At 55.8% G+C, this 139,843-nt stretch overlaps 1 protein-coding gene and 1 long non-coding RNA gene across 5 annotated transcripts; one reads left to right on the top strand and one right to left on the bottom strand.

Annotated features, from left to right (window-relative positions):
- Nucleotides 1-25,862: 25,862 nt before the first annotated feature.
- LOC147582830 (uncharacterized) lies at nt 25,863-32,978 on the bottom strand. 3 transcript variants are annotated; one of them, XR_015249554.1, is made up of 4 exons: nt 30,957-32,978; nt 30,690-30,774; nt 27,319-27,442; nt 25,863-26,772 (listed from the first exon to the last, which is right to left on the bottom strand). It is a non-coding gene; the product is annotated as an uncharacterized LOC147582830 (long non-coding RNA). The 3 variants fall into 3 exon arrangements; XR_015249555.1 differs by having other exon boundaries at nt 30,690-31,988; nt 32,113-32,978; XR_015249553.1 differs by having other exon boundaries at nt 30,690-32,978.
- Nucleotides 32,979-33,467: 489 nt separating this feature from the next.
- Nucleotides 33,468-125,537, top strand: BMP7 (bone morphogenetic protein 7). Of its 2 annotated transcripts, XM_086702548.1 has the most exons (7): nt 33,470-34,423; nt 66,576-66,768; nt 93,278-93,426; nt 108,327-108,524; nt 117,425-117,501; nt 118,990-119,100; nt 123,431-125,537. In XM_086702548.1, the coding sequence occupies exons 1-7, from the start codon at nt 34,006-34,008 to the stop codon at nt 123,578-123,580; spliced, it is 1,296 nt and encodes a 431-aa protein (XP_086558674.1). In that variant the 5' UTR covers nt 33,470-34,005; the 3' UTR covers nt 123,581-125,537. The 2 variants fall into 2 exon arrangements, with proteins under 2 accessions (XP_086558675.1, XP_086558674.1); XM_086702549.1 differs by lacking the exon at nt 108,327-108,524 and having other exon boundaries at nt 33,468-34,423.
- The last annotated feature ends 14,306 nt before the right edge of the window (nt 125,538-139,843 follow it).

The raw sequence follows: 139,843 nt of genomic DNA, 5'->3' as shown, positions 1-139,843 counted from the left end.
GTGAGGAACTTGCCCCAGGCCCCCAGCAAGAACGCACTGGAGCTGGGGCTCGAACCAGGCCTGCGTCCCGAGCTCCAGCGCGAGACAGCCCTGCCCCGCCCCGTCCCCGGTGGAGGCACTCCTGTAGGACCCGCGAGCCCTGCACAGGGACCTCGCCCTCGGCTCCTGGACGTCCCCAGCTCAGAGCTTCCACTCGTGTCTTGCCTCCTCCCTGTGTCTGCTTGGTCCCGAGGCGCTCCCCGGGGAGGCGGGCAGAGCCAAAAAACCCTGGCTCGCCTGCCTTGCTAATAGAACTAGAATGTTCTTGTCGAGATGGGTTTCTTTTGGGGATGGCCAAGCAAGCCACGTACTCAGCTGCTGGAGGCAGAGGACAAACACGATGTGTCATCGGGGACTCCGCCGCGGCAGCTGACACTTGTCCCTCGCTTTTCGGGGCTGGCTGTGCGAGGAGGAGACTGTTCTTAGGCCAAATCCAGCATCGCCGAGGGAGTTTTCATAATTGCTGATCACTCTGGGCTTCCCTCCCACGTTCCTGTCACTTCCCTTCTTCTCCCGAGGGAACTCGCAGGGTCAGCTTGCGGACCTCAGTCGCTGGGACGTTGCAGCCCCTCACCCTGTGGGGAGGGGGCCCTGGCGGTCTTCTCTGATCCCTTGACATCTCCTGCTTCAGGGAATCCCACAGACTGGGCGGAATCTGAGTCAGAAACCGTTTCTGGTTGCTCTTGAACATGATCCCCGGCTCTCTGTGGGTTTCCTTGGCCGGCGTCAACCTGGACGGCCGGTTCCCTCTGGAGCGCTAGACCCCAACACTAGTAACATCGCCTCCGAGCTCCCCCGGGGCTGCAGCGAAGGGAGAGAAGCCGGGAGGCGGCCGCTGGGTCCCATCAGCCACGGCGCCGCGGCCCGCGGGTGCGGGTGCGGGTGACAGCATCCTGCAGGACGCGGCTCGCGTGCCTTATGACTCAGTGCGGGAGATAATTGCACACAGATCTGTTTTCTTTTTCTCCCTGTCTGGTTATCTGCAGCTCCAAGATACCCACCCTTCCCTGCACGATTTGCCCTCAGGCAAAGGTCTGTTTTGTTGTGTGCTTGTAAATCCCTGTCTTGATTTTCTCACCGTGTCCAGCTGCTGTGGCTTGTGGTGGGGAGGGGCACGTCTGCATTTTGGCCCCCTTGGACATCCCATCTTGGGGGTCTGGCTTCTTCTGTGCTAGTCACAGATGGATGACGTCGTATTTTGGCGACTCAAGAGCAGGCGGAATACAGGACTCCAGGTGGGCTGCTGGGGGCTGGGGGTCCCCGTCCTCACGTGCTGCCTTAGGCTGTGAAAGCCAGAGCGAGCAGGTGTGGCCTAAGGATTCTGCCTCCTGGGTCAACCCCATCAACCGTCTCCCTCTCTCTATCGCCATTTCAAGCCCCCTCGTATAACTTTCCCTGCTACGAGATGGCATTGAATTTGACCAGAGTGTGACCAAGTCACAAATACATTCCCTTTGGAAATGTCCTCACTGTGCCTCTCCTTCTAGAGAGTCCACATTTTCAAGCAAACTAGAAGTCATTCCCTCTCAGCTCCTGTCTTTCTCCCGTCCTTCGGGCTGTTGGTTCGTTTTTTTCTTCCCACCGCCAGTTGGCATTAGATCCCATCTGATCGTGCATCTGACTTTCGGTTTGCTGCGGTTTCCTCCCACCGCGATGGCAGCATCGGGACAGATGCAAACCTGATGGGTGCTCCGCCCTCTGTGTCGAGAACTGTACCCCGGGCCGTGCAGGAACTCAACTGGTACTTGGGGATCGATTGCATGGAGCCACTCACTAAATACGAATCAGTGACAGTCCCGTGCTGCATGTGGGGCACTGAGGTCAACTGTGACGAGTTGGGGACGGCTGGGTGAGGCGCTGTGCTGTATACATGTTGCACGCCCGTGACCGTGTTGAACGGGGGGGAGCGGGCAGCGGGGCAGTCAGCGAGCGGGGCTCTGCGGTCCCTCCGTCTGGGTTCAATTCTGGCCCCAGTTCTCGGTACACCCCTGCCCTTGGGCAGGTTGCTCAGGCCCCTCTGGGTCAATTTCCTCATCTGTAAATCCCCCCGTCTGGGGATGATGTTAGTACCTATCTCACCGGGACGTTGTCCAGATTAAATAAGGTAATGCGTGCAGCGCACTTAAAAGGTGCTCCGTGCAGGGTGTGGGCTCAGCAAAGACAGCCGTTACTAATCCTTACAGCAGCCCTACTAAGCGGGCACCACTATGATCCCGAGTTAGCAGACTGGGAAACTAAGCAAGCTCATAAGCAGACAGAGGGAAACAACACCCACCCTGTGCTCAGCGAGTCTGCATTTAATATGGGACAAATGCACAAAAAACTCGGCTCTGCATTGCATTGTGCTTAAAAAAAAAAAAAGAAAAGAAAAGAAAAGAAAAGAAAAGAAAAAGCCAGATGCAGGCAAGGTGCTTCAGATCCCATTCCTTATGGAAGGACAGGTTCCAAAGCCCACGCTCGGGTCACAGCGCTATATTCCGTGGCTTCTGGGACGCCTTGGCATGACTTCAGTGTCATTCGAAGAAAATCCCCGGTTACGCAAGCACCTGGGCCGGGGTGCGGCCTCATGTGACACAAACGGGCGGCTTGAAGACGGCTCTGTGAGTGGAAGAGGCTCGTCACAACCCAGCGGCATCTGCAGGGCCGGTTTAGGCTAAGCGTGCTGTTGCAGTTGGTTCACGGGTTGGCTTGGTGATGGGGCTGCCTCGTGGTCTCCAGCCGACGTCTGTTTACTGACAGTGTCCCGTTTCTGCTGAACCTGGGCGCCGAGAAGACACCTAGCGGAGTCCCCATGTGCTGCTTATGCCTCGAGCTCAGCCGAAATGCTCCTTGCGAGACCAAAGAGCAGCTCCACGCCCTGAGTAGCAAGCTGAGACCTGTCTCACGCTGAGGGCCTGTGAGGGGTAGTCATTACCCGGCCTGGCCTTTGAATCTTGCCGATGGTGGTATTTATATTCTTAAAACGTGGCTGAGCAGACAGCCATTTCCTTGGGAAGTTAAGTCATCAGCTAACAGTGTCTGCAAATGGCCCCATGGAGACTGCCAGGGAGCAGGTTGAAGGTCACCGATGGCTCCGGGCCTCACTGGGCCACACACGGGGAACGGGAAGAAAAGGTTAGCCGTAGTAGTCACGTGCCATGCGTCGTGCACGACTTGTGTATAAGACGACTCATGAATAGGAAGTATTATCCCCATTTTACAGAAAAGCAAACTGAGTCTCAGAGAGGTGAAGTAATCTGCCTAGGTCACACAGCTGGGACGCTGGATGTCTGAAGTCTGGGATATCTGATTCCAGATTCCATACGCTCACCCTCAGTTGACTCACAATTCTCCTTTTTCGGGAAACAGGGAAGAAGACAGCCTCAGGAGAAGAGGGAGGAGACTGTGAGGGAACAGGAGAATCGGAGGAAGAAAGGGGCGCCGGTGTTGGGGAGTGAGGTCGGGTGGCTTTGATGATTTGCACAGGCCTCCCAGAGGAGCCCCAGCCTGTCCGGCAGGAGCGGCAGCTTGCAGCCAGCCACAGAGCTCCAGGAAGAAATCGAGGGGGTGTGGCCACAGAAGCCACTTCAAAAGCAACCCCGCCTCTGCCTCTGTTCTGCCTCTGGTGTCAGCAGGACACTTAGGTTGCAAGCGACAGAAAAGCTAATCAAGCCAGCTTAACAGAAAAACAGAAAAATAAACATGGGCCCCCTCAACTTAAAAGTGCAGAGTAGATGACTTCAGGAACGGCTGTGTCCAGGTGCTCCAACGAAGCTTCTCTCTGTGTCGTCTGCTTTTTCAGGCAGGCATTCTCCAAGGAGGATGGAAGTCAGCAGCCCCAGGCTTGTGTCCAGCGCTTTTGCAGGGGGGAGGAAGTGGCTCCCTCACAGGAGTTCCAACAGAAAGTCTGGGACGGAGCGGCACTGAGTAGGACTAACGTTGCCTGGGTCACGTGCCCATTCCTGAACCAAGCACTTTGGCCACAAGGGGATGAGATGCTCTGATCGGCTCATCTGTACGCAGAACCAGAGCCAGCCCCGCCAGAGCTGCCTGGACCCGGGAGGGTGCGTCTCCGAGAGAAATTTCCAGAGAAAAGTGTTAAGCATACTGAGGAGCGAAGACGGAAACCTCAGATGTCCTCTACCAAGCTTTCTTTTTCTTTTTCTTTTCAATTTTATTACTTTTTAATTTTTCAAAATGTTTTTATTTATTTTTGGGAGAGAGAGACAGAGAGACAGAGTGTGAGCAGGGGAGGGGCAGAGAAAGAGGGAGACACAGAGTCTGAAGCCGGCTCCAGGCTCCGAGCTGTCAGCACAGAGCCCGACACGGGGCTGGAACTCACAAACTGCGAGATCATGACCTGAGCTGAAGTCAGATGCTCCACCGACTGAGCCACCCAGGCGCCCCTTGATTTTATTTGTAAGTAATCTCTATACCCAACATGGGGCTCGAAGTCGCAACCCCGAGATCCAAGTCGCACGCTCCACTGACTGAGCCAGCCAGGTTCCCCAAGCTTTTTCTTAGTATAGTGACAGCACTCGTTTATCACCACCCTGCGACACTTGTCACTGTCATCGCCACCCTGGCTACAGTAACTACCCAGACCCCCGACTGCGTGCGTGCTGGAGTCTCTTATAAACCACACGGCAGGATGCCCTTCCACGGGGCGGCTCCCGTGTTGTCCGCCCCACCCCCCTGCACGTACCTTCGACAATATTTTCTCTTCTGTTTCTATTTTGTTCTTTTCTCTCTTTTTTAAATTTTACCTTTAAAGAGAGAGCGAGAGAGAGTGCAGGGCAGGGGGGAGGGACAGAGGCAGAAAGAGAGAGAGAGAGAGAGAGAGAGAATATCCCAAGCAGGCTCCACGATCCACTCAGAGCCTGACCTGAGGCTCGATCCCACGACCCCAGGATCATGACCTGAGCTGAAATCAAGAGTCAGACGCTCAACCGAGTGAGCCACCCAGGCGCCCCCTCCTCTGTTTATAAAGTAATACGTGACCGTGTTGGAAAATACAAAGAATCTCACGCTCAGAGGAAGCCATTCATAGTCCATTCCAGAGTTTTTTCCATGTACTGTAGGTACTTTTTCTATAATTACAAGGTCATTTGATGCGTTAAGTTGTGTGCGCCGCTCCCATTAGTAGCTTAGCCATTTCTCTGCCTCCTTCAAAGTCCTTTGTAAAGACCATGGTGGCCGAGGCTCTGAGCCTTGCGCCCCACGCCGCGGCCAGCAGGTCTGGGGACAGGGATTAGGGGCCGCACCAGGACCGCGCGGAAAAGCGGTTTCCGGATAGGAGGAGTGCTTCTGCTTCGAGCAGATGGGAGGGTAGCTGGTCGACTGCGTCGGGAAGCCGGAGCCAGGGCGCTGGATTCAGACGAGGCGGATCCTGACCTGTGGGATGACCCCTGTGGGGTCAGCGGGGAGCCTCCTGGGCGTCTGAGCTCCTGCTTCGGGGCGGTGAAAACCACAGGATTGTCTTGATTGAAGGTGCGGTCTCGGTGCAGCCACGCAAAGGGAGCAGAGTCACAAGATTCATTATTTACAGGTGCCGGGACCGGGGAAGCCTAGTCACGAGCGAGCAGGGTCGTGAGCACCTAGTACTTCTAAGGTGGTTGGGGCGGAGGTCGAGAGCTTCTCGTGAGCGTTACTCCAAGAGGTTGTATTAAACGGGGACTCGGGAGGGGCGCCTGGGTGGCGCAGTCGGTTAAGCGTCCGACTTCAGCCAGGTCACGATCTCGGGGTCCGTGGGTTCGAGCCCCGCGTCGGGCTCTGGGCTGATGGCTCGGAGCCTGGAGCCTGTTTCCGATTCTGTGTCTCCCTCTCTCTCTGCCCCTCCCCCGTTCATGCTCTGTCTCTCTCTGTCCCAAAAATAAAAATAAAACGTTGAAAAAAAAAAAATTAAACAAAACAAAACAGAACAAAAAAAAAAAACGGGGACTCGGGAAAAGCAAAGCAGAGACTGATGGCGGAATCTTAAACTCAGACGTATCTAAATGTCCAGACTCGGCGTGAGCAGGGTTGTCGTGCTGTAAATGACCAGGGCGGCGTCTCAGAAAAATGGAAGTTGTTTTCCTCATCACGATCGGGCTCCTTCCCTGGTGCCTACCTCCAGCCTTCCTCCTGGCTAGAAGATGCACCGTCAACTTTTCTGGCCGCCTTGACTCCCGTAGTCCCGTGAGGCTGTGTCCTTGTGCTGTTCCCCATCACATGTCCTCTCGCGTTTCCTGGCCGGGGCAATTTTATCTCGCTCTCCCGTCTCACTGCAACATCACGTGTGGCTTTGGCCTGCCTTGTCTTAGGCTTGTCTGGACACATGTCCACCTACCCCTGGAGGCGGGACCTTATTTCAGTGGCTGCTTGATGAGCGTCTACCTCGGGGTGGGTGGGGGGGGTGAGGGGGCACTGAGCTCCATGCTGAAGATACTGTGAAGAAAAAACAGACCTGGTCCTGCCCTTGGGAAGTTTACAGTCTGGACTGGTGGACAGACGTCATCAGTCACACCAAATAACGTGAAAAGTGTTCTAGACCTTGAGGGCATGTTTAATGGGGGAGGGGGGGGGCCGGCGGCAGGGGGAATGTTTGAATCAGGGAAGATTTCATGGAGGAGGTGATACCTGAGCTGAGTTCTGAGGGGGCGTTATCTGGTCCAAGAGACAGAGAAGAGAGACCGAGGCAAAAGGAGCAAATGCCCTGCGGGAAGCATGGTGACCTCAGAAGGGGGGTGGGGCTGGAGAGCTGGGGTGGGGGATGGGGGAAGGTGGACAGTGGGGGAAGGGGGCCAGAGAGGACCATGGGCAAAGGCATGCCGCGCCTCGGGGGCCCGGTGAGAATTTTGATCCCCGTTCTAAGAGCAATAGTGAGGTAGGGATTGGAATGATCAGAATGACATAGTATCAGTGAAGCATTACAGTGTATCAGTGGAGTATCAGCAGAGGAGGAGGGTGGGCCGTTCCATTGTCGTCACTGTCTTCTGGGGGCAAACCTGTCTCTTTCGCCACTGACCCAAGTAGCACATGTACCAGCTTTTTGATCCAGGCATCTGAGCGACTTTTCAACGTCAAGAGTGTATCCGCTCATTTGCCCGCTCACTCATTCGTTCAGAATACAGGCTAAGGGTCCCTGCAGGGCTCAGTTGGCTAAGGGTCCGGCTCAGGCCATGATCTCGTGGTTCATGGGTTCGAGCCCCACGTTGGGCTCCGCGCTGACAGTGTGGAGCCTGCTTGGGATTCTCTCTCTGCCCCTCTCCACCCTGTTCGTGCTCTCTCTTCCTCAAAATAAATAAATGAACATAAAAAAAAAAAAAAATGCCAGTCGAGGTCCCTTCATGCGTCCAGCACTGGTGAAGTCCAAGCAGGCGTCTCAGGATATAGAAGAGGCTCGAAAAACATTTGTTGGATAACAGAGTGAATCTCTCAAGAGCTTGCCAGCAGTGACGTTCTTTAATGTTGGCGGCTTCGTGTTGTGATGGCTTCAACCCATCACGCGTTAAAATTCCAGCTTTTACATTTTGTAAAAACAGTAACTTGTATAAAAAGATGTACAGGTTAATTACAAAGGTGTAAATCCCACCATCTGTGATTTGTGTGATTTGAGATAAATTATTTCAAAGCTCTGGGCTTCAGCTTCTTGACTATATGAAGGGGAATAACAGAGGTGCCGGGGGGAGGGGGGCTCAGTCAGTTGAGCGTCTAACTCTTGGTTTCAGCTCAGGTCATGATCTCACGGTTCATGAGTTTGAGCCCTGCGTTGGGCTCCACGCTGACGGTGTGGAGCCTGCCTGGGATTCTCTCTCTCAGCCCCTCTCCCCCCCCTCAAAATAAATAAACGTGAAGAAGAAGGGGGCTATAACTAACCGCAGCGCGTGCAGAAATGAACTAAAGTGAGGCTAACGTCTCACACAGTGCCTGATAGCAGAAAGCCCTCAGTGACACTCGCTCAGGATATGCTCGCGAGCGAGTCGGCTGTGCACCCTCTCGGGCACTGGGATCCGGAATGGCCGAGAGAGGTGTGTCCGAGGGAGAGGGGGAGGAAAGGAAGATTTGACCACCTTGGTCTTCTGTACCCCCGTGGGCTCTTTCCTCTCCCACCTTCCAAGGCAGGGGGCCCTCGGTGCCAGCTCCGAGCACAGAAGCCAGCAGATCTCTCTGGGTGGCCAGCGGGGACTGACCCGGGGCACAGCGGGTCCCATCTCTTGCTCTCAAGAGCCGACCTGCGAATAGCGAGACCTCTCCTAGCCCCGCTCCCCATCACCTACGTCAAAGTCACCCTCGGTGCACTGCGGTTCCTTTTGCAAAGTACAGGAGGGCCCTTTCCAGGTCAGTGCGGTGGAATTTGAGCCCGGCAGCGGGGCTCTCCCCTTTCCAGAGTCAGCCCCCTCCCTGGTTTGTTTCCGTCCGTCTCTCAGGAGCTCAGTCTCTGCCCTCCTCTGAGGGGCGCGATTATGGCCATCTTCATTTCAGTGTATCTTTCTTATTATACTGTTATTTTTAGGTTACACCAGCCAGTGCACCCTCACTTCAAAAATACCAAAACACGAATCTCAAAGTAAAGCCCTTTCTCTAGAAATGAGCAGTTTGCGAAACATTCTTTAGGAAGTTTTCTATATGTTGACAGTATTTTTTCAACAAACACGGGTAACGCTACGCATATTATTTGAGTCTTTTTTTGTTGTTTTTTTGCCTTTAAGCACATCTTAGACGTTGTTCCAGATCGAGTCCTTCCCGTTTTAACAGCAGCAAAGAATCTGCCGTGGGGATGATCTATAGTATATTATTTCCTCCCCTACAGGTAGATATCGAGTGGTTTTCTAATTCTTCGCTATGACAAACAGTGCAGCCATGAACAGCCTTATGCCCATATCGGAAAGCCCTGGAAGAATCATGAAGTTGAAAGCTGGAATTCGAATCTGAAAAGCAGAATCAGTGGGCCAACCAATAGTCATAACGGGAATCAAGCCCTTACTAGGTCGCAGGCATGGTTTAATGCTTTCTGTTTATTAATTCATGTAATCCTTACAGCGATCTCTGCAATGGTCACTCTCAGCCCCATTTCCAGGTATGGAAACTGAGGCACAGACAGGCCAGGAAATCGAGATCACAGCTGCTAAAAAGTGTGTTTTCAATTTTGGCCCATATTCCGTTATTGACCCCCAGAAAGACCATATCCAACTATTCTCCTAAAAGCGGGTCATTGGTAACTGTAGCCCACATTTACGGAGGGCTTCAGACGCGCTGTATGCAGGGCACCTGGGTGGCTCAGGCTCTTGATTTTGGCTTGGGTCATGATCTCGCGGTTGGTGAGTGGGCTCTGTGCTGAGACACCCAGGCGTCCGCAGAGGGCACTTTCGCCTCCAGGTAACAGCCAGGGGAGCCCCCCAGGAGGTTTCCCATGGGGGGCAGTCACCTCTGTGCCCCTCCCCGTGCTCTGCCCCTCCCCCTCCCCCCCCCCCCCACGGCACTCTGTCAACTCATCTACTTTGCTTTGTGGCCCTGCCACCATCCACCTCCAGGTAAGGCCTGTCTGTCACTCACACCTTAGTGTCAATTGCTTTACTCAGCTAATTAGCTCAGCACCGGGCCTGCCGGGCCTGCCGGAGGTCCAGACGTCCCCTAAGGCCTTAGCAGGAAGGAGACAGACTTACTTCTGAGGGAAGATAGCCCAAGGCTGAGTGGGGGTGACCCAGCAAGGACCAGGAGACAAAGCCGCCTTCAGGGAGCCCGGGAGTGAGCCGGGAATAGGGGGGAGAGGGGTGGCTCCCTGGCCACTTAGAAGGAGTTGGGGCGGACCAGAGGAAGGTGCCAGACCCGGCCACTGCTTGCGGGAGGTGGGGGGTAATAACATGGCCCCCCCCCCCCCCCAGTGGTCTGCGAAGCCCTCAGGTGACAAGGTCACTGCCTTCACCGCATCAGGGCGGCCTGTGTGGAGGCTGCCCCCGCTGGAATGTGGCCCCCGCCCAGGGGGCCGGTTCTGTACGTCCAGCCACAGGTCCAGCTTCCCTGTGGCTTCTTCGAGTCTCTCCTTGGGCTCTGTCTTCACCCGCTCCCCACCTGCCCCCTTGGCACTCTCCTGGAGTGAAGACAGCAAGCTTCGGGGCTGGAGGTGTCCCGAGAAGTGGCCGGGGATCCCCCGTCTGCACACCGAGCTCCAGACTGCTCAGCACGGTGGACCTGGGGCTGGCGGCTCTTCGCGGCTCGGGTCCCCGCTCGTGTCCCCACACATCCCACCCTGCGGCACCCACGGGCCCATGCTTTCCGCTCTGCGCCCCGGAATGCTTTTACCCCGGGAAGGTAGGGCCGCCCCTTCCCACGGCAACCCTTCTCTGCCGCCCCACTCACCCCGCAGCCATGGGAACGAGTAGGGATTTGCAAGAGATGCCCTTGTGCCCTGATTCCGTGAGACGCTAACTGTAGGGGAAGCGGTTAGGGTTGTTCTGGAGCCTTCTGCACTGTGTTCGCAATTCTGTCAGTCTGCGATGACTTCCAAAACAAAAAGTTAACAACAAAGGGACCCGTTCCTCCCGACAGTCCTGTTGGGCCCCACGTGTCCTGCATCCTGCGTGATGGGACCTTCCTCTTTATCCTGTGGGTCAAGGTCTGACCTTTGTCCACCCGCCAGCCCCGTGCGCCCCCATGAATACAATGCCTGGCCTGACGGGAAAGCCACTCAACAGACACACGTGTTGCCTCCCTGAACCTCCCCCCCCCCCCGCTCCCCCGCCCTGCTTTCGGCTTCTCAGGACTTGATCACAGTCGGTTTGGCCCTTAACCTGCTGCTTGAAACCACTTGGCTAAATGTCTCTGCAGTAGGTCGGGTCCCCCCCCCCCCCCCCCCCCCCGCCCCGAAGTCGCCGAAGATGTGTGCCCAGAGGCAGCCAGACAGGGGATGGAAGAAGCCAAACCCGGGGGTGGTTTCAGACGCGAAGCTGGGCTGGGCCTGATCCCACTGGAGGTTCTGGACTGTGGAGGGCGCTCAAAGCCTGGCCGGCCTCGAGGCGGGGGCTGGGCGGACCAGCAAAAGCCATGTGCTCTGAAGAGAAGGGCAGGTGCGGGGCCCCGGGGTGCTGGGGAGGGGATAGCAAGGCAGATGCCGGGGGACGGACAGGAAGGGAAGGTGAACAGGGACGTGCTGGCACCTGCAGGCGGGAGCCGGACGCCCCGAGGATGGAGAGCCCGTCCCCTCTCGCTCCCTGGCTGCCTGGTTCTCGCTCCCTCTGGCGGCGGTGACAAGGGTGCCCCGCAGCGGCGAGGGCATCGCGACAAAGCCCGACACCTGCCTGGCCCAGGAGTCGGAGAAGCTGAGGGAGCAAGAGGGGAGGCGGAGGGCCAGTGACAGGCCTGGCATCGCGGAGGTGAGCCAGCCAGCAGGCGAGTGTCGGTCTCTCCGACCGCCCCCCGTGATGGGCTGACTGTGTCCCCGCCAAAGAGACGTTGAAGTCCTGTCCCCTCCGATGCCGGCTCGGTGATCTGAGCAGGACAGGGACGTTTGGACGCAGACGTGTAGAAGGACAGCATGAAGGTGGCCCCAAGCCAGAGAGCGCCTGGGGCCGCCGGAAGCCGGAACGGGGAAGAAGGATCCTCCCCTGAAGGCTTTGCAGGGGGCACAGCCCTGCGACCCCTTGATTTTAGACTTTGAGCCCCAGCGCCGTGCGAAAATAAAGTCCTGTCTTGTTAAGCCATCTGAGCTTTTGGTTCTTTCCAGAGGAGCTGTCGGAAACTACTCCAACTCCCTCCCACACCCCACAGAGAAGGGGGTGCCCCAGGCCTCTTAGATGAACAGCACCTCCTCAAGGAGCGCAGCTGAGCCAGGCCCTGCCCCGGGGCGTCGGGTCCCTGGGCGTCCCTGTCCAGCCTCCAGCGGCCCATTCGCTCCGTGAGGTCAAGCCTCCCATCCGGCTCCTTCTCTTCAGCTGCCCCAGGCCTGGCCAAGTGCCCCGCACAGAGTGGGGCCTTTTGCACCTGACAGAAGGGGGCGGAGGCCGGCAGGGAGAGAGATGTGACCATCGCAGCCTTGGTGGGCAGGAGAGGGGACCTCCTCTAGCCAGACCCTCACTGGTCAGCAGATGAGACCCCAGCTTTCCTTCCTTGCTCCTGAGGGACAGACAGCCCCAACCCCGGCTGACCAGGCCCCTCCGAGTGTTAGTTTATCAGGACAATAATAATCTTCGGGGTGATTGACGTTTGGAGGGATTACCAGCCTATAGTGGGGAAGCTGATAGCCATTTATTGCCTACTTAACCATTTAAATCAAACAAACAAAAAAAAGCCTTGTTGCCCAAAAGGTGATGAATGTTTCTGTGGAGACACCCTATGAAAATGATTCATTAACATGACCAAGAACTGCCTGGCCTCTTGACCAGGGGAAGAGGTTGGATGATCCCACAAGGGCAGTGCCCTTGGGGGCCTGAGAGAATTCGGGGGTTTGTTTCTTTCTGCTTGGGGTGGGGGCGTGGGGGGCATACGTTCACAGGTTTCAGCCAGGGTGCTTTGTGGGATTTGGGGTTTTGTAAAAACCCTGACCCGTGTTCACCTCTGACAGCAAAGCTGCTCACTGCATTGTGAGGGAGTGTTGCCTTGAAAGAATCCCAGCGGCTTCCCCAAAGTCTCCTCCTTCTAGAATCATCTACGGTTCAGGGGCCAGGTAAGGATGTCATGCCTGTGCTGCCTGATCCGGCCAACATGGAATAGAGGACGCCAAAGATTTGATGTGTGGAAACGGGGCGGACAGGGACCGTGGCGACGTGATGGGCAGCGGGGGCTGGGAAGTGGCCGGTTCAGGTGCTCCCTCCGCCACACCCCCTCCCCACACCCTTGAGGAGGGGACTTCTCTCTGAGCCTCGGTTTCCTTGTCTGCTCATACTCAGACCTGGTTCCTCGGGGTTTTGCGAGGGTTCGTTGAGAATCAGAGCAAAATTCCTGAGTCCGTTCCCAAGCGGGGCTGAGCACAGCACCTGGTGCAAAGGGAATGCCGTGCAAAGGGAATGCCGTGCAAAGTCACGCTGGGGCTCCCTTCTGGCTACTTCGCCACAATTCCTGCCTCCCCAGAGACCCCCACCGAGCCCGTGTGCTCCAGGACAAGCCATGCTCTCTGTAGGCCCCCGGCTTGTTGCCGTTTTTTGGAGTCACAGGTGACGCTTATGCCAAGTGCTCCCACGGCTTTCTCTCTTTTTTTTTTTTTTCTTTTCTTTCTTTCTTTTTTTTTTTTTTTTCCAACGTTTATTTATTTTTGGGACAGAGAGAGACAGAGCATGAACGGGGGAGGGGCAGAGAGAGAGGGAGACACAGAATCGGAAACAGGCTCCAGGCTCTGAGCCATCCACCCAGAGCCTGACGCGGGGCTCGAACTCACGGACCGCGAGATCGTGACCTGGCTGAAGTCGGACGCCCAACTGACTGCGCCACCCAGGCGCCCCTTTTTTTTTTTTTTTCAATGTTTATTTATTTTTGGGACAGAGAGAGACAGAGCATGAACGGGGGAGGGGCAGAGAGAGAGGGAGACACAGAATCAGAAACAGCCTCCAGGCTCTGAGCCATCAGCCCAGAGCCCGACGCGGGGCTCGAACTCCCGGACCGCGAGATCGTGACCTGGCTGAAGTCGGACGCTTAACTGACTGTGCCACCCAGGCGCCCCACGGCTTTCTCTCTTAACCGCAGCCAGCCCATGCAGGAGACACTGGCCTGAGCCCCATTTTCCAGGCTAGGAAAACTGAGGCCCAGCGAGGGTTAAGTGCCTCACCCAAGATCACGTGGCCACTAAGTGACGAGTGCTCAAACTGCACCCTAATCTGTCTGAACCTTTGTCTTTGGTATTTGCAAATGTGCCTTGCCAGCTGGGAGAGGCCGGAAATGGGTGAATGTTTCTTAAGGAATCAGGTACCAGAATCTTTCCTTCCCTTTATCTCATTGAATCACCATGGTGGCCCTTCACAGTGGGTATTTTATTAGTCTTGATTTATAGCTGCTTGCTCGTAGAGCGTTAGTCCTTTCAGTACAAAGAGTGACTTTGGGGGGGCAGGCGGTTTTCGAGGTAAAATCACGTTTGGGTTCAGCCTTGCTATGGAGCTGTGTGACCTAGGAGCAGTTGCTTAACCTCTCTGTGCCGCAGTTTCTCCCTCGGTAATCCTGGCGGCCAGCTCCTACGGCTGTTTGAGGCTCAGTGACTTTGCATCTCCACAGAGGGCTCACGGCAAAGGCTTTGTCCTTGTTGCCTGTGATTATTGGGCCCCGATGGGCTGGGGTCTGGCAACGTCGGTCCCCTTGTCATTGCTCAGTGGGTAGCAGTGATAGGCGGGCTTCCACCACTGGAAACTGTCCACGCCTATCTGACCCACACTGAACACTACTGCCAACAACACCCCTCCCTTTCTCTCTCGTATTTGAAGATGAAGTTCATATTTCTACTATCTGCTATAGGTGTGTCTGAGAAGGAAAAAAAAAAAAAGTAATTTAAAAGCCTGGAATTCAAAACCCGCAAACCTTTGAAGCCACAGCCAGCTGAAAACATTGCAGTCAACTGTACTCACTCGTGTTTATCAGGGGGAGAAAAAAGGTTCACTCCAAACAAAAGCGCTTACCAGGGAGAGGGAAAATATGAGAAGTATTCGGGCCAACGCTTCATTTGCGCCGGATCGCACTTCTGAGCAGCTTAACCAGCAAGGCATTTCACCCACTGGGGGCTCAGCCGCTTCCCCCCCCCCCCCCCCCACCCCAGGAAGTTATTAAGTTGAAAATAATTAAGGTTGCTAAGTGATTTCATGCCTGTGAAACCACTAGAAAGGAATCCCATCCTTGTTTAATTAAGAAATGAAGAAAGAAGAGAGAAGGAAGGAAGAGAAGAAAAAGGAAGGGAGGAAGAAGGAAGGAAGGAAGGAGGAGGGGGAAGGCGGGGGAGGGGAGAAAGGAAAGCCAGTGATACTCTCAGGGGGATGGGGCTCTTCTGGGGGCTCCCTGGGAACAGCTCTTCTTATCACAGAATGAGCTCATTTCCTGCTCAACTGGAAAGTGGTTCCTGCCGCGGCCTCCCCCCACCCCCCCCGCCCGGTTGCCCCCACCCCTTAATGGCACCTCCTTGCTGCAAACAGGGGAGAACAAAGAGATTCTGAAGTTCTCGTGGCATATCCTGTGCCAGCTTCCGAAGACTCGAAGGGTCCCAGCTAGAACACTGAGCAGAAGTTCTGGATGCAGACTGGCTCCAGTGTTCCCCAGGTGGGTGGCCTTGGGAAAAGGCCCTGACTTTTTTGCCTGTCTAGGATTTCACTTATGTGCACAAGATCAGTAGTATAGTGGTCTTGCCTCTCTGCTTAGACCAAACCCTATGAAACTACTGTTTTTGTAGGTCAAAAATGGCCGAAGGTCAGTGATCCCACGTGATGGTACCAGAATCAGCTAAAAAGAAGGAGTGTGGGAGTGTTTTGAAAATGGCTACATGTCGTACTGATGCGAGAGGCGAGCTAATTCTACATACAGGTAGTCACCGAACGTCGCCGAGGTGCTGGTGCTGGGCTGAGTCGGCACGTTAACGCGGACATCGCTCAATCCTTGCAGCAACCCCAAGGACGGATGCAAGTAATCTTCATTCTGCGGATAAGGAAACCGAAGCTCGTGTGGCCAAAATCACGCACTCTAGGACATTTGCCTGGGATGTGTAGCAGCCCGGATTTGAACCCAGGGAGTCTGGCTTCAGAACCCAAGCTCTCCGCCATTAATCAATCACCAACTATTTAAGTCAATCTGTTCATTCATTCAAGAAATATTTATTAAAGTCTTTTTTCTTTCTCACGGTTCTAGGCATTAAGAATACAGCGATAGGGAAGACAGAGTCCCCAATTCTGTGGAGAGAGAAAGATAACACATAGCAGATAAGGAAAAAGGATTATAGATAATGGTAGTAACAGGAAGGAAGATAAGAGGTGAGGTGGGGAGGGAAAGGCTATGATATCATGGAAAATCCATATTTGGTCTTTATCCCTAGTTCCTGGCACAGAGATCTTAAAACCTTTGGGATGTCCAGAGTGATAGGGGATAATAGGAGCATCTTTTGTTATAACATTTGGTCTTTGCCTCTGGTTCCTGATACAGAGGTCCTAACTCCTTTGGAATTTAGTGAGTGGTAGGAATGCCTTTTGTTCTAATGAGGTGATTCTTGGCAGGTCCCTAAATAGCTTCATGATGGGGGCTGGTCACCCGAAAGACTAAATCTTGATTAGAAACTTGGAACTTTCAGCCCCATCCCCCAATCCCAGGGGAGGGGCAGGAGCTTGAGTTAACAATTAAAGGTGGTCATGCCTATGTGATGAACCCCCCCCCCCACAAAACCCTAAACGATGATGTTCAGGTTGCTTCTGGTGAACACATCCACGTGTTGGGACCAGGATGAACCCCCATTCTGCAAGGACAGAGGCTCCTGGGTTCAGGATGCTTCCAGCCCTATGTACCTCTTCACTGGCTGTTCATTTGTATTGTGTTCTGGGAGAAGTTATAACAAATTGATGAACCTGAGGAGGGGGTGTCATGGGTGCCCTCCCCCCCCCCCCCCCCCCCCAGTTTATGGCTGGTCTGTTAGAAGTATGGGAGGCCCAGGTACCTGATGCAATTGGTACCTGATGTTGGCACCGTCTTTTGGGGCTGAGCCCTTAACCTGGGGGGGTCTGTGCTAACTCTAGGTAATGTCAGAATTGAATTGAGTTGCAGGACACCCAACTGGTGTGCAAAGAATTAAAGTATTGGTTGGGGTAGGAAGAAACATACATTTGGAGGAGAAGCAAATCATAGTTGGTGTCAGAAGTGGGATTTGTTAGCCTTGCCCCAGTTCATGGGAACATGTGATTTGAAAAGAGAATGGATGGAAGGCAGGGGATGAGAGGCTGTGGGTTTCTGGGTGGCCATGTGGTCACCCCTCAGCCGGAGCAGCCGCTGTACTGTAGTCAGTTATTAAAGATAAAAGTTAGCAACAGAATTCAGAGTTGGATCCAACTTTTGGCGAGTTGGTTCACTGAATGCATAAGGAAAAGCAAACTAATAAGAAAAAAGCAAAATATGTAACCCTTTGGTTACTGTTATCTGTAATAGCTAAACTGGAGTTAAAAGAAATGCTGAGTTGTACCTTGATGCTAGACAAAGCTCAGATTTCAGGCGGTCAGAGGTTGGCCATCCATAAAGGGGAAAAGAGTGGAGGAATAACAGAGAATACCCCTAAACTCTGGTCACCAAGAAGGTAGTCCACGTGACAGAAGGAAAAAAACCAAGAAAGTATTGAAACCAGGGGGTATAGTGTGAAGGAGTCTCAGTTTGTAGATCAGTATCATCAGCTTCCTGAAGAATCTTTACTAAGATTGATTTTGAGGGGCATCTGGGTGTCTCAGTTGGTTAAACGTCCAACTTCGGCTCAGGTCATGATCTCATGGTCCATGAGTTCGAGCCTCATGTTGGGCTCTGTGCTGACAGCTCAGAGCCTGGAGCCTGCTTCAGATTCTGCGTCTCCCTCTCTCTCTGCCCCTCCCCCACTCTCTCTCTCTCTCTCTCTCTCTCTCTCTCTCTCTCTCTGTCTCTCTCTGTCTCTTGCTCTCTCTCTCTCTCTCTCTCAAAAATGAATAAACATTTTAAAAATTTAGAAGAATAAATAAATACAATGGATTTAAGTGACTAACTCGGGCACAGTAACCTTATGCTGCAGAGTGGAAGAGGTTATTCTGATGGGGCCATCTGGGTGGTGACATTTGAGGAGGAGGCTGGGTGTCTGGAACATCTGGAATACGGTGAGAGTGGTAAAGGCAGCCAGAAGGTGGGGTAAATGTGGCCCATGGGGCTTTGGGGGATGCTGGGGAGGAGGCCATGGCCACGGTCCAGGCACAGGTGGTGGTGGCCGGGATCCAGCAGCAGGCAGGGGAAGTGGGTAGAATCCAGATCCACCTTGAAGGGGGGAGTGGTAGGATCTGCTGGTGGATGAGACTTGCCAGGAAAAAGAAGGCTGTTGGCTTTGTTACTCCAAATCCACAGCTACCGCGTTGGGGAGAAAGGACTAGAAACCCAGGCTCCCGACATTGGTCAAATACTCTCTCTGTCATCCGTTCATTTGAAAGCATTTATTGAGTTCTTGCTGTGTGCCTGTGCTGGGCACTGAGACCTGCTGTGTGGCCAGGGAGCTTCCATTCTCGAGGGGAAGGCAGATGCCAATCACAAGGGTCTTAAGAGCCCATATCATCACATGGGTTCAGAGAAGCTGGGTGCCCTAAGGACACATGTCAGGGGACCTCACTCCTCCAGGCTTCTTGCCCAAAGACAGAGCTGGACCAGAAAGACGGCCAACACCTCTCAGGGAGCGCCGAACAATCTATAACGGTGCTCTCATGCCACTTTGGTAAGAAACCTACAAGGAAGGAACTATTTTTATCCCCCTTTTACAGATGAGACAACCCAAGGTTCCGTGGGAGGGGGTTGGTTGGCCAAGGTCACAGCTGGCAGAACCAAGATACAAACCCTGGGATTTGGATCCTAAGTTTCATCCAGTTCTCTCTTCAAAATCCTCTGGTATCAGCCCCTTCCCATTACGGCCTGGAGAAAAATAGACGTGATTAATAAATCACTATGTCAAGTAATAACCATGTTCTACCTCGAGACAGTCCCCTGTGATAGAAGCAGGTGTGTTTTTTTTGGTGGGGGGGGAGGGTGGGGGAAGCATAAGGGAAACTTGATGAAAGTCCAGAATTTTCCCCGTGAAGTCCACATGACCTTTAATTACTTACAGATTTAATAGAATATCACTCCACATGATTTATTCCACTGAAAGATTGATTAGTAATACAACTTGAATTGCAGTTCATCTCCCCATGCAATTTAAGATGATTTAGTGCCAAATAAAGACTAACCCCAAAGGCCTTGCTTCAAAGAGCCGCTGTCTCCCTTGTTGTTCTAACGCATTTGGGAGAAATTGTGAGTCCACTGGTCAGAAAGCAATTCGATCTTTCCTAACCTTCAACTAAACGAGGATCCGGATCCTTCCAACCTTGACGGGGGTGCGGGCTTGACTGGGGTCTGGGTCACTTTCTTCTGGCCCCGGGTCTCTCAGCTTTGGCATCACGGACATTCGGTCTGGACCCACCTCTGTGGTGGGAAACCGTGCTGGGTATTGTAGGATATTGATTGACATGCCTGGCCCCCACCCACCAGATGCCACTAACACCGTCCCCAAGTTGTGAAAACTGTAAATGTCCCCAGACATTGCCACATGTCCCCCTGGGGGGCGCAGAACTGTCCCTGGCTGAGAACCACTGATCTAGACCTCACTAAAGTGGGGAACCAAAGCGTAGTCTTTAGAAAAGAGCAAACGAGCACACTTAAAATCTCACTTGCGCATGTACAGTTGAAAGCAGAGAAACTTGGGCATCTGGGTTCCTCAGTTGGTTGATATTCCTACTCTTGATTTTGGCTCAGGTCATGATCCCGGGGTCATGGGATCGAGCCCCACGTTGGGCTCTGTGTGCTGAGTGTGGAGCCTGCTTGGGATTCTCTCTCTCCCTCTCTCTCTGTCTCTCTCTCTCTGTCTCTCTCTCTCTCTCCCTCTCCCTCCCTCCCTCTGCCCCTCTCCCCTGCTCACACACACACCCCCTCTCTCCCAAACAAAAAGAAAACGAAAGAGTACATTTATAAAAAGAAGTGGGGAAGCTTTCTCCAAGGGATACATCGTTCCCTTTCATTTCCTTATCTCTTTGGTCCCCGTTGTTACATAGACAATACCCTTCGGATGCCTCCAGGGAGACCCTCGGGGGACGGACACTGTGGACCTCGGGTTTCACCAGAGGTGTTGAGCAGGACACTCTGTGCCCTGGCAGCGGCCGGTGGGTTTCTTCTCTTCCGCATTCTGGATCGTGCCTGAACCAAAGGGACTCCCCAGGCCTCCAGATGAAAAGCCAAGTGGTCAGAAATGTGGCTCCCTTAAGGCAGTCTGAGTTCTCGGGCCAGAGGAACACACGTCGTTCCATTTAGCGGCTAGACTCCACCAGCTTCTGGGGTTTCAGCTTTGGGGAACCCCTGTCCCTCCAGGATGACTTCTGATGTCCCTGTGTGTGTGCACGCATGCGAGCCCGAACACGTTGCAAGCACTAGTCATGGAAATTTGTGGGACAGTCCTGCTGCCGACACCCTCTCCCCTTTTCCATCTTAGACAACAAATAAAACAGCCCAGTTCTCCTCTGCGGCAGGACCACCAAGGCTGAGCAAAGGGCCGCCAGCCCCCTCCCGAGGGTTCCCCTGCACTCTGTTCCACTCGCCTCTTTCAAGGACGTCTCAATGAGTGGCCTTGTTGAGACGTCCACTAAGGCCCAGACTAGAAGGGACCATTAAAAACAGTTTAATCGGAACAAAAGAAGTTCTGTTCTCATTGTCCCCCTGGTTGCAGTTTGGATGCAGCAGCTGAAAACGTATCTGCACGAAGCGACAAACCGGGATCCAGCCACGCTGCCCAGTTCACCCTCCGCAGAGATTTCTGGATGGATCCTTGGAGGAGATAATTTACAACTGAAGCGAAACACAAGGAGAAGCCTTTTTATTTGGCACAAATGTTTCCCATTAAAAGCCTTCGCAAGCCCCCGGTAACTGGAGCTCTTCCCCCACCCCTGGACAAGCTCAAGGTGATCCTAGCAAGGCACACAGAATTCTGAAAAGAATTCTTGCTTTGGATGCTGATCCTGTGTGCGAGGAACAGTGTGGAATTGGACCGTGGAAAAGTATACGGAGGCACAAGCATGCGAAAGAGGAGTGTCTTTGGGTTGATTTTAAATGCCTGTCTTGAAATCTTGGTGGTGAGCAATTTTCTGCCGCTGAGAAGCTCCAAACAGGCAGGGGCATTTGTGGTAAACCTCCAGAGCCTTCCAGAAACAGGGAGAATTGCCCCAAAGTGGAGCTTTTGGCGGGTCGTGCGGGGTGGGAACTGCCGGGGCCAGTTCTCTGGGACATCAGGTAAGTTCGGTGCCATCTGTTCTTTGGAACGCACCCCCTCAAAGAGGCGATTTTAAATGCTTTGGTTCTCTTTTTCGTCCGTTTTTCATTCTCATTTTCATTTAATTGAATTCTAGTTTTGATTTCAATTTAAGATTTTATGTACAGGCAAGGATGGAATTTCTAAGGATGACTGGGTTCAGAAGCTCATCTCATCCGACCCGTGGATTCCTGCTCCACGTTTCCAGAAGGGTGAGCCCGCCTGGTTGTGGGCCTTCTCTCGCTGTGCGGGGGTTTAACGCAGCTCGGCACCTTTCTCGTGCAGGCTCGCGAGCAGACGGAAACCAAAGGAGTCACAGGGACCAGTCTTACTGTTTTGGGACTCAACCTGGAGCAAAAGGTGACCGCTAAGGTCTGAGGCGGACCCTTGATGTGCAAACACCCAGGAACTGGCCAGAAAGCCGCAGGGCCACAGTTGGACCAAAACCCTTCTGCGTGATGTCGGATAAAAGCCGCAAAGAGAATTCGGTACCAGATCGGTGTCATCGCTGTTTTCCCCCCAGTGCCCAGCAGCCAGGGGTGCGCGGGGACCCGTCTTCCTTTGACCCCCGAGGAATTCCTGAGTAGGAATTACGAGGCTGCTGTGAGGACCAATGCCGGAGACTCGCCACCATTTTTCAAGTAATCATCACACACCAGGCGCTTCATGGACCGTCTCTCTGAGTCTTCCAGGCAATGAGAGGGAGAAAAAAGGAGAGTGGCGACTCTGCCCATTTTACAGACGAGAAAATGGGGCCGCAGAAAGGTGCAGGCTCGCGCAGTTGGCGGCAGGTCCCGGTCCCCCAACCACGCTCTGAGTGAGCAGGGTTTCGGGCAGAGGGTCAGTAAACGTTTTCCGTTTTCTGTAAGGAGTCGGATCGTAAATATTTCTGACTCTGCAGAATGTACAGTCTTTGTCACAGCTACTCAAATCTGTCGTCAAACACGAAAGCGGGCTGAGAGAAGAGGTAAGCAGGTGGCCGTCGCTGCGTTAGTCAAACCTTATTAACCAAAATAGGCGACTGGATGTGGTGCGCGGGCCATAGTTTGCCGCCCCGCGATCTAGTCCCTCGACCACAGGCAAACAGTCGCCACGTCACGAGGACGTCGGGAGCCCGGAACCAGTCAGGCTGGTGGCACGTCGAGACCGGTGTTGCCGTGGTCGTTGACCCCACGTCCGTCCTCCCTCACCTCCTACCAGAACCGGCCAGAAATCCTCACCGGTTGGCCTCTGGGGCAGCTAAGCGTGCCTCTGTGACCCCGTGCTGGCTGATGAGATGCCCGGAGCTGGGCAACCCATGCAACCGTGAGGCCGTAGGCCATGGGCTGAGGGCAGCAGCGTGGGGTGACCGGGGGGGGGGGGGGGGGGACGTCCTCCCCATACGCTTCCCGTGGGCGGAACGCACACCTCCTCTCACGATTCTGACGCACACAGCCAGATGCGATCCTACGGGTTCAAATACCGGGTCCAGCGCTGGGCGCAAAGTGAATTCTTAAGAAGCAAAGTAGAGTCACTTCTTGGTAAAGTCAGAAGGGAGGTCTCTGACCCTCTGGGGCATCCTGAGTGATGGGTAAGGTAGGAGGTGGTACGTTCTGGCCTGAAGGCGACGTCAGTGCCTCTTTTTTCCCCCTCAGTTCCGGGAACAGTTGGGAAGCTGTCGGGGAGGAGAGAGCCTACGTGCGCTCCTGCCACGGCCGCGTTCACAAGGTCATGACTGTGGCTCTCCGTCTCCCGAAGACAGAGATGACCTCTGAATCATCTTCACGGCCCTGGGTGGTGGTACTGAAACTCACCCACCATGTGCCTGTAGACGGTTGGGGTGGAGCCTTCTGACCCACCTCCACCCCCCTCAGGGATGGTTAATTTTAGGCATCACCTTGACTGGGCTAAGGGAGGCCCAGATGGCTGGCAGACCATTATTTCTGGGTGTGTCTGTAAGAGTGTGTCTGGAAGAGGTTAGCCTTCGAATTGGTACGAGAAGACGGCCCTCATCGATGTGGGTGGGCATCCGATCCACGGAGGGTCTGAGTACTGCGACAATGTGGACGGAGGGCCAAGTGGCCGTCTCTGCCTGAGCTGGGACATCGGTCTTCTCCCGCCCTTCGGCGTCTATGCCGCTGGCTCTCCGGTTTTTCCTACTTGGACCAGAACTTACACCATTGCCTCCCCTGATGCTCAGCCCTAGACTGGATTATACACCGGTGTCCCGGTTCTGCCCCAGGGCATAGGTCTCTTGTTGGGTTGAACCAGTTCCCGACTCGGGGGTGGGCAGGTGACCCAGGCCAGGAAACTCAGGTGCTCCGTTCCTTGGCCCAAGACCCGGATGTCCTTTTTTTTTGGGGTGGAAGCAAGAATCTCTCTGTCTCCACCATGGTCACCAGCTAGCACTGTCCATCTAGAGCAATCGGTGGCTGAATCCCCTCCCGCCCCCCCTCCCCATGCAGAGGATGCCAGTCTGTGGTAGGAAACAAGGAAGCCAACACGAAGACAGATGCCAGGTCAAAAGACAGAGCTGGAGGGCTGGAGAGAACAGAGCTGCAAAGAAGAGGTTGCCCCGTGCGCCCTGGGAGCCGGCACTGCCTGGACAGTGCTGAGCGGCACCCCTCTGATTTGGGCTCGTGTCATCGGCACTCAATGCCCTCCTGACTTAATATAACAGCTCAGGGAAACGCTGTACTTTAATTAAAGGCCGAGAGGCTCTGAAATGAAGAAACCTGTTTGTCTTTCTCCGGCTCGTCGTTTCTTAAGCTGACCTGACCGGGAAGTGCCTTTTCCATGTACCACGTTGCGTACGTTTGATGAACGGAGAGAAAAGAGAGGGTGTTCCAGGCAGTGGGGCAGCAGAGGCGGGGAGGTGACACTCGCGACATCAAACTCATCTGGGAAACGGAGCTGCGAGGTGGCTGCTCGGAAGCCAGGTGTAGAGAATGACCCCACTCCCCACCTCCCAGCTTCCTGTATGTTTTAGGGTTCTGCTCCTGAGTGAGGAGATCTGTCTCCACGTGGGGCCATTTTCACAAGATGACCTCTGTGAGTCACGTTCCATTGTTTTATCTTTAAAAATTCTGCCTCAGAGACAGACCCCCCCCCCTTTTTAAACACAGGATGGCTTTATCTTCTCAGTCTGTTTATCGCCGAATGCCAACAAGGATTTCGGAAGTCACAGATGCCTCGAACTAACCTCTAAGAGGGACTCAGTGTAGCCAACCTCAATTGATTTTTTTTTTTCCCCCTTCGAAAATGGAAACGAAACCATCAAATGTCTGCAATTAAATGTTCTGGTTATAACGAAGCTTTTGAACCCCTGTAAATCATCCTTTTATTTCTCTGGCTCCCACCCCCAACCTCCAGCAAGTTCCCACAAGGCATTTGGGAATCAAAGAATATTACCCCATAAAAACAAAATCAGGGCCGTGGTGCCAGAGACATGGGAGGACATGGGACACATTACAGCCGGGAGGTGGGGGCGGGGGCGGTGGCTCCAAGTGCTGACCCTGTCTACCATTCATGGGAGCCCCGAAGAAAAATCCTCCTCGGACTGGGCATCCAAACAGCAGCTGCAGGAGGAGAGCTGGGTCTGAGGTGACTGCAATCTTTGCAACCTCTTTGATGTCTGGGAACGTCATGCTTCCTGGTTATGCAACCGCAGATAGCTTCCCGGGAGCACACTCTTCAAAGGCGGCCGGGGATGGGTCTGGCTAAAGACGATCCTGGGCTTCCGACCAGAAGCGGACGCACAAATGGCGGTACCCGTGTCTGGACTCTGCTCCGGGACAGGGGCCCGGGCTGGGGGCATGGGCTGACTTCTTTTGGCTGTCAGGATGAAGCACCCACTCAGGCCAGCCCAAGAGGGTGATGGGGTCATACAGACGCCGGGGTCCGGGGTTCTGGGCACAGGGATCCATCGGGCCCCAGGAAAAGCTGGGGTTAGAAGGAGTTTCTGGGGTCAAGTGGTCCAGGTGCTCTTGGGATTCACCCCTGGGTCTTTGTACGTGGCGTCGCCTCCTTCGGGGACACCCTTTCCCTGTTTGTCACATGCCTGGCTTCTCAGACGTCACCTTGGCAGAGAGCCTCTCCCTTGTCACCTGAACACCCGAACTGATGGTTGTTCCGTAGTCTATCCCCAACCGTCAAGGCCATTGTGCCACCCCATCCCCCCTAGGAACACTGGGTGCTACGGTGAGCCTCTCAGGAGCACCTAGCAGGGACAATGCTAGCTAGTGACGGCTGGCAGGAACAATCCCGGCTCCTGATTCGGAGACAGGTGGCGTTCCGGACAGAAACCGAGGTGTCAGGGAGTTCGTTCATTCTCTCAGCGGGCATTTGTCGGTCACGCACTACAGGCAGGACGCTTTCTGGGCTCGATTTACGGTGGTGCACGAGTCAGACCAAAGCCCATGCCTTCGTCCCCGTGGGGGACAGACAAGAAAGCAATAAACATGTAACTCTATGGTATTTCAGGTGGCAGTATGTATAAGTGTGTCCCACACACTTTGGGACATACTTACTTAAAAATTAGTCATCATCGTTGATCGGAAATTTAAACGTACCTGGGTGTCCTGCGTTTTTATGTGCTAAATCTGGCACCCTTACTCAGTGGTCAGTCATCGTGTGAGCCACGGAAATAAAAGTTGCGGCTGGCTTTATGGAGAGGTGTGGGTGGAAGACAGAAGGCAGTCAGAAGCAGTTGGCCCAGGTTTTAAATGCCGGCACTGCCCTTTGTCCTGGCCAAGCTCTTTGACTTCTGGGCCTTTGATATCTTCATCTGCGAAACGGGAGACAGAACATCTAATTTCGGGCTGTTGGAAGATTCAAGATAATCCGCGATGCGCCCGGCACCACATAGTTTGTGTCGTCAGTACTGACCCTCGTTATTCTTTGCATCATAGGTAACCTGAGCTCGTATCTGTTCATCTTCCCAAACTATGTTTTCACATGAGTCAGGACTAACCTATTTAGAGTGAGGGTTGATTAAGAGGGAGGCAATAAAGTTAACACTGAAGTAGAAGGAACAGTATTTTTTTTATATATAAAAAATACTGGGCAGGAACACAGCGAGGGAGGCCAGAGAAGGAGGAAGAAACAGACATGGGGACATGTATAATATGGGACAGTGAAGGGTTCCCAGGACCCTGGGAGCCAGAACCCCAGATTTGAATGCCAGCTCTGTCCTGACTCACTGGGAGACTTTGGGCCCCACACTTTTTCTGTGGGTCTCGATTTCTCTATCTTCAAGATGAAGGACACGATACACGCATTTGCAGGATTTGGGTTGCAACCGCCTGAAACTCACTACACGGTGGCTTAAACGATCAAACGATCTTTTTCAATAAACGACGAAATAAACGTTTAGTCTCAGTACGTCTCAAATAAAGCATGGGACGTACTTAGACTGAAAGTCATTCATTATTGGGGCGCCTGGGTGGCATCCGACTCCGGCTCAGGTCACGATCTCGCGGTTCGTGGGTTCGAGCCCTGCGTCGGGCTCTGTGCCGACAGCTCGGAACCTGGAGCCTGCTTCAGGATTCTGTGTCTCCCTCTCCCTCTGCCCCTCCCCCACTCGTTGGTGCACACTCTTTCTCTCCCCAAAATAAATAAAAAATTAAAAAAAAATCGTTCATTATTTGTCCGAAATTCACATTTAACTGGGCATTCTACATTCTTCTTTGTTAATTGGAGCAATTACAGCCACCCTTCTTCGCTCTGTTTAACTGGAGAAGCTCTGTTTCTGTTTTCTGTGTCGAGCATATGTGAAAAGCGTCCTTGATCAAAAGTTCCAGCTGCTGAAAAAAAGAGGCCTGTAAACTTTAGACTGACATGATTCCCGTGGCCCCTTCCAGCTCCCTGATGCTGTATCCTGCAGGCTTGTAGCTGTAGGCAACAGAAACCATCTGGGGCTGACGGGTACAGAAAAGGAGTTCACCAGAGGATCTTGTGGGGCTCACAGAAGTTCCAAGAAGGCCAGAGAACCAGGTTGGGGGTCTCTGCAATTGGGAACATGGCCCCAGGTGGTTCTGCAGAATGGCCCAGGCCCAGGCTAGTAGCATCTGACTGGCTGGGACCTGGTCACATGCTCTGGTTGCAAAGCAGGCTGGTCCAGGGCATCTCTCATCTGGGGGTGGGGGTGGGGGTAGGAGGCTGCTTCCCAACATGGGAGATTCCCTGAACACAAGGGAGGACTCAGATGCAGAGGGGAGGAGGGAGACCCTTGGAGGCAATGGCAGTGAAGGCTTAGGGTCCTGGAGAGAGAATTCTGGATTTTGATGTTTGTGGGGGAATTTTCTGAGCTGGCGGGGGGGGGGGGGGGCGCTGCTTTGAAATGCACAGACCTTGGGGTCCTTTGGTGTGGGGAGTGGGGAGGCTGCATACACCCTCCAAACTCAGCAGAGACCTATATAGGGACAGTGGCAAACTGGAGTCCGGCATCTGGCTGGTAGATGGCTTTTCTTTGGTCTAACAGTTGAAAAACAAATTGAATTAGCTGCCCATACACACTGAGAGCCGTCACATAAAAGCAGGGTTTCCGCTTCTCTTGAAAGTTAGCATTCTGTGGGAACGTCAGAATACAATTCCTGGATGGCACCCCCCCCCCCCACGCCCCCACAGGAATGTGGCTTCCAGCTCGCCCTCTCCCCAGCCCTCCCTGTTAGATCTGGGCCCCGGGTCCCTTCCTTCTGTTGTGTTTGTCTCGTGTGTGGTCTCCTTTAGTGGAAGAGGAGGAAAGTTAATTCTAACTTCGGAAATGTAGAGTCCACACACCGGGCGACATCAGCACCCCCTGGGAACCGAGTAAAGGTGCAGAATCACAGGGCCCATGGGGACCAGGGGTGTGGGTATGCGCATTTTGACAGCTGGGGGGGGGGTGGATTTGGGAAATTCGACAGCATGGTCAGGATGGAGGTTTGCTTTCGGATCAAGTGAGGGGGAGAAATGATCTGCTCCCAGGCCACTAAACCACCAGGTGCTTCAAAGCCCAGGCTGTGCAGACAGATGTGGCTTTGGATGATGGTCTCCTCCCAAATGAGTAGTGTGACACTCTCAGAATCCCGGTCTGCTTCTCTGTGGTCTGAGAAGAACACACCCGCACCTGGGGGAGGGTGACGTGGGCTTAGGCAGCGAACGGTGTAGCAGGTGCCCCACTTCGAGCTTGCCAGCCGCTCACGTCTGGGAAGGAGGAAAGGGCTTCTTCTGCCGCTCAACCAAGAATAGTGAATGCTCAAAACCGGTTCCTTTAACTGAGGAAGAAACAACAGTCGTGCCAGTAAGAAACAAAACCGAAGCTTTCTCCTGGCTCTTTGGGAGACCCTGATAAATAAATCTATCTGGGAGCATCAGCTTTCCCTGGAGCGAGTGTGTGTGTGTGTGTGTGTGTGTGTGTGTGTGTGTGTGTGTGTGTGTGTGTTTTCCATCTGCAACTGTGGCTACTGCCACATGCACTGAAGACCGATAGGAGCTGTTTCGTGTCTTACTCCTCTGTTGAAAAATTTGTGCAAAGCCCCAGGGAAAGCGAGCTTGAGTCTGTATCTCCAGCGCAATGAAAGGTCTGCATGGAAAGCCACATTTCATTACAGGAGTGCTAAAATAATTTCCTCTCTGGGGCAAGTGGACACACACACACACACACACACACACACACACACACACACATGCACACGCACACAAGGATCTGCACACAAGGATGTGAAAACCTGTGCACGAGGAGGCTCTCGGCCCCTTATTCCCGGCGGGCGTCTGACGTCCGTCCAGGTCATCAGGCCATGGCCAGGTGGGGAGACAGAGGGAACAGCTCGCTAGACTGGCCAGGCTGGGGGGAGGGTGCCCCCGGGGAGCCCCCAGGCCCGCTGAACTTCTGCCGGGACAGGTGGTACAAGGGTTCTGCTGGGGAAGACGAGGTCCCCACCTCCCGCTGAATCTGAGCGTCAGCAGGACTACCTTTTTTTATTGCCTTCGAGACACATGCTGACTTGGTCAAAATCGCTCCGGCAAGATGTGAGCGATGATGTATGAAATGAAAACTTGCCCCGGTGCTGAGAGCCGGGTGTGGACTCTCGGCTGGGCCCGGCCAGACACAGTGATACCCCTCACGTTCCCAGGCTGTCTTTCAGCCAGGCGAAGCAGGCCCCAGGTGTGGAGCAGAGAGGGCGGATCCGGTTACGGCCGGCCGGGGAGTCCTGCGCTGGGCGCCCAGCTCAGGGAACCACAACCGGGGTGGGGGCTGGGGCACCGGCTGCTGGGAAACCAGATAGGCCCCCGGGAAGTTCCTGGGCCCTGGATGGCACAGGAGGGGTGCCGGGGGACAATGAGGGGGTCAGAATGCAAGCCTTGCCCTTTGATCTCTACTACTGTGATCGTGCTCTGCTCTCATCCCTCACCCCGGCTCTCGATCTCTCATAATCGGGAGAAATGGACTTTTCTCTGCTTGGCCAAAACCAGACCCTCACGAAGAACTGTGTTGTTGTTGTTGAATTTTTTTAATGTTTATGTTTGAGAGAGAGAGAGACAGACAGAGCGTGAGCAGGGGAGGGGCAGAGAGAGAGGGAGACCCAGAATCCAAAGCAGGCTCCAGGCTCTGAGCGTCAGCAGAGTGTGATGCGGGGCTCAAACCCACGAACCACGAGATCATGACCCGAGCCGAAATCGGTCTCTTAACCGACTGAGCCACCCAGGCGCCCCAGGATTGTGCTTTTTTAAAAAAAATTTTAAAATGTTTTTATTTTGTTTTTGAGACAGAGAGAGAGCATGAGCAGGGGAGGGGCAGAGAAAGAGGGAGACACAGAATGGGAAGCAGGCTCCAGGCTCTGAGCCGTCAGCACAGAGCCCCACGCGGGGCTCGAACTCACGGACTGTGAGATCGTGACCCGAGCCGAAGCCGGACGCTTAACCGACTGAGCCACCCAGGCGCCCCTGTTGTTATTTTTAACTTAGAAGGCTTTCCTGTTAACATATTCTCCTTTTCATCCAGATCGTAACAGACACTTATCAAATGCTTTCTCTGTGCCCCAGTCACCTTGCAAAGCACTTTACGTGAATTGCATTAGCTTCCAAATCCTCCTGGGAACCGTAGGAGAAAAGTGACCCTAGGAAATGGGCGCTAATAGCCTCCCATTATACAGACAGGGAAACTGAGGCACAGAGCGCTTAAATCTCTGAGACACAAGGGCAAGTGGCAGGGCTGGGGTGTGAAACCAGACAGACAGGCTCCCAGGGCCAGGCTGCTAGCTCCCCTCTCCCCGACTTTCTCTAAACAATCTCCAAGATTCTGATGGTGTCCTCAGCTCTCAGACCAGCATCCCATACATTCCCGGCCAGATATTTCTCGCCTGTGTGTTGGCATTCATTCATTCATTCATTCATTCATTCGTCCAGCAAGCATTCGCTGAGGGCTGAGGGCAGTGCTGGGGACTCCTGTGGGGGAGGAAGCAGGGAAAATAAAGAACACACCCCCTCCCCCAGCGTGGATGGCAGGAAAGATAAAGCTAAATCAGGTTGTGGGAGTTCCGGAGGGAACCTTATCTTTGCCCAGATCTTGGATATGGAGAGCATGTTTTCTCTTCGCCTTGCATGAGAAAAGACGGAAGGGTCTCGGGGTGAGGGGTCTGGGAGACCCCTCACCCTGGCGTCTGCATGGTCAGCCCTCAGTGAACTGTGCTTTTCAGGTATTGGCTCTGCTTATTTTGCTATTCATTCAATGGGCACTTACTGAGCACCTGCTGTGGGCCAGGCTCCACTGGGCTCCCAGTGGGATGTGCCGAGGGGTGAACCATAATCCTGGCTTCAGGGCCTTCCTGGGGTTGAGGGGAGCAGGGCAGATGCTGACCAATCAGTTGTTTTCATATGTAAATCGGTAGCTCCAGCACCTGCTGCCCCTACCCCCTGCCTCCCTCGCTGGTCACAATCCCCCTAAAAAACTTAAGAGTGGATTAAAAAGCAGACAGGGCTGCAGCAGAGGACTCGGGAAGAAAGTAACCTCCTTCATCTCAGCTGGTGACGGAAGTGAGCTCAGGGGCAACAAAGCCCCGCGTCTGTTCCTTGTTCTGCACAGCCCGTGCACCTGCTGGTCGCTCTGCCTAGGATGCCTTTCCCTGGCGAAGCTGGCTCTCCCTCCTCCTTCCAGGACGCAGGTCAATGGCATCTGGTCCAGGAGATCTCCTTCCCACTGCCTCATCCTGTTGACTTAGCCCCGTGGCTTATCACAAGATGATCTAGGGTGCGCCCCTCACCCGTGGACACGGGAGGCCCGCCAGCACTCCTCTGACTGCCTCCACAGGCCCCTGTGTTTGCTTCCTACCCACCACGATGCCCGTTCGGGTCTCTGCTCCCTGACCCTCCTGTGTTCTCTGTGCTGCCTGGCCCCGGCTGAGTGCACCACATCCTTCTCCAAGAGAATCAAGGGACAGCACTGCCACCCCTCCGGACCTCTAATCCCGTTGAAGGTTCCCGCTTCGTCTCCTCTGGGCTGAAAGCCAGCTTTGCGATGGAGGCCGCCGTGCGGGCTCGCTCTCTGCGGTGCCCTCCAGCCCAGCACTGTGCTTGGCACTGGGACGGGCGCGTAATTTGCAGGGCCCAGTGCAAAATGAAAACAGGGGCCCTTTGTTCATAGATTAGGAAGAATTGCAACACAGAAGCAGCAGAACATTAAGCCAAGCATGAGGCCCTTTTGAGCTTTGGAGCCTGGGCGTCCCCACGGTTGCCCGCCCAGGAAGCCCACCCTGCCTGACACGGAGGAAGTCCTTCACAAACCTTTGTTGAAGGAAGGAGTTAATGGATAAAGGGCAGGTGGAGGGGGCTTTCAAAGGGCCTTGACTGACAGGTGGGCAGAGGGGCCTCAGGACCTGTTCCACCTGGAAGCCAGGGGCCTAAGAAACATGAATGGCTCTGACCTGTAAGCCTTGTAGATCTCTTCTCCTTGCCTGGCCTCCGGCCTCTCTTCTCTGGCTGCCATCTTGTCTAAAAGCCCCCAAAGGACTGCATGGCAGAACCATCTCTGCTCCGGAAAACTCTAGAAGGCCAGGTTTATCTTGACCAACCCCGGAGCTTTCTCCTGTTCCCAGGTGAGGCTTACCCAGACTGTCCCCCCACCCCCCACCAGCCGGGGCCCTTGTCTCCCAAACTCAATACTTTACCTTCCTCCCAAACTCTCGTGGTGGCCCTCCATCTAACCCACCATCTGGGAACTCCTAGCTTCTGGATTTGCCTCTTTGGGGCAGTCCCAGGAGGGGAGGGAGGCAAGGTTGAACTTGTACCCACGGCCTCACTCGCACTCCGGGGGAGTATTTTGCTCCCGTTTTTACGGATGAAGAAATCAAGGTTCTGAAGGGCAGTAATTCACTTAAGTTCTCCAAGCATCATCCAAGGCGTCCGTGTCCCTGCCCAATAGCGCTGGGCCCCGAGGAGCTCAGGATGTTTGTGGGGTGAGGGAAGGCCAGGAGGGAAGAAAGGAGGTCTCAGGGCACAGAGCCACAGAGGGGAACTGGGTGCAAGGTGGATCCTCAGACAATGCCAAGCCAGGGGCTGATGGGGAAGGGCGGACATGGGGTGGGGTAGGGGCCAGGGTATTCAGTCCCAGGCTCGGGAGTGCTAGGAAGTAAACGGAGGGGGGGGGGGAGGCAGAGGGGAGGAGGCGGGGCGAGTTCTGCAGCTCACACAATTTCAATCCTTCAGCAGATAATGATTTTGCGGCCACAGTGGCTACCAGGACCCGGGTCCAAGGCGCAGCGGGTACAGAGGAGGCTCAGAGAAGCCAGGCCTGGGTCTCCGGGGTGGGGGACTCCGTTTCCGGTGTGTGACGCGGGGGGGGGGGGGGGGGCACGAGACAATAAAGGCAGCACGAATAACTCAAAACAGGAATCCAGGCGGTGAGGGGGAGTTCAAGAAAACACAAGAAGTGACCTTACCTCTCCTGGTCCGGGAGGAAGTGGCACCCGAGTGGCACCCGGAGGTGGAGGGTTGGCTATCGGAGCTAGGCACAGAAGGTGGGAAGGGAGAGAATTCCGGGCGGAGGGGGTCGCAAGAGCGAAGGCTGGCGCTAAGCGCTGGGAGGCGCACAGGGGTCAGCGTGGCTGGAGTAAATGGGGGGAGGGGGGTGGTGGAGCAGAGGGGCGGGAGGGACTCGGGGTCACCTCCTCCGGGAAGCCTTCTCGGATTGCCGCGCGGCCTCCGCACCCTCCCCCCCCTCCCTTGCTTCTTCCCCCTCAGCCCGAGAAGAATCCCACCGGTCCCGCTCCCTGGCCGGACTCCGCGTCCCCAGAGGGCAGGGCCGGCTCGGATTCCTCCCTCCGCATCCCCGCGGCGTCCGGCCCGGCGCTGGGCACCCCGTGGGCACTCGGTAAATATTTGTAGAGCGCACTAGATGGAATGAATGAACCCATTGGGCGCAGCTGGGGGGAGGGCGGGGCCGAGGGCAGGTGGGAGGCCGCGGGCGCGGGAGGGGCCCTTGGAAGCCCGTCCTCCTCCTCCTCCTCCTCCCAGGCCCCAGCGCGTACCAGTCTGGAGCTCCCGAGGCGGCCTCTCGTGCGATCAAGGGCGCGCACCGCTGGGAGAGCGACTCGGGGCCCCTGCTCTCCGCGCCGCAGTTCGGAAGAGAGTGGGTCGCCGCCGCCCGAGGGCGAGAGCGCGAGCGGAGCGGGAGGAAGGAGCGCTCGCTCGCCCGCCCGCCGCCTCGCTGCCTCCCCGGCGCTCGCTCTGCCGGCTCCTAGGTTTGCCGGCTGCTCCTCCCACCCGCGCCCGCCTCCTCGCTCGCTCGCTCGCTCGCTCGCTCCAGCCGGTTTCCGAGCCCCGCGGTGAGCCCGGGCGAGTGCGGGGCGAGGGACCCCGGGGCTAGCGCCGAGCAGGGGGCGGGGGTGCGGGCAGAGCGCAGCCGGCCGGGGAGGGGCCATGTCCGGCGCGGGCGCAGCGGGACCCGTCTGCAGCAAGTGACCGAGCGGCGTGGACGGCCGCCTGCCCCCCTCCGCCACCTGGGGCGGCGCGGGCCCCGGTGCCGGGTGCCCGGAGCCCGGGTCGCGCGTAGAGCCGGCGCGATGCACGTGCGCTCGCTGCGCGCCGCGGCGCCCCACAGCTTCGTGGCGCTCTGGGCGCCCCTGTTCCTGCTGCGCTCCGCCCTGGCCGACTTCAGCCTGGACAACGAGGTGCACTCGAGCTTCATCCACAGGCGCCTCCGCAGCCAGGAGCGGCGGGAGATGCAGCGCGAGATCCTCTCTATCTTGGGCTTGCCCCATCGCCCGCGCCCCCACCTCCAGGGCAAGCACAACTCGGCGCCCATGTTCATGCTGGACCTGTACAACGCCATGGCGGTGGAGGAGGGCGGCGGGCCCGACGGCCAGGGCTTCTCCTACCCCTACAAGGCCGTCTTCAGTACCCAGGGCCCCCCTCTGGCCAGCCTGCAAGATAGCCGCTTCCTCACCGACGCCGACATGGTCATGAGCTTCGTCAACCTCGGTGAGTGCGGGCAGGAGGGAGGGGGTGAGCCTCTAGGTCAGGAGGCACTTTGGGACGGGGAGGGGGGGGTCCCTTTTGCACGCAGCCCGCCCATCTTTACACTCCGGGCGGTTTGCAAAACCGCAGTGCCTGGCGCAGGGTCCGAGCCCCCGTGGACCCCAAGCAGCGCGCGCCCCAGGTAGGGCGAGCCGGGCTCCTTCGGCCCGTGGGAGTTTGGCAGAGGAAGGGGTTGGTTTGAAGCCCCCTCCGGGTGAAGTCGGCCGGCCGCACCTCTGGGGAGCCGGAGGCGCCGGCCCCGCCGCGGCTCAGTTCAAAGCGCGGGGCTGGGTCATGTGAGCTGTGCCGGGCCCGCGCGGCCCCTGCTACCTGGATTTAAAGGGCCCTGTTGGGCGAAGCTGCCTTCCCGCCTTTTCGGGGCCCCTCTCAGCCCTGCCTGGACCTGGCATCGCAGGCGTCGCACCCCCTTCCCCGCCCCGTGAAGCCCTACCTGTCCCCTCGCGGTGCGCCCGCCTTGGCGTGCGGCGCGCCGCCAGTGTCTCCGGGCGCCCTCCTGGCGGCCGGGCGCCCCCTTGCCTCCCAGCTGTCCTGGCGGGAGCTGGGGAAGAAACGGTGCCATCGCGAGCTTTCTATTTTAAATATTTAATGATAGGTCCCGGGCGGGCAGAATCCATTTTCGGCGTTTATCACGTGTGGCGCGCAAACCGCGGGTTTTGGCGATTGAGTGGCGCGGGATCTCCGAGCAGACGCTGCCGGGGGCGGCGGGGGGGACCTAGCTCTCGCCTGGAGCCGCGATGGCCCCGGGGACGGGAGGCTGGCGCTGCGGCGGGGGCGCGGGGGCTCCTCCGTCTGTGCGCGCACGGTCACCCGACTTGCTCAAACTAACCCCCGGCAGCGCGCTGTAGGACTGATGATCAAATATTTGGTTTCCCGAGATAACACGCCCCGATAGCGCTGTTTCCTGAGCCGATTTCATTCTACGTGTGTAACTTGCTGCGAAAATGCGAACGGAGCCAGGACAACAAACTCACGCCCACGGGCGCCGTGTCAACAGGGAGATGATACCGAAGCCCCCCGCTGGGGGCGCGGGGCAGGGAAGGGGGCGCGGGGAAGCGGGGATCAACCCTCACGCTTCCAGCACCGGATAAGGTTCCCTGAGTTCCCGGGTCGCCATTGTCTGTCCTAATAGTAGCGAGAAATCAAACAGTGCAGCGATTCTCAGCTAGAAAAGGGTGGGAGGTTTAGATACCAAAATAACCTCAAGAAAGTTTAAATTATACTAAGCAGCCTGTTAGAGGGAGGCAGCTCCATATGTCCTGATTTAGAACAATCTCCAAGATGTATGAGGTGGAAAAAAAGCAAGGTGCAGATCAGTGAGGTTACGTATGTGCTTGTATATCATCCGTTCCCCCTGGAAGAAGATACCATGAACGTGAAATACATTTTACTGGGCGGGGGGTAGCCCTGGAGCTGGGGCTTAGGGAGTGCGAGCTGGGGTCTGATTTTTCATTGTCTGCACTTTTGTCTGTGTGCCTTTTTTTTTTTTTTTTTTTTTTTTTACAATGTGTATTTATGACCTACACCAGAACCTAAAGAAAAATTCCAAATATATTTATAAAAGCGGGGCTCTGTAACCATCCTGAAGCTGGGGGTTAGCCAAGGCCCTTTCTCTGGTGAGGGATTTATGGTATCTAATGCTCTCTTGGGTCCCCGTGACTCTCACTGAACGCAGCAGGTCCCAGGGGTGGCCCTCAGAGCTAGGCAGGGGTCATTAGAAAGGTATATGTGAACCCTGGCTTCTGTGGAAGTCTTTGCAAACCCAGTGCAGAAAAGCACCCTGTTTATATGGATGAGCCTCGGTGGTCAGGGCTCCCCCCACCCCAGAGAAGGACTAGGCTGCTGACTGAGCGCCTCTGGGAACCTTGGGGCAGGGCTGTTTGCTCTCCCTTGGTGGTGGGAGCGAGCTGGGACTTGTTTGGGAAGGCCACAGCTGGGTGGTTCACCTCCTCTGGCTGAACACACACCTTTCAACCCGTTAGCCCCATTTCTTTCATCTTGAAAGGACAAAGACCGGCTTGTCTGAGCCTCTTAATCAGTCGGGCTGGCTTTGGGCTTTGTGGGACAGTCCTGACTTTCTCAGGTCTTGCTTTCTGGAACATCACTCCAAATTAGATGGCAGAGTGGCTTTTAACAGAGTGCGCTGACCTTGTTTTCTTTCTCTCGCCGTCCCTAGAACTCGAGGTAATTAGTTGGGTGAAGACCTGGGCTGCAGTTTGGCAAGACTCCTCCTGTAGATGCTTTAAGGTTGGCCTTTAATTTCTGCTGAGCAACAGCACAGGAGTAAACCGCCCGTCCCTTCCATTCTGTCCAGTCTCCAGAATTTCTCCATGGGAGGGGCTTGGGGGTGGCAGCCGGGGGTGGAGGGGAGTGTGTAGGAGACTAATCTGGAAGCTAAGTTTGCAGAGGGAGCACATGGTTTTTCCTGGGGTTGCAAAGCGTAATGGATCTGTAACATACCAAGTTTTCTAAAGGTGCGTTTAGTCTCACTTTTTCCAAGCAGAAGAAAATGTCATTTGTCCCTATCGGACCATTAGTTGGTATCATGCGGGGGACCTGGGGTGACGTTGGGGGGCTGTGGGTGGAGAAGCTGGCCATCTCCACCACCCTCTCCTCCCTCCACTCCACACCGCTGCTGTCCTGCGTGCCGGGGAGACCTCTGCCTGGATTCTGAAGGCTTTTGCAGACCCAGTGCATTACTCTTCTGTCTGCAGCCAAACCCGGTTTTGTTCCTCTAAGTGGTTCTCCTTGGAATTCTAGCTTTTTGCCAGGCTGAGTGGGGTCTAAACTAGAGAAGGAGCTGGGAGAGAATGTACAACAAAACCAGGTGCTGAGAATGAGGACTTCAGACCCCACCTTATGACAAAGACCAGCCTGTCTGATGAACCCCCCCGTGTAACGCTAGCTGAGCTGCAAGGGAGACTCACATCTCAGCCTGGGCCCCTTCGCTTCAATGGCGAGATTTGTAAACTGGTTTGGATTAACAAGCCCCTGATTCCTCTGTGTAGAACCTAAGTTTTTGAATTCAAAACAGGCTACCTTCTCTGAAGTTGTCCCCAGGCAATGTGAGTTCTGCAGACCGAATCCAGCCAGAGCCCCCTACCATTTTTTTTTTTTTTTTTTTTCTTTTTGCCTTTGGGGAAATCCAGCGGCCCCTTTCGGAATCTTCAAAAGAAGCCGGCTGGCTTTAGGGGTGTACTATGGGTGTTCGTCTCCGGCCCAGGTTATGAAGGAAGCAAATTTGTTGAATCTTCGGAGCTGAATTAAAAAAAGAAAAGGCTGGAAACCGGTCATTATTGGACTCCACGTATAAAAGTGGCTTTTGTTAATGCAGCCAAAGAGCGGGGAGAAAGAAGGCTGTGCAGTTTTTTGCTTTATACCATCTGGCTGTTCTTTTTGTTGACAAGTGTTTGGCATTAAGATCTCTCCTCTTGCCCCTTAAGAACAGGCCCTACCACTGTAGACTATTAGAAAAAGATTCTGTTACAGTTTAAAAATTTCCTTCAGGGAGTGCTTCGAGAAGGGAGCATGGGCTGGAGGCATTTGCAGCTGTAACCTGGCTTGTGTTAAAATTTGGAAGGGGCGGATCCACATTCCAGCACTTGGAGCGCAGGCCCTCACTGGTGAGCAGCTGGAGGTTAATATAGATGTCACACAGGCTTTCCCCCTTCTTTCTAGCTTTCTTTTCTTGTTTGCTGCACGGTGTCCTCACTCTAGGACTGCACCAACAGCTGTGTGCTTCGGAACCCTCGCGAAATCGCTCCCCTTAAACCTCCTTTTCCTGCTTCTTAAATCACAGATCTTCTCCCACCCCCACCCCCCACCCCTTTTCCCAAGGATATATGTGCCCCGGACTTGAACTTTCTTGATCTTCTTTGTATGCCCTTCGGGAATCCAAGCAGGTTGAGGCCGAGCCCTGGGTGCCAGCCTGCTGTGGCTAGTTTGGGGTTTTGATTCCGGGGCTCTGCTTTGGTTGTGGAGTGGGGCGAGGGAGGTGGCCCTGATAGATTGATTTCAGGACTGCAAAGGGACGATTCTGTGAATGCCCAGAGAGAAGAAACCGCTTCTAAAGCACAGCTCTTGGGACGCCTGGGTGGCTCAGTCGATTAAGCAGCAGACTTGGTTTCGGCCCAGGTCGTGATCTCACGGTTTGTGGGTTCAAGCCCCACATCGGGCTCTATGCTGACAGCGCGGAGCCTGCTTGAAATTCCCTCTCCCCCCTCCCGCCCCAACACCCCTCACCTTCTCCCCCCTCCCCGCCATCTCCCCATAAAGAAGTGAACTCAAAAGTAAAACACAGCTCTTGTGAGCTGTGGGTCAGGGGCCTTTCATCCCGTAGTAGGGCTCTCAAACCCCTGCGAGATAAACCCAGCTGGCGTCCGATCCCCTGACGGCCAGGATGCCTGTGATGTGAGCGAATATCACATGTCCGCTGAACTCCGAGACAAGTGATGACTTCATTCCGGGGAGAGTCCCATCTAAGTTGATTGATCACCCCTATCGCTTTAATATCTTTTTTCCCTATTGGGTAAGGTCATATTTGGCCCATTGCAAGCATCACAGTGTCCTAACGCTCCCCCAGTCCCCACCCTCCCCAGCCTGCCCATCCGTTTTGCCAAATGAATATTTTGAATGGAGGGCCCGAAGGGCTGGCCATGTTCATTTCTTTGCAGTCACTCTTCAGACCTAGCTGGGGGCTGTCGACACACTGTTTCTGGCAGGCTGCTGCATCACTTTGCCTCAATGCCGTCAGGCAGTGTCGCGGGGGTTAGGGCACAGGCAGGGATGCGTGGGACCTGTCATGTTATTGTCAGAAGGAATGCAAAGAAATGCCGTGAAAACGTGGTGGTGGGCGAGCAACGCAGCTGTGTATACTTCTTATAAAAGACTTAAGTCCCACTGGTAAAATCAATATATTGAATTGCATGACCCTCTGCTTTTAATTAGTTTGAATCAAATGTGCCGGTGCCATTTTGCCTCTTCTCGCCTTCATGGGGTGAGGAAATACCAATATTTACATAGAAACTGTTAATTTGTGGTGAAAATGATGGCACATTTAGCTTTACACACCCAAATTGCTCAGACTTGTTGGATCCCAGAGCAACGTGGAGTCGCAGGGTGACGTCACCGGGGCGCGGGAGCAGGGCAGAGGCGGCCCCAGGAATGCGGGGTCGCCTGGACCCTGGATGTCGCGCGTGCAGGTGGGAGCTGCCGTGGGTGCGGGTGCCCGGGGATGCTGGTCTTTTACGAATTTGGCCGGTTCTTACCCGGTGAGCCAGAACTGGTGCGATTGACCCGTGCATCGTCTAAAATCTTTCCTCGTGAGCATTCTTACAAAGCTGTTCAGCGGGCACTTGCCTTTCTGGTTGTTTTGAGTCCTTGCTCCCAGCATGCTGGGTCTTTTGTACGGGGCAGCTCAAGGCACAGTGCTTTATTTATTCCAGAGCTTCAGATGCTTTTCTTTCCAATTCCTGAAACAGTTTATAGAGGAAGGGGGGGGGGGTTTCTTTCGCTGCAAACGATCCCGTGTATGATCACGGCTATTATGTGAACCATTTGGTATTAGCTGTGTGTTCAGCTGCAGTTGAATTCTGGGTTTTGCAGCAACTGGCATTTGACAAATAATATCTGACAAAAATGTGACTTGGTATTTCTTAATATGGAACAGATATTCTTTCATATATTTCATAGTTGACCTCCCCCCCCCCCCGAAAGATTGCTTGAACCCAACGGGTGGAATGACGCGGTGGGTGAACACCGGGGGCCCGCCGCCGCGTGTTCTTCCCCTCGCCGGAGGAGTGTTTATGATTTGGGGGGTGGGGGGGAGGACATCAGGAGCGCGAGAGTTTGACACTTACTTATGTGAAACTCAGAGAAGCATGTGCGATGCGGCCTTTCAACATTTGTAGCAGAAGGCATTGTTGGGAGCTGCGCAAAGCCTTTGCTGATCCGAGTGGAGTGGATTGAATTAATGACAACTCTGAGCACCAGTTTTAGGGTAATTGCTTTATTGTTTTGGAGCCAGGGTGCTTATAATCCGGTTCCTGTACAAACATGTTTAACGTGTGTTAATGCATTTGCAAACCAGAGCCTCTCAGCCCAGCCCTGCTTTCCATTAATTGATGTCGGTAGCATGGTACAGTATTTCAAAGGGCTGGCCAAGTATAAACTGTGTTTCCAATTTCCTTCCTTTCCTGTGTTTGGAATGCCAATGTTAATTTGTTCCCTTGCGGGAGAGGGGGCTTCCAACTGCAGCTTTCTATAAAGGGCTTCACGGTGAAGGTCTCCAGCCCTTGCTGATGCTCGGGGCTGCCTGGCCAAGTTTCCTGACACTTTGCAGCTAATTCTGGGTGATATATGGAGTGGGGGGTTGGGGGGCTTCACTGCCTTGTAACGGAAGTTCTCGGTGACAGCCGAGGGTGTGACTTGGCAAGGGAGAACGGAACGGCATCCGCCGCGATTTCTCCTTAGACACAGCTTAAACCCATGTGTCTGTTTCCTCTCTGGTTGCTGTGTGACCTTGAACAAGTCCCTTAACATCTCTGAGTTCGCGTCCTCGTTTTGTAAAGCTGGGTAACGATCCCCTCCTTCACAGATCCTTGCGAAGGCACAACCCTATCACACACGTGTAGAGCCTGGCACACAGTAGGTGTGCACGAAACGGTGGCTTTCGTTTTTATTGTGGTGGCCACAGCACTAGTCATTTTGCTATATTGGTCTCGAGGTGAGGTTTTTTTTTAAATTTATTTCTTAACGTTTATTTATTTTTGAGAGAGAGAGAGAGAGAGAGAGAGAGAGAGAGAACATCAGTGGGGGAGGCGCAGAGAGAGAGGGAGACACAGAATCCGAAACAGGCTCCAGGCTCCGAGCCGTCAGCACAGAGCCTGACGCGGGGCTCGAACTCACAAACCATGAGATCATGACCCGAGCCAAAGTCGGACGCTTAACCGACTGAGCCCCCCAGGCGCCACCCCCCCATATGAGGTTTTTAGTACTTAAAATATTTAGGTTAAGCCACCCATGTTATTTTAAAGATAGCAAGAAAATGGCCCCCAAAACACACACGATTTCCTTCTTTCCGAGATCGATAAAATTTGAATGAGCACACCAAACTTCTTTGAGGATAAACAGAGTATTATGCTATTTCTCTCGCTTTTAGCATCTATGGCTATTCAAAAATTTTATTTCCAGGGAAACTAAAACTTGGGTGAAGGTATATGGGAACTCTCTGTACTCTCTGTGCAACTTTTCTCTAAGTCAAAAATTATTCCAAAATAAAAAGTTTTAATTAAAAAAAAAAAAAAGCCCAGCACTGAACTATTTCTTCCCACCCCTTCTGGAAGATGGTCAAAGTACAAATTGTCTTTTCCTTCAAGGGAGTGACAAGCCCAAAGCATTCATTAACAGAACAGCACAGCCTCCCCACTCTTTATTGGAGCAGGTGCAAGGCTGTCCCCCACTCCCCCGGCTGGGGTTAGGCTGCAACAAAGCCCTGTGTGGATTCAGTGCGTTTAGAAGCCTCTGGAGACCCTGGGACGAAAGAGAACGTCTCCAGGGCCCGAGACGAGGGGTGGGCTTAATCACTCAAGGCTTCCCGTAAATTCCCTTCAGCTCTTTCTACACTGCTCGAAAAATCTGACTTAGTGAGTATTAGGTTTCCCTGCATCTTTGAGGTCACGTGTTATTCTTTCCCATCTTTATCTCCCCAGAGTGGCTTTCAAGTCCCAATCTTTTGTTGTCTGGCTTAATTAAATTTGGCTGTGAATAAAAACTTGCACTGTTTCCAAAATCGAGGACTCGCATGTTTTTTAAGCACTGGAGTTAGGCCTGTGCTGTCCTGTCATGCCTGCCTCTCGCTTGCTTTTATGTAGTTTGGAAAAAAAAAAAAAAATCTAAACACTTAGCGTGACAGTCAGCTTAGACTGGTTCTGTAATGGTCCCGGTGCTCATCTGCCCTGGCAATTTAAGGCGGCCAACAGAGGCAAGCAAGTTATTCTGCGGTTTCAGTGACTTGTGTTTGGCCTTTGATAAAGGACTCTTTTCTTGACCGTTTTTTCAGACATTCTTACTATTTTGTTCTTGCACTGCCTTGCCAAATTCTCATAGTACAGGAGGTGATCAGATATTGGCTGCTTCTATGCATGAATGAGTTGAAGATGTTCTAAGGCAGCTCTTCTGAATTTTTTTTTTTTGCTTTTGCCTCTCTGCTTGTAAATTTCTGGGTCGACGCCCTAATTAGAAATAAGTCCTACTGGGGCGCCTGGATGGCTCAGTCCTTTGAGTCTCCGACTTGGGCTCAGGTCATGATCTCATGGTTCGTGAGTTAGAACCCCACATCTGGCTAGCTGCTGTCAGCCTGTGTGCACAGAGCCCGCTTTGGATCCCCTGTCCCCCGCCCTCTGCCCCTCCCCCGCTTGCACTCTCCCCCCAAATAAATAAATATTTAAAAAAAAAAAGAAATCCTACTGTTTTAGTTTAGTTTCTTTCTTTTCTTTTCTTTTCTTTTCTTTTCTTTTCTTTTCTTTTCTTTTCTTTTCTTTTCTTTTCTTTTTTTTTACCTTATAAAACATAACTAAAATATAAATTTAAGGAGGAAGGCACTAAAGGTAAAACCATGGGGCGCCTGGGTGGCTCAGTCGGTTGGACGTCCGACTTTGGCTCAGGTCACCATCTCGCGGTCCGTGAGTTCGAGCCCCGTGTGGGGCTCTGTGCTGACAGCTCAGAGCCCGGAGCCTGCTTCCGATTCTGTGTCTCCCTCTCTCTCTGCCCCTCCCCTGTTTGCACCCTGTCTCTCTCTGTGTCTCAATAATACATGTGTTTAAAAAAAAAAAAAAAAAAAGAAAGAAGGCCCTAAAGGTAAAAACAATGCAAAATTCTGATGTTAACTGATACACATTTTAACTAATTGATCATTATTAATTAATGCAAAATTGCACTTTTATTTAACGAGACACCTTCACCTAATTTTGCTCTCACAGGTGAGTTCATGTTGTGCAATAGAATTTGATGGCTTTCAGAATCGTGGCCCAGTAGTTCGGGATCAGCGAGCCAAAGTCCTGGTCCTACATTTTTATTATTTTGGCCCTCCATTTGCCTAATCAGCATAAGTGCAGTTATCACATGATAACAGAGACCGCAGTCTTGGTAGGCTAAACCCACAGAGGTTTGTTGTTCTCTTGTATGAAGTTTGGCTCCATTGTGGCTTGGTAGGGGCTCCGCGCCTTGGCCGGGTTGGCAGGGGGCGCAGGTCCCCTGGCTGATGGGGCTGACACCCTCTCCGGTGTCACCTGTTCCCAAGTCGAGGGAAAGGCTCTGTGAATTGTGCCTGGGCTTTGACAAGCGAATGCCCCACTTCTCACATTGCATTGGCCAGAGCTGGTCACGTGGCCACACCTGACCCAAGGTGGGCGGGGAAACTAGAACCCCAGCTTGCAAAGGGGAGCACCAGAAGGAACCTGGGAAGTGTGGCACTATGGGGGGAAGGCTTTCTCCCGGGAAGAATATGGCAACGGAAGAGATGAACTGTTGGCTGAAACACGATCCTCACTTTGTATTTAAAAAAAAAAAAATGTTTTTTAGGGGCGCCTGGGTGGCTCAGTCGGTCGAGCGTCCGACTTCGGCTCAGGTTATGATCTCACGATCCGTGAGTTCGAGCCCCGCGTCGGGCTCTGTGCTGACAGCTCGGGGCCTGGAGCCCGCTTCGGATTCTGTGTCTCCCTCTCTCTCTGCCCCTCCCCTGCTCATGCTCTGTCTCTCTCTGTCTCAGAAATAAATAAACATTAAAAAAAGATTAAAAAAAATGTTTTTTAAATGTTTTTATTTCTGAGACAGAGATAGACAGTGTGAACAGCAGAGGGGCAGAGAGAGAGGGAGACACAGAATCCCAAGTGTTTTTATTTATTTTTGAGACAGAGACAGAGTATGAGTGGGGGAGGGGCAGAGAGAGAGGGAGACACAGAATCCAAAGCGGGCTCCAGGCTCCGAGCTGTCAGCACAGAGCCCGACTCGGGGCTCGAACTCACGGACTGTGAGATTGTGACCTGAGCTGAAGTCGGAAGCTTAACCGACTGAGCCCCCCAGGCACCCCAAGATCCTCGCTTTTTATCTCATCCACCAGTTACGCAGAGATTTTTATCAAAGCTTGGCTGGTAAATTTCCACCTTCCCTGACGTCCATCGGTCCTTGAAGTGTACTTAATTATGATTGTAGTATTTTCCCCACATCCCAGTGGATCCCTCTAGCCTCCCCCAAGTGCTTGCACCCCATTGTGGAGACCAGTGTTTCTAGAAGTTTCTGCATCACTGAGGTATTGACATGGTTCAACAAGAAGAACCACTTCTCTCTCTTCCCACTTGTAAAACGACTGACCTCTTTAGGACTTGTCTTTCAGCAAAAGCACGCTCCAGCCTCCCTCTGGTTCCCGACCCAGAGAATCAGGAGCCTGACTCCGGTCCTGGCTGGCACTTGTCCGGCTTGTGCAGATTATTACTCTGTAGCGAAGTCTTGCCCCGAAATGGGGGTGCTGCCTTTTCTGCCTGGGCCTCAGGGCCACTTCCTGTAGTCCGGGTGGGATCTTGCAGGGCTGAATGTAGGGACTGAATTCAGAGAGTCCTTCGTTAGCTAAATACGTCACTGAAATAAATCCTAGTGATAAAGGACACCATCTTTTTGTAGCAGCCGTGGAGCTCTTACACCCCTCTTTATCGGGCTTCTCATTTAATTCTCTCAACATTCTGCAAAACGAGTTGTTCCCCTTTTATCAGGGAGCAGGAAGGTAAAGGGGCCCCAACTTGTGTCGCTAAAAAGCTGTGGGGTTGAACGTAAAGCAGTATACTCTTTTCTCCTCGCCCCAGGGAGGTATGTGAACGGGGGCTGGGGGACACGCAAGGGGAATGGTGTTGGGCCACCAAAACACACGCTGAACCCTTGACCTTCACTTTGTGGTTTGGCGCATACCTTTTTCTTTCATCATCTATCCTGCTTACGATAACTCCCTCCTCCCTCTCTGGGACCTCAAACAAATTGCCAGGGTGGAGGGTCCCGAGTGCCGTGTACCAGGGCTCCTACATGCACCCCACTCCCCTTGGATGGTGAAATTCCAGAGGCAACTAAAGATGGGTATTTAAAATTTTTTTTGGTGGCGGGGGGTGGGAGGGGGGCGCCTGGGTGGCTCAGTTGGTTAAGTGTCTGATCAGGTCATGATCTTGCGGTCTGTGAGTTCGAGCCCCGTGTCGGGCTCTGTGCTGACAGCTCGGAGCCTGGAGCCTGCTTTCAATAATTCTGTGTCTCCCTCTGGCTCTACCCCTCCCCCGCTCATGCCCTCTCTCTCTCTCTCTCTCTCTCTCTCTCTCTCTCAAATAAACATTAAAAAGTTAAAAATAAAAAAAAAATTTAAGGTTATTTGTTTGAGAGAGATAGACACAGCATGAGCGGGGGAGGGACAGAGAAAGAGGGAAAGAGAGAATCCGAAGCAGGCTCCAGGCTCTGAGCTGCCAGCACAGAGCCCCACGCAGGGCTTGAACCCACGAACCGTGAGACCGTGACCTGAGCCAAAACCAAGAGTCAGATGTCCAACCAGCTGAGCCACCCAAGCGCCCCTAGAGATTGGCATTTTAATAGCAATACCTCAAGACACTCTAAAGAAGAGTAGAATCACCCAATGCCTAAATGTCCACGAGCAGGAGATTGGAGAAATAAATTTGCAATCCGTTTATTTATAAATTTGTAATCAACCAGAAGGGAAGGGAAGGACTTCTTTCTTATGTAGCAATGCAGATTCAGAATGATGTCAGGACGGAAAAAAGCAAGTTGCAGGAAGATGTTTAAAGGTATAACCATTGGACACTGTGTCGAACCACACACACACTCAGGAGGGGGCACCAGGTGATACTATGTGTCGTCCGTGGGTCCGCACGTATGAGGTCACACCAGGGGCACTCCCAGCAGCTGCCTCTCGGGAGGCAGGAAAGGAATGCGATTGGGGAGAAATTTCAAGGAAACTCCAACGGCTCCTGTCAAGTTTTCTTTCTGTTAATAAGAAACCGTCAGGAAGTACAGCGTATCCCGCATTAGATCTTGGAACAGAACGCGGACATCAGTAGAAACTGATGCGATTTGAAAAACAGCCTGGAGTTTTCGTTAATCGTAAATGGAGATGGGCAGTGGTGGTCGTTTCTTCGCTTCGACAAGGGTCCCGTGGTCCTGGGTGAGGGTGTTCGGGAGCCTGCACCAGTTTTGAGACTTTCCTGGAAATCTAAAATTATTCTAAAAAGAAAAACTTTATAACAAAGGAAGCAACCACGATATTAGCTCTTGGTAACTCTCTATTGTGGGTGTCTGGATATTGTTACACTTGGCGATCTTTGTTGATTGCATTTTTTTTTTTTTCTCTGCGATCTTTGTTGATTGCATTTTTTTTTTTTTTCTCTGCGATCTTTGTTGATTGCATTTTTTTTTTTTTTCTCTGCGATCTTTGTTGATTGCATTTTTTTTTTTTTTTCTCTGCGATCTTTGTTGATTACATTTTTGTTTCCAGGCCCCAAGGACTCCGGGAAACCCTCCCAGAGAGCCAGTCTTAAGAGAATGTTTGGGGTATCATGCCCCAAGGGCCAATAACTAATCAATCCACAGACCCACTAGCACGACAGGGACTCAGCTGGCAAATGAAAAGCCTGTGCAGCTGTGCCCTGAGACCTTTAAAACTCTGCCCCCGTTCATAAGATGCCCAATGTGAAGCAGACATTCGTTTATGAGCGTGAGAGACAGGGTGGGGGGGGGGGGTCATGTTAGGTCTCTCAGCGTTCCTCCTGGTCCTGAACTTTGTAAAACGCACCCCCCGCCCCCGCCACCTTCCCCTTTCTCAGGTTCCCTTTTCTGATTGACTTGACCTAATGTTTGTTGAGAGAGAAGCCCTTAAAAATGGCAGTGGGGCCTCAGAACCTTCCAGGGCTAGTAAATGTTTATAGGGTAGAGGCACCGGTTGGTCATTTCCTTTAGGAGGAAACAATAAATGAAGCTACTTGCCTTATACCTACTTGAACCCCGGGCTCCTCATTGTCTTAATATACTTGGGGGAGGGGGGGATGGGAAAGGGGGTCCAGAAACCTCTCGTGGCTCAGACGCCCTGGGAACTGGGCGGTGCCTTCTTTGGGTGGATGTAGGGCAGGGTTTCCCAGTCTTGGCACTCTTAGATTTTTAGCCAGACGGCACTCTGTGGTGAGAGCTGTCTTGCATGTTAACAGGGTGTTGGGCAGGCCCTGGCTCCTCCCTGCCAGGTACCCATGGCATTGCACCCCGAGGCGTTTTGTGTCCAGACATTGCCAATGTCCCCCGTGTGTGTGGGGGGGGGGGGAGTTGCCCCCAGTGTAGAACCACTGGTGTAGGGTACCTTTCCTCAAAGTTAGAAACTGATTTGAGAGCCTTTGCTTCGAACCCATCGGCCCATGGCGGTGAACGGGCGAAGCGGCATTTCTAGACCGATGGATCATTTTCCAGTCGAAAGGAACACGAACTGCAACCAAAATGTGAGCCCTCTCATGGGAGCACAGCGCTGCCTGGGTCTGAAACACCCTGGGGACAAAGAGGGAGGTCACATCTCTACAGACTGGCATCGTCTCCCAGGAACCAAAGTAGTTTTGTTTTGTTTTGTTTTGTTTTCATACTTACTTTGGGGAGAGCACAGGTCGGGCAGGGGCAGAGAGAGGGGGACGGAGGATCAGAAGCGGGCCCCGTGCGGACAGGCTGACCTCAGCAAGCCCGATATGGGGCTCGAACTTACAAACTGGGAGATCGTGACCTGAGCCGAAGTCGGACGCTTCACCGACCGAGCCACCCAGCTGCCCCACCAGAGCATTACAGTGACTTGTGCTCCGTGATGCTGAAAGGTTATTAGATGCACGCTTAGAAGTGGCCCCTCTTTTTTTGTCACCCAGCTTCCCTCAGAGGCATTGGGGTAAAAACGTCTCTTACCAGGTAACTGTCCTCCTCTCTCGGCAGGTAACTTGGGGGGGTGTAGCAGAGAGGTGGTGTTTCTACATCTGCCATAGCCCAAAAGCTGATTCAAGCAGGGGGACCTGCTGGCTTCAGACCACGGCCCACGGCCCACATCCCACATCTGAACCTCTGTCTGTTCTTGCGTAGCCTGTGAGCAAGAGTGGTTGTTGCATTTTTTTGAGTTCATTTTTTTAAAGTAATGTTTACATGCGACACGGGGCTCGAACTCACGACCTCAAGATCAAGAGTTGGATGCTTTTCTGGCTGAGCCCCCCGGGCACCCCGGTTTTTACATTTTATTTTAATGTTTATTTTTGAGACAGGGAGAGAGAGAGAGAGGGCTCGAGCAGGGGAGGGGCAGAGAGAGAGGGAGACACAGAATCCGAAGCAAACTCCGGGCTCTGAGCCGTCAGCACAGAGCCCGACGCGGGGCTCGAACCCACGAACCGCGAGATCGTGACCAGAGCCAAAGTCGGACGTTCAACAGACTGAGCCCCCCAGGTGCCCTGAGCACTTATAATTTTTTTGTTTATTTATTATTTTTGAGAGGATGGGGGAGGGGCAGAGAAAGAGAGAGATGGAGACACAGAATCCGAAGCAGCCTCCATCCAGGCTCTGAGCCGTCAGCACAGAGCCCGACGCGGGGCTCGAACTCGTGAACCGTGAGATCACGACCTGAGCTGAAGTCGGACGCCCAGCCGACTGAGCCACCCGGGCGCCCTGGTTTTTACATTGTTTCAAAAAGCAAGATACATAATCGAAAGAAGAAGAAGACTTCGTGACATCTGGAGATCCAAGGAAATCCAGGTTCCAGTGTCTACGACTTGCTTCGAACATGCTTGTTCGCCTACGTGTTGTCACCTCTGCTTTTCCACCGCAGCGAGAGTGGGGTCATTGCAACGGAGACGATGCTCTCCGAAGCCTTACGGTGCTGACTCTCTGGCCTGCTGGAGAAGGTCGCTGACCCCTGCTTCCAGCTGCCCACACCCTCTACCTGGGAAGGGCTAAAAATGAAGCCCGAGTTTTACCTGTCCCCCTTTGTCCCTCTGCAGACGACCAATGACACAACGCACCCTGTCTCCTCCCGGCTGTTCAGAGGGGACCCTCTGATTTAAACGGATTTCTCCGCTGACGGCTTCTCAGCATCCGTCACGCGAGCCATGCGTCGTGCCTCCATAAGAGATGCCGCGGCCCAGCACATGCTGCTTCCTGAATTTACGTGGTCCTAGTAGCCTCCTCCCCGTGTTCTGCTTGTAAAAACTTCTACGGGCGCCAGGGTGGCTCAATCCGTTAAGCATCTGACTTCGGCTCGGGTCACGATCTCACGATGCGTGGGTTCGAGCCCCGCGTCAGGCTCTGTGCTGACAGCTCGGGGCCTGGAGCCTGCTTCGGATTCTGTGTCTCCCTCTCTCCCTCTTCCCCTCCCCTGCTCAAGCTCTGTCTCTCTCTCTCAAAAATAAACATCAAAAAAACATTCTCATAAAACATCTCCAGTGGTAGTTAAGACTGGCTCTGGGGTTGGACCTTAGGAGTCTAAATCCCAGCTCTGCCACTCGTTAGCTTTGTGACCTGGGGCAGGTGATTATACTCCGGGTCTCCGTTTCCTCCTCTGCGTGAATACTGGCACCTGCCTCCCGGGCAGCTGGTGGGACCCCCCTGGGCGGAGGAGAGAGGAGACCGGGCATGGTGCCTGCGGGGCATTGGATACCCAGGAACGTTAGCTGCCGGCAGTGACAAGGTCACTTGCCGGGCCAACGCTTGGGCCACCCGGAGCGGGCTGCCTGTGCTGGCCCCCAGCGTGGCGCCTCTGGGCCCCCAGGGCGGCGGGACCCGCCGTCCGCTCGTGCCGAGGGTCACAGTGGGCTGGACGCTGAGCTCTGCAGGCTTGGGGCTGAGGGTGGTCCCCCCCTTAGCCGCGATGACCCCGGGGAAGCGGAGAGCCCGTCTGAGTTAGCCGGACGTGAGACAGACCGGGAAGCTGGCTTTCTTATCGCAGATCCTGTTATCCCAGAAAGTCGCCCCTCGCTGGCTCCGATCCGTGCTGATCGGTGCAGAGTTTTAGGGAGACACGGAACCCCCAGGCCCAGTCTGCATGTGCCCTCCAGCTCAAGGCACAGACAGCCCTTTGGATTTACACACTTGGCTGTGGGCTGGTCTACTCGTAAGAAATGAAATTAATTAACTTAAAACTCACAGTAAAATTGTGCCTTTTTTTTTTTTTGGCTTTGGTTTTGGTTTTCTTTTCCTGAACGCCACTGATGTCACACTTAGTGGGGTGGCATTTCTTGTGTCCCCTCATGTTTTTATTAAAAATTTTTTTTAACATTTATTCATGTTTTGAGAGACCGAGATGGTATGAGCAGGGGAGGGACAGAGAGAGGGAGACACGGAATCCGAAGCTCAGGCTCCAGGCTCCGAGCCGTCAGCACAGAGCCCGACGCGGGGCTCGAACCCACGAACTGCGAGATCGTGACCCGAGCCGAAGTCGGGCGCTGAACCGACTGAGCCCCCGGGCGCCCCTGTGTCCCCTCGTGTTTTGATACGAATCCCTGATACTTCTCCATCTTAAGTGACCACCCCCCCCCCAGCTGTTAACATGCTTTGCCACATTCATTACCACATGTGAGGCCAAGTGGGGGTCAGGCTTGGCCACTCACTTGTCTGGCTTTGGGGACAGCAGGTCCGTGTGGCTTTGAGTCCCAGGTGGCTGGTGTGTGACCTCAGGCAGGTGACTGAAGGCACCCGGGCGCTCGGGGCCTCGGTTTCCACCTTAGTCAGTCTGGGCCATCGCAAAGGGCCACAGACCGGGCGGCTTAGACCGCAGACGTTCGTTCTCACAGGTCTGGAGGCCGCAGGGCCGAAACGAACCTGCCAGTGTGGCTGGGTCTGTTTTCCTCTGTGGCTACACGCGTCCCCACAAGGCGAGGGCCCGGAGCCCCGGTCACCTCCCCCTCGTATGGGGACGCTGACTCCTGCCTGGGGCCCACCCTCACGGCCTTCTCTAAACCCAATCCCTCCCCAAGACCCGTCTCCTGATAGCATCGTTTGGGGGTCGGGCTTCAACACGTGGGTTCGGGGGGCACGATTCAGTCCACGGCACTTTCCCCGTCAGGTGGGGCGGCTGGGGGCTCGGGGCCACGGAGACTGAGCGAGATGGTAATGGGGAACCCTCAGGAAATGAGGGGCTCCTGCTGGGGCTGCCCTGGGAACCCTTGACTGCTGCAGAGTATCTTCTAGGCCCTTCTGGGAACATGGTGATGAACCAGCCCCTGATGTGCGGACCGGTCTGCCCGGTACAGCTCACTGGGGCCGCCTGTGAGTCCCTCTCCACCCCCCGCCTGGGCCCCTCCTATCCAAGACCGCATTTCCGTAAGTGGCTTCACATTTTAAAAATTATACTTCTGGGGCGCCTGGGTGGCGCAGTCGGTTAAGCGTCCGACTTCAGCCAGGTCACGATCTCACGGTCCGTGAGTTCGAGCCCCGCGTCGGGCTCTGGGCTGACGGCTCGGAGCCTGGAGCCTGTTTCTGATTCTGTGTCTCCCTCTCTCTCTGCCCCTCCCCCGTTCATGCTCTGTCTCTCTCTGTCCCAAAAAAATAAATAAACGTTAAAAAAAAAAAAAAATTATACTTCTGGGGACGCCTGGGTGGTTAAGCATCCGACTTCGGCTCAGGTCACGATCTCGCAGTTCGTGAGTTTGAGCCCCGCATCGGACCCTGTGCTGATAGCTGGGAGCCTGGAACCTGCTTCCGATTCTGTGTCTCCTCTTCTCTCTCTGCCCCTCCCCGGCTCACATTCTTTCTCTCTCTCTCTCTCTCTCTCTCTCTTTCGAAAATAAATAAACATTCAAACAAATGATACTTCTGCTTTTTTACTCCCCTCCTATTACAGATCTTGACAAGAGGCCTGGACCCTTGCAAAAAAGTGTGAAAAAAAGTCACCCCTTCCATGGGGGCCAGGCGGAAGGCAGCGGGTTGGATAGAAGTTGGGCAGAGTGAAAATTACCCTTGAGATCCCTTAGGAAGCTGCCACGTTGGAGAGAGACGCGCTCAGCGCCCATAGTGGACCCAAACGCCTCTCTTTAATCATTAGCAACACCCTCCAGGACAGCAGGTGGTGCAAGGCATATATATACCTCCCAAAGCCTGCTCCCTGCTTCTGTGGAGAGGAACGATGTCTCATCTAGGACGTGTTCTAAGTCACAGAACACCTGCCTAACAGCGGCTTTGGCGCTAAAGACATGTCATTATCTCCCATACCAGCAAGACCTCAAGGAGGTGATTCCGAGTTTGGGGGTGGTAGCTCAGTGGTCTCATCCAGGTATTCGTGAAACTTACGCCTTATCTTCACCACCTTCAACTTCCTCGTGCCCGTTGCCTCGTGGTTGCAAGATGGCTGCTACAGCCCCAGACATCACCTCCTCGCACAATCTCACGTTCAAGGCAAGAGAAAGGGGATGCGTTCAAAGAGCTCTCCTTGCTTGCCTCGCTCTTCATTTTCTAGAATTCTCTAGAAGATTTCTCCTTAAGTCCCAGGAGCCAACCTGGTTCATAAGGCCAGCTGTTGCTGCCAGGGAGGATGGGGAGGTATGAAAGTGGCCTCTAGCCAACGCAGGGGGAAGGGGGTGATTTTTGTTTCTCTCTCTGACACAGCCCCGAAGCTAGTTTCTGGTCTCCAGACAATAGTGTGCCGCCGTGAATGTATGAGAAGGCCGGTAGCATGTTGACACGAATTCAGACCCTCTGTGGCCCACGGAGAGACTTGAGCTTCTCTTTAGGCTCACCCCCCTAAGTAGACACAACGTGAGTCCTCAGGACTCTAGCCAACAGCCACTTGTTTGCTGAAAACAAACTTTATCTTATCAGCTCAACCCTCCTGATCTCCTTAGACAGGGGAGCAAAGTGTTTGAAAAGTCCCGAGAAGGTCAGGAATCATTGTCCCCTGGGAGGAAGCGGAGGCTGGGCCCGGGGCTTGATCTGAGTTCTGCTTGTGGGACAGGTGGCTCCTGTTTCCCTCTGGACAGAGGATGAATCGATCCAGATACTCGAGGCATCGTAAGAATCCGTGTCGCACGGTTTGCTAGCCAGAGGTGGAAAGCTGCTTGGAGAGAGCCTGCTCAATCTTGTGTGTATGCTGAGAGCCGGAAAGAACTTTCAGGAAGTGGGCTCTGGGTACTAGGTTGCTTCTGCTTGTCCCCAAGAGAGTAATGCACGAGGGTCCGAGCGTATCCTTGGGTTCGCCGGTTGGAGTTGATGAGGTGGCAGGTATTTTCAGGGATCGTTTTTGGGCAGCGGGTGTTTGGTGTGAACAAAAGTACACGTAACAGAATTCTTTGGTGCAGGCAAAAGAAACCTATTCAAACTAGCTTAAGGGGGAAAAAAAAAGGAAGTCAGTGCATCCCAAGCCTTAGGGAAGGACACGCCAGCAGCTTGCAGGTCCTTAGAGAATCCGGGGTCATTCTCTCTGGGTCCCTCATCTGTCACTGAACAGCTCCCCTCTCGCCTCTGTGCCTCACTGGTTTCCTCTGCTACCCTGTCGGTTGGGAGAAAGAAGGCCACCCACAGCAACTTGTAATTATAACTATCTGGCTAGCCACATGCTTGCTTTCCCAGCTTCTCCAGCAGGTTGGGATAGCCACAGGATGCTGTCCGAACCAGTAAGACACGAGAGGAAATTTGCTAGGGGAGGAATGGGGTAGGAGGTGGTTCTGAAAAATATTTTGCTTCCAGATGAGTGACAGCTGAGCAAACAGAACTCTCTGTACTTCTTTCTTCTTTTTTTTTTTTTCTGCCATGAATGTGGCTCTGTGAAGACATGATGTTTGGAGTTGTGGCAGCCCTCTTGTGACCATGAGGCAAAAGGCCTAAGGATTAAAAATCAACATGCAGACAGGGGCAGAGCAAAAAGACCGAAGAAACTTGGGTCCTTGATGGTATGGTAGACCTCTGCACCTCAGAGAGACTCTGAGGCAGCTTGAATCACATGTGTACTCGTGCATCAGTTGGATCTAGATAGTAGATCGTGCTACATGAATAAGGTTGCTGGGAGTCAGGTTCTGGTCCCTTGTGACTGGGTTGGGGGATTGAGGGTGTGTCTACTATTTAGTTATATCTGTGTTAGCCATTCTTTTTTTTTTTTTTTTTTAATTTTTTTTAGTTTATTCATTTTTGAGAGAGAGAGAGACTGAGCATGAGCAGGGGAGGGGCAGAGAGAGAGAGAGGGAGACACAGAATCCGAAGCAGGCTCCAGGCTCCGAGCTGTCAGCCCAGAGCCCGATGTGGGGCTCGAACCCACGAACCGTGAGATCACGACCTGAGCTGAAGTCGGATGTTCAACCGACTGAGCCACCCAGGCGCCCCCGTGTTAGCCATTCTAATAATAATCTAAGTAGGTACCATTTGTCAGGGGCTTACTATGTGCCAAGCATCCTTTATCCTCTTTACCTAAATTAACTTGATGACTTCTCCTAACAACCATTTCAAGTGGGGGCTGTTATTATCTTCCTATTTTATAGACCAGAAAACTCAGCACAGAGTGTAGTAGCTGGCCCAGGATACATAGCCAGGAAGTGAATTTAAGTTTGGAGGTCCGGCTCTTGAGCCGTCCCTCTTAAATTTGATCCTGAAGTGGTCCTCGGGCTCGAAAGATGGGTTTAGAGCAGGTTAGTAAAGAGCCTTGCTAACGGGCAGGTCATCTGCGAGGGCAGGAGGAAGCCACAGAAATGTTCTACAATCGAGTCCTTTAGACATAATACCCCATTTCTTTGATTATCGGCGTTTCTGAAACCAAAATGTCATAAAATTGATCAACGTGTTGGTATCTTTTCCCCCAAGAGCCGTCATTAAGTTGATCACACCTCTTACAATAGAGGAGATACGGTAATAAATACTCGTGTTGTATTGAAGGTGGCTGAAGCCAGCCAACCTTTACCACGCACACTGTTTACGGAAGTGTAACCGTGTGCAGAACCGTGCACGAATCAAGAAGCAGAACACGATCAGCTCCCAGAACCCCCTCGCGCTCCTTGCCGGGGGTGACCCCTGTCCTGTCCTCCCATGGCATGGGTTCGTCGCCCCGGTTTTAAAACTTTACGTAAATTTAATTGTACAGGAATTCTCTTCGATCGCTACTGATCCTTTCCAGTGACTTGTAAGATGTCCCCGTGTAGAACCGGCTCATGTAAGCTGGGGAGACTCCCTCTGGAAGTCGTTTGCACCTCTACGGATGATGTGCAACAGATTTCAAAACCATCCTTTGGCTTCTTGATCGTGGATTCTCCTTCCGTGACCAGAAATAGGTGCAAAGGACAACGGGGTGAGCTTGAGGGCGTTTTGGCGTAGTTCAGTTTGGGGATCCAAGTTCGGCCTGTTGACAGTGTGAATAGGGAGGCACTTGGCTGGCTCGGTGGAGCATGTGACTCTTGATCTCGGGCTCGTGAGTTCCAGCCCCTCGTTGGGTGTAGAGATTACTTAAAAATAAATAAGTAAATAAACTTGGGAGAAAAAAAAAACTGGAAAATGTGAATGTCAAACGGATGTGGCTCCTAAAGATCGCCGGTGCCAGCAACCCTCCCTCCCCCCCCCCACCCCCCCCGTGTGGTCCAGCCTTCCAGCAAACTGCCCAGCCCTGGTGTGGTCCAGCCTTTGCACACCTCACCTACACCATCCTGTGTGCAGCGATCACCGTGGATGGCTCTGTGGTTCGGTCCAAGTACTGGGCTTTAGAGAAGCTTTTATTTTGAAAGGGAGATGGGAGCCCAGCGTGAAGGAAACGCACAACAGTCTCTTCCTTAGCTGCACCTGCACGGCGGGGGCCTAATGAGTTTGGGTTGATGGAGCCCAGACCTCAGGAAGGATTATAAATTCTCATTTGATTTGATTTGCTTCTAAAATACCTTAAGCCAGCTGTATGTGCCCAGCTGACCCTGGAGTCTTTGGCTGCTTTGGGGCAAGGTCTGGAGAGGCTCCCTCCTGTCCCAAAGCAGCTCCTCTCCCCAGTGGTGGCCGCCCTGGGTGGGGGTGGGGGGCTGCTGTGGTTAGGGCACATGTGTCCCCCTCCACCCCCTGCCGCTGTGACCTTGAATTCTCCAAAGGCCTCGTAACTGGAGGCCCCTTAATGTCTCCATTTTACAGAGGGGCAAGCTGCGCCTCCCAGAGATGGGTTGACTTGTCCTGAGTCCCTGCCGGTGGTTGGCAGAGCCTGTGTTCGAACCCGTGTCCCCCCCCTCCCCAGACCCAGTTATTTATTGCTCTTGAGCTGAGTGAGGCGAGGGTGCCGGCTGGGGAGGTTTCTGAAGACTCTTCACTGAGATACTGGAGAACCTGCCAAGAGTCAGGCAAGCGACAGAGCAGATGCGACAGTTAGCGGATGCTAACGTCGTTCAGGACCTCTCTGGGTGGTGGCATTCTACACACAGCCTCTGTCCTGCGGTTCTTAAAGTGGGGCCCCCAGACTGCCAGTATCTCCTGAGAATGTGTTAGGAATGCTGGTTCTTAGGCTCCACCCCAGGCCCCCTGAATTACAAATGCCAGTGATCTCTGTGTTAATGAGCTCCCTGGTAATTCTGGAGCGCACTGGAGTTGGCCGGTCCCTGGTCTATTTTGAGCCAACAGCAACCCGATGAAGGGTTGATTGATTGATCGATTGATTGGTTTTTGACAGAGAGAAAGAAAGAGAGCGTAAGTGGGGGAGGAGAAGAGAGAGAGGAAGAGGGAGAATCCCAAGCAGGCGCCACACTGTCAGCACAGAGCCTGACATGGGGCTCGATCCCATGAGCTGGGAGATCATGACCTGAGCCAAAATCAAGAGTCGGATGCTTAACTGACTGAACCGCCCAGGCACGCAGAATTAAGTATTTCTAGAGCTCTCCCATTGTACATCTCCACGGTTGAAACCTGTTAACGTTCTGTTGCTCAGTGTGTATACTCTTGGAGTTAAAACCTAGAAGAGGAGACCGTTAATAAACAGGTCAGCAGGCCCATCAAAATAATCAGCCGTTCAGTTCTAGGCGGGAAAGAACGGGGCAGGTGGGGGAGGGGAGGTTAAGGGATGTTAAGCCCCGTGGGGCTGTGACCATGGAGACGAGCCCAGCTCCGCACGAGGGAAGGGGCTGGGGTGCCAGGGTGACCTAGAGCAAAGACAGAACCCAGAGCCGTGGAGCCACCAGCTTCCGTCCCAGGCCTTGCACACAACTCAAGGATTAACCTCTCCCCGTCTCCGTGGCATTTTTCACAATGGGGGTGTCTTTGAGCTGGGGGAAAAAAACCTCCTCTTGTATCTCCGAGAACATGTGTCAGACCCTGGTTTGCAGTGAGCTTTACACATCGTCTTGGTGCTTTAAGAAGCCAGCACACCTGGGGCGCCTGGGTGGGGCAGTCGGTTAAACGTCCGACTTCAGCCAGGTCACGATCTCGCGGTCCGTGAGTTCGAGCCCCGCGTCGGGCTCTGGGCTGATGGCTCAGAGCCTGGAGCCTGTTTCCGATTCTGTGTCTCCCTCTCTCTCTGCCCCTCCCCTGTTCATGCTCTGTCTCTCTCTGTCCCAAAAATAAATAAACGTTGAAAAAAAAAAAAATTAAAAAAAAAAAGAAGCCAGCACACCGATACGGTGAAGCATGGCTGTCCAATAGAACCTTCTTCCGGGACGGAAACGCTGTGCGTCTGTGCTGCCCGATACGGGAGCCGCTAGCTTCACGTGGCCGTTTAGAGTCAGATGAATCACGCTAGAATAAATGGAAGCCTTCGGGTCCCAGCAGCACCAGCCACGAGTCAAGGTGCTCCGCGTAGACACCTGTGGGTTAGTGGCAGTCATATCGGAAGCACAGACACAGAGGTCAAGCGTAGAGGCGTGAGGTTGAACCCTTATAGGTCAAAACTGGTAGAACGTTGGCAACTTTCCATGGTACGGCCCTGATGGGAGTGCAGGGAGGGGGCGAGACCGATGAAATCCGTCCCCTCGTTCTGCAGGGAAAAGCCGAGGTCCAGGGTGCCTGGGGTCCCGCTCACCTAGCTGAGAGCCCGATGGGGCCAAACCCCGGGGTTCCTGACTCTCGCAGGAGTCGTTTGTCTGTTTGCTCAGGGAGTCTCAACTCGGCATGATTGACAGTTGGGGCCGGACCATTCCCTGAAGGGGTGGGGGGCTGTGCTGTGCGTTGCAGGATGTTTAGCAATGTCCCTGGCCTCCACCCACTAGCTGCCAGTGGCAAATACCCCGTCAGTTGTGGCAAAACAAAAACGAATCCAAGCGTTGCCCAATATCCCTCGGTGGGGTTGAGGGGAGGACAGAATGACCGCGGTTGAGAATAACCAGTGGAGCCGAAAACAGCGAACGGTTTCCCTTCTGTGCCTCCGCTCGCAATTGACCAGGAATGGGATCTGGGGACGCGGAGACCCCCGGGGGGCTGGCTGCCTCCCTCCGCGGAGCTGGGGCGCCCACAAATGAGGGCTGGCCGCCTGGGTTTACGGCAGAAGGCTCGACATGTGCTTACATCCCATTTTTCTTTCCAGCTCCACCAGCGTCTGGGTCTTTTTAGGCAAATAACTGGCTTCAGCCCTAGAGATAATTAAACCCATCTTTTCTCCCTCTCCCCGCCCCATCCCCTAAACCCTTTGGTCCATTCAATTCACAATGATAACATTGTTCGAGCAACACTGAGCACATGTTGACATTGAAGTGTTTAATCTTGCGGTACAGTAATTCCCCTGCCCCACCCCCACCCCACATCTGTGCCGCGCACGATGACAAATGCCTGGCCTGCCAGCGGCCTCGCCTCCGCGCCTGGGTCTCTGGGCATCTAACAAGGAGGCAGTGTCTCCAAAGACCCTCTCGGAGCGCCCGGCGCTGGGACCCCAGGTGGTCTCCTCGGCAGCCCAAGTATTTGGTGGAAAGTTCGAGAGTTGAAGCAGCGGTTTCGGGGGCGGGGAGACAATGCCGCTTGTGTGCCCTCCGCCAGGCGGGGGGCTAGGGAGGGACGATGGGGAGACGGGCCTCTCTCGGGGGCGGCCCTGGCCTTGGGCAGGAGCCGAACTTGCAAACTGGAGAGGGACCCGAGTGGGATGCGGTCTTCACTCGCCGAGCTTAGCGTGTAAGGAGGCGGATGTGGCGAACTTGCTGTGCTTCCGAGCTGTGTCCTTACCTGATGATCTCCGCAGCTGTGCGGGCGGTGGCCGTGTCCAGCGTCAGGGAGGGGGTCCTGCGGCCGGTGACGCGGGCACCAAGTGGGTGTTCGGACCGGCTGTGTGGCTCTGGGGAAGCGACTTGACCTCTCTGAGCCTTATCGTCTTCATCTGTAGAATGGACCTGATTCACGTGCCTGCCGCTGAGTAGGGCTTCGATAAGGGGTCCCGTGAGATCCTGTGTGTGACCCCTGTGACGCGCCATCCAGGCCCGCGGGAGGGCCTGTGTACTTGTGGCCGTCCACCCCACTGCCATCCGCCCGGCTGCTGTCCAAACGGAACGCCAGAAGACAACAAGTCGACCCTTCCTGGCGAGGACCTGCAGAGACCGGAGCCCTTGAGTACGGTTGGTGGGACGGTAGGACGATGCAGGCTCCGTGGAAAACGGTACGACAGTCCCTCGAAAAATGAAAAATATAGTTACCGAGGCTCCTGGGTGGTCAGTCGGTTACGCGTCCGACTCTTGGTTTCTGCTCAGGTCACGATCTCGCGGTCCGTGAGTTCCAGCCCCGCGTCGGGCTCTGGGCTGATGGCTCAGAGCCTGGAGCCTGTTTCCGATTCTGTGTCTCCCTCTCTCTCCGCCCCTCCCCCGTTCATTGCTGTGTCTCTCTCTGCCTCAAAACTAAATAAACATTAAAAAAATGTTTTTAAAAAGATGGTGAATCTTCGCGGTCCGTGAGTTCAAGCCCCGCGTGGGGCTCTGGGCTGATGGCTCAGAGCCTGGAGCCTGTTTCCGATTCTGTGTCTCCCTCTCTCTCTGCCCCTCCCCCGTTCATGCTCTGTCTCTCTCTGTCCCAAAAATAAATAAACGTTGAAAAAAAAAAAAAAAATTTAAAAAGATGGTGAATCTTATGTATATTTTAAAATATTAAATGATTAATATTAAATTACACTGAATTACAATGAAATAATACAATCTATAAATAAATATAATAATTAATATTAATAACGTATTACTTACTGGTTTTAGTACTAAATATTAAACATAAAATTTAAAAAGTGATAGGCATTACCTAGCTCAGGGATTAGGCAGGGGACAGAGCTTCGACCTAACTGGGCTTTTATCGGTGTTTCTCGAATCTCAGGACAATGGAGCGCTCTCCCACACCCCGCTGGGGCGGTCAAGGAGCATTTGTTGAACGAGTACATTGGGGTGCGAGGAGACGCTGAGCTATCCTCCTGGAAGCGTGTATCACTTTACGCTTTTGCGTGCTATTCCTTTACTGTGCGTTCCGGACAGCGCCCTGTCTTCTGGAACAGTTGCACAGCCGAGTGCCAACCGTCGTGTTACTAAGAGAACCTTTTCCTCTGGGAGTCGTTGGGTACACCTGTTCCACTTTCTAGAGCTCCCGATTTCTGGAGTGCCTTGGGCAGCTTTTCAGACTCCATCACCTCGCCGGGTAAATCTTCGAATGAATGTAGAGCCATCCTGGAAGTTGACATGCCCAAGGCTTCCGGGCCACCGGTTGCCTTCCGACAGCTGCCTTGGTAACAGTCAGCTCCAAGGAGTTCTGGACGTGTGACAGAACCTTCCGGGTGAAGTGTATCCCCGTAGGAAGGAAAGGGGCCTGGGTTGGAAGTTTTAGAGTCAGGTCAGGATGGGGGAGGTTTCTGACACATGGGATCTCGGGCAGTCAAGCGTCCTTGAAAAGTCAGTTCTAGCTTCTGGTTATATTGTGGACTCTTGATCGGTTCTCTTGCCTCCCGGAGCGTCATCTTTATTAAAGAGGCTCGGAACTGGAGATCTTTGGACCAGTCTGTCTCCTCTGCCCGCGGTGCCCTTCCCTGTCCTCTGGGGCTGCTTGTCCCCATCCTTCCTCAAGACTGGATTCACCGTCTTCCGTGTGAAGAACTCCCTCATACGTAAACAAATGCACTGGGGTTTACGAGCAGAAACTAAAACGGACTGTTCCTCTGGGGGCTGTGTCTCATTTGGCCCCGTTGCCGTTACCCCCACATTCTTGACATGGGAACAGTCAGGTGCATCTACCGAAGACCAGCGATTACCTGCCCGCTGACCTGCTGTCCTGCGTCAGAGTGTTTATCCAACGGAAACGTGTTCGCCAAAAGGCACGTACCAGGATGTTCCTCAAAGCAGGGTGTGTAACAGCCCCAGACTGGAAACTACCCTCAAAGAGGAGACGGGGGCCTGTACCCACAACGGGGTTCGATACAGCAGTGCAGACGAATGACCCTTGACTACACACAGCCACACGGGGGGAGGCTGAGTGAAGGACGCAGACGGGTAAGCACCCAGCCAGCTGCGTGAGTCCGCGTGTCGGGTGTCGCGACCGTGGTCACCTGCATGGGGCAGAGGTGTTCCCTGACGTGTCAGCGGGTGGTGAGAAGGGACGCCCGGGCGGGTGGCTTCCTGTTCCCACCTGCCTCTGCTAAACAGATAAATGTCCATAAACACTGACATTTCTCCCGCCCAGAATTACCCCTCCCAGGACCAGCGTGGGGGTTATTAATTCCAGCCTTTTGTAAAAGGATGCGAAAATCGGCTTTGGGGAATGGTGTTTCCCGGAATCCGTTTTCTTTGGACTTCTCTCTTGGTCTCGGAGATGTGGGCCCTTTTCATCTTTGGAAGATGAAAGTCTTCGTTCATGCCCGGGAGCTCTCTTAGCCGGTGGGGTGCTGGAGTGCAGAGGTCAGTGCAGAAAAAGCTAGATTCCGAGGCTCTGGGTTCCCTTTGGAAAGCTTTTCTGTATGGACAAAGGGAGATAACAGCTCTAGGCAGTTATTTCAAAACCCAGGTCTTGGGTAATCAAGAATGGTGACGTGACAAGGAAATGTGAAGACGTATTTACTCCCTCAAAGTACATGCATTTCTCTGCTTTCGGGGCGAGAGCTGAACCGTCTTGACCCCTGAGATCGAAATGGTGTAGATTCTGTGCTGTGGGGTGACTGCTGTGTAAAATGGAAGCCTTGGAAATGCGAGATTGGGAGTTTGGTTTGGACTTTGAATTATTAACTGCTCTTTTTTTTGGGGGGGGGGGAATGACTGTTCTTTCTTTGATAAATCACAAAGTTATTTCTAAAACCCACGATGCCGTGGTCTTAGGAAGCACAGGAGGTCCATGTGGTTTATGCTGCTCATCGCCCTGAAATAATTAGCGAGGGCAATTTGCTCAGAAAGCCGCCCGAAAGGGCCTGCAAATGTTTGCAACAAATGTAGCCGGACGCTCGGTGCCTGTATCGTTTTAACAAAAGAAACCGTATAACCCTGATCGCTTCACCGTCTTCACAGGTAAGATGCATTTTTATCTTAGACGTTTAAAAGGTTTTGTGTGCACCTGCTGCCTAGATTGAGCTTTGTGATTATGCATCAGTCTTTTCTCTCCTTGTTTGGGGGTGACTTTAGTGATGGCACCTGTGTTCGTGTCGTGCTTATTCGCACATGTCTTTAGTGTTCGGTCTAACCGCACTCTTTTTCTTTTTAAAAAAATTTTTTTTTCAACGTTTTTTTATTTATTTTTGGGACAGAGAGAGACAGAGCATGAACGGGCGAGGGGCAGAGAGAGAGGGAGACACAGAATCGGAAACAGGCTCCAGGCTCCGAGCCATCAGCCCAGAGCCTGACGCGGGGCTCGAACTCACGGACCGCGAGATCGTGACCTGGCTGAAGTCGGACGCTTAACCGACTGCGCCACCCAGGCGCCCCACCGCACTCTTTTTCAAATACAGTTGTCAGGTACCCACACGCGCATAAGGCTTCTTCTGCACCGACCGTCGGCTCGGTCTCTCGGCTCATTGTTTGAGAGGCCCAGGACGTGAATTGGTTCCGTGTGCCCAGCATTGCTGTTAGGTGCTGACTCTGGACAGCTCAGCGAGAAAGGGCCGTTCTCATTATTATCCCCGGGGCAAGGGGAGGCATGCAGAGGTTAGGGAACGTGGTCAAGACCACACAGCTGATAGACACAGCTGAGATTTGAGCTGAGCTCACCTGGTTCCAGAGTGGGCTTCCGGAGGCCAGCCACTCACTTCACTTGTAATCTTGGGCAAGTCCCCGAGCCTCCGGTTCCTCATCTGTAAGATGGGGATCCATCCTGCCTCACCAGAGTCGATCAGATGATGCTGGAAAGTGCCCAGAGCTGGTGCTTCGTGAACACTGCTTTTTTTTTTTTTTTTTTGTGCTTCTGGGTTCTTCAGGCATCTTTGCTGCAAGCTGGGGGTTCTGCACCCACGTTCTCTGGGGGAGGACAGAGGCCGATGGTTGGAGATGGAGACTTGATCTGTGCAGTCTGTCGGCATGGGGGGAGGGAGGGGGGCTGTGGAATGCGCCTCTCATATTCCACAGCCCCATGGGACTTAAATAGGACTGTGTAAGGGGACGTTTCAGGGGCGCCTGGGTGGCTCAGTCGGTTGAGCGTCTGACTTCGGCTCAGGTCATGATCTCGCGGTTCGTGGGTTCGAGCCCTGCGTCAGGCTCTGTGCTGACAGCTCGGAGCCTGGAGCCTGGAGCCTGCTTCCGATTCTGTGTCTCCCTCTCTCTCTCTCTCTCTCTGCCTCTCCCCCACTCGCATTCTGTCTCTCTCTCTCAAAATAAATAAACAAGCTTTAAAAAAAAAAGATAGAGGGGCGCCTGGGTGGCTCAGTCGGTTGAGCATCCGACTTCGGCTCAGGTCGTGATCTCACGGTTCGTGAGTTCGAGCCCCGTGTCGGGCTCTGGGCTGACGGCTCGGAGCCTGGAGCCTGCTTCTGGTTCTGCGTCTCCCTTTCTCTCTGCCCGTCCCCTGCTTGTGCTCTCTCTCTGTTTCTCAAAAATAAATTAAAAAAAAAAAAAAAAAGAAGGCGAGTACAAAAGAATACGTACCGTGTGAATCCCTGTTTATGATATTCAAAAACAAGGAAAACCAGCCTGTGGCTTGAGAAGTTGGGGGGAGCAGAGGGGTGCTGGGGGGTGATGCTCTGTCGAGCTGGGAGGAGCTCCGTGGGGAGGTTCACCTTGACCGTGTGCAGAACCGCACACACGGTTCGAGCGCGTTCCGGACGCGTGCTGTTATGCAATGAGAATGTTCTGACAACAGGCACAGGAATTGGTCTTGCGGGGCTGTTGGCTCAGCCACTGAGATGCGTGGCTGGGATTTGGTGGGGCCTGGGTTCGAGTCCCGGCTCTTTGGCCCCAGGCAGGCCACCCCACACCTCTTGGGTCTCAGGTGCCTTCCCTGCCAATGTGGCATTGTGCCCACCTCCTTGGGTGACCTGAAGGTTGAATGAGCTAGAAGGATGACAGAGGACCGGCCCCGGGCATTTCCCCAGTGACAGAGTCGAGGGTCTTTGCTGTGCCCCCTCCCGAAGCTCCCGTGGTCCCCAGTGGGCTGTACTTCCTAGAAGCTACCACAAAGACCCCTCCCTCCCCACTTCCGCATAGATCAGAGTTGGGGGACTGGTGACGCGTGCCCATCACCATTGTTTGCCACCCAGCTCAGCCTTGCCCGTAGACCGGGTCACAAAGGAAATGTTCTACAGATCCAGTGGTTTCTGGAGAGGTCATTCCTGTGGCCAGCTCTGCACATGTGGCCTAAGATTCCAGCACCTGCCGTTCAGGGGTCACCTTCCCGAGATCTCTCCAGTGACAGGGTCACTCCTGTGCCCAGCCAGAGTCCCCTGGCCTTGAGGGCTGCTCCTGATGAGTGGATCATTCCTCAACACCCCTGCCCCCATCGCAGTATCTTTTAGAACTACTATTAAGGTTTAAAACAGATTTTTTTTTTTTTTTTTAACGGAGACCTGTAGGAAGGGCCTTTGGGCTGCCACTGTTGGGGACCTTCTTCCTCAAAGGCGTTCACGTCCTGCTCACAGCCGGGGTAGCCCTGACCCAGCCTGAGAGCTTCTAGAGTTCATTAACCCAAAGCTCTAGATGAAGCTGGCGTGTTTCTCCCCTCTTCTGGCCAAGCTGGTTCCACTATTTTCCCTGCCTGTCTGGTCTCTCCCCACCCCTCCCCTGTTCCATTTTGGACCAGAGGATGCGTGCACCTTGGGAATCACAGGTCCACTCCCAGAAACACCCATTTTGGGCTTGTACCATTGGGGCGTTTATTATCGATGCAGCGGGTGTCATACCCGAGGCTAGGATCACTGCCAGAATAAAGCAGAAGGGTGCTGCGACTGAGGCCTTTGCCTTACTTTATCCGGAAGCCATTTTCAAAAGCCACGTCCCCTGACCTTGCCGTTCACCTCTTTTTTCTGCTTTCACTCTAAGGCTGTGGTGGTAAACCCTGGTAGCTGTTAGAAACATCTGGGGTGGGGCGCCTGGGTGGCTCAGTCGCTTAAGGATCTGACTTTGGCTCAGGTCACGATCTCGCGGCTCGTGGGTTCGAGCCCCACGTCGGGCTCTGTGCTGACAGCTCGGAGCCTGGAGCCTGGAGCCTGCTTCCGATTCTGTCTCTGTCTCTCTCTGCCCCTCCTCCCTCCCCCTGCTCGCATACTCACATGCACTCTTTCTCTCAAATATAAATAGACATTAACACCCCCCCCCCAAAATAAACACTCCTGCTTATGAGAATTCGGTTACTTAACTCTCACAACAACCCCTGAAGGAGGACTATTGTCCTTATTTTTAGATGAGGAAATCGAGGTCCAGAGAGATGACTTGGTACCTCGTGCAGGCCAGCTCCTTAGCGGCAGAGCCCGGATTTGAACGCAAGCCTGAGCTCCCGTGAACCCGAGTCTGTCCAGGGTCCCTGGGACGGCTGGGTCTGTGCCCCACTCTCCCCAGCGGGTTGATGGAGAGTCGTTGCTGTCGCTCAAGGCGACCATAGGGTCTGTGGCTGCGGCCCCACCCCCACCCCCACCCCGGCTGCACCAGGTCAGCGGGAACGGGCAGGTGGCACCTGGGGGGCCCGGCAGTGGGCTGGCTGGGACGCTGAGCCACGAGCGTGCGAGCCAGCTACTAACGAGCTTTCGGTGCCCGTGTGCTTTCTTCCTTTCTAGTGGAGCACGACAAAGAGTTCTTCCACCCACGTTACCACCACCGGGAGTTCCGGTTTGATCTTTCCAAGATCCCAGAAGGGGAAGCCGTGACCGCAGCCGAATTCCGAATCTACAAGGACTACATCCGGGAACGCTTCGATAATGAGACGTTCCGGATCAGCGTTTACCAGGTGCTTCAGGAGCACTTGGGCAGGTGGGTGCTGTGACGGGTCCCCGGGAGGTGTCCTGAGCTTCCCTCAGTGGCAGAGGAAGACGGGGGTGGCGGCCAGGGGATGGGGCCAGTTTGGGGCAGGGGGCAGTCGCGGCTGCTTCCGTCACGGGTCACCAGCCGTGTGCCAGGCCCCCTCTACGGAATGTATTTTTTCAAGAAAGTTTATGGTGTATGTCGCTGTGTCTTAAAACTAGCCCCTGTCAGCAAATTGAGTTAGGAATCGGAGACAGCCAGGTGAGCCGCGTGGGTATTTATGGGGGGTCTGGGTCTGGCATGCGTTCATGGGCACCGAGGGGACGGGGGTAGGGAAGAGGGAGAAACATTTTGGGGGGAGGCCTACCCTGTGCCTCACTGCGAACCCCAGCCCATGATGTCAGGCAAGCAATGAAGGTGGCCATTTGTAATAAAATGTTAGGGGAGCAGAACCTAAGTAACCAGGCAGAGAGAGACCTGAGCCTTCGGAGAATCACGAAGTTAGGAACCAAAATGTTGCATTGATTTAGTTTTGAGGTCTCCCGGGGGGTAAGAAGGCTGAGAGATGGGCTGGAGCATTGAACAAGGACATAATGGGCTCCCGAGGTGGATGTGACCCAGGCGGTGACACCCAGCGGTTGGCTTTCAAGATGTCTCAGGCTGGCAGACTTTTATCGTCGCCCGATGCCATTTCGTCAGTAACTAATGGAGGAATTCATGGCGCCTCCTGAGGGACAGCCCTTATTTGCATGTGCAGCGGGAATGGGGACCTGTCACCACACTAGGGACCTAGGAACCATCACCACCTCCCCAAGCACCGCCATGTTAGGGGTCGTCTTAAACACTAAGAAAACCGAACTCTTCTTTCTTATTTCCACTGGTTTGCATGTGTAACCTCATTCCGCGTGCATCGTAGCCCTCTGGGATGGGGACTCCTCAGTGACGTGGGGAGAATTAAGAGCTAAGAGCAAAGGGTGTGCCGTTTCCCCCCACCACCCAGAGAGAAAGTGGCCAAATTAGGGCTTGAGCCGGGGGGGGGGGGGGTGTGGTATACAGAAAGTGTTTCTTTTGAAGATACAGGTTTGAGTAGCTAAGATGCGCGGACGTCATAAAATTCAGACGCGAGAAAAGCAACGAACGTGAACGTTGAAGCTCCTGCCCAGCTCTGAGTCCCAGGGGCCCGTCTCTCAGGCAGCCTCAAGTTCAGTGCCGTGAGCTTCCTTGAATCCGCAACACGTGTGTGCGAGAGTGTGTGTCTTTCCAGGGGGCGTCTCTTCATATTCTCCCTCCTGCACCTTGCTTTCTTCGCGTCACAGCAAGCCTTGGGCGATCCCGGGTGGGTTCACACAGAACGTCCTTTTTCTCTCTGCCACCATGCCGTGAGGGACTTAGCCAGCTTCCTGCATGTGCGTGGCGGGTTCCCCACCTCTCTGTGTTACAGGCGGACGACACGTTTTTTTCAGGGACGCATTATTTCACGTCCGTCGTGTCTGTCGGATACGGCTCTAGAAACAGACTTGTGCGGTCCGAGGGTACACGCATCGGCAACTGATAGGTTTTGCTGAACGGCTGTCCTCGGAGGTCATGTCCGTTTATACCAACCACGTAGGAGAGGAGGCCTGTTTCCCAAGCGCTCAGGACGCCGTCTCTCATCGAACTGTTTGGTCTCTGTCAGTCTGACGGGTGACAAGTGGTATCTCAGCGTGGACGAAATTTGCACTTTAGAGCCCCCACTGGGACGCAGTGCCCTACACGCCGTCCTGGAGGGGACGGTACCAGAAAGGGACGTGGTGTGGCGTGGGGGAGCTGGCACCCGGTCCTGGCAGTCGCCTCCGAATCTGACTGTGGACACTCAGGTGCCCCAGGTAACCCTGACGGCCTGTGCCCTGGCCCCCAGACTCATAGGAAGAAGCGTGGCGTTCATTCCGGGGGTGCGACACACGTTTGCTCCGTTCGCTCACAGATTGCCCCAGGACTCTTGAACAAAACCAGATGTTTGACTTTTCTCGTGAAGGCTGATGAGCCGGAGGCGAGGCAGAGGCCGTTGGTCGATAGCGCTCTGTTGCCCCCTTGTGCAGAAACCCCGAGTGAGCCCGGCTCGCTCCCCAGCCCTCCTGGCAAGCCCCCCACACGTGCCTCAGAAATCTCCATCAAGAGGCTTAACCTCCGGAGTGTGGCTGCTCCGAGCGGTCTGGCTGAACGCATCTGCGAGGCTTGGCGGCTGGCACCTGTGCTGTTCTTTCTCCGGTCCCCGTGCAGGAGCGCGGTGGCCCTTCCCTGGCCGCCGGTCCCCGGGGGTTCTGGCCGGGATGCCGCCCCTTCTCGTGAGCGGGAACCTGCTCCAGGACTGCCGGCTCGCACCCTCCGGTGCCGGGCTTGGTGCCAGGGGTGTCGTCACCCGCCGGTCCCTGCACTGCTGGGGGCCGCTGGAGGCTGAGAGCGGCAAGCCCGGCTTGACGGGCACAGGACCTCCTTCGTGGAGGTGCGAGGCCCCTGCACTTGGACAGAGACGCGTGAGCCCAGCGATTTGTTGCTTCCACCGCCTTGAGCGTCCAGGTGCCGGCCTCAGAACTGGACCGTGGGGACGAGCAAGCTCAGATCACGAGGGCAGGGCCCACCTGAATGGTGGCTGAGGAGTGACCTAGGTTTCTGGGGCGTCCTGACGGAGTACTGCGAGGACAGTAGAGACGTGCTCAGTGCCGGAGGCTAGTCGTCTGAAGTCAAGGCAGGGCCGTGCTCCCTCGGAAGCCTTTGGGAGGTGGTGGGGGGGCCCTTCCCGCCTCTGCCAGCTTCCGGGGGTGGCTCTCCACTGTCGGTGCCCTTGGCTTCCAGCTGCGTCTGTTCCCTCTACCCTGTTGCCACGTGGCTCTGCTCCTTCACGTGACACTGTGTGCGTCTCTCTCTCTCAGAAGGAAGCCAGTCATCTCGAATTAGGGGCCCGCCTTCCTCCAGTATGACCTCATCTTACTCCACGGAGGGTCTGCAAAGACCCCCTTTCCAACCAAGGTCACACTCCTAGGTCCCGGGGGGAGGACTTGAGCGGATACAGTCCTCCCGCGACGGGGTAGAGAAGGTGGATGGGAAACAAACGGGCCGCGTGGCCTGGCAGAGTGCTAGTGGTCATTGATGGCCTTGCTGAGCTGGGGATGTTCGAGTGACAGGAAGGATCTGGCCACGGGGAGTGGGAGAGAGCGGGGAGAGTGTCTCAGGGGAACTGCAAAGGCCGTGGTCCTAAGTGAGGGACAAGTGCGGGTCGTGGGGAGGACAGAGGGACGAGATGCTGCCCGGGCAGGTGAGCCACTCAGTCCTCGCTTAATGGAACACGAGCCCTGGCCTCCCGTCCCCCCGGCTGCCAGCAGCTGCTCCCCTCTCTGCCTGTCTCAACCTGCTGGCACCGTGGGCACCTGTCCCATCCCGGATTGAGGCTGCTGCCCCCTCGACCCTGGCTTAGCTCCGTGGAGTGGCTCCAGAGGCCCCAGGGGAGGGGAGAAGGCCCACGTCACTGTGGTTGGATGAGGGATGGGTGGGACGGCTGTCCGTGGCTCTCTAGCAGGGGGCCAGGGTGGGCATGGCAGGTTGCCCCCGATGAGCAGCTTGGCCACAGGCAATCAGTGAGGCTATGAGCCTTGCTTTGGGTCCCCGACTCTGGGGGCGCTTGGCTTGCTGGGAGACCAAGTCCCTTATCAGCAAACGTTTGAGTACCCGCTGTGTGCCGTGCACCGGTGGGAGTAACCAGACCCACGTCCCTGCCCGCTAGGAGCTCACGATCCAGCAGAGGAGATAACACGACAGGTGCAAAGTACCAAATAGGCGGGGAGTGGAGTGACAGGCGTGGGGAGGCAGGGGTTGGGGGAGGCGGGGAAAGGGAATGCTATCTTCAGATTTCCAAATTTCCTTTCCGTACCTGAGACAAGGAGACGAGAGCTCCATTCTCCAGAAGTTAAAAGGTTAAAAAAAATTTTTTTTAAATTATTTATCTCTTTTTCTGGGTGGGTTGTTTTTTTGTTTTTTTTTTTTTTAATACAGAAGCAAAATGATTCTGTTGTGTAATTCCCCAGGTAGGATGGCCCGGCTAGTAAGAGTGTGGGTTCAAATACCAACACTATCTACCAGTAACCCTTGGGGCCTCAGTTTCTTCCTCTGTACAATGGGGATAGTAATTGCATCTACCTCCCAGGGTTGTGGTGAGGATAAAGTGGGTTAACATACTTATTTATTATTTGTTTATTTATTTATATTTTGAGACGGAGATAGAGCATGAGCAGGGGAGGGGCAGAGAGAGGGGGAGACACAGAATCCGAAGCAGGCTCCAGGGTCCGAGCTGTCAGCACCAAGCCCGACGCGGGGCTCGAACCCACGGACCGCGAGATCATGACCTGAGCCAACGTCGGACGCTTAACCGACTGAGCCACCCAGGCGCCCCGACATACTTATTTAGAACATAGTAAGTGCTCAATAAAGGGTCACTGGGTTTAGATCATCACTGCTGCCACCACCATCACCACCTTCTTCACTACGATCACCGTAGTCACAGGGTGACACAGAGAGACCCTCAGAAGAAAACAGGAGCTCCCGGTTTTGGCTGCAGCACTGCCCCCCCCCCCCCCCCCCCCCCCCGGCGAATCTCTTAGCTTCGAGGTCTCTGATGGCGATGAAGGCCTGAGCTTGTGCGGAGGCGGGGCCCCTGTTGGTGTTTCCCCAGCTCTGGCGGTGGGGTGGGGTTGGGGACACGCATCGTCTTCAAGAGCTGATCCCCAGAGGAGCCCAGGTGCTGCCCCTGCCACCCCGCCGTGTGGCCAGCCTGCCCCCTCTGCTGAGGGGTATGTGGCTTTGCTGCCACCAGCCGCCCAGCTGCGTGGAGCTGGGCCATCTGGCTCCCTGGCGAGCCTCTGCCGGGGCTCCAGGGAGGCCCCGGGGTGCCGGGGATTAGCTGGCTTTGGGTTAGCCTCAGCGTCTCTCCCCTCGTGGCAGCCACTTGCCACCAAGTCCTCTTGATCTCTCGGAATCCAGATTAAATTCCGATAATGAGCCGAGCTGGAGGCCTTCCATAGCCGTCGGGCCCTGCTTGCAGCTGGAGAGGCCGCCGGAGCCGCCCTTGGCGGCCTGCGGGATGAGTGGGGGCTGAGGGGCAGGCCTGGGGACGGGGGGCCTTGGCTCCAGTGGCTTTGCCGGGGGAACTGGGGGGCCCAGGGATCGGGGCCTGCCCTCCTTTTCTGAACCCCAAGCCTCAGTCTGGACCGGCTGGGACCCGGCTCTCCAGAGCTGGATTCGCGTCGTGTGGAGGTCGCACGACTGAACCAGTTTCGTTCCCGAACGCTGGACTGGGCCTTTCCATCCTGACCCCCTCCCAGCCCTCCCCGCAGAGGCCCCGGCTTGCCTCCCCCCCCCCCCCCCAGCCCGTGCTGCCTCACCTGTGCTGGACACAGGTGCTCTGCGAGACACGCCCTTGGGGGACCACAGGCCTGCCGGGGACGGCAGCGCCTGTTCGAAGGGGGTCAGTGACTGCCAAGGTCGAGGTGGTGTTGGCAGCCATTGAAAACTGTCCCTCAGTCAGTCTCGGGGACTCGGGGTGCCGGGGGAGGGACCTGAGTGGTCCCCGAGGCCAAGGTTGGATCGGCCGCAGCCTGAGCCACCGAGGAGGAAGGAGCTGTCCCCGTGACGGGCTGGAGTGGGGACCGAGGGGCTGCTCGCCGAGGCGGCTGGCGGGCGAGCGGAGGGAAGAGGTGAGACTGTGTGCCTGTGCTGCCAGATGGGGGTCTTGGACACGCTTCCCCCCCCCCCCCGGCCCTTCCCCGGGGACCCCCAGGGCTCCCAGCTGCCATCAAGGAGGGGGCATCCTGTCTCCTCAGCGGTGCCCTCACCCCTCCCAGAACTCTCAGACCTGCCACGGCTCTTACCTGTTCGTCTCGAGAGGGGAGCCCCGTAGCATTCTTGCCCTTAACAGTTCAGTGACCAGGCTCCCAGGATCTGGTGAAAACGTGGTCGAGTCTGCCCTTTGCGGGGGCAGGGCGGGGGGGGGGGGCTGACCTTGTGCATTTCTGACAAGCTCCCAGGGGATGCCCTCGTGATTTCCATCCGTGGGAAGCAGGGACAAGCTGCCTGCGTGCTGGGGGCAGAGACTGTCTTACTGGGAGAGCATTGGCGGTGGCAGGGCGCGGGTCGCCGGACCCTTCCCCAGTCTCCCTCGTGTTAAAGGTTCAGGACTTGGGAGCGAGGCTCCGACGTTTACCTGATTTTGAGCTGAGCATGTCTGGGCAGACGGATATGGTCACCCACCAGAGCACATCCCCACCTGTGTTCTAGGTTTGTCATCATTTGGTGCTTTCCAGATGTGACTGCGTGTGCTGGGCCTTTTAGCTTCGTCGTGTTCCTTGGAAAAGATCCTAGGAAAACTTACTATCCCCATTTCCCAGGTGCAGAGACTTCCTCAGAGAGAGGGCGTAACTTACCTGAGGTCACACAGCTAGGACGGGGCAGAGTTGGGACTTGAACTTGGGTCTCCGAGATTCCAGGGCTCACGTTCTCGGCCGCGGTGGCACCGTGTTGTTTCTCGCTGGTACTGATTCCCTCACGTGATTGGGATCCCCGAGCTCTGGTTCTCACCCTGGGCTGGGGGTGAGGATCACCTTGGGGTGGGGGGGTGGGGGGCTTTTACAACTCCGGATACATCAGAGTCCCGAGGGTCGAGGCTGGGCATGTTTTTACAGCTTCCAGGCTGTGGGCAGGTGGCGAGAGCTCCCTTCTCTCTGGTCTGTGAGCCGTCATATATGCCTGAGAGATGGAAGGGGACCGATTCCCTCCAGTCCAGGCCTCCATGTTCCCTTTTGCCTGGTCTTTCAACGATGACCGTTTTTCTTCACAGGACCGAACCCGAGTGCCGTCCAGACCCCGCTTCACAGTCTCAGCGGCACAGGCGAGGGGCTGGCTGAGGGTGGGGAGCCCTTCAGGCTCTGGCTCCAGAGGCTTCCGGAAGCTTCCGGAGCCTTTCTGCTGCTCCTCAAGGCCTACGTGCCTGGTTCCCCGTCTCCTGGCTTGCGCCTCCTTCCACTACACCTCAGCCCCAGGGCGTGAGCTCTGGTTTTGAGCTGCTTTTACAGAAGTTGCCGATTCAGCTCCCCAGTAGAATCAAGGGCTGCTGCTGGGCACACCTGCATCAATTCGGCCGGTGCCTTCCATTTCGCCCACCCCATTTTTTTTTCTTTTTAAGTTTACTTATTTATTTCGGGGGGGGGGGTGGGGGGAGGAGGGGCAGAAAGAGGGAGAGACACAGAAGCCCAAGCAGGTTCTGCACTGACAGCTCAGAGCCTGACACGGGGCTCGAACTCACAAACCTTGAGATCATGACCTGAGCCGAAACCAAGAGGTGGACGCTCAACCGACCGAGCCCCCACCCCCACCCCCCAGGTGTCCCCTGGCCCTCCCCTTCTTGAGAACGCCCCTCTGAACGGAGAGAAGAGACGGCCACCTTCTTGAACAGCGATGATGACAAAGCTAGCTTCCTTGAGGACTTGCCAGGCGGCAGTCTGTGGTCCTTCGCATCACACCCCCCGACGGAGGTACCACCAGGCAGCTCGGCTCACAGACCAGGACGCTGAGGCACGGTGCTGGGTTAGGGAGTAAGGAAAGGAAGCTTGCATCTGCCTTTAGTCCCATCGGGTTTTCTTCCTTGGCCGGCAGGTATGCATTTTCCTTTTCCTACACGGCAGTCCTAGGAGTTGGGTAATGGTGGGGAAATCCGGTTTCCTGCACGAGGAAACTGAGGCAGAGAAGACAAAAGACCTGGCCGGCTTATTCCACAAATCTGCGTAGTGAAGAGGGAAAGACTGGGTGGGCGGGGGGGCTCTGGAGACACCTGGATCCACCCCTGTTCCACCACTGGGAAGCTGCGTGAACTTGGGCCGGCGGGGGGTGGGGGGAGAGGGGAGGCGGCTCATGGACCCTGGCTGAGCCTCACCGGAGATCTGAGTGCCAGCTGCTGAGACGGCTTTACAGAGCCGGCGCTCGGTAAAACCTGTGTGTGTGATTGCGTGACGGAGCATCCGGCCTTCTGGGGCGTGGGCTTCCCGAATCCCGGGACCACGGCCGCCTCTTGCCTCGAGGTAGTCCCAGCACCTGAGCGGTCACCAGTGTGGAAACGCACGCCAACAGTTACCTGTTGGCTGAGCGAGTGCCCGCCGAGGAGCCCTAGTCCAGCCTCAGACCGGTCCGTCCCGGCGTGTTCTCTCTTCCGGAACTGAAACCTGAGAACGTCTTGTTTGCACACTTTCTTCAGCATCTGAGCCCAATTTCCAAAAAGTGAAAATTGCCCGTAATTATAATACTTTTCGATCTTAGGGACGTTTCCCTGTGATGATTATAATTATATTATTTAGAGCTGTGTGCCAGTGGGTACCCAAGGGTGGATTGGTTCTCGTCTGCAAATAGGGGACATGTCAGCGTGGGTGCCGCAGCCCTGGGTTTCCTATCCTGGAATGAATTTGGAGAGGATGGCTTTCGCATTGGGGGCTGGCTGTATAACTTGATCTGGCGCTTTAATTCCAAAAGCACTTCATACTTGGACCTCTGCTCGCCTATAGGAGCCTGTTTTTCCAAATGTATTAACATCTGTGTTTCATATCAGGGCCTGTAATTGCTTTAGCCTTTTTGGCAGGAGACAAAGAGAATTAATATTTTTCAATGTGGTCGTGAGCGGTCATCTGTAGCTGGGAAGAAAAGAACCCAGTGAGGACAGGGAAGGCAGGCTTACCAGGAAGATCATGTTTTAAAGGCGTCAACCGCGCTTGTGGTGGAAGTCCTCGGTTATTTCAAGTTCATGGCGGAAGGTAGCCATCCGGGCAAATGCTCAGGGTTCCTCCACACCCTGGGTCTCCCTTCCTCCGTCTTCTTGCCAGCCTGTCAGCACCATTTTCTTCTTTTCCCCTCACGATGCCCTTGGCTTTCCATCCTGCCGCTCCCAGGATGGCGGAAGGAAAGCAGACAGCCGGCCTGCACTCCCCCTCCTGCCCCTCCGGCATCCGAGGCAGGCATTGCTAATGGATCGCGGCACGCCCTCCAGCCTGATCCTCGGCACAGGCCTTCGCTTTGCGGAGCGGCCGAGTGATCAGCCGCGGAGGGAAGCCGGCCGGCCCCCGGTCTCAGGTCCGGTTTCCTGGAAGCTCACCCCGACACGAGAGTTACGGGTGAAAGTGAGTAATTAGAAAACGTTTCCGGCACGGAGAAGTGGGCGGGCAAAGGCTGGCCGCCAGGCGCCCCGAAGTCTCCGTGGCGGGACTGTGGCTCCCTCCGCCTGCAGGGGCTCCTGGAGACAGAGGTGCAGAGCTCTGCAGGTGTTGAGGCCTCCAGGTCCGTCAGTAGGGGTTAAGGGCTTGCGTCGCAGGCTTGGCAAGCCTGACCTGCCGTGGACTCAGTGCGCATCACCGTGTGAGGGTGGGTCGGGCCGTCCGGGGCCCTGCGGGCCTCCTGGCCTCTACCCGGGAGATGGCGCCACCAAGTTTCAACAACCCCAAACGTGTCCAGACATCGTCATATGCCCCCTGGGGACAGAATGGCCCCCGAATGAGAAGCGCCCGGAGTGGAGCAGGGGGAGGTCGGTCCCCAGGCACTTCCACTCTAGATGTTGGTCGGCGAAGGGCATAGCTGGCATGGGGGAGGGGAAGCTCATTGCCGCAGCCGAGCCTCTGAGGAGGATCTGAGATGCTGGGGTGCTGGACCAGCCCCAAGGGGTGCTGCTGGCTCTGACCCACGCTCGGAATACGAATTCTTCACCACCTCTGCCTTGTTCTTACTTTCCTGTTCATCTTGCTTACCGCTGTCTGCCCGTGAAAATACTGCTTAGCCCCTGCCATGGCCTTGCTCACAGGCTTGTATCCTTCCACAGTCAGGGATGATGAGGCCCAAACCGAGGTGGCATCAGCACCACCTGGGAGCACATTTAAAGAGGAAAACAGAGGGGCACCTGGGTGGCTCAGCCAGTTAAAGGTCTGACTTCGAGTGGGGTCATGATCTCTCCGCTCGTGGGTTGGAGCCCAGTCGGGCTCTGTGCTGACAGCTCAGGACCTGGAACCTGCTTCGGATTCTGTGTCTCCCTCTTCCTCTGCCCCTTCCCTGTCTCTCCTTCAAAAATAAACATGTTTTTTAAAAAAAGTTTTTTAAAAAAGAGGAAAATAGAGATTACCATTTTTTTTTTAAGTTTATTTATTTTGAGAGAGAGAGGCAGAGACAGAGGGACAGAAAATTCCAAGCAGGCTCCGTGCTGTTAGTGCGGAGCCTGATGCGGCCCAGGGGCTCCGTCCCACGACTGTGAGATCATGACCTGAACCAAGCAGGGACTGGAAGTCTTCGTTTGTAGTCTACTTTTTAAAAGTTTTATTTTAGAGCCGTTTTCGGTTCCCTGCAAAACTGAGGGGAAGGGACAGAAGTTTCCTCTATGCCCCCTGGCCCCACACATGTACAGCCTCTCCCGTTATCAACATCCCCAGCCAGAGTGGGACGCTTGTGACATCGGATGAACCTATTTGGACACGTCATAATCTCCCCAAGTGTGCTGTTTACACTAGGGGTCACCGATGCTGGTGCGCATTCTCTGGGCTTGGATAAACGTACAGTGATGTGTGTCCACCGTTATACTGTCATACTGAACGTGTTCACTGCCCTAAAAATGCTCGGTGCCCTGCCTACTCCTCTCTCCCCTCCCCATCCTTGTTTTCATTGTCTTCATAATCTTATCTTTTCCAGAGCGTCCCGTAGTTGGAACCGTACAGGATGTAGGTGTTAGTATTGAGAACGAGCTCCTAGGACTGGCTACGTGATTTGTGAGACCTAAGGCAAAATGAAAAGGTCCTAAGGATTTCGAGACGGCGACGGCAGAGCGTTAAACCACGCACAGAGTCCTTCTGTATGGGGGACCCTGAGTGATGGGACAGGTGCCATGCCCGTGGGGCTGGCCCTGCAACGTCTCCGGGTGTGGATATCTGTCCGTTATCTCTGTGCATTTGGGTACCTTGCGTCTGCACCTTGATTCCGTGGTCTAGCTCCAACCTCATATACACAGACACACGAAGATGCACACACACGTACACATGCTTTCTGGTGTGGCCAGGTTGACATTTGCACCCCCTTTTTTTCTGGGGGCACCTTGTTTTCAGGCCTCTGCGTTTCTCACCCCATTTCCCTGTCCGTCCGGTCTTCTCCTCTCTTAATTCCCGCCCCTACACCCTCCCCCCACCAGCTTTTTAAGAAATACAATTTACTTTTTATTACTAGGTTTTTATTTATTTCCTTTTAAAGTTTATTTAATTATTTTGAGAGAGAGAGTGGGGGGGAGGGGCAGAGAGAGAATCCCAAGTAGGATCCGTGCTGTCCGTGCAGAGCCTGATGGTGGGACTTGATCCCATGAACCGCGAGATCGTGACCTGAGCTGAAGTCGGATGCTCAGCCGACTGAGCCACCCGGGTGCCCCAATGTTTATTTATTTTTGAGAGAGAGAAAGAGAGAGAGAGAGAGGGCACGCACACGCATGAGTTGGGGAGGGGCAGAGAAAGAGGGAGACACAGAATCCGAAGCAGGCTCCAGGTTCCGAGCCGTCAGTACAGAGCCCGACACGGGGCTCGAACCCATGACCTGTGTGATCATGACCTGAGCCAAAGTCAGACACTTAACCCACGGAGCCACCCAGGTGCCCCAACCCTACCTACTTTAACATCCAGCTCAAGTCCACCATTGTGGTCTCACTGCCTTTTGGACCTGGACATGTGGGGGTCAAGATCACTGGGTCCTCAGCTGGAGAGCCTTGTAACCTTTGGGGCTTTTAGCTACCGTCCCTCCAGTGCCTGGCACAGAGCAAATGCTTCTTGAGCGAAGACTAGACTATGAGAGTCTTTTAAAGAAGATGATTTTTTTCTTTCGGACTCTTTGTCAGGGCCTAGTTAAGGAATCTTTAAAAATGATACTTAGGCCCCAAAGCAGACTTTTTCTCCTCGACGTTGTGGGTTCAGGGATTTGCATTCAACCTTTGGCTCAGGGATTGGGCCCACAGGTGGGGGAAGGGGAGGAGGAGGAAGGGCAGGGTTGTTTGTGAGTCAGGTGGGACCAAGAGTCAGAACCAGGAGCCTCCGGGGCCGGCTTGTCAAGGGAAAGGAAATGGGGACTCTCGGAAAGCTTTAGCCGACAGAGCCCTGCTTCGGGTCCCTTTACAAACATCAGGGGGCCCGGGCGCACCTCTGGACCCTGAATTCCTGGGAGAACCCGTGAGGCCCAGTCTTGCTTCCTGGGCAGTAACGGGGGGCTGCTGCCTTCACCTTCCTCACTATCTCCTCGTCGCTCCTCCAGCCTACGGCGGCCCACCTTGGGGGATGGCTTCTGCCACGTTGGTCTCGCCAGCTGTGGCCGTGGACAGAGCCTCTGTCCCTCCTCGGTGAGATGCCGCAGACCTGGATGCTCCTACCCAGCGCCGGCCCCTCCTGCTCCAGGGTCTTCTCTGACCCTGGGAATGTTTGCAGCCCACGGAGGAGCCAAGACCCCCGGGAGCAGCCCCCCCGTTGCTGGTGGTCAGGGATAAATGGTGGATAAGTGCCCCAGCCTCCTGTCACTTGGGGAGCACCGTGCTGAGCTGTGTTCGCACCGTGTCCCCGGGGGGCTCAGGCGTGTGAGCCCCAGATGCACACCGCTTCCTGTTTGGGCTTTTTTTCCATCCCTGCCTCTCTTTCTGTCTCACCTCCAGGTGGTTCCTGGGGTCACCTCTCAGGCTACTTGCATTTAAGTCCTTGACTCGGGATGTGCTTTTGGGGGCGGGGGCGGCCCCTGAAATACGATGGAAGGTATGACAGATTGGCCATGAGGCATAGCGTGTGCTTATTACAAAGAGGGGGCTGTTTCCACAGCCTTCCGTCCAGCCTCCACTCTTCCAGTTAAGGATCCACGGTCGGGATGAAGTCTGAGACACCCCTTCCCACTCGGCATTGAGGTGCTCTGATCTGGCCTTTGTTTTCTGACCTCGAACTTGGTAATCGCGTTACGCGTTTCTGTCTGCACACCCAGCTGTCGGGCTCCCTTCTCTGCTGGCTGCTTCCTTCTCTTCGCGTCTCTGCCTCTGGGTTTGGAATCTTAAAACAGGCTGTGGTTCTTTTTCAAAAAAAAAAAGAAAAAGAAAAAGAAAAAAAGCAGGAAAGATGACCCAGCAGGAAAACGGTGTTTATGTTGGTTTGTTTATTCCCTGACTGTGCGTGAAAGAGGCAGAATTTACCTCGTTCTATTTTGGTCTGGGGCTGGAGGCTGGAGGAAGTGGGGCCACCAGGGAAAGTCTCGAAAGATGAGTCTCCTGTCCGTGGTGTCTCGCCCGCCCGCCCCCACGATGTGAGATGCACGCAGCTGCCAGCCTCGGGGGGTTTCCAGAGCCACCCCCAAGCCCCACGGTGCTCCCCACAAGGCCTGGTTTCTCTGGGGCGGCCCCGGGGCCCTTTCTGTTTCACCACAGATAGGTTCCCAGGCACTGAAGTCAGCAGCACGGCTCTCCTCTCGTCACTTGGTGTCTGGATGGCTCGTGCCTGGGTGAACGGAAGGAACGACAGGGTCTCCAGTTTCCGGAAACTCTGGGGCCCAAACCCTGGAGCCTTGAGCAAAGGGGGACAAGAGTCAGGTCCAAAAGTAAACTTGCAGTTGGCTTTTTTCCCAGCTGTGGCTTCCTGTCTGTCTGTGTCCTCCCGGCTCCCCCTGGACGCTTCCAGATAAAGGGGCCAGTGCTGACAGTGACAAGGGTGCAAATATGGGGGCGGTGAAGCCCAGACCACCAGGCAGTTTCCCACCGGGGGTCTGTTCGGGCAATCTGGTAGCCCCCCCGGTTGCACAGGCAGGCCTGGAGGGTGGGGTGTGCAGTGCCCGAGGCTAATCAGCAGGTGTTGTCGGGAGCCTGGGTTCCCGGTGGGTACCGGGGTTGGGGTGGGGGGCAGTGGGCTGGGGGCGAATCCATTGCCGGAGGCGCTTGGGTCGTTTGGAAAAAAAATGGACTTTTCCTCTCTTACAGAAACATTTTTTTTTTTTTAAGTTTATTCATTCGGAGAGAGACAGAGCGCGCTGGTGGGGGGGGGGGGGCAGAGAGAGGGAGAGAGAGAATCCCAGGCAGGCTCTGCTCTCAGCACAGAACCCAACACGGGGCTCGATCCCACAACTCCAGGATCATGACCTGAGCTGAAATCAAGAGTGGGACGCTTCACCAGCCGAGCCACCCCGGTGCCCCGACTTTTCCTCTTTTAATAACACAGATAACAGAAAGTGATCCCAGAAAGCCCCCTGGGCTGGTAAGAGGACTCTGAAGATACTCGCACGTTCACGCGACGTAAACTGGAGACCTACTGTGTGCTGTGCCGTGTGTTAGGTGCTGGGGCTGCAACGAATGGCTGGCAAAGCAGGACTGTTTCTTCCGGACTTAGGAGCTTGAGGTCTGGTAGGGAAACAGGGAAAACCCAAAGAACCGTGCAAACGAACTTAAACCCCAGCCTGAGTTCTCGGAAGGGAGAGGCTCGGAGGGCGTCTAGAGATGGTGTGCCCATCAGGGCGTCGGCAGAAGCTTCCTCGGGGAGCCGAAGGCTGAGCAGGTGTGTTGGAGGTAAAAAGGTGAGGGACGGTGTTGCAGCGGCCGCACGTGCAGAGGCCTGGGGTAGGCTGGCGTCTGGTCCGGATGCGAGCCTGGAAGGAGGCTGGGGCGGCTGAGGCCGTGGGGGCCGGGCAGCGGGCGTGTGGGGTGACGGGGGGAACACATTAGGGAATTTCGGCTTTTTATTCTAAGAGCCACTAGAGGGTGGAAAGCAGGGCAGTTGTGTACTCAGATTTGAGCCCCGGAAAAGCCCTCGCAGGTTGCTGGGGGTGGGGTGGGGGTTGGGTAAGTACGGGTAGGAGTAGGACCCCCCGCCCAGGCTTTCCCCCATCAGAAGCGTTGCTGGCTTCCCTGAGCCTCAGCCTCCCGCCTGTGGAAGGAGACAACAGCACCGACCTCTCGGGCTCCCTGGGTGACGGGGCGCCAGGCCCGTTCTAAGATCGTTGCACCTTGAGTGAGGGTCGGAACTCGGTTGTGAGCTCCTTGCTTTGGGGCTGGGACAGCTTAAATCTGGGGTGGGGAAGATTCACGTTGACGAGGAGGTCCGCTCCGACCCGGAGCCTTGAGCCTTGGACGCTGGCGTGGCGTCGGGAGTGCATCATTCTATGGAATCCATTTTTAGAACAATCCTCATAGTTCGCCCCACTTTGTGAGTAAAATAACACGAAAGACAGAAGCTGGCTTGTCCAGGGTCGCTCCACTGGGATTTTACTCTAACTTTCCTGGGACCCAAAGCCTTGTGTTGTAATGCCTACATCCCTGCCTGCCCAAAGTGTGGCCCAAGGACCAGCCTGGGGGATTCTTTGCAAAGTGGATCCTGGGCTCCGCTTAGACCTCCTGATTGTTTTCTCCTGCCGGTTGCTCCATCCCTGATCGGGGAGAACCTTCTATTTTTAGCCGACCTCCTCGTCCACCTCCTGCCCCCATGACCCACGTGTACGCACACATTTGAGAGACTCTTTATCACACACCAAGGTCAGAGTAGGCGTTTCTTTGCAGCAGGACTTCTCAGAGCCTTTAAAGAGCTAATGCACCTTAAGGAGCAATGATCCTGTGGTGCATTCCACCCTTGTTTGAGAGCCTTTTGATTTTTGACCCTCTCGTTTTGCTCTCTTGGGTGTTCTGTTAGCGGAGGCAGTTGTTGAGAGCTTGGTAAACACATCCGTCGTCTTACATATGGGGAAACTGAGGCCCAGCCCTTGATGGCTCCTGACTGACTTCCTGACTTTTGACAACATGGGCCTCCTGGACTGTGGACAGGAGTCTTGTTGACCCTCCTGCGAATGCCCAGGCGGGGGACGGGGGAAGGGAGAGAGACCGACCGACAGACAGACGGACAGATGGCCCCGGGGTGGGGAAACCGCGGGCTGGCGGCTCATGCTCCGGCCGTGGGAGGAGGCTATCATGCTTCTTTGTGTGTTTTTCCACCTTCCTCCCAAATGACTTAATTTTAGCCTTCCTGGATGTGCGTATGGTCTTCACGAAAGTATTTAAAAAAAGCCTCTCTGACTTCATCTTCCTGTCCCAGGGATGCCAGGGACCGTTCGGGTAGCTTGGTAGAAAGGCAGGACATTCCCCGAAGCCCCCGGGTGGGGTGCTGGGTCCCCCCGAGCCTGGGGCTCTGGAGGGGCACTCCCCACGGCACCACGCCCCGGCTTCCTCCCTGGGCCCTTTGATCTCCTTCCCTGCAGGGCTGGTGTGCCGGTCCAGGTGCGAGCAGGGCTCTGCTGGCTTCCCAGCCTGACTCATCCTTTGCAGCAACATGCCTGCTCTCCCTCTGTGACTTCCTGTCAGCCTGGGGCTCCCCAGTGCACGCCCTCCTGCTCTCCGGATTCTGGGGGCACGTTCTCAAGGCTCAGCGGCGGTCAGTGATGTGCAGGGTTTGAGAGCGCCAGGCCCTACGGTGTTCCAAAGAGCCGCGGGCTGAGGGTGAGGGTCAGAGCAGGGGTGAGGGAGAGGAGGCTGCTGGTGACCCTTTATCGTGACTCACCCCCCGGCTGGAAACTTTTCCTAGCTTCCCAGTCCTCTTCAGACCAGAACCCACCCCCCCCCCCCCCCCGGGGCCGGAAGCTCTCCCCGCCTCTCTTACCTTGCCTCGCACACTCTGTTCCCTCTGCTGCAATGCCCTTCCCGCCCTCCTGGCTGCATTAGCCCTGCCCATCCCTCTGACCTGCCTCAGGAGACACTCTTTTCCTTCCTCTGGGGGTAACAGGGGACTCCTTCCCCTCCTTCGGGCCAACTGACCGGGATTTAATTGCCTTCGCCTTGTGAGGCACTCAGCCTCCGGAGTCCAAGCTCTGTCTCTGGCTGACAGAGCGGGTGTTGGGGGAGTGAGACTCCATTCATTCCTGTGGCTGCCGGACCACAAATTTAGTGGCTCGAACGCACACCCGTTATGGATCTCGCTGAACTAACGTGAAGGTGCCCCAGGGCCGCGGTCCTCCTGGAGGCCCCAAGGGAGGATCCGTTTCCTTGTCCTTTCCGGCTTCAGATGCCGCCCCCATCGCTCGGGCTCACGGGCTGCGGCCAACAGTTGCGTCGCTGTGACTCCGCGTCTGTCCTCACACCTCCGTCTCTGGCTGGCGCACCTGCACCACCCAGAATCCTCTCCCAGCTCAGCGTCCTTCGCCACATCTGCAGAGTGCCCTTGCCTGGACAGGTCACGGGTTCTGGGGATGAGGACATGGTCTTCCGGATTGGGGGGCGGGTGTTACTCTGCCCACCCCATAATCCGAAGTCCATTTCTCTCTGATGGGGGTCGCTTGGCACCGGGCCAGCCACGTTCTCCTGGATTCTCTCCACGCCCACTGACCCCTGGGAGGACTCCTGGCTGGGGGGGGCCCGATGGGAGGGATTATTCATGTCGCTTTCTGTCTGGGGTGTGCTCCTCATTGGCTGAAGACACTTTTTGTTTAACGTTTACTTATTCTTGAGAGAGGGAGGGAGAGAGAGAGAGAGACCGAGCAGGGGAGGGACAGAGAGAGAGGGAGACACAATCCAAAGCAGGCTCCAGGGTCCGAGCTGTCGGCATAGAGCTTGACGCGGGGGCTCGAACATACGAACCGCGAGATCACGACCTGAGCCGAAGTCAGACGTTTAACCGGCTGAGCCACCCAGGCACCCCATTAGCCCCTCATCTGTAAAGCAGGGGTCACGGCTCTGTACCCCGGTGAAGGAGGAAGGATTAGGTGGGAGAATGTCACTCAAGCCTGGTGGCACAGCCGCTGCCCAGGCCTCAGTGTTGGGGTGCCGGGGCCCCTCGCTGCCGGGCAGGACTCCTGGAGAGACCCGGATGCCTCCCGATGTGGCCCTTCCAAACCCCGGCCGCGTGTGCTCCCCGAAGGTTGTGGGCTGTGTTCCTGAGGGACCCCAGGGGGGACAGCCAAGCTGGGAGTCGGGCTGTGACTGCATGAGCGGTTCCATCATACCCTACACTGAGGCCCAGAGCTGGCTACCCCCACGCAGCCGCCCGTGGCCTGCACACAAAGTCTGGGTTTCGGCGCCGAAAATGGAAGCAGCGGGAAGAGATTTCCGAGGCCCCAGGCCGCTGGGACCCACCGGCGGGAGGGGGAGGCAGGAGGTGGAAGGAGGCCCGGTCCCCACAGTGCTGCAGGATCGAGGGAACAGAGGAGGGAAACTGGGTTCTGAGACAGGAGAGGGGCTCTCCAGTGCCAAGGCCGCGGGCACTGGGGAAGCTGGCTGGGATCTGTTTCCTGTGGCTCCTGCCCCTGCCAGGGGTCCCCCGGGGCCAGAGAAATCCTCCGGCTTCCAAGCTGGCCGTTGTGCGGGGCCCAGGGGCTGTATTCTGTGGGGGCTGTGTTTGCGTAGAGGGCCGATCTCTGAGGTCCTGGTCCGGGGGTGGTCCCCCCACATTTCCCCCGGGATCCCCACCGCTCTGGGAGGTGGGTCGTGGTGAGGCCCTGTAGATCACAGTCTCGGAATAGTTTCTAAGGAGCCAGAGGGCAAAAAAAAAAAAAAAGGACTTTCCGCCTTCCCACGTTGGATTAAAAATACCCACTTTTCCAGCGTGGTGGAACTTTCCGGGGCAGGTGGGCTGTGAGGCACTGGAAAGCGACTCTAGCCATGGCGTGTGGCCCTCCTGCTTCTCTCTGGGGCTTAGGTTTCGGCTGGTTCTCAGGGCTGGTTCTCTCCCAGGAGAGGAGGAGCCCACAGGCCCCGGCCACACACTGTTCCCAGGCCAGTGGTTAAATATTAACACCCCTCCGTGCCACGAAGCCGGGGTCACTGGCGGTTCAGGCCTCACAGGGAGCACGGCTTCAGGGGCTCCTGGGGGTCAGGAGGGAGAAGGTGACCTTCTGCCTCTTCTGTCCTCCTGCCGCTGCTTTCGTCGGAAGCAGCGGGAGAAGGTGAAGCGAGGCCACATCTGCATCTCAGCTCGGCTGCGCCCCTGTGCGCTTGGAGGGGTGGGCACGTTGTCCACACCCACGAACGGGGGCTGAGAGCCGGGCCAGTGCCCCCTCCCTGGTTCGTAATGCGGATCGGGCCGAGCGGGGAAGTAGGGCTGCCCCGCGGAGATCTGGCTTCTTCCAGAAATGGAAACAACGTGCCAGGGGCTCCTTGGGGGGCTCAGTGGGTTAAGCGTCCAACTCTTGGTTTCGGCTCAGGTCAGGGTCTCTCGGTTCGCGGGTTCGAGCCCTGCGTTGGGCTCTGCACTGGCGTCGCAGAGCCTGCTCGGGATCCTCTCTCTCCCCCTCTCCCTGCCCCTCCCCCCAAAAAAAATCAAAAAGTAAACCTGAACACATATTTAGAAGACACGGAACGGGCCAGCTGAATTGGGACAGCGTCGATGAACACGTGAGGAGGGGAACCATTTGGGGGAGAGTTGTAGCTGAGACACGGCGGGTGGGCGTGGGAACCTGAGCATACTATTAGCATGATGGCTCTTTGCTCCGTGTTTCAGGCCTACGTTGGCTCTACCCGCTTCAAACGACACAGTTTTATTGAGAGAGAAATCGCATTCCGTACGACTCACCCTTGTGGAGCCTACCGTTCGGTGGTCTTTAGTCCGTTCAGAGGTCTGCGGCCATTTCCACTGTTCCACGTGTTCATAAGCCCAAAAGGGAAGTCCGTACCCACCAGCACCCCCCGCCCCCCCCCACCCGGCCCCCTCCCAGCCACCTCTCGTCTTCCTGATTCTCTGTGAATTTGCCTCTCTGGACAGCTCACGTAAACGGAATCTCCCCGCGTGCGGTCGCGTGGCCGCCTTCCTTTACCCGGCAGGATGATTTCAGAGTTTGCCCATCTTACCAGCCGGTTCTTTATTCCGTCTTACCGCCAAGTAATTTTCCGTGGCGTGGATTTACCACACTTTGTTTATCCACGTAGCAGTTGATGGGTATTTGAGTTGTTCACACTCTTTGGGGCCACGTTACAAATAACGCTGCCGTGAACCTCGGCGTGTCGGATTTTGTGTGGGTCTGTGTGCACGTTTCACGTCCCCACGAGCGGTGTAGGAGCGCTGTGGTTACCGCGTATCCTTGCCAACACTTGTTACCGTCTGTGTTTTTGGTTTTAGCCGTCCTAGCGGGCGTGAGGGGCTGTCTTACTGTGGTTCTGCGTCGCATTTCCCTGGCGGCTGGCAATATTATCTTCCTTCCGCGTGCTCACCGGCCATTGGTAGGTCTTTGTAGAGCTGCCGTTGACATGGGCCTTGTCCGTTGTTGGAGTCCGTGGCGGACGAGCTTTCCCCACCTTGTCCTGTGCCATTTTCTTGACCGATTTGTATATAAGCAGGAATTGTCCATTGATAGTTTGTCAATTTTGGTAAAGGTAGTGCAAAACCATTTGGGATTTGGGGGTGAGAAAGGCTATTTATTCTTGTTTCAATTCTTTTTTTTTTTGAGAGATTGCGAGTGGGGGGCACACTTGTGCAAGTCAGGGAGGGGGCAGAGGGAGAAAGAGAGAGAGAGAGAGAGAGAGAGAGAGATTGAGAGAGAGAGAATCTCAGGCAGGTTCCATGCCCAGCACGGAGCCCGATGAGGGGCTCGATCCCACAACCCTGGGATCCTGACCTGGGCTGAAACCAAGAGTCGGACACTCACCCGACTAAGCCACCCAGACGCCCCGCGTGTTCCAACTCTCAACGCATTTAGTTTGGCTCGAATTCTCTGTTTGTTTTTTTCCGCCGTTTTTAGTATCTTGTATTTCTCCAGAAACACTTGTGCTACGCATTCTGTTTTATAGGACCTTTTTGCTTGGTACCCTATTTCCCCCTTGTCAAGAAGTGTTGATTTGTGTGGTCCTTAGAAGCAGCTTCATGGGACTTGTGTGCGCCGTAAGGTTTTACTAACGTCTCTTAGTAAGTAGATGGTTTGCGGTTTTTCTGTAATGCGGCGTGACTGGTTTTGGGGGCCTCCCCACAACACAGCGGCTGAATCGGCAGAGTCCTATTTTGCTCAGAAATCCAGGCAGGGCTCAGCTGGGAGGTTCTCGTATTTTCCGTAGGGTCTGCTGTGGTCACTGACGAAGCTGGCAGCTTGGCTGGGCCAGGGACACCAGAGATGGCACCTTGTCTGGGGGCTGGCTTGGCTTCTCTCTCTCTCTCTCTCTCTCTCTCTCTCTCTCTCTTTTCCAGACCCTCTTCCCCCATGGCTTCTGCCCCCTTCCACGTGGTCCCTCTTTCCAGCACAGCAGCCAGATTTCTTGATCCAGTGGCGAGCTTCCCAGAGAGCAAAGCCAGAGCTGCTGAGCCCCTTACATTTTAGTCCCCAGCCTAGCCGGGCCTCGCTTCCACTGGGTCCCACCGGTCACAGCAAGTGGCAAAGTCGGCCCAGACTTCAGAGGCGGGAAACAGACCCCACTGACTTACGGGGGAGCTCCATGTGGGGGCAGCGGTGGGAGGAGTTGCCGGTGGCCCTATTTGCAGAAAACCTACAACTGTGAACATCCTAATGCAGTTGCCTGATGCACTTTGGAGTCCCAAGTGAACATTCTTTGAATGGATACGTGGTCTGTTGACTTTTGGCTCTTGGGAAGTCACGGAACGTCTGGGGCCAAGGCAGGTTGAGTTCCGCGGTCTCGCAGGGAACCAGCCCCTGCGTGGCTCACGTAAGCCCAGGGAGGCCCCGCGGAGCCTCGAGAGTCTGGTGCTGAGCTGGTCTTCACTTGGGTCTCCCCGTCGCCGAAGAAGGTCGCGTTATCCCCATTTGACAGAAGAGGAGACTGAGGCCCAGGGATCGGCTGGCTGGACCTACTCTCCTCCCTTCCCCCCCACCCAGACCTCGTACCCGTCTAGTATTTTCTCTGCTCCGCTGCTGTGCTGTGATGGGAACGTGTGTGAACGCAGCATCCGACCACCTCCCGTGTCTCTTGTCCTCTCGTGAGAGGGTGATTTAAGGACGTGCCAGGGCTCGTGTGCTCAGACTTCCGATGCTGTGCCCGGTCCTGTCGCTTACCAGGTCACTCGGATGGACAGTTGGCTTCGCCTCTCTGGAGCTCACCGTCCTCATCTGTAAAATGGGAACACCACTCTTACCGTCGGGAGCCCCAGAGAACTGACGGGAGGAAAGCGCCAGGGCGGGGGCGGGGGCGGGCGGGTGGCCTTCACCCTGAGCCTTTTCGGCCTCTGCTCACGCCTGGGCCGGCTCCAGGAGGCCAGCGTGTTCAGGGTAAATGCCACGTCACCGAGGGCTTCTCTGGTTCCTCCTCTGCGTGAGAACCGCTGTGCTCTGATAAGATGCTCGAGGTGCCGGCCGGAAATGGCCAGTCGCCCACCTTTCCCTCCAGACTTGGTTGCAGAGTGACGTCTCCGTTGCTTCGTCCGGGCCCGCCTCGTGCCCGGACCATCGGGGCAGAAGCAAAGCCCGTGTCCGCGTCCCGCTCTCCCCGCCTCGCCAAGGCTCTCCTGCCCCAGTGCCTTCGAAGACGACTTTGGCCCTGCCAAGCCGGCCTGGAACAGACTGCAGCCTGTGGCTTGGGGGCGGGGAGTCGGTGCGTTCCCGCTGATTCACGGATGAGTCAACGCTCCCTGTAACATCTGGCGCGGGGTGTCACGGCCTGTAAGAAGAACGTTCAGTATCGTTTGGCAAGGCGTTCACCGTTCGAAGGCCTGATCCTGTGGCCCTAAGTGACTCCTCGTGGTGTTTTCCTGTCCGTGAGGGCCTCTCCAGATATCTGGTCGCGTTTTCTTGCAAACAGCGGCGTCCAGCAGAGTCACCCCCCCCCCCCCGCCCCAGGTTTGCGACTTCCGTGCTGTGGTGTGGACGCCTCCCGCGAGGGCCCCGGGAGCCTGTGGGAACAGGGGAGCTGTGCTGGCTCGGAGCGGTGTTTCTTCTCTGCCTGTGGCTCATTGGGAGCAGCTGACTGGTTCCCTGACGATGTTGGCAGCGATGCATGGCCAGCGGAGCCATCGAGGCACACGGGGGGCGAAGACGGCGGGAAACTCTCCTTTGTAAGCTGGCGATCTGCCTGGAACATCCCCCAAAGCAGTTCTGAATCTGCCTGTAACGGGGCGCCAGGCAGAGGTGGAAGTAAAGCAGTCAGGAAAGACTATCTTGTCGTTTTTGTTCAGTTCAGACGTGACAGTCAAAGCGAGGGTCTTCAGAAAGACTTCGGGGCTCCAAAAAGCCGTCCCTGGGGCGCCTGGGTAGCTCAGCTGGCTGGGCGCTGACTTGTGCTCAGGTCACGATCTCGCGCTCCGTGAGTTCAAGCCCCGCGTCGGGCTCCGTGCTGCCAGCTCGGAGCCCGGAGCCGGCTTCCGATTCTGTGTTGCGTCTCTCTCTCTGCCCCTCCCCTGCTCGCGCTCTGTCTCTCGCTCTGTCTCAAAAAGACATAAAGATTTTCAAAAATTTTAAATTGCTTAAAAAGGACAAATACAAATAAAATGAAAAGCTGTCCTTGCTTCCATAATCTCTCTGCGTTAGCGAGGGGACTGAGATCCTCGGGGACTTCCGAGTGGCTGGCCGAGACGCTGCACCGTCTGTTGGCCGGGAGATCGGCAGTCCTGTTTCTTGCACACGCACTGTAGAACATACCTCAGCATTTTCTGAGTCGGGTTCCGGTCATCGTTGGGTGTCACTTAAAAAGTGGGATGTTAGGGGAGGTGGAGGGGGATGACCCTCCCTCCCCCGCCCCGTTTCTGTCTTCTGGTCCGGATGATGCTGTCACTGTGGAGCGCCCAGCCCTCCCATGGCCAAGGGCTGGGCACCAACTCGACTAAGACAACCGGGTTCTCTGCTCTCAGACTTTGGGATGGGGCGATGCATAGAGAGAACTAGAACTCAAGCTCCTGCCTTCGACAGCTGGGCCGGATGAGACAGCCCTGCACCCTCACACTTGCCTTGGCTCGTGCTGCTTCCCCATCCCTGTGTAGGCTTTTCTGAGTGACCTGTTCACCTCCCCATATGTTTCCAGTGGGTTCTGCGATAAAGGAAATTGAAACACCGGCTAAAGTCACTGATGTAGTTTCTGCTTGCCTTCTCATGACTCTCATATACATTAAGGGGCTTGGTACATGTCTAATTTAGCGTTACGGCACGCAGCAGAGGTAGAATTCGGCCGACCTCACAAACGTGGAGTCTCCGGGCCACACAGAAGAGGGATGACAGGAGATGTGTCCCTCATCTAAGGTGGGGGGGCGTCTGCTCCTTGGTGCCAGCCGATGGCTTAATGGCTTGTATTACAATGAGTTTGATTTGCCAGAGGTTCTGAAATGAGGACAATCACACCTGAGCAACGGCAGCGTCCAGATGAACCGCGTGCATCCCTGGTTGCAAGCTTTGACTGGCAGGTGGTCTGGTTGGATTTCGATCCCCCTTGACCATGTTTCAGCACACAGTGACCCCTGCAGTCCCGGGCAAACAGCTTTGCCTTTCTGAGCCTCAGTCTTGAGATCTGCACAATGGCACACGTAATTTTATCCACCTCATAGAGTTGTTGTAAGGATTCAGTGCTGATAGGATACTGGTCAGGCATTTCAGCCCAGAGTCTGGCACGTGGTAAGTGCTCAATAAACAGTCACTCGATCTCAGGCCTTTATGTGTGAGCAGAGAAAATTCGCCTTAATTCCCAGGAAAATTAGATCACTCCGGGTATGGTGCAGATGGTCGATGCCCCAGGGCAGGGGCTGGTTAGGGTGTCGTTCGCTGTTGTACCCCAGTGTCTGGCACAGTGTGGGGGTTGAAAATTTTTAACTGATTGTTGAAGGACTCAAAATGTTGAAACTTTCAATTCTTACGAGTAAAAGTGTGCAGAATGTCATGAGACGTTGTATACTACAATTCTATTAACAATGAATGTAAAAATTCACCCATCCATCCATCCATCCATCCAACCATTCATTCATCCATCTATCTATCCATCCACCCACAATCCACCTATCCATCGTCCACGCATCTATCCATCCATCCATCCATCCATCCATCCGTTCCATCCCATCTATCCCTCCTTCCCTCCCTCCCTCCATCCGTCCCACCATCTATCTGTCCATCTATCCAGTCATCCATCCATCCATCCATCCAACCATTCATTCATCCATCTATCCATCCATCCACCCACCCATCCACCTATCCGTCATCCATCCCTTCCATCCCATCTATCCCTCCCTCCCTCCCTCCCTCCCTCCCTCCCTCCCTCCATCCATCCCACCATCTATCTGTCCATCCATCCAGTCATCCATCCATCCATCCATCCATCCAACCAACCATTCATTCATCCATCTATCCATCCATCCACCCACCCATCCACCTATCCATCATCCACCCATCCATCATCCACCCATCTACCCATCTACCCATCCATCCAACCATCCAACCATCCAGCCAGCCAACCATCCATCCATCCATCCATCCATCCATCCACCACCCCTCCATCCATTCACCCATCCAACCATCCATCCATCCATGCATCCATCCATTCATCCATCCATCCACCCACCTATCTATCCATCCATCCATCCACCTATCCATCTATCCATCCATCCATCCATCTGTCCATCCACCCACCCATCCACCCATCTATCCATCCATCCATCCATCCATCCATCCATCCATCCATCCATCTATCCATCCACCCCTCTACCCATCCATCCATCCATCCATCCACCCCTCTATTCATCCATTCATCTATCCACCCCTTTATCCATCTACCCCTCTATCTATCCATCCATCCATCTATCCATCCATCCATCCACCCATCCATCCATCTATCCATCCATCCATCCACCCCTCTACCCATCCGTCCATCCATCCATCCACCCATCCACCTATCCTCCATCCACTACAACATCAGTTGTAGTTTTAGCCATTTTGCTACTGCAAAATGTGAGAAAGAGAAGATTAAAGCGTTGTCTCCATTAATGCCCATCTAGGCGTCCACCACCTCATACGTGGTGGGTTTAGGAGGAAGTTGCACGGCATGCAAATGAGGAGTGTGTGTACCGGTGCTCGGTTGCCTGAGATCACACCCCAACTCCTGCCTAAATGACCTGGGGCAAGTCATGGTTTTACCATAATCGTGGCGATGATACTATCCCTACACCTTAGGGTCGTGAGAATTGAATGAGGTAATATGTGTATTCCAGGCCATGCCTGGCAAATGGTGAGTAATCCAAAAAATGTGAGCTTCTATTCCCTGAGAGTTCAGGCAACACAGAGGCTGCACATGCCTGCCTTCCTGTACTGTCTCCCATCGGGATCCCCCCCAACAAGTGTGAAGGGTGAGCTCGCCTTGGAGCAGCGCCCTGTCCCCTGCGTGCATTCTCTGTGCCCCTTCTACGCTCCCTTTTTCCATCGCAGCTACTAAGGGGTCTTCAGCCCTGGATCTTGCTCTGATGTACCCGCTTCTGGGGGCCCGGTGGACCTCCTGCCACCTCCCCGACTCCCCACGGTCCTTCTGTCCAACGGCGGCCGGCTGGTGACAAGGCTGACCGAGCCGTGACCTGCCATGCCTCGTGTCTCTCCTCCTCTTTTGTAGGGAGTCAGACCTGTTCCTGCTGGACAGCCGCACGCTCTGGGCCTCGGAGGAGGGCTGGCTGGTGTTCGACATCACGGCCACCAGCAACCACTGGGTGGTCAACCCGCGGCACAATCTGGGCCTGCAGCTCTGCGTGGAGACCTTGGACGGTAGGTGTCCTGTCACCACCCCTCTGGTTCCGACACAGCCTGTGCTCCTGGACTCACGTAGGAGCTCAGCAGCAAGTTCATGCTTGTTCCCATCCAGGGAGGGCTCGCTCCTCCGACCCCCACCAAGCAGTGCTCGCTGTCTGCGTTTTGATCCCAAGCAAGAGTAGCACCTGCCCCTTTGCAGGAGACGATGACACCGTTGGCCACACCGGGTTGGGCGAGGCCTCATTGTGCAGAGCAAGGTCCCCGCACCAGCGGGCTGGACATCCTCACGGAAACACAGACTCTGGCCCGTCCCAGGCCTGCACTGTTAAAACCGGCACTTTATTTAAAAAAAAAAAAAATGTTTTTTTTTTCTAACGTTTTATTTATTTTTGAGACAGGGAGAGACAGAGCATGAACGGAGGAGGGTCAGAGAGAGGGAGACACAGAATCTGAAACAGGCTCCAGGCTCTGAGCCGTCAGCCCAGAGCCTGACGCGGGCTCGAACTCACAGACGGCGAGATCATGACCTGAGCCAAAGTTGGTCGCTCAACCGACTGAGCCACCCAGGCGCCCCTAAAACCGGCACTTAAAAAAAATTTTTTTTTTACATTTATTTATTTTTGATAGAGACAGAGCACAAGTGGGGGAGGGGCAGAGAGAGAGGGAGACACAGAGTCCAAAGCAGGCTCCAAGCTCCGAGCCGTCAGCACACAGCCTGACCCGGGGCTCGAACTCAAAAACCGCGAAATCACGACCTGAGCCGAAGTCGGACGCTCAACCGACTGAGCCACCCAGGCGCCCCTAGAACTGGCACTTTAACTGGAGCCCCAGGTGATGCCTGAGCGCACATAACTGTGTGAGACGCGCTGATGCAGGCACCCCAACCTGGGGACATGGGACATCCTGGGTGTCCCGTGCATGGCAGGATGTTGAACCGTGTCCCCGGCTCCTACCCACTAGAGGCCAGTCTGCCCAGAATGTCTCCAGCTGTTACCGAATGTTCCCTGAAGAGCCACATTGCCCGTGGTTAAGGACCTCAGCCCTGGTGCGAGGCAGGAAGCCCCTTCCAGGAGACCCCGAATGTGGTTCTGAGCCCCCAGTACTTGGAGACTCCGCTGTTGGCTGCGTTCCCCTGTGCTTTCCGCGCCCCGCCTTAGATCCCCCGTCTTTGACGAGGGCGGACAGACGGCGAGTGGGAGCCAGGGTGGGGTTAGCTGTGCCCATTTCTTCCCCCGAAATGTGTTTCTTATTAAGTTGGGGGGCGGCTCTGGGGTCGGTAGCTTCTTCCTTACGCCAGCTTTAAGGGAAAAAAAACACACACCCAAACGAAGAACACATTTATTTCAGGATGGGTAATACTTGCCAGTGGCTCCAAATTCAAGTTACAGATGCGTGCACCCGTGTGGACTGGCCCCGTGACCTCCTTCTGTAGCTGAACTCCATCTCCAGTGCCAATGCTGTTCCCATGGTAGTGGACATCTTTTCAGAGATGCCCTCTGGGGATTTACACCATCGCACGTAGATTCTGTGTTCCTTTTATTTATCTGTTTTCCCCTGCAGGCAGTACCATAGTCTAGACAGTGTTGGCCGCCTGGCTTTTTTTTCACCTGGCGACTCACCTTGAAGGTTGGGCCTTTTCAGCCGTTAAAGAGCTTCCCTGTTCGTGTGAAGGCTGTTGTGGGTTTGTGTACGTGTGGAGCGTTCGTAGCTCTTCCGCTCGCTCGCTGTGTGACTTTGGACAACGTCCCTAACCTTTCCCAGCCTCCTCATCCCCAACGCCCAGGGCTCCGGGGCGGTTCTGAGATTACATGAGTTAATACAGAAGGGGTTTTAAAATAGTGCCCCAATGGGGCACTGAGCTGCAGGGGGGGCAGCTCAGAGAGTCCGACTGTGGATCTCGGCTCAGGTCACGATCTCGTTGTTGGGGATATCGAGCCTCGCGTCGGGCTCTGCGTGGACAGGTACGTGCCTGCCTGGGATTCTCTCCCTCCCTCTCTCTCTCTGCCCCTCACCTTCTCTCTCTCTCTCTCTCTCTCTCTCTCTGTCTGTAAAACAAACTAAAAACAAAGTTTTAACGATTAAAAAAGGGGTGCCTGGGTGGCTCAGTCGGTTAAGCATCCTTGTCCGCTCGAGTGAGTGTAGCCCTGGGATAAATTCCTGAAAGGGACGCTGTCTGTGGTTTGGATCAATACACCCCCCCCCCCCCCAAGCAATGCACGAGGGCACCCGTTCCCCCTTCGTTGACAGGACACGTTTCCAAACTTGTCCGTCTTTGCTCATCAGGTAGGCGACAAATGGGACCCTGTAGGTTTGCTTTGCTTTTCTCTCTCACCTTTGAGGCTCAGCCCTTCCTCCTGTGCGTGGCCCGCAGCTTTCCATCCGTTCATACCCTCTGGTAGAGCGTTGGTCTTTTTCTTTATATTCTACGGACAGCTGGCCCTTGGTGCTGGGAGCTGCAAATTCCTTTGCCCGTTTTTACTTTTTCTTTTTACTGTGGTTAATGCCAGGGTTTACCCAACGGATTTAGGTGATGCGCCCAATTTGTATCACCTTTTCGTTTCCGCCTCCTGGGCTTGGCCACTTTTCTTTCCCATCAGAGGCCACCGCTTTGGCCTCGGGCTGCCTTCTCTACCTGAGATTTGCCTAAGGCCACGTACCATGTGGGACGGGCCGCAGAGTTTAGGGCCACACTTGTCCTGTTTCCAGTGGTTTGCTTTCTCCCGATGGAGCCCTCCCCCTCCCTCCCCTTCTCCATGACACTTAAGGTCGGAGGGGGGGGGGGCGGTTCCTAGAAGTGCTGAAGTTTTCCATTGCTACATTTCGAGTTGGCAAGCTATATGTCTGATGGACCAAATTCAGCTTGCAGCCTGTTCTTCTGTGGCCTGTGAGCTAAGAATAGTCCTCACATTTCTAAATGGGCAAGATATCAAAAAAGAAAGACTATTTCATGACATGTAAACTTCTATGAAATTCACATTTTGGTGGTCACAAAGTTTTATTAGTACACAGCCACACTTACCGATTTACATATTGTCTAGGCCTCCTTTTGTGCTATCACAGCAGCGTTGAGTAGTTATGACAGAGACTCTGGTCCACAAAGCTGAAAATACTTCCTATTTTCCGATGATTATTTACAGGCAAAATGTGCAATCCCTGTTGTATGCCAGAACTTCGCAAACTGTGTTCTGCGAAGTGTTCAAGGATGTCCCGGGGTAAAGGAGAGCATTTATGATCAGTGAAGCGTGAGAAATGCTAGGTTGGAGACACTCAGCAGGTTTCTCTGCAGGACTTATCAGAACCTTTATTTTGCGAATGTCCATTGGGAGTTTCCTGATGGGGAATATAGCGTAGAGGAATTCCGAACGCATTTGGCAATAGAGTCATTCAACTCTGCTTTTTACTTACAAGCTTTTGAGGAGCAGATTGGGGGGGGGGGGTGAGGTTAAAAAATGAGGCTAAGGTAGGCTTGATCCCTTTCCCTGGACTTGTGGATCCTGGCTAGACCTTCCAACTTGACCTTAGGGGTCCTGTGCTTCTCTGCCCTGCTGGCTCGAGGCGGCCCAAGTTTGGTTTTTCTCTCAAGGGACAACCAACCCTGTTCCCTTTAGTTTTTGCCACTGTCTTTCTCCCCCAAAGTCTGGGGCTTTGTACGCGTATTTCCTCCAGCTTCTGCCCCCCCCTAGCGTGAAGGGGAGGCTTGGCATCCACTGAGATGGCCTAGCCTGCTGGTTAAAGCTTGGGCTCAGGAGGCCAGACTCCCCGGGTTCAAATCCCACCTCGGCCGTGTGCAGCCATGTGACCCAGGGTGAGTCACTTAATGTCCCTCCTCTGGAAAGTGGGGTTAATAATAGTTTCCACCGTCCAGGGTGGTGGTGAAGGATCAGATGAGCTCATGCAAGTGAAGGGCTTAATTGCTCAGCTTGAGGGAGCAGCCGAGCACAGAGCGCTGTCTGCCGTGGTCCCTCGTAAGTCCCACCACGGGGCCTCGAGGCGGATGCCGCCGTTCAGCTCCTCATGGCACAGGGGAGGACGCCGAGGCCCCTGAGGGTGTGAGGCTCCCTCTTCTGGCGTCCGCCTGGGAACTCCTCTCCATCTATGGTGGGGGGGTGGGGTGTAGCCTGGTGGTCATAAGCTGCTGCCCAGAGTCAGGGCGAGAAGCAGAAGCTGTACCCCTGACCCCGGGCCCGTCTCCTCCCCGCCCGTCCCCTCCCACGCCGGGCACCGGTTGCTGGGCAGGGATGCCGCCCCCCGGGGACTTGGCCGGTCCGTCCAGGCACCGTACCTGCCACGGAGGCAAGTTTGGCCTGGCTGCCTGGGTCAGGGCAAGACCAGCCACTCAGCCCGCCAGGGAGGAGCCGAGGTATGCCATGGCCAGTGGGGGCTGTGAATTTGGGGATCTTCTCGGGGATGAGATGAGAGGCAGGTGAGCCCGGCGGTTCTGAAACCACGGGCTCCTGGCTCTGCAGTTGTCCATCGGAATCCCCCCGGGGGTTCGTAGAGAATAGTGATTGCCAGGCGCGCCCCCCCCCCCCCCCCCCAGCACCAGGGCCTGGCCCAGGGCTGGCATGCTGGCCAAGCCGTGCCCCGTGTCCCGTTGGGGGTACCTGCCGGTAAGATGGCACCCAGGCCGAGCGCCCCGTTTGGGTTTCGGGTCTCACCCGCTTTGTGTTAAATGTCTGTACAGGTGCAACAGACGGGAGCCTGCCGGGCATCTGTGCGATCTGGGCTCTGTCTGCTGGCACCCCGCTGCTGTGTCGCCTGCAGAAGCAGCCGGGTCCCTGCCCCCGCGGCTCCTGCTGAGCAGTGTAAAGTCCATGAGTGTCGCCACCTCCTGCGCCCCCCCCCCCCCCCCCCCCCCCCGCCGGGGCCAGCCGAGTTCCGGGCGTCTCTGGCCCTCGGGGAGGGGAGGGGAGGGGAGGGGGCACCGGGTCAGGTACAGCATCTCGCCCTGGTCCAGACCCCAGCAGCATCTTGCAGCCCGCCGGGCGGCTGCCGGAACAGGGAGCCCGGGCCCTGTCGGGGGCCTCAGTTTCCACGCCCGTACAATGGGCATGATGCCAGCAGTGCTGGTGAGCTCGCCTCCATCCTGGCGAGGCAGAGACGTCACAGGTCTCCTCTGAGAAGCTTGGTGCTTGATGTGGGGTGAGCCTCCCGCTCGCGGGGTCTCCGGATCCCTCCCGGGACCACCCAGGAAGCGGGCGTCCCGGTCCCTGTCCCTGCAGCCGCGCCTTCCTGTGGGTGCCCCCGGGGGCGGCACGGCTGGGGCCCGTGCGGGGGAGAAGCTCGTAAACGCTCCGGGCACCTGTGGCTCATCAGGAGCCAACTGGGGAGCATCGTCTCGTCCGAGGGCAGGACGCCGTGGGAAGGAGGGCCGGCGTCTTCCGATCTCTCCCTTCGTCCAGAAGGCAGGAGGAGCAGCGGCCGCCCCCAAGCCACCCAGGCTGTGCTCCCCGCTCCCGGGGCGGGTGGGAGAGAGAGGAGCCGAGCACCCCCCGACGGAGGGCTTCCGACGCGTTCCGGTGCCACCCGAGTGGAGGGCTGGCCCGCCGACCGAGGGGCCGACCCTGTTGTGCCAGGCGGGCCGAACCCTCGCCGTGGGCCAGGCGGCCGGTGCGGGGCTCCCGCGCAGAGCAGAAGCGGGACAGGCCGGCGGCACCCCCGCGGACGCGGGAGCCGACGGCCCCAGTCCCTGCTCCTGGGGCAGCCGGTTCAGCCTCTCGATGCCTCGTCCTTTCGTCTGTTCCACGGGCGCGGTGACGGCCGGGAGGAAGACATGAGTGGATTTGCGGTAAAATGCTGAGTCCTGGGCCCGGCACCCTGGCCAACAGCACGTGTGCTCGAGATGGCCGTCGCTGTGCTCGCTGCTCGCGGTGGCCCGCCCCGGGGGTTGTCAGCAGGGGAGCAGGGGAGGAAACCGAGGCCCAGCAGGTGGGGTAACTTGCCTGAAGGCGCCCAGTTCCCTGGGCAGACCGGGGGCTCTGCCGCGGGTTCCCAGTCCGGCGCCCCCGACCTCGCTCTTTGCGGGACCGCGTCCGAGGAATGTGGTCAGCGGGGCCCAGGCCGGGGGAGGGTTGTGTGGTTCAGTGGGTGCCCGCCGGGTACACGGCCAGGCCGTCCGGACAAACAGCCCAGGACCGCCTCCCGGTCCCTCCTTGGGAACGAAGCTGTTTGGGAAGGAACCCGGAAGACCGTGGGCTTCCCGCAGGACCAACGGAAGCGGCCAGGGCTGCATCTGACTTTCGTGGACTCCTTCCTTCCATTAAAGAAAAAAAAAAACACCAAAAATTATGTTCTATGACCACGTTAGTATAAAGATGAATATAATCCTGGCCGGATTAAAAATGAAAACATTTTCTGCGACCCCAAAAAGTTTGTGTTTTGTCTTCCGATTTTAAGAGACATTAAAACATTTTCACGGGCCCCTAAAAGTACCGTGGGCCTGGGCACGGTGCCCACGGACAGCTTGGCCCCGGGCCCTGCCCCCCCCCAGGCCGGAGAGCAACACCGGACTCTCCCTGCCCCGTCAGACCTGCTTGTTAGAACCAGCCTCCTGCAGCTAAGAGCCTCTCCGCCTGCACTGGATACACGTTTCTTCACTCAACAAACATTTGATATGGCAGCGATTTGTTGTAGGCACCGGGGCTACGGCCTGAAGGATTTTGCCGTCACCTCGCCCACATTCTTGTAGGAAGGTGGAAAGCGGAGAGCCTGTATGCTGAGGGTCAAGGTTCAGGCTGTGAAGACAAGTTCAGAGCCTCGGAGGTTCCCAGGAGTGCTTCTGGCTGCTCTCCAGATCAGGGCCCGTGGTTCTCCCCGGGGCCGCCTTTCATCTCCAAGCTGCCGGGAGATGATGGAGACGTTGCTTTGGGCCAGAGATGCCTCTGTCCTTACAGACGTGAAAACACCTGGTCCCTTGTTCCCAAGACAAGGACTTCAGCATTTGTCCTTCTTTATAGGGTCCTCCTCCTCCCCCTTGTAGAGAGAAGAAATCACTGGGAGGCCCGGGAGGGCGACGTCTAGAAGCCCTACCCTTCCAGTTCAAGAGGACGATGAGGTGGCCTCACTGGCCCGTCTCACACTTCTGGGGATTGCGAGGCATTTAAAGGATTGGGGGCGTATGCTGTCCCAAGTGCGATGCTCGGCTGGGACGGGACCAGGAGGTGAGCCGTTCGCCCAGGGCCGCTGGGGAGACAAAGTCCCAGAGAGCCGAGGTTGGCGACTGGTCCCGCCCCCAGCGCAGCTGGCTCCAAGGTGCCTTTGCCCTTGGTGTTGCTTCACATCCTGTTTCTCCAGAGGCCGAGCGAGAGAAAACAGGAGGCCTTGATGACCCAGAGGCTGGGAGGGGTCCTTCCAGGGCTGGGTGGGCAGCAGGGGCCGGGACAGCATTGGGTAATTGAGGCCAGGCAGATGTCACAAGCGTTAACTGCGTTCTCACTTGTCACTTGGGCCTTGGGCCATCGAGACAAGTGGCTGGAACCGGCGTTGTGCACAATCAACAAAGCGCATTCTTACGCCTCGGGCCTCCGCAGGGGAGCCCGTGGCTCTGGGCCTGGAAAACAAGGAAACCACAGGAAAACCAAGATGCTCCTTCTCTGTGATGAGGCTGTGCTCCCTCCTCTCCTGAGAGGCCCCCGTCTGTGCCCCGGGCCGGTTCTGGGGGGACGTCCTCTGGGCTGGGCGTGCGGACTCTGCCCGTGCCATCCCAGGACCTGCCGGCCGTGGCTGTCGCCCGCCCCCGTGCCTTGGCGAACCCTCCCCTGCCGTTTGAGGCTCCGCGTGTCGCCCACATCCGTGCCTGGGCAATCTTTGCTCCCTGCGTCTCCGTCCACCCGGACTCAGCGACGGTCTGATGATTAAGTTCACAGCTTGGAGCCCACTTCCCCGCCCGTAAACGTGGGGTCAGGAGGCCGCTTGGAGCAGCGCACGGAAGGGGCTCAGCACAGTGCCTGGCGCAGAGCAAAGGGGCCGGAAGGATGGTTTCTCGTCTTTCTCGTGAGCCACCAGCCGCGGAGAACCGACTCTGTCGGGAACGCGTTCATTGGCAGGTAATAGACCATAAAAGTGTCGCGTCTCGAGGGCAGGTATGGCCGCCTTTACGGTCGGGGGTATGTGGAGGCAGGGTCGGTTAGAGCAGAGGTCAGCAAACTTTTAAGTACCTACTAAGTTCCTGGAAAGCACCGGGTAGCAATGGTTTTAGGCTTTGTGGGTCAGAGGTGCTCCGTCACAGGTCGTCCACTGTGCCATTAAAGCATCCAAACAGATGGTGAGTAGGCGTAAACGGAGGGAGAGCAGGTCTAGAGAGCAGAGTTTCTCTACCTTGGCAGTATTTGGTTTTTTTAATTTTTTTAAGTGTTTATTTCTTAAAGCATTTTTTTAAATGTTTATTTTTGAGAGAGAGAAAGAGACAGAACGTGAGCAGGGGAGGGGCAGAGAGAGAGGGAGACACAGAATCCGAAGCGGGCTCCAGGCTCCGAGCTGTCAGCACAGAGCCCGACGCGGGGCTGGAACCCACGAACCGCGAGATCGTGACGTGAGCCGAAGTCGGACGCTCCACCGACGGAGCCCCCCGGGCGCCCCTCCACGTTGGCACCGTTGACATTTGTGCTAGATCGTCCTCTGTCGTGGGGTCATCCTAACTGGGGGCCGCTCTGTATCCTGACAGAAGTGGTGATCATGTGAGTCTTCTCACGGCTCTGTATACGAGAAAGGTCTATTTTACTACATGCTCACTTAAAACCCCAAGTTTAAAAAGCCCAGAAAGCAAAAACAGAAAGAGGCCACGAAAGAGGCCAGCTGTGCGTTCTACTAAAGAAGAAACCGGCGAAGCCCTCACCCTGGATCCATAACCTGCCCGTCAGGTGGGCCAGATGTCCCCTCCATCCTGTTTGCACAGGGCTCAGTTACCGTCGCACATCGGGAAAACCTTTCTCCCCTAGCTTGCGGGGCACCTCTTGGCGGATTCAAATACGGGACGCCCCGTTAAATTTGAATTTCAGATAACAACCCAACCCAACAATTACTCCGTGTGTGTCCCACGTGCTGCAAACATGGTCATTTATCTGAAATTCAGATTTAACCAGGCATCCTGTATTTTCATTTGCAAAGTCTGGCAACCCTGGACTTGGGCAAATCTTCAGGTGTTTTTTTCCTTTTTTTTTTTTTTAACCTATTAACTCTCAGCTACACTCTAGATTGTTTCCGACTTCCCTGAGGATACAGACCTTATGGTTAAAGTATTGGGTTTCTCTGCCCTCCCTGCCTAGACCAGGTATGTCCCCTACCTCCGTCCCTCTGCCTGGTGCATGTGGCCCGACTCCGTATCTAGCGTGACTCGCCCTGGACACTTAGAAACAGTCAAAACGAGCACTTGTGCTTGTGTGTGCTATAACTGTGACATCACACACTGAAATCGAATTCTTCCCCCAGCCCGCCCACATGTCCCGTCCTTCATTCGAGCCTCTCTTGGCCCTTTTTGGGGGGCATTAAAATAAAAATACACTTTTCGCAGGTACATACCCACGTAGGTTGGCATATGCTTTAAACTTCCTCTCTCCCAGGTGTAATCACACCATATCTTGTTCTGGTCCTCCTCCACGGGGCCCCGCGGGAGCCTGGGCCTGTCTTGTTCCTGGTTATAACCCCCGGGGTGCAGAGCAGTGTGGGGCTTTGGCCCGCACACCGTGAATACTTGTAAAAAGGTGAATGAGGGGCGCCTGGGTGACTCGGTTAAGCGTCGGGCTCTTGATTTCAGCTCAGGTCACGATCTCCTGGTTTGTGGGATCGAGCCCCACGTCGGGTTCTGTGCTGACAGTGTGGAGCCTGCTTGGGATTCTCTCTCTTTCCCTCTCTCCCTGCCCCTCCCCTGCTTGCACACACACACACACACTCTCTCTCTCTCTCTCTCTTAAATAAACTTAAAAAAAAAAAAAGATGAATGGTTTAGGTGCCTGGTCGGTTAATGGTCTTGGGAAAACGTCACATTGTCTCTAGGATTCTGCAGCTAAAAACTGGACGGCAATGACTTCCGGTTGCATGTCCATCCAGGAGAGCGGGTGCTCACTTTAGGGAAGGCGTGGGTCAAGCCGTGGCTCTCCACTGGGACGTGTGGCCTCCCAGGGGACACTTAGCGATGTCTGGAGACAGCGTTTGCTGTCAGGACTCAGGGAGGGTGCTCCTCGGGCACGTCTGCCATGCTGAGGTGCCCCCCGCTGGCCTCAGTGCCTCCTGCCATCGTCTGTGTGAACGTGCTTTCGCCAGTGTCGAGCCCTGTCCTGTGCCGGGACAGTGAGTGGAGGGGACCACCCTGCCCTGAATTGCCGGGCTGGATGGAGGGCAGCACAATGCGTGTGGGGCCCAGAGAGGCCACCCAAGTGCGGGGGTCTAGAGGAGAGCACAGTGGGAGGGGGCTCCGTTCTAGATCACCATTCACCCCACATACACCCCTGAGCGGGCCTCAGAGGTTTGGCCATGTCCCCCCTCTCCAGACCCTCTGTGGCCGCCATCGTACCTAGAATGTGATCCAGAGCCCCCGCCAGGGCCCCCAGTGACCCAGCCTCATCGTCGGGCTCCCTCCCTCCCTCCCTCCCTCCCTCCCTCCCTCTCTCTCTCCAGCCCCACTGGCCTCCTCCCTGTTCTTTTTTTAATTTAATTTTAAGTGTTTATTTACTTATTTATTTTGAGAGAGAGAGAAAAAGTAAGTGGGAGAGGGGCAGAGCGAGAGCGGGAGAGAGAGAATCCCAAGCAGGCTCCACACGGCCAGCGCAGAACCCAGCGCGGGGCTCGAACTCACAAACCACGATACCACGACCTGAGCCGAAATCAAGAGTCGGACGCTTAGCTGACTGAGCCACCCAGGCGCCCCCGCCTCCTCCCTGTTCTTCAAACACACGTGTGTGTGTTCCTGTCTCCGGGACTTGGCATTTCCTGTTCCCTCTGCTGGGAACATTTCTCTCCCAGGACCCCTGTGACTATGCAGCCTTCCCTGACCAGTCCCCCTTGTCCCTGTCCCTGCCCCTGCCCTAGACTGCTTCTCGGCCATCACCACCGTCCCTCAGCTCGTCCCCCACCCCCCGCCCCGGTGGGCCCCCAGGGGGTTGTTCTGGCCGTTCTACGTGCACACCTAGCCCAGGGCGGCCCACGGCAGGCGTGCCGTCGATAGCTGCCGAATGAACTAATGAGTCAGTAACAAGGTGGTTGTTGAAGCCTGGAACACATAACGCAAACGTCCACGGGCAGGAGAGGATGACGTAAAGGCATTTCCAGATGTGAGGCTCCTCTGTGGCCACGAGGGATGAGGTCAGTGTGTTTCATCGATGTGGAAAGATGTCCAGGGTATATTGCGTGAGAACCAGGTTTATAGGAAACGGCAGTAACAGTACAATCCCAGTTATGAGGACCTGTGCACACGTGTGACTGTGGACACACGGGCAGGCAGCTCAGACTAAACAGTCACGGGGGGTTTATTCATCTCGGTGGTTGGGGCGAGAAGCAAGCTTCAGGACCGGTTTGATCCAGTGGCTCAGGGAGATCCATGTCCATGCCTCTGTTCTTCCTTCCACCAGGTCGGTCCCACTCGAAAATGTCACCCACCTGTGGTCTCTAACTGGTGGCCATTTCTGGGGCTCCATCCACTCCTCCTGCCTCAGTCTTGTCCAGGGACTTTCTGGAAAGGAAACTTCCAGGGTGCCTCCCCTCCGTTCGTTGGCTGAGTTGGGTCATGTGCCCGCCCCTGAGCCAGTCGCTGCAGCTGGGGGACTAGCTGTTGTCTCGTAGGCCCACCCCTAAGGCACAGCTGCAGAAATGAAACTTGGGCTGGGTACCAGGGACAGGAGCCCTGGCATCACCCCCATCTTACAGATGAGGAATTAGAGGCCCCGGCATGCAACTTGACCTCCCTCGGCCCACACGGCGTGGTCAGTGGCAGCTGCGGGGGTTTAAACCCCCCGAAGACCCGCTTCCTTCCCCTCTGTCTGCCCGTTTCGCAGCCGAGGCTGTGCGTCCCTGGCCCTTGCTGTGCGCCGACAGCTGTGAGGGCGAGCTCGACCCCCTCCCTGCACACACTGCTCACGGCGCTCGCGTTTACTATATCTAGATCGGCATCAGCTTTTCAGGCGAGGCATTTTTATTTTGCCCTGAAAGCCTTCCAGGTGGGGGTGGGGGCAAGATGCAATTCCTAGGGGCTCAGCTTTAATGGTTTCTTTTATAGAATCGTTCGAATTATAAATGCATGAACTCGAGGAAACCCTGCTGAAGAATGCAGGAAAGCCGAACGTTTAAAGGGGTTAAGCTAAAATAGTGGTGGACAGGGGAAGTCTGCTCTTTTAAACACTGGCTGTTAAAAAACCAAAGCGAACCCCCTGGTGCTGGTCTGGTCCCTGGGAGGCTGGGTTTCCTGACTTGGGCCCGTCTGGGGGGCTCCAGGTGAAGTTCATTCCAGATGTGGACGGGCCCGCGGCCTCCAGAAGCTCTGCTCCTGCTCGCCTCTGGCTCCTCTCGCCTAACTCGGGGTGACGCATTCCTGTCGTGGGTACGCAGCCTGGGTTCAGATTCGGCTCAGCCCCTCCCCAGCTGGGTGGCCTTGGGCAGGTTACTCAGCCTCTCGGAGCTCTTCTCTCGCGAGTGAGATAGGCTTTCTTTGCCCCCTGTCTCTTGCTTTATTCTTCTTTGGGATACTTAACCACCAGCAGGCAGGACATCAGTCCCTACCGGCCAATGGCCTGCTTGTTGCCGCAGCCGAAAGGTAGACTGATCCCGGCTCCCTTCCTACTGCACACCCATCAGCAGAGCACAGGACACCGAGATTATTCTGCCCGCCTTCTCCTCTCTGCCTCCAGGACCCCATATCCTCTGGGTGTCCTCCTTCCTCCTGCCCACGCTTCTTCTAGGTCCTTCTGACTGGGCACCCCTGTCCTCTCGGTGGTGGAGACAGGATGCCTGGGCTCAGCCCTTGTACCGCTTGTCCAACTACACGCCCTCCCCAGGTGAGCTCCTCTCTGCCACCCAGACGGCCCCCCGACCTCTGCCCTGAGCCAGCATTTCTCCATCACTTGGGGAACGCAAAGCTCTGCCCTGAGAAGCGTCTGGGTGTTGAGTGGCAGAGGCGGGACCTGAACCCGGGACGTCTGGCACCGGGCCAGAGCACGTTTGGCCCCAGGTCCGTCTCTCCCCCCGGACCAGGAGCTGCACCCAGGCTGGGATGCTGTGCTTCCCACGCGCCAGCTTCCCTCCTGCGTCAGGTGGACATGGGGACCGCGGCCGCGAAACCACCTGCTTTCGCCCTCCACCCTCCCTTCCCCTCCCCTCCCCGGCTGATTCTCTCCACCCCACCTCCACGCCCGCCTCAGTTTCCCCACCTCCATAAACGGCCCCTCCCTTCCTCCAGGTGCCCAGGCTCAGAGCAGGAAGGTCAGGGATGAGTCCCCACCTCTTCACACCCTCTCTGTCCAGTCCCTCAGCAAGTTCTGTCACTTGTGTCTTTTCACAGTCCCTCCAGGGTCTGCTGGTTCCCAGCTTCGGAGGGACTCCCGTGACGCGACCGCTGGGCGAAGCTGGGGAAGGAGTGCGGGGGGCACGTCCCTGTGCGTTTTCTTCTGCGACTTCTCCTGTGAATCTGTATAATTATTTCAAAACGAAACACGAGAAATGAATTTAAAAGACGGAGTTGAGAAATGGACCGTTGAGGAGCCCCCCGTCCCCTCTCCCTGCCACGGCCCCGGTAGCCTCCACCGGCCCCCCCACCCGGCCCCCCCCAGGACACCTGGGCGGCTCTGTCACACGCAGCAGGTGGCCGTCTCGGGGTTGCCACTTCACGCAATCGCCTCGGTCTCCTGGGGCTACCGGGAGGCCCTAAACTGGGGGCCGCAAAACAGCGGGCCGCACCTTGCTGAAGCCTGGAGACCGCAGGCCCCAGGGCCGCACCCCTTCTGAGGCCTCGAGGAATGAGCCCTTGTTTGCCTGTCCCAGCTTCTGGGGGCCCCTGCTGTTCTTCCGTGTTCTCTGGCCTCCTTCCCTCCGGGTGTATGCACGTGGGGGCATGTGGGTCCGTGTCTCTCTGTGTCTTCGTGTGGCCTTTCTCTGAGGACACCCTCCGAGCCCATGTGACCTTATCTTAACTGATTGTGTCCGCAAAGGTGCTGTTTTCAATGAGGTCACATCCTGAGGTTCTGCACAGGCTTGAACTTGGTGGGGGCTGGTGGGGAGGGGACGCTGTTCGACTCGGTAAACAGAGTAAAGTGTTTGCTGTTGCCCACAGGACCCGACCTTACCTGTGCTCCTGAGAGTCCCCCACGATTCATCCCCCGACCCCTTTTCTTCCCTGCTTCCCCCCAGGCTGTGCTCCAGCCAGGCAGCCAGCGTCCTCACTGCTCGTTGAGAGAACCCACCTCGCTCCCTCCTCCCAAGCATTCGCCTCGGTAGTGCCCTCTGCCTGGAACGCCTGTCCCCACACATCCACATGGCTCCCCCCTCCCTGTCACGCAGTCCTCCGCTCAGACGGCCCCTCCGTGCCTCGGGTGGCAGTCACCAGGGCTGTGTGCAGCTGTCCCCGCCGTCCTGGGGCAAGCAGGCTTCTCCCACCTCTTGAGATAGGTGGATCGCATGACCAGCTCGGGCCAATGAAATGTAAATGCGACTTCCGCTAGCCTAAGACCTGCAAACCTCAGCCTGCCTGCCCCACCTGCCCGCACGGCCAGAGGGCAGGAGGTTTTCTCTGTGCGGTTCCCTGCTGTGTTCCAAGCTCCTGAACAGCATGGCACAGAGTAGATGCCGAATAAATACCCGCCGGGTGGACAGATAACGGATGCATGAATGAACCGTGAGGCGGGAAAGAAATCGTGTCCGGGCGGCCCCTCCCTGCTCACCAGCTCACCGTTTCTCCCATAATTGATCTTCTGTGCATTTGGCTGCTTCCGGTCTAGGGCAGAGCATCAACCCCAAGTTGGCGGGCCTGATCGGGAGGCACGGGCCCCAGAACAAGCAGCCCTTCATGGTGGCCTTCTTCAAGGCCACGGAGGTCCACCTTCGCAGCACCCGCTCCACAGGGGGCAAGCAACGCAGCCAGAACCGCTCCAAGACGCCCAAGAACCAGGAAGCCCTGCGGGTGACCAACGTCGCAGGTACGCCGGGCCGGGAGGGTTCATGCACAGCCCCTGAGGATCCCACAGGCCCCCGCAAGACCCCAGAATTCATCCTGTACTCAGCAAGTGACCCTCGAGCCGATGCAGCGGGAAGCAGACCCCGCAAAATCCTGTGCTGCGCAGATCCCACTGCTTTAACTGGACAAAGTAATAAGTTCGTGTAGAAGGCACATGGCGGCACCTTTGTGCATTACGTTCGTATACAATGTATACTAGTGTGTTTCCTTAGTATATGTTAGTATAACAAGATGCCAGTCATGTCAGTTTCCAAGTAGGGAGAATCACGGCCCCAAATAAATGAAAGCAAACTCTGAAAACATGCAGAGCAGGAGCCGCCGCCCCAACATCCCCAGGAAGGCCACTCCTTGGGAGAGGAAAGGCGGACAAACGGGGAGAGTTTGCTGTGTCTTTAATTGTATTTCTTAGGTGAAAAATATTTGAAACTCATGGCTCGCTTTAGTGCTTGTTCCACATGGGCGGTAGTGGGGGTTTTTTTGAACGTTATTTGGGACACTTTGAACGTTTGTTTGAAATGTCAGAAGTAAAGAGAAAAAGAGCATTAACTCTTTCAGTGTATTTTGGGGGGTACTTTGAGGTGCATTGAAATGTTGCATTGTGACAAGTAAACACGAACTGAAAATAAAGGGAACATCTTCACAGCAAGCAACTCCGAGATGAATAGCAATCCTGAAGGTAGTGAATTCCGCAACAGAAACTTCCAGGAGGTGCTACATTTATGTACTCTGTGCTTCTTGAGGCTCTGAGGCGGACGGCCTCCCATGTTGAAGAGGGCGCGACGGTGGGGCTCAGAGGGGTTAAGTCACTGGTCCGGAAGTGCACAGTGCAAGTAAGTGTCAGCCCTGGGATTTGAGCCTGTTGATTTTGCCGGGAGGCGTCTGCCTGCACTGGATGAGCTTGGGTTCCTCCACAGTCCTGTTCAGTGTTTTCTGACAATTCACCAGGTGCCTGCTGAGCCCTGCCTGGGCCTGCCTTTGTGCCGGCATCGGGGCTTGGCCGAGACATGGTCCCTTTCCCTACCGGCTGATCAAGCAGCAGGATGTTGATGGCATCTGGTGGCCTGCGGTCGCTGGGATGAGTTTTGGGGCCGGGCTGGCCTGGACCGGCCTCTTCAGCACGGTGGACGCCTGTGGCCTGCGTGCCCACACCCTGGTCCGTGCCACGTTCTGCGTAGCAGACGCTGCCTCTGTTAGGGAAAGATGCTTCTTGATTTCTCCCCCAGAGCAAAAAGAAAATTGCAAATAAATTAAGTTGGCCCGCAGACCACGTCCCCAGTGGGCTGCAGAAATGACCCACCGCCTCCGAGGAGCCCAGCTTGTGCCCCGTCCCCCTCGCCTTGGCTGGGTGTGCTGCTCTCCAAGGGGTATCCCTTGGCTCCTCAGGAAACTGTTTGCAGAATAATGCCCCCCCCCCGCCCCCGCCAGGCCTCCGATGTCCGTGTCCTTAATCACCAGAACTGGTGACTGTTTCCTTACGTGGCCAACGGGACCAAGGCTGCCGATAGAATCCAGATTGCTAATCAGCTGACCTTAGGATAGAGAAGCCTGGACGGTCCAGGTGGGCCCAGCGCCGTGCTGTCATCACGTGGATCCTTAAAGGGGGGAAATCTCTCCCCGAGTCAGAGGGACGGCGAGGCGCGATGTCGCTGGCTTTGAAGCTGGAGGCGGGGTGGGGCACACGTGGCGAAGGCGGGCTTTTCGAAGCTGGAAGAGACCAGGAAACAGATGTCCCCCTGAGCCTCCAGGAGGAACGAGGCCCCGCCGAGGCCCTGAATTCGGCCTGTGATGCACTTTCCGAGCTACAGAGCTAGAAGCTTATAAAGTGGTGTTTTCAGCCGCCGTGTTTGTGCTGATTTGTTGAAGCAGCCACAGGAGGCCCAGCCACCGTGTTTGCAGAGCGGTTGACTCAGCAGACGGATGTGCCGGAACACGTCCCCCGGAGGCCATCACGGAGCTCTGGGTGGGCTGCGGGGCAGGGCAGGCAGGGTCTGCAGCAGGGACCAGCCTGCCCGCCGCGTGGGGAGCTCTGAGCTGAGCTCATCGGCTCTGCCCGCCGCTGGGCCCGGAGCTGGCCCGAGAAGCATGCGGGGGGATCACGGGGGTGTTCAGAAATAGGGTGGTAAGCCGGCAGAGCGGCCCCGACCCCCAGATTGACCCCGTATTGTCATTAGCTTCTTTGGCCTCATGTGACCAGTTTTTAAGTGTCTGTTCGTTTTCCTTCTCGAAGAAGAAAGGGATGGTTGCTGTGCTTGGTAAAGCTTTCAGCGTCAGGTTTCCTGACCTCCCAGGGGCCCCTGGATGGACTCCAGTGGCCCTGGAGACAATGTGCAGGGGATTTGCAGGCAGTCTTTTCTGGCAGTTGGATCCGTCCGTTTTCAGGCTTCTCAAAAGGGTCTGTCATGCCCCCTAATTAAAATCCAGCAACCGGGGCGCCTGGGTGGCTCAGTCGGTTAAGCGGTTAAACGTCCGCTCAGGTCACGATCTCATAGACCGTGAGTTCGAGCCCCGCGTCCGACTCTGTGCTGACAGCTCGGAGCCTGGAACCCGCTTCGGATTCTGTCTCCCTCTCTCTCCGCCCCTCCCCTACTCACATTCTGCCTCGCTCAAAAATAAATAAACATCCAACAACTGGATCCCTTCCTTCGCATTGGAAGCCTCCTCTATGCCGGCCCTGGGGACGGGGGTTCAGTGGGGAAAGCCCAGCCACCATCCGTCCTCGAGGTTTGGGCCAGGCTGGAGGTGGCTGCCACTCCCAGGCACACTTACTAACAGGCCTGAGAGGCAGGGGGTGGTGACTAGGGACGGATGCATTGGGGGAGGGGACTTCAGGGAAGACTGTCCCCCAAGAGCTCTGGGACCAGCAGGTGCCCTCGAGGCCTGGCTGGGTCGGCTGGACCAGGGTGACCCAGGGAGCGGGCACAGAGACTTCTGGCGGGAGGCGACAGGGCGCCTTCGAGGGGAGAGAGAGGCCATGGTGGCTGGGACCAGGGGACGGCGGGGCTGGCAAGGTGAGCCATATCAGGCGCTTGGGAGCCCCGTCTTGAGTTTGAACTTCATCCAAAGCAAATTTGGAAGCCTTGGCAGAGTTTTAAGCTACGATGGGGGGTGGGGGGGGGGGCAGGGGTGATGAGAATCATTCTGGCTGTTGTTCTGGGAATGGCGAGGAGAAGGGTGGGGTGTCAGAGTAGGGACCCCCGTTAGATGTCTTTCCATATCAGCCAGGCAGGAAGCACGGGCAGATTCCTTGCCAGCCGACACGCAGGTGTGCCTCAGGAGGGAAGGAAGAGGGACCAGGCCTCAAAGTCTTAGAATTCGACACCCGGTTTCCCCCACTGCATCCTCCCCGAACACTCATCGGGTCTCCATTTACATAACCCCCAGGACGGGGCTCTCACTACCTCACGTGGCACCTCTTCTAGCTTGCTTGCGGTCTGCCTCCTTCCCGGGGCTTTCTACTTCCTGGCCCTTTTTGAAGTTCATCTAAACCCTTCCTGGACATTTAATTTAAAAGCCATAGCAAGGCCTCCCCCCGCCCCGCCCCACCCCAACAGACTTGGTAAACCAGAATGGCTGAATGTGTGAGTACATTCATTCACGCCTTTTGAAGTGCTTGGCCCCACGTGCTGGGCTGGGAATCCTGCTCTAGGGCCCTACAAGCTGAATTCTCTCTCATACGCAGCCCATCGTGTGCCGGGGGGCCACATGCTCCAGCCTGCTGTCCACCACGGAGCTTTCTCTCCTGCAGGCTCATCCCCCGCTTCCCCCCTACATACACCCCAGAGCCTTCTAATGCTCGTAGACGGTGTGGTTGGGGATGGAGAGCCTGGGTCCCTGGCCTCCCTTCGACTGTCTTCTCCCCACCCCCCTGGTAATTAGGCAGCTCCACCAGATGACCTGGGGAGGGGGGGGTGGCGTGTAACTTGTCAGCCGCTCAGGCAGGGGCCGGTGGAGGCGGATGAAGCCGTGTGGGGTTCGGGGGGATAGGGCGGACCAGAGGGACAGGGGAGCTGGGAGTCACCTCTTCTCCCCTGTCCTAGCCTTTCTGCTAACACACGGTCATCTTGAACCAGGACTTCTGACTGCTTTCTCCCAGAGCAGCCCAGCGATCCAAGGAGGCCCGGAGTTACAGTGCAGGCGTCTGGGTCTCTGGTGGCAGGGCTGGTGCCCCCGCCCCCTCCCCCCCCCCCCACTTACACCTACAGCTGGCCTCACACGCTGCTCACAGCCTTGGTCTGTTGGGCCTTGGGTTTCAACACCAAGTCAGATATCATTGCTTCGCTTTAAGACAGGATTGGGGGGGCGCCTGGGTGGCGCAGTCGGTTAAGCGTCCGGCTTCAGCCAGGTCACGATCTCGCGGTCCGTGAGTTCGAGCCCCGCGTCAGGCTCTGGGCTGATGGCTCGGAGCCTGGAGCCTGTTTCCGATTCTGTGTCTCCCTCTCTCTCTGCCCCTCCCCCGTTCATGCTCTGTCTCTCTCTGTCCCAAAAATAAATAAAAACGTTGAAAAAAAAAAAAAAAAAGACAGGATTGGGGAAAGTGGCACTCGGACCGACCCTCACCCTTCCTCTGCTCACGGCAGACATTACTAATCGATGCTGGCACCTTCTCCTCACTGAGCCTCGCGTAGCTTCGGATCCGTCGTTACACAGGACATGGAGCAGCCGGCAGCGAGGGCGCTCGACATAAAGCTTCGTAGCCGCGCCCCTGTCCCAAGCTGACGCGCTCAGTCCTGTCTTGTTCAGGCTGCTCCACGCGTCACTGGGCTGAGGGGAGGCTCCTCCTCCCTCCCCTCGACCTTCCAGCTCCCTACAGGGAAGGCGGGGAGGGAGGCCTGTGCACTGAAATTGCTGCCTTTGGCCACGGGCACTGCCACAGCAGTGGAGGCCATCTTTGCATTTCCGCTCTGCATTCCGGACAGCGTTGTGAATGGCCCGGTCGGTTTCTGGGGCTCTTCTCTGATGGCTCCCTTGACCTCGACCGTCACGTGTTGAGTGCCACTTGGCCCTCCAGAGGACCCCCGTAGCCGGCCCTCCGGCCGCCAGGCCCAGAGGTGGGGAAGGGGAGCCCGACCCCCCGCTGCTCCTCTGTCCTCCCAGCCACCCCTCGGAGCTCGGTCAGCAAGGCCCGCCTTCTCCCCCGTCCACACTGCCTGCTGCTGAGCCCCGCTCACCCCTCCTCGCTCCTGGAAGGTTCTGGTGCCTGGCCCTCTGTCCGTCTGTCGGCTGCTGGGGCTGTCAGGGTTCTCGCTGACCTTCGCGGTCACGGACGGCACGCTCCTGCCTCTCCTTCTGCGTCCTCAGGCTGGAGCGTTCCTCCTTGGGATGCCTCTCTGGCAGACTCTCACTCCCTTTCGGTTCTCGTGCCAATGTCACTTCCTCCCGAGGACCCTCCATCGCAGGGCCCCCTGGCAACACACCCCCTCTCCGGCCTTACTGCTCTCCTCGACAGGACACAACTCAAGCTGACCCACTGATTGATCATCTGTCTGTCACTGGAAGGCGTAGGCGCCTGGGGCAGGGCTTTGTTTTGTTGGCACCTGTAGCTCTAATGCCTAGAACAGTGGCCGCAAACTAGTAGACAGACCCCCAGGAACAGATGGCATCAGTGAATGAATGAATGAATGAATGAATGAATGAATGAGGCACCAGGCAGTGACACTGTGTCCCCGCCCCCCCCCCCCCCCCCCGAGGTCATTTCTGTAGTTCTGAGTGTCTGTCGTGCTCAGTCCAACGCGGTTTTTCTCACCGGTTTGTAAATCTTTAAAAACTGCCTTCCTGGGCGCCTGGGTGGCTCGGTCGGTTGAGCCGCCGACTCTTGGTTTCGGCTCAGGTCACGATCTCAGCGGTGTGTGAGTTCAAGCCCCGAGTCAGGCTCTGCACGGCCAGGGCAGAGCCCGCGTGGGATTCTCTCTCTCCCTCTCTCTCCGCCCCTCCCCCATGCTTGCGTGCGCACTCGCTCGCTCGCTCTCAAAATAAATGAATAAACTTAAAAAAGAAATAGAAAATAAAAACTGCTTTCCTGGACTATAAAGATATGTATAAAATCGGGAATATTCACAGAGGCCGACGAAGGTGGAAGTCGCGTGCGATAAACCCACCCAGCCGTGAACACGGGCTCGTCACCTGAGCGTTTCCGGAAAGCCCGTCCGAGACCGTTTTCTGATTGCTGTGCCCTCTGCCGCCCTCCCCCTGCCCTCCCTCTGCCCTCCCTCCTCCTCCTCTCGTCCAGTGTTGCTCTGCCAGCCCGACCCCATTCTTCCTTCTCTTTTGTCCTTCCCATCCTCACTCCCGCCCCCCTCCATTTCGCTTCAGATTTGTTCTCCGCCTCGGGGTGGCCCAGGTGGCCGTATGTTTGGGGTGTCTGGGACAGCGTAATGTCTCGCAGGTGTCCGAAGGGGTTTCCTGATCTGCTGTGGCCGCCACATGTGACTTCCTAGAGAGCCACCCCACCCACTTCCCAGATGGGGAAGTTGAGGTCCGGGGAAGGGAATTCAGTGATACCCTTTTTATCTGACTATTTCCCATGAACCTAGAAGCCACACGGGGAGAATTCTCGTGAATCAGAGGAAGGCGGAAAACTAGTGGACGTTTCGCTTCTTGCCAAACGGGCGTGTCGTGGGATTTGGAGGAAACAAGGTGTTCGCTTTAAATGGCTGAAGGGTGTCTGTGTGAATGAAGTTCGTGTGTAGTGTTTTTTATGATCATTTAAATTCAAGTCGGCAGCGAAGTCTTGGCTTCAGGAGCAGGCCCCTCCCTCGCAGGTGGGCCGGAAGGATAAGGATCAGCAGCTTGTCGCTATGAGCCGAGTGTTGTGCGAGACTGATGTGAACGTTCGAGGCCGCCCCAGTAGGCACTGGATCCTCGGCGAACGAGGAGCCCAAGGTCTGGGAGAACCGGGATGTGACTCCACAGCTGGAGGGGCACCACCCCCTTCCCTGGTCCACACCCACTGGTCAGACTCCACTTGGGAGCCGGTGCGCTCTGGGGTCTACACCTCCGGGGTCTCTACCTGGGCTCCAGCTGACCACCAGCCCCACACCGGGACGCACCTTCCTAGGTAGGACCAGCTGGGTGGTTTGGCCGCAAGTCTCAGAAGCACAGATCAAGTGGCGTCAGCCGCCAGGGAAGCCATCGGCTCGCGGTGCCAGGGCCGGGTGGGCGCGAGGGTTGGTTGGTCCACAAAGTCAACGACAGTGGAAGCCCAGCTTTTTCGACCTTGCCCTTGTGTGTTCCGAGTTGGCTTCTTCTCAAGGCTGTGGCCGCGTGGAGCCATCAGGCTTCATTCCTCTTCTGCTCCCGGGTGATAGGCGGGAAGAGCTGAGCACCGTATCCCATGCGTCTTTCTTAGGAATCAGGAGACTTTTTCCAGAAGCCCCCAGCACGCTTCCATCCACGTGCTGTCGGCTTGGATCGGGCCATTCGCTCTTACCTGAACCAGTCCTCACTCCAAGGGTGGGAAATGAGCTGGTGAGCTCAGTCCTGGGTTCTCAACCAGGGCGGGGGGTGCCGGGAGCACCTGAGGCCGCCAGGAGGGCCACTCCCCTGGCCATCTGAGAGGCCTGACCAGGCAGCGGGAACGGGGTACATCTGGAAGCCTCCCAGGTACGGGCCAGGTGAGCAGGCAGTCCCGGTTCCTCCTTGTGTCTCTCATCCACTGGTTTCATTACCTTCTGGGACACTTAGGCCTGGAGGCATCACAGCTATGGACAGAAGCTCGGGCACTAACCTCTCCTTTAGTTGTGCGTTAATTACACAAATATCAGTGGACACTGGGCTCTGGGAATCCGATGGTGACCTCGCAAGACCTTTTTGAAGGGGCGACGTTCAGACAGGCTTGAATATCAAGTAGATCCAGACATACAAAGATCACAAGAAACATTTCAGGTGCAGAGAACAGCAAGTGCAAAGGCCCTGAGGCAGAGACAGGCTTGGCATTAGATTCACAGCACAGAAAGAAGGCCGGTGTGATTAGAGCTTAGTGCTTGATGGTTTAGGAATCCGGGTTCCAGAACACCTGACAGGCCAAGGGCAGGAGTTGAGAGATGTTGCTCGAAGCATGCTAGAAAGTTTTAGGTGGGAGAGAGACAAGGCATGGTTAAGGGAAACGATGTGCAGGATAGAAGATGATGCAGTAGCAACAGAGTGAGTGTGTGTGTATGTGAGAGAGAGAGAGAAAGAGAGAGTGTGCGCACGATTGAGAGAGAGAGAAAGCCGAGGGTTTCTGCGTGTTCACAAGTGCTCAGGCCCTAACCCAAATGCCAACAACCCTTACATACTTCCGGAAAACCCCAGCGCATAGTTTTGACTCCTGAAAGCAGCCTCAGGAGAGTGTTTTTCTGGGAGGTCAGTGGAATCTGACTTCCTGCCCTCTCCTTTCTTCCTGGTGGTGGGGGCCTTGTCCCAGGCCCCGTCTGCGCCCCCTCGTGCCCTTTCTTGAAGGGTGAGCCTCGCCAGTGGGCGGGCCTCACGGAAGCAGACCCCTTGAGCGGGCTCCCGGGGCCAGCACGGCGGCCTGTGGCCGTAGTTTGATTCCCGCAGGGAATCCGGGCCCATGTCTGCGTCTGAACAACACGCGTGGACAAAGACGCCCAGGGTCCGCAGAAGGGTCCAGAGCGTGGCAGGGGCTAAGGTGGCGCGGGAAGAGCGGGAATGCGGGCACGTCTTGCGTGGGCCGTTCGTCGGGGACAGAAGTGAGTTTTAAGGCTGCGGATACGCGAACAGCTTCTGCGTCCGAAAGGTCGCCTTCCAGCTTTCTGAGTCTGACCGTGCTCACGCCATTGCCTGCGACCGAGGGAACTCTAACGCGCGCGTGTTTCCTTCCCTCCCCACCCCCCTGCCCTGCCCCTCTGCTTCCCGTCAATGCAGAAAACAGCAGCAGTGACCAGAGGCAGGCCTGTAAGAAGCACGAGCTGTACGTCAGCTTCCGAGACCTGGGCTGGCAGGTAAGGGCGGTCGGCTGGGTCTGCCCGATGGTGGGGGCTCTGGGCTGGGCTCCCCCAGGCTCCCCCGCCAGGGCGGTGAGGGCTGTGTCCCACACGTACGGTGGGTCAGGTTTCTCACCTACTCGACTTGAGGCTCCAGCCTCAAGGGCCCTCGCTAGGGTAGACAATCCAGGTTAAGGATGCAGGGACGCCTCGTGAGATCCAAGAGCAGGAATGGAGTCAGGACGCAAGCTAGAACCAGCAGCCCAAACGCTCCGGACCCTGAGCCTCGTTCTCCACGTGGACTCCATTTCCATCCTGCGGCTGGCTGGCTGCTCTCAGACGCGGGGGAGCCCGTGTGCCAGAACGCAGCTGCCTGGAGGGCCGGCCCCCACCTCCTGCCCTGTCTGTCCCTCCCTCCCCCTTCCGTGATTCAGTTGTGCAGGGCAGGGAGTTGATGGAGCCAGCTCGGGTCGGGTGCTTGATCCTGAACCGGTCGGCTGTTTGGGGGATGAGATCACGTCCCGGGACCATGACTGCTCCCTCCGGAACCATTTGGATGGAGTGGGGTGAAGGGCAGGGGGTGTATCCCAGGACGGGCATGAGGGTCATACGCTCTGGTGATTGCTTGTGAGTATCTCCGACATCCTGGGCCCTCTTCTGGGCACCAGAGACACAGCCGTGAGCATGAACAGTGTGCCCGCCCTCGTGGAGCTCGGCCCCCCGATGGGGCGTTGAGATCACCAAGGCCACCGATTTCGTTCTCTCCTCAGTGAACTTGTGGTTCGGTGGGCGGGGCCAGACCCTTCCCTGGGGATCGCTCCCAAGCGCACCTTCAAGGCACTGGCCCACGGCCAGCGTGGAGCCCTCCCCTGGTTCTGGCCCTTGTACTCACGGCTCCCGTGCTCCACGGGGCACCCGGCCGGGCTGGAACCGAGCCCCAGACTCCGCTGCTGGAAGAATCCATGGACTTGAGTCAGTGAGGGGTGTGGGTATTGCTGGGACGGTAGTGCTGTGCTCACCTGACCGTAAAGGCAGGCACGGCCACGCATCCTTCACCAAGCCGCTCGCGTGCACCGGGCGGCTGGGCTGGCTTGGCTACACGGTCCTCTATCTGTTCTCCCCGTGGTGGGTGATCATCAGTCTGTTCCCCACGTGGGCGAACTGGCAGACGGAGATTTCGCCGAACGCAGACCGCCAACCACCTGGCAGTGCTAACGTGGACGTCCCCTCGGTCGTGCCACCTTCCCACAAAGCCGTGCGAGCGTCCGTTCCGGACTCAGCCCAGCCCCCGGTGGTCTTTCCTCCATTCTGCGTTCAGTGGGGACCGTGAAAGCGCATCATCTGTTTCTCCTGCTCCAGCAGGACCCCCGCTGTGCAGGACGGAACGGGGCCGGGTCTTTGTGCCCGGGAGCGCGGAGTGTGGCCCGCAGGAGGCGGTTTGGATGTGGAGGTTAGTGGGCCGTACGGGGCTCTCACTCGCCCTGATTCGCCCTCTCTCGCCCGCAGGACTGGATCATCGCTCCCGAAGGCTATGCTGCTTACTACTGCGAGGGGGAGTGTGCCTTCCCTCTGAACTCCTACATGAACGCCACCAACCACGCCATCGTGCAGACGCTGGTGAGTGCGGCCCGCCCGCCATCGGGGCGGCCGGACCCTGCCTCGGGCTCCCCCAGGCTGGGGCCCCCACCCCATCCCGCCTAGGCCCCTTCCTCCATAAAAAAAAAAAAAAAAAAAAAAGATTAAGAATCCTCTTCTACAACGGCATCGGCATAACAATGTGTACAACAACCTCTGACCCTAAAGTTCATGTATTTCTCCCAGTTTTGAAAGAAGCGAGAACAGTTTCCTGGGCTCCTAAAGGCATCTCGGACAGCGGTCACTGTGCCTAATGGGGAAGTCGGCCCTGGTCCTGCCTCTGTCTGGGGGACTGTTCTCGGCTGTCCGCACGTCTACCCCACGTCCATAGGTCCTTCCCCGACCCCCCAAATCCATGCTTCCTTTGGCTCATGCTGGCTCGAGAGCCTGTCCCCTTTCCGAGTTCACGTCTTTGCCTCCTACCCTTGAACTCTGGGGGTTCAGCCATCCTAGGGCATCTCCTGAGCATCTCCTGCGTGTAGACCTGGACTGGGAACAGCGGCCACCACAGGGGATGGCACAGATGGGGTCCTTGCCTTCGGGGCCTCGGTTTCCAGGGAGAGAAACGGTCAAGTAGACAAATGAGGAAGCCTGAGAGGAGTAAGGGACAGGAAGGTGGCAGACAGGACGATAGGACAGAGAGATGGGGTGGAGGGGGGCCTTTCAGGTGGAACTTCCCTGGGGTCACTGGAGGATTCGGTGTGATAATAAGCTAAGCTCTTATCAGGGTGCCTAGCACTGGGACCCCTGGTGCATGTGATTTTTATTACTCTCCTGAAAACCGCAGTAGTGATAAAAATTAGGAACTTGGTTCTTCGGTGTAGAATCTGAGGCTCAGGGGTCTTGATTATCTAGCTCTCTGACATGAACGTTATTGGGGCCTTTCCTGTCAACCGGTCGTCGTCCCTGGCTTGAATGCTCCTGGTGACAGAGAGCTCCCTCCTCAGGGCCATCCCCTCTGTCCTGCAGTTCTGTTTGTGATGGACGTTTTGGCTTCTTTTGTTTCGGAATAAACCGTCTCTCTCTTCCCATGTTCCTACCCACGTGTTACCTCCTGGAGAAAAAGCTCCTTTGGTCCTTTCGCTTGGGCCGCGGTCTGCCCTTTGAAAGAAGGCCTCTTCTTTTTAGCAATGCTTTTGCAAGGTCCTTCCTCCCCCAGCAGTAAACTCCGGAGCCCTGTTCAGGATTGAAAGTCCTCGGGCTGGAAATGAATAGTGCCCCCACCCTGTTCCTTGGCGCCCACGTGCCCCCTAAGGTCCTGTCCTGAAGCCCCTGGGAGGTGCCCCGGGGGTCTCCCGGGCTGCCATGGGTCTAACTCTACCCTCCGACCCCTGCTTCATGGCCCACACAACAGGAACCTAGCCGTCCTGTGACCACCCGCCCCGTCCGCTCGTCACGAGGAAACTCTGGGATCAGAGCGAGCCCTTCGATTATTCCGAAAAGATGCTTCTGTGGTCATGTTTAAAAGGGGGTGGGAGGGGCGCCTGGGTGGCTCAGTCGGTGGAGCGTCCGACTTCGGCTCAGGTCACGATCTCGCGGTCCGTGAGTTCGAGCCCCGCGTCGGGCTCGGTGCTGACAGCTCGGAGCCTGGAGCCTGCTTCGGATTCTGTGTCTCCCTCTCTCCCTGCCCCTCCCCTGCTCATGCTCTGTCTCTCTCTGTCTCAAAAAAAAAAAAAAAAAAAAAAATTAAAAAAATAAAAGGGGGTGGGGGGAGAAGCCTTGCCTGCCGAGAGTCCTAGTGAAATACAGAGGAAATGAGCTGATGTCTGGGATTTGCTTTCAAATGATTCAAGGGTGGAGGTGGGGGGGCGGTTAGATTTGTAAGGTTTGAAATGGTCCGTCATAAAAAGTTACCAAGTGTGCTGGCTCGTGTCAGAGGTCACAGGCTAGAGGCCTCTACAGGGTGCTTTCCCTTGGCATGTGCTTGGAAACCTCAAGTTTGACATAAAAACAAAGCAAGAACCAGACTCCTGGCCTGTCCCGGGCACTCGGCATATTCAACTCGCTGGCTTTGGTTGGCCGCGGTCAGCTGGCCGCGTCCGCCCTGCGGTGTGCCCCAGCACTCACTCTTCCCTCTCGTCTGACTCCCTGCCTGCCCCGCTCATCCGGGGGCGCTTGTGTGGCCCCTTCAGGCCCGGGGCGTTGTTTGCCACCAGCCCTGGTCTCCGTAGGGTGCAGAGAATCCCACGAGCATGAAGGGCAGTAAACCTGAGTAGCCAGCCCGCCTCTGTCTTCAGTCCTCCCTTCCCGACCTTCTTTCTTGATGATGTCCAACCAAGCGTTCGCCCCGTTTTGTCCTCTTAACTGTCACCACTAACGAGGCGGGACGGTCTCGTATCGTTTAGATCTGCACCCTCCAAAGCGGTAACCACATATTACACGTGGCTCTTGAGCACTTGAAATAGGGCCAGTCTGAATCAAGAGGCGTCGGGAGTCTAACATGCACCCTACGGGCGCCTGGGTGGCCCAGTCGGCTAAGTATCCGACTTCGGATCAGGCCATGATCTCTGGTGAGTTCGAGCCCCACGCTGGGCTCTCTGCTGTCAGCATGGAGCTCGTTTGGGATCCTCTGTCCCCCTCTCTCTGCCCCTCCCCCCCTCAAAAATCAACATTACAGTACAATACGATACGCACTAGGGGTGCACCTGGCTGGCTCAGTCAGTGTAAGCATCCAACTCTTAGTTTCAGCTCAGATCATGATCTCATGGTTTCTGGGGTCAAGTCCATGTCAGGTTCCTTGTGGAGTGTGGAGCCTGGCTGGGATTCTCTCTCCCCACCCCTCCTCCACTTGCATTTTCTCTCTCTCTCTCTCTCTCTCTCTCTCTCTCTCTGTCTGTCTCAAAACAAAAAAAAAAACTTAGGGGCACCTGGGTGGCTAAGTCGGTTAAGCGTCCGACTTCAACTCAGCTCGTGATCTCATGGTTTGGGGTTCGAGCCCCGCGTCCAGCTCTGTGCTGACAGCTCGGAGCCTGGAGCCTGCTTCGGATTCTGTGTCTCCCTCTCTCTCTGCCCTTCCCCTGTTCATGCTCTGTCTCTGTGTCAAGAATAAATAAACATAGGGGCATCTGGGTGGCTCAGTTGGTTGAGTGTCCAACTTCATCTCAGGTCATGATCTTGCGGTCTGTGAGTTCAAGCCCCACATCGGGCTCTGTGCTAACAGCTCAGAACCTGGAGCCTGGTTCAGATTCCGTGTCTCCCCCTCTCTCTGCTCCTCCCCCACTCATGCTCTGTCTCTCTCTGTCTCTCCCAAAAATAAATAAATATTTTTTAAAAATTTTTAAAAGAAGGTGATGGACACCTGGGTGGCTAAGTCAGTTAAGTATCCGACTTCAACTCAGCTCGTGATCTCACGGTTTATGGGTTCGAGCCCCATGTCCTGCTCTGTGCGGACAGCTCAGAGCCCAGAGCCTGCTTCGGATTCTGTGTCTCCCTCTCTCTCTGCCCCTCCCCCGCGCATGCTCTGTCTCTCTGTCTTTCTCCTTCAAAAATAAATAAAAACATTAAAAAAAAAACCCCAAAAAATAAAATGCACACTAGTTTTTGAAAACTTGGTACCCCAAAAAAGCAAAATACGTCATTAATGATTCTTTACGGTAAGTATGTATTGCAATGATCATATTTTTGAAACCCTGGGTTAAATTAAATATATTATTTAAATGAATTGTACATGTTTCTTTTCCATCTTTTCACATGCGGCTGCTAGAACATGGGAAATTACATGTGTGCCTCGCTTTCTCTTTTTCTTGGACAGGACAGGTGAGCCCGGGGGTCAGCCACCTTTTTCTGGACAGGGTCAGGTGGTAGATCTTTTTAACCTCGCGAGTCCTAGACTCAAGTGTGCCAGGTGCAGCCCTAGGTGCCAATAAAACTTTATTCGCAGGAACAGCTGGTGGGCAGGATTCGGCCTGCGGGCCCATTCTGTCTCCACTTGGGGCAATTTTGCCCCTCCCCCCAGGGGACATTTGACAGGTTCTGGAGACATTTTTGGCCGTCGCGGCTGGGGGTCGAGTGCCCCTGGCCCCCCAGAGACCCCGCGAAGCCCTCCGCACTGTACAGGCAGCCCCGCGGTGGAGACCCGCCCGGCCACTCGCTTCCCAGCCGTGTGCTGTGTAGACGTCGGTACTCTGGTTCCCTGCCGTGGGAAATGGGCCCTCTCAGAACCGAGCTAGTCCCGTGTCCGCCCAGGAAGCGCCGAGGGCGAGCCCCGCGCGGTCGTTTCGCCCAAGCCACGCGTGATCCTTCTAGAAACGAGGCGGCCGGGGGGGGGAGTGACGCGACGCGTCTCACCGCTGCCACTGCTTGCTCATTCCAGGTCCACTTCATCAACCCGGAGACGGTGCCCAAGCCGTGCTGTGCCCCCACGCAGCTCAACGCCATCTCTGTGCTCTACTTCGACGACAGCTCCAACGTCATCCTAAAGAAATACAGAAACATGGTCGTCCGGGCCTGTGGCTGCCACTAGTCCCTCCCCGGAGCTCAGATCCTCGGGGGCCACGTTCTTTCAGGATCCTCGGTCTCCCGCCACCCCCTGCCTTGGCAAGGCACCAGCAGACCCGCCGCCCCTCGAGAGGCCTGTCCCGCCCCCGTCCCCAACCTTAACGGTGTGGGAGCGTCAAGGAATTTGAGAGGTGAATGCCTTTTGATCAGGTTTTCACCGGCCTCCTATGGACAACATCCTACAAGCTGCTGCAGGCAAAGCCTGAAGGAAGACAATATATATATAAAGAAAAATGGCCCGGCCACGATCATTGGCTGTGAAGTCTCTGCCGTGCACTGACTCGTTCCCAGGGGTAATTAGGAGCGCCCTTCAGCCGGGCCCCCCAGCAGCGGGAGGAAGGGGGCGCGGCGAGGCGTGGGCGCGTTGTGTCTGTGCGCAAGGAGAGTTAACACAGAAGTTCCTGTAATAAATGTCACAATAAAACGAATGAACGAAAATGGTTAGGATGTTACAGATATATTTTCCTAAACAATTTATCCCCATCTCTTGGTTTACTCTGGTTTCGTAAACAGAAGCTGTGGCCGGGGGAGGATGGGGAGACACCCCCACCCCCCCGTCATTCCAGTCTGGTTTCATTCTGAGACTTGCAGAGGCCCACTGTTTATATAGACTTGCCTAAATCTAAGATTTAGCCGGGCAGGGAAACGGCAGATTTCTGCTCGCAGGAGGGGGGGGGTGTTGACCTTGAAGGAAAAACATGTTCAGCTGGGTGTGTGTGTGTGTGTGTGTGTGGTGGCAGAGATTAAAATAGGCATGTGGAGTGCTGGCAGACTTTGGAACCGGTTTCCCGGCTCTCCTCATGGTAGGAAACTCGATGTGGCATGCCAGAGTGGACGGGACAGCCAGTGGGACAGCACCTGCAGCGACACCTTGCACTCTAGCCAACATGGCCCCATTTAAAGGAGTGCCAAGGAAGCCCAGCTCTAGATCGGGGTGGGGTGGGCGGGGGTGCTGGCCACCGCCCCGGGGGGCTCCCCTGTTGGGCCGTAGATGGACAGCAGCGTTCTGAGGTCTGGGCTCCAACCGGGGCCCCCGGTGGCCCCTGTTGAGGGCTCTGCAAACAATCAGCTCCTTGAAGTAAGGAGCAGATGACGTGGTTTAGATCTGCTGGATGCCAATCTCAGATGGAAGGATCTAGAAGCCGCTTTGGGAGTAACGTCCTAATCGGGTGTTCCAACTCCAAGTTGCCATTTCTGATGTGGCTCTTGGTGTGAGCCTCCCTTCCCTTGGCCAGTGGGTCCCCTAAATGCTGTGCACCCAGCCACTAGCTGCCACACAAGCCTTGGGGAGCTCTGGGCAGTCTAGAGCAGGGTTGTCCAGATGAGGCTAACCCACACGAGGCTTCATCCAGATGAGGCCTGTGCCCCTGGAGTCCCGTCCAGCAGGGGATTGTTTTCTCCACCTTGATTAAGTTGGTTCCTGGAAACACCGGAGCCCCCGTTTTTATCTTCTTTTATTTTTCTTCTTCAGTAGCTTAGGCTGCAGCCTTCACTCGGCCCGGTCAGTAGGGAAGAGTCACTGTCTTTGCTGTGCTTTGTTTTACCTGTTGGCAGATCTGGGGATTTTTGTGTGATTCGCTCTAGGTGCAAGTTTTCTGGCCACTTGTACCCCAACTGGCCTCTGGCTCGCATCGTCTGTACATTGAAACATGTAAATAGTTGTTACAAAACAAAGGAAATTATTTATGTCCATCGGAAGCTCACTTTACACGCTCCTCCGGTCCCTCGTTCAGGATGATGAGTTCGCTTCCCTCCCCCCCCACCCCCGGCCTGTTTGTTTTCTTATTTAAGACTATTTATTAACGGTCAGACCATTGTACCTTCAGCTGTTGCATAGAGCGGTCCTCAGCGAATTTTCTGTATAAATAGACAAAATAAAGAGGGTTTTTGACTTTTCAATAAAAGGAGACATTTGGTTCTGATTCTTGGGGCCGTGGATGTCGGGTTCTTTCCCTCTTAACTCCCGGACGTCGCCGCTCCCTTGGTTCGCTAAGAACTCTCCGCCTTGGCCCCCACCATCAGCGCGCTGCTCGTCAGCCAGGCCCCGGGGAGAACGGGGCGCTCGTCAATACTTGGTCCAGCTGTGTGGGGCTCCAGGCAGGAGGGATGGGACCGAACCACAAATGTGAACCGGGGAGGCTCGACTACAAAGATCCTTGATTGAATTACAGTGCAGCTGTCAACAGCTGTTTCAGAGAGGCGGGGGGGTAAATTAGCTGTGTTTACTGCTAACATAGTTTAAAGATTTAGTCATCCCAATAAAAGAGAGGCACAAGAAGGAAACAAAAAAGGCAGGCTGGGGGCGGGGGGGGGGGGGCGGGGAAGTGCACACCCAAAACCGAAGCAGCAAGGGCCCCGTCGCCAGCATTGTCCAATGCAAATTGTTTCAGTGGTTCGGGGCGGGGGGCGGGGGGGGGAGCTGTTGGCTCTGGGCTCGAGCCGGGGAGGGACCGACCGGTGGGGGCCCCGGGGGAGGCAGCCAGGGGCCCACCTCCTTGCCGTGCGTTCGGCAGCGCTCAGCCGTGCAACATCGTGGGTTCCTTTGTCCCTCTCAAGTGCACCCAGAGGTCGCCTGGTGGATGTTAGGAGCCCGGCTGTTACTTGGCCAGACGGCCGCCCTTCCCCGTTGCCTCAAACGAAACAACCGCTCCCAGCAAGTTCCAGCCCCCGGGATTTCCAAACCCTCCTGTCACTGTCCTGATGCGCAATCTAGCTTTTGTTCCGGTTCCAGGCCAGAGACCGGAGCCGCAAACCGGAGGGCCGGATGCGCCTGCGGACGAGCCTGACCCCCCGCCCCGCCCCCCAGCATGGTGTTGATACGTCTTCAGAAAGGGAGTCCATGGCCTTCGTGGTTTTTGAAAACTAGAAGGTTGAGGGTGAGAAACACATTCGCCAGTTCTGGCTCCTCTTGAGAAATGGGCAGACCTGCCTGCCGTGGGCCGCATTCCTGCATGGAGACTCTCGGCTGGAGCCAAACAGCGCTCGTTAACCACAGTCCTCACTACTCCCAATCGTCTGTCTCGTTAGGCTGTTATTCATAAGGGGTGAATGTCAGTTGCTGTTTTAATCATTGCAGATGGCTATGGATTTGTACCCACATGTCTACTAAGAGCAGGAAATAAAAGCCACACCTTCTGGAAGAAGCCGAGAGGCCAGTCTCAGAGCGACCTGCTGGCCCACCTCCCCCGTCTGGCACCTCTTTGGGCTCCTGCGGGCAGGGATGTTGTGGCCGCGGCGGCGCACATGAGGTCATTTGCCTTCCCGGTTTCCACCCCTCTTGCTCACTTTCACCTCCGAGCGGTTTCTCATCGCCTCCTGTCCCACCCCTGCTCTCCAAGCACCTGCGTCAGGCACCTTTGCTCCCGCGGCGTGGCCTGAGGTCCCCGCTGGTCATGCCGAGCAGGCGCAGAGAGGTGAAGGCGTTTACTCGAAGTCCCCAGCCACCAAGTGCCGCGATGAGAATTTGAGCCCCGCAGCCTGGCCTCCACCGAGATCACCGCAGCTACGATCGCCCGGGGATGCTTGTAAAAGCGGGGTCTCTGGGCCCCCAGCCCCAACCCTCCCAAAGGCCCCCGGGGCCGTGTGTCAGTCCCCGAATCCATGCCGACTTCCTGGACCACAAAGGGCAGGCCTGGGGTCTCCCTGCCGTTTCCAAGCCGCCCGAGACCTCCCTTTGTGAGAACTCTGAGCACAACACAAAGCTTCCTCCCTGGCTGTGGCCGGCGGCCTCTCCTGCCGAGCAAGCGAGCGAGGCCTTCGCTCTGAGCCCTCCCTCGCCTGCCGGTGACGGACCGTGTGTGGGCCCTGCTGAGAGGCTGGGGGTGTTGGCCGTGGCCACTGAGGCCATCTGCTCGGAGAATCCTCACATGTATGTTTGGAGTCCTTCCCTCTGTTCAGATGTTTCGGGGAAGGTGAGCGTGTTCGTCTCCCGGAGCTGCCTGGTGACGTCACCACTGATGACGGCAGTGGTGGCCGAAAACCGAAGGGTTTGCTCGCAGTTCCGAGGCCAGAAGTCAACACTCAAGGTGTCTGCAGGGCTGTGCTCTGTGCAGGGACTTCAGGGAGAGTCATTCCCAGCGTCTCCCAGCTTCTGGGGCTGCTGGCTCCCTCGGCTGGTGGCTGGGTCACCCGTCGTCACATCTCTCCGTTTTCCTCTGGTCCTTCCTGGGCCTTTGGTCATTGCGTTTAGGATTCGCTGGATAATCCAGGATGATCTCATCTCAAGATCCTTAATTACATCTGCAAAGACGTTTTTTCCGAATAAGGTCACATTCGTAAGTACGAGGCATTAGGATGTGGACAAGTCTTTTTTGAGGCCACCGTTCATCCCATTACGGTGAGGTTCCTGTCTTTCTCCCACGGCCTTGTCCTCTTCTGCCCCCACGAAGTTCTGGAGCCTACCAGAACTTCCCAGCAGCCTCAGTCAGTCCCAGCCTGCCTCGTGCCATACGTGCTGCCGCTTTCTGCCCCATCCCGTGGCTGGAGAGGGGGCTGCGGGAGCCCAACCCCCGCCTCCCCCCACTTCCCGCCCTTGGCCCACGCACGACGGGAGCCACCGTCCTCCGGTGGGGCCGACGTGGCACAGGGATCCAGGAGGAGTAGGTAGACCACACACAAGGATGACCACGGCCAAGGGCAGCCAACCCGCGCTGCCCTTTGCGGGAGCGGGGATCTCTCCGAGGAAGCACAGCCTTCCTCCTCGGCCGGAAGCATTCATTCGCTCGTTCGTTCATTCACTCGTTCATGGCACGCACCACCACGCACCAGCCCCGCTACGGCCACTGGAGAGGCAGGGGACGAGGCAAAGCGTCCTCACCACGAAGCCTGCATCCGGGGAGCACGAGAAACAAGTCGTAACTGGCACCGCACCGTGGCCGCGTGGACCCCTCCCCTCACGCAGAATGACGCAGATTCTGTTACGACTGGGTTGGAATGGCAAGTAAGTCAGGCTGAATCCCATTCATTTCTTACCTTTTGATTTTAAAAGACGTGAAAACACCTTGGGGGCCCCCGACAGTGCCGTGAGCCCTGGGCGCTGTCCACCGTGCCTGATGGACAAGCTGGCGTGGACCGTGAGCACTTTAGTGGCGAGTAACGATGTGTATCAGGAAGGAACAGTGAGCAGGGGAAGGAAGTGAGGGGTTGGCTTAGCTTGGCTAAGCTCCTCGGACGGAGTGGTCAAGGAAGGGGTGGGCCCCCGAAGGAAGGACAGAGCAGTGAAGTGACTGCAGGGTCTCTGCCTCAGGGATCAGCACGTGCAAAGGCTCCGAGGCCCCAGTGGAACCTGTCCTGCCTCCTCATCTGCAGAGGCTGGAGGTGGTGAGCCCCGAGGCCCTTCACCGGGCGTTTGGGGTGAGAAGTGACACTGGTCAAATTCACCGGTGGGAGCAACTGGCAGGACACTCACTCACCTGCTCTGGGGGAAGACCACTGCTGCTTTCTTACAAATATCTGTTTGACATGGAGGAGAGTTCTCACGCCACAGAGTCAGAGGCAGTGCGTGTTGGGCAGAGGGACCTGGGGCCAGTTATTTAGTTAGCTGTGGGATCCCCGCTGTGGGCACGTCTCTACCTTCTCTGTGACCTCAGTTTCCTCCTCTGTGAGATGGCATGGTGCCCACCGAGATAATGTAGGGTGAGCATAAGCTGTACTTAACCGCCACCACAACAAAACCCCCAAGTCACAGTGACTTAAACAAGATAAAAGTTTCTCATTTAAAGGAAGTCTGAAAGTCAGCTGTCCAAGGTCAGGATGGCAGTTCCACACACCATTTGGGGTCTAGTCTCTTTCTGCCTGTCTGCCCTGTCATCATCATTCATGGCCTCCATCCTCCCAGTCCACTTCGTGGCCCAACATGGCTGCTGGAGCACCAGCCATTATATCTGTATTCTAGGCTATATGCTTCCTTCCAGTAGCCGTCCTAACGCGTAGACACAAAATATTCAGTCATCCGCCAATTAGCAAAAATACAGTCACATGGCCACACCCAGCCGCAGGGGAGACTGGAAACTACTATAGTCTTTGATTCTAGGTGGCGACGTATATAGTCAAAAATCAGCAGTCAGTGTTTTATTGCTCTCAGAATTTTATGGATGTTGGAGACTGGCAACTACCTATTGGTATTAGTTTTCTCTTGCTACAGCACAATTACCCAAACTTGTTGGCTTAAATCATCACCCGTTTATTATCTTACACCTTCTGCGGGTCAGAAGTGTGGACAACGTGTAGCTAGGTTCTCTGCTCAAGACCTCACGGAGCTGTAAGCAATGTGCCAGCAGGCGCGTTGTTTTTTTTTTATGTGTATTTATTATGTTTATTTATTTTGAGAGAGAGAGAGAGAGAGGGAGAGGGAGAGAGAGAGAGAATCCCAAGCAGGCTCCATGCAGCCAGCGCAGAGCCCGAGGCGGGGCTCGATCTCATGAACCTCGAGATCATGACCTGAGCGGAACTCAAGAGTCAGACGCTTAACCGACCGAGCCCCCCAGGCACCCCCGCCCCCCGTGGCTCCATTCCTACCTGGAGCCGAGGCTTCTTCCAAATTCATCCTGGCTGTTGGCCAAATCCAATTCCTTGCGGTCATAGGACCGAGGTCCCCATTTTCTTCCTGGTTGTCAGCCCAGGGTCACTCTCGCCTCCTTTACAGGTGCTCCCCTTACAACACGGCCGCTTCGTTCTTCAAAGCCAGCAGGAGGACCTCTCTTCTTTCAAAGATTCATCTGATGAGGTCAGACCCACCCAGGATAATCTCCCTTTGATTCGCTCCAAGTCCGTTGGTTAGGGGCCCTAACTGCACCTGCAAAATCCCTTCACCTTTGGGAGCGATCATTCTACGCCGGGCAGAAATCTGGGGGCTATTTCAGACTTCTTCCCTCGCACATCACCTGAGCTACCCCACCACCTTGGGTTATGGAGCACGTTAGGGGTAGCATGGGCACAGAAAGTCCCTGGCAAATAGCAGGCACGCGAGAGAACGATCATGGCTGTAGCTGAACACAGAGTCCTCCCAGGGAGGACGCCCCCCCACCCCGATCCCATCCAGTGAGTTGAACGATTTAGGTTGTGACCTACAAGGGCCCAGAATCATTACCTGTCGTCCCCAGAGTCTTTGTAAAGTCCCTCATCACCTCAGCTACTCTCACATGTGCCCGGGAAGGATGATGGCATGACCTGTGTGGATCTTTGCAAACCACAGTGTGAGCCCTGGAGTGCTCCCTCCGGGCCAGGGACCCCGTCCGAGGCACCGAGCTCGTGCAGATCCGCGGGACAAGCCTGAGAGCCACATACGCTGACCGCCGTCCCCACTTGAACACACAGGGAGGTAGAAACCGTCACACATTTGCTGGGCCCTGCACACCTCCAGGGGGCGCTGTTTCCCGGGAGGGGTCGGGGAAAACAGCACCTCCAGGGTGGGGCAGTGCGGAGGCGGCCCTGGGTCCGGGGGCCTCCGATGGCGGGACGGAGCCTCTGTCAGGGGACCCAGTCCTTCTCCGGGCTCGGCCCCGCCCTCAACATGAAGTCTGTCCATCCCTTCCAAGGGTACTTGCAGTGACCCCTCGCAGACACGTTTCCCTTCGCCTGTGGATCGGTCCGCCCTGGCTCAGACCGCTTCAGAATCTGGCCCTGGCCTCTCTTGGTCTTAGATTTGAAGAAATAAAAATAGAAGAGGGAAAACACAGAACTCGCCAAAGCCTTTCGCAGCAGCTGTTTGGACAGAGGCAGAGTGCACCTGGCCTGGGCGAGCGGCGCCCTCTCCGCCGGCCGTCTCTCGGACCCGGCGGCCAGCAGGCCCAGGAGCTGGCCCCGGAGCGGGCCCGCTCGAAGTGCCGTGACACTGAGGTGTGGCCGCCACTCTTGTCCCAGCACCGCGGGCCAACGTTTCGCGACGGTACGAGCTGTCCTCTCTCCGGCCGCGTGTCCTAAGCAGCCGCACGAGCCTCTGTGCTCGGAACGGCCCCTTGCCGATGCGAATGGGCTGTGGTCATCGTCCTGAAATCCTTCCTGCCTTTTGAGCCAGGGCCCCACCCGTGTCCTGCCGGGCTGTCCTGTGCTTGGGGACCAGGACAAAGACTTCGGGGCCAGGCCCGGGGCCCAATCCTGACTCGATACGTCTGCCATCCAGCAGGTGCGTTTTGAGTATCGACGCACTGTGGGCGGTGTTCTGGGCCCCGAGGACGCACCGTGACCGAGGGGGAGATGAGGGCCCCGTGCTCGTGGATGGTGGTGCGTCCAGGGGCACAGGGAACAGAACAAGTAAGCAACCAAGGGAAGGGGTGACAACGTTGAGCGTTGGGTGGGGATCGGTGCAGGGGAGCGGGGCGGGGGGCAGAGAGAAGGCACTCAAACCAGGTGAGGGGGTGTCAGAAAGGGGATGTGACAAGGGGCGCAGGCAGAGTGCACAGAAACCCCATGGCCACAGGGCCGCCCGCAGACCCCGAGGGGGGGACATGAGGCCAGTAGACGTGTGACGGGCAAACTGTGATTCTCGGCCTCGGCTGCTGCCGTTTGGGGCGGGGCACCCTGCACACTGTAGGATGTTTAGCAACATCCCTGGCCCCCATTCCTCTCCTGTCCCCCAAGTGGTGATAGCCATTAACGTCCCCAGACATTGCCCCGCGTCCCCTGGGAAGACAGTCGCTCCCCGTTGAGAACCACTGATGGAGAAACGGAAGCCAGGCCAACAAGGCAGAAGCCTGGGAGCTCAGGGGAGATGTTAAGGGGCGGGGGCCCCTCCTGCCTTCTGGAAACCCCCCCCCCGCCGTGGTGTCCACTCGGCGGATTGGTGACGGAGTCTGTGTGGCAGTGCCCGCCTCTCTGGGAGAGCCGTGAACACCTGCAGGAGGCAGTGAGGGGACAGCAGACGGCTGGACATTTATTCTAGGGGACAGTTGAAGGAAATCTGCCGGGGCGGGGGTGGCCACCGATCGAAGGACCTCGTACGCCCTACCAGGGGGAGAATCGGAGCCTCTTACGAGCTGGCGCACCTCGAGGCACCGCACAGCGACCACGGAGCTCCCTGAAGCCCCAGCTTCCTCTTCTGTGAAATGGGCACGGCGCTCACAACGTCTCAGGGACACGGGGAGCATTAAATGAGATGACGTGAGCAGAGCACTTAGCTCAAGCGCCGGGCTGACCGCCGCAGCCAGAGTGATCCTGTTAAACCCGAGGTCTCTGCCCAGCACCCTCCCCGAGCCCCACCCTTCTTCGAGTCAAATCACCCCAAAGGCCCCACTGCAACTGTCCCGTCCCCGGTTTCCTGGGCTGCTGCGACAAATGACCCCTAACTCAGCGCCTTACAGCAGCACGGACGTACCCCCCACAGTCCGGGGGGTCGGGAGTCTGCCCAGGCCGCAGGAGAGGGCTGGTTCCTTCCAGAGACTGGAGGGCCCCCGCCTTTTCCAGCTCCTTCAGGGCCTCTCCTGTCGCCCCTCGGCTTGCGGCCCCTTCCCCAGCCCCAGGGCAGGAGAGTGGCGTCCTCAAATCCCCCCACGTCTTTCTCTGATCCGACTCCTCTCTCACACGGCCCCCTGTGATGATGTTGTGCTCACACAGTCCAGGACCATCCCTCTGCCTCAACGATCCTTAACCCAGCCACATCTGCCGAGTCCCTGGTGCAAGGTGGGATGGAATAAAAAATAAATATTTGGTCTTTGTCCCCGGTTCCTGGCACAGAGCTTCTAAAACCCTTGGAACTTCCTGAGGGATGGGAAGAAGGGGGTTTTGAGATGTCGGCCGATTCCCAAAAGTAGCTCCCTCCAGCCACGTCTGAGTTTATGCTGAGGAGGTGACTCTTGACTGGCCAGAGGGACGGAGCCCTAGAGGAGGGCTGGAACTTCCAGCCCAAGTCCCTGAGCTCCAGGAGGCTGGGGACCGAGTTCATCACCACCGGCCAGTGATTTACTCAGTCCTGCGTACTTAATGGAACATCCATTTAAAAAAACCCTGAAAAATGGGGTTTGGGGAGCTTCCTGCCTGGGGATCGTATGGGGGTGCCGGGAGGGTCAGAAGCTCTGAGCCCCTCTCCCCCCTCCCTCCCATGCTCTGCCCCAGGGATCTCTTCCATTTGGCTGTTCCTGGCTTGTGTCCTTTACGGCCGGTGCTAATAAGGAAAGTAACTTCTTGAGTTCTGTGAGCAGTTTGAGCAAGTCACCCAAGCTGAGGAGGGGTTGTGGATATCCCCCCCCCTTTTATAGCCAGTCGGTCAGAGTCCAGGTGACAACCTGGGACTTACAACGGGCGTCTGACGCAGGGGACCCCCTAACCTTGGGTCTGTGCAAACTCTGGGTGGTTAGTGCCAGAATGGAATCGAATCATAGGACATCCGGCTGGTGTCTGAAGACTTGAAGAAGGGGCTCCTCCTAGGGTCGAGGGTCGAGGGTCTCCTCCGCTTCACCATTTGGTGCCAGAAGTGTTGTGGGTGAAAATAGCGGACACTAAGTGACATGTCAGCTCTGTAAGGTACGATATTCACAGAGTCCAGGGACTGGGACGTGGACATCTTTGAGGGGCCCTTATTCGGCCTCCCGCACCTCGCCCCACCCCCTGTCCCTTGATGTTCTCTGCCACGGCTATGCATCCTCCTTGCTGTTCTCAACACCCCAAGCGTGCTCTGCCTCAGGGCCTTTGCACTGGTTCCAGCCTGTGCCAGGAATGCTGTTCCCCCAGACAGCCACAGGCTGTTCCCTCAGCTTCCGTAGATCTTCGCCCCAAGTCGCCTCGTGCGTGAGCCCTGCTCCTGGCGAGGAGTTTGGTCACTGCGGTGTCCCCAGTGCCCAGCCCATGGCTGCCCTCGCATGTTTGGTGAATACGTGTCATTGTCGTCATCAACAGGCCTGGAATCAGACGTGGGGTGTGCCCCTCGTAGCTGCACGACCTCGAGGAGGCCTTCGCCCTGGCCCTCGGCGTCCCTCCCTTTCAGATCAAGGCTGGGGTCAGGGGCCCTCGGTCGGCCTCACCCCGTGGGCACATTTGACGCCCTTTGGGGATCATCAGTGAGAAGTCTTCTCAGGTGTGCCCGGGCGTGCCAACGGAGCAGTGAACCTTCCCGCTGACTTTCATCCCAAACCCGTGGCTGTCTTCTTTGCTTCTCCCGCTCTGTGACGGGCAGTGGCGGGGGAAACTGGGGACGATGCATCTGCCCACGTTCTCCCAAACCGGTGGCATCACTTGAGGCAGCCGGCCGGCCGCCGAGTAGAAGATGACACAATCCCCAAGAACAGCGTGGGCGTGTGTCCGGTGGGGGTGGGGGACCGGCGGGGGCCGAGGTGGAAAGGGTGGGGGATGGAGACGCGGGCCCCCGTCGGCTCAGAGGCCCGCACCTTGGCCCTTGACCCTCAGCGCCGCGTATCCAACTTAATTATGTTATCGAGATGCGGGACGTAGAGGGTTTCAAGTAGAGAAATTCCACGTTTGGGCCCTGACCCTCTCTAACCGAGTCCGGATCTGGGATCTCTTTATTTTAGGAGGTTTTTAGCAGAAGTGACCTCACACAGCCCGTCCAGCCCGGGGTTGGGGAGCAGACCTTGGCCTCGGGGGGGCGGGGTGGGGGGTGACCGCCCAGAGGTGCTGGGGAGGAGGATGGAAAGCATCGCTCTGAGCAGATTCCTTGCCCAGATGCCTTTGGGGAGGGTGGTTTCCCCAGACAAGTGCTGGTCTTTGTTCGACGCTTGCGAAGCGTGTTGACGAAGGAGAGGATGACAGATGGCTGGGTCCCATCCCATCCTGTCCTGAGCGGTCCCTGAAATAACACCATTCGTGGGGCCAAGCGGAGGCCGCTTATCTTCAGAGCCGGCCTGCTGATAGCGCTGAGCGGGCCTTCTCGGAAGCCCGGGGCTGAGATGGGGCGGCGGTCGCGGGCTTAATGCGCTGCAAGGCTCTTTGCTTCCTGGCCCTCCTGGTGACCTCCCAGGGGTATAAATAGTCCAGCGGGCCGGGGGCCTGACTGTGTGGGCGTGGCGTTGATGGCGGAGTCTGGCACGCCTGGTCCGTGACCCCCACGGGGTCACGTATGCGCAGAGGCCTGCCACGGCTTCTGCCCGCGTGTCCTCAACCACAGTGGGGCCCTGGGCTCGGTGGTCTCACCCCGGACGGCCTTCCTTCCAGCCTTTGCCCAGCTGGGACGTCCTGTCCCCGCCGTGGGCTCCGACGTGCTCCCCTTCAGCGTCGTGCCCGAAGCCTCCGTCTGGCTGCCGGTTCAGCCTCCGAACCCTCCTTTGGTTCACACGGATTGTTCCCAATCTTAGATCCGGAAACGAACAAGGGCTCGGAGGAAGAGGTCGAAAACATTGCCCATCAATCCAGCCTTCTCCTCTGGCGGACGGAAAACAGGACGCACGTTTCCCTTCCTCTGGTCGGGTGAGAAACGCCTGACTCGTCCCATCCAACACACACACGACAGCCGCAAAGGCTTCATCTCTGACTCTGCACCTGGCACTGTTCCAGAAAACAGGCACGCGGCAGGCCGGGCCGTGAGAGGGATAAGGCACAGTCCACCACGTCCCCGAACCCGCAAGTGACAGCCCCCCAGCCACAGAAAGCGGCTCCGCCATCAACAGGAGAAACAGCGGCTCGGCCGGGCGTAAAGGGAGACTTACCGGGGGCATGGCGGCATCGTGGCCAGCGGTTAGGCCACCTGTTAGGACAGGTGCTGGGAGACATTTCGGCGGAGACGGGAGGACAAGGGGGCTCACCATCGGCCCAGGCCCCCACGACCCCTTGGGCGAGGGAAACACAGTCAACGTGATGTAATCGCATTTATCCGGGGTTTGCTACTGAAGAATGACACCCGCGCAGCAAGGAGCACCAACTTTGCAAGACTGAATATGCACCAAGTGACCCCAGAGTGAGGGCCTCTGCCCTGGGAATAAATCAAGAAATAGCATCACCCCCCCCCCAAGAGGTCTCTTCCGGTACAGCCCCGTCTCCTAGGGCAAACACCTGCCCAGATTCTCACCCCGAAATTGGTCTGGCAGTCAAAGAAAGGGAGGCAGACAAAGTCGAATTGATGTTTGTTATTGTGTGTCTGGCCTCTTTCCCTGAACGTTATGTTTGTAAGATCGACCCATCTCGCTGCGTTTACCTGTAATCGGTTCATTTTCTCCGCTCTATAATATTCCATTCTGTGAGTGGAGCTGATTAGTTTATCTGTTCTTCTCTTGATGGGCGTGTGGTCGTTTGGAGTTTCTGTTTGGGAAGGAGACGAAGGGTTGGGGCGCCTGGGGGGCTCAGTCGGTGGAGCGTCCGACTTCGGCTCAGGTCATGATCTTGCGGTTCATGGGTTCGAGCCCCGCGTCGGGCTCCGTGCTGACGGCTCGGAGCCTGGAGCCCGCTTCGGATTCTGTCTCCTCTCTCTCTGCCCCTCCCCTGCTCACGCTTTGTCTTACGCTGTTTCTCAAAGATAAATAAATGTAAAAAAAGAATTAAAAGAAAAAAAAGAAGGAGATGAAGGGGTGTCTGGGTGGCTCAGTCAACGGAGCGTCCGACTCTTGATTTCGGCTCAGGTCGCGATCCCAGGATCGTGAGCCCCGCGTGGGGCTCTGTGTTGAGTGTGGAGCCTGCTTAGGATTCTCTCCCTCTGTCTCTCTCTCTCCCTCTGCCCCTCGCCCACTGTCTCTCCCAAATAAAAAAGAAAAAGGCAATAAAAAAACAAGGAGATGATGCTGGGAACATCCTTGCCTATCTGCCTCTTGGTGAACATATGCACACAAGTCAGCGAGTCTACTCCTAGGAAGGAGATCAGAGCAGCTGGGTCGGACGGGGACTTGTGCATCGTTCGCTCCAGTCGATTCCGCCCCCCTGTTGTCCAGGGTGGTCGAACACTAAGTCCCCAGCGGCAGCCTACGAGAGCTCAGACCCTCCCCAACACCTGATATGTCTGTCTTTCTCATTCTGCATACTCTGGTGGGTTGTACCATTCAATTTTGAATTTTCTGTTTTTGAGTCTATTTTTTTGAGGGGGGCGCACAGCCACAGCAAATTCTTTAGGGGCAGGGGCAGAGGTCTTACGGGCCACTGATTGCCGACCCGAGTGCCCCGTCCAGGTGCTGATCTGGGTGTTTTCACCCGCTGTCCCGGTCCGGCCTGGGAGACAGATGCTGTGATCGGCCCCCCGAGCTGTGTGGAGGGCCACATCTACTGAGAGGGCCACCTTGTCCCTGTTCACACAAAGGCGCTCGGCAGGCGTGGGGGTGGCCCCCGGAGAAAAGGGGTGTGGGCCCAGAGAGAGTAATTCGGGCTAGAGAACTCACTTCGCCCTGGCAGGGCCCCCCACCACGGGAAGCCGGGCAGGTCCACCGTGAAAGCCGCTCTCGCCAGGACAGCTGTGGAAAGGAGACTGATGTGTTTATTTATTTAGGATGTATAGACGGACTGCTTCCCAGAAAAGGTTCGGTGGGAGGCTTCACAAAAAGCGTAAGCGTATGAAAGATGGGAAGATGAAACATAAAATCGGAGTAAAAGTGTGTGAAAAGGGGCTGTGAGTCAACGACTCAGGCACCTGGCAGCGGGGGAGGGGCGACCACACAAATGTGCGAGGGGCCACCCCGTGAGACGTGAGCATGACGTCGACCCCGTGGAAGGCAGACCAGAAAAGCAGAAACCCCGGGGCCCTTGCTGGGGTGACCAGCCGTCCTGGTTTGCTGGGCACTGACAGGTTTCCCCAGAGGGTGGAGGTTTCGGTGCTAAAACTAAGGAAGTCCCCAGCACGCTGACTCGAGTGGGCCACCCCAGCCCTCGGTGGCGTCGCGTGAGCTGCTGGATCCAGCTGTACTCGAAAGCCGACCACCCCCACCCCAACCCCCGCTCTGCGGACGAATTCCTTGTATTACTTTTGCTTCCCGGAGAAAACTGTGCTTTTGTCACTTTTCACATTTAATTTCTACTCATGCAGAGGTAAATAAGACCTCTATGTTCAGCTGAATACAAGTTTGTGACAAAGAGCAGCCGTGGGCCAGTCCCCGCTCCAGCACGGACTCCTGCTTTCAGTGGGAATACAGGTGAGGATCCACCATTGTTTTAAAGACAATTTTTTAACTGTTTATTTTTGAGACGGAGAGAGACACAGAGTGCAAGCAGGGGAGGGGCAGAGAGAGAGGGAGACACAGAATCGGAAGCAGGTTCCAGGCTCCGAGCTGTCAGCACAGAGCCCGACGCGGGGCTTGAACTCACGGAGGGTGAGATCATGACCTGAGCCGAAGTGGGATGCTCAACCGACTGAGCCACCCAGGCGCCCCACGCCATTCTGAACTTCATTGTCCTGGGCACCTGATGGGCACTTTCAATGCGGGAAGAAAGCACTTTTTCACTCTTTTGGATCTTCCTTCTCATATATATTTATTTCAAGAGAGAGAGAGAGAGGATGCACACACATGCGTGGGAGAGGGGCAGAGAGAGCATCCTGAGCAGGTGCCGTTTGGTCAGCACAGAGCCCGACATAGGGCTCAGTCTCACGAACCATGAGATCATGACCTGAGCCAAAATCAAGAGTTGATGCTTAACCAACTGAGCCACCCAGGCACCCTGTTTTATGTTTTAAACATTATTCGTTAAGTTAAACATTAATTTCACATTGAAACATTAAAAATGCTCCTGTTTTAAACATTATTCATTGACCTCTCCTACGAAAGATGAGGATTGAACACCTTACACCATCTGCATATACAGACTACTCTCGTACATCCTCTTGGTCTATTGATCCCAATTTTTGGTGAAATGCACGTTTAGCGTTTGCACAATTATGGCCGTGGAAATACTATTTAACCTCGACACTATGCGGTATATTACGGCATCGTTTCCTTTCCTGCACAGACTTTTTGTTTTTCCTGAAGTTTATAATTGCCTCTAGAAGACAATCTGCTCAGCTTTCTTTGTGCCCCTATCTCTTTCTCCGCTTTCCGAAAGAATTCTGAAGTTTTTTCAGTACATCAGGTAATCTATTGGGTGACTTTCTTTTCGTTTGGGGTTTTCAGTTATTCTTCCTGGTTTCCTGTCAGTGGCTTCCAGGCCTGCTGCACGGCTGGGACTTCCCCACATGCCACCCTGGGACGAGTTTTCACCTCCCTCCTGCAGTGCGTCCCCTCCGGTTCCTGGATCCCATGCCTTTCATGGTTTATACCGTTGTGTGATTGGGACAGAGGCCTCCAGGAGCTACTGGGATAAGATACACGGGAGGCCACTTTTTGAAACTTCCAATATCTGAAAACATCATTCTGTCTCACACGTTGATTACTTAGCT

Source organism: Puma concolor, chromosome A3 (assembly GCF_028749965.1).
Source record: "Puma concolor isolate L17-30 chromosome A3, mPumCon1.1.hap2, whole genome shotgun sequence".
In the NCBI taxonomy this organism is placed as follows: Eukaryota; Metazoa; Chordata; class Mammalia; order Carnivora; family Felidae; genus Puma; species Puma concolor.
Note: the sequence above shows the minus strand (reverse complement) of the source record. Positions and strands in the feature narration are given on the sequence as shown.

Bases quoted from the DNA above. Each gene is read 5' to 3' on its own strand.
- BMP7 (XM_086702548.1), top strand. From the start codon at position 34,006: ATGCACGTGCGCTCGCTGCGCGCCGCGGCGCCCCACAGCTTCGTGGCG. The intron at 34,424-66,575 runs GTGAGTGCGGGC...CTTCCTTTCTAG, and splicing joins CATGAGCTTCGTCAACCTCG to TGGAGCACGACAAAGAGTTC. The intron at 66,769-93,277 runs GTGGGTGCTGTG...CCTCTTTTGTAG, and splicing joins CTTCAGGAGCACTTGGGCAG to GGAGTCAGACCTGTTCCTGC.